General features: G+C 50.5%; 1 protein-coding gene across 1 annotated transcript; it reads left to right on the top strand.

Annotated features, from left to right (window-relative positions):
- The first annotated feature begins 14084 nt into the window (after positions 1–14084).
- ints3 (integrator complex subunit 3) lies at positions 14085–119528 on the top strand. The gene is given in 38 exon segments (XM_052045709.1): positions 14085–14261; positions 21015–21098; positions 26664–26747; positions 30628–30741; positions 32750–32834; positions 34874–34940; positions 40928–40976; positions 40978–41074; positions 41188–41234; positions 42142–42262; positions 43508–43516; positions 43820–43872; positions 43874–43918; positions 48476–48523; positions 48525–48581; positions 48583–48669; positions 54082–54169; positions 55749–55828; positions 57583–57678; positions 60507–60612; positions 66842–66967; positions 68457–68586; positions 70207–70233; positions 72753–72807; positions 76412–76515; positions 78582–78626; positions 80107–80226; positions 81142–81295; positions 84011–84079; positions 91839–91914; positions 102642–102755; positions 102956–103004; positions 103568–103576; positions 105742–105900; positions 111645–111745; positions 113762–113834; positions 116803–116956; positions 118977–119528. Coding segments are annotated over 38 exon segments (3132 nt in total). The 5' UTR covers positions 14085–14186; the 3' UTR covers positions 119052–119528.
- The last annotated feature ends 5337 nt before the right edge of the window (positions 119529–124865 follow it).

The raw sequence follows: 124865 nt of genomic DNA, 5'->3' as shown, positions 1-124865 counted from the left end.
TCTAACTCTTTCCCTCCCTCTCGCTTTGTGCCTTTCCCTCTCTCTGTCCCCTCCCTGTCCCCCTCTCAGTTCCCCTCCCCTCTCTCTCACCTTCCCCACTCTCTCTCCCACCCCCCTCTCTGTTCCTCCCCCCTCTCCCTCTGTCCCTCTCCCTCTGTCCCTCTCCCTCTCTCTCCCTCCCCCCACAAGTTTCTTGCGTTCCTCCACCACTCACACAATCTCTCTTTCTGTGTCCACCTCTCCGCCCTCCATCTGAAGTCTTCCCACAACACACTATCTGATGAGCCGGTCACCTTTTCGATTAACAGCCGGAGAGAAACGTACAGTGTTTGGCCAGAGAAGTGATCACAATTTGGACGAGGCATTATATGAATCCTGCTTGTGGGAGCTTGCTGTGCACAGCATGGCTTTGGCTTTCCTGCAGACACGTCATTGGCTGTGAGCAGCATCAGGACATCTTCAGGTCCCGGAAGTCGCTACAAAAACGCAAGTTTGTCTTTCTCTGCCTTGACCTCAACCTCGCCAGCTTGTTGCCTGCACAGTCCACCGACTTTCAATCCCTCGCTTTCACCCCCACTCCCTCTCTGCAACGGGGAGGGAGCGCTGGAGGCCGAGGCTTGGCTTTGGGGTCAGACAACTGAAGTCGGGGTGTGGGCACAGGGAGGGAGGCCCAGGGACAGGCAGATGACTGAGGCGGAGGAGCAGGAAGGCTTGGAACACGGGGAGGAGAGGGGTGGGGGAGAGGTAGAGAGGCGAGGCAAGAGGTTTGGAGCCACCCACTTGGGATTGGGAGGGGGTCAGGGGTCTGTGAATGGAGGGGAGACAGCAGGAGCCTGGGAGAGGCTTGGAGGTCAGTGGGGGGGTGGGGGTGCCTTTGTGAATGGTGGGGGGTGGAGGGCTCAGAGGTTTGGGACCAGGTGCAGAGAGATCGACCGCAGAGCAGTACAGCACAGGAACAGGCCATTCGGCCCACAATGTTGTGCCCAACTAATTAAATGTAATTAAACGCTTCACTAAACTAATCCCTTCTGCCGACACAAGGTCCATCCATTTCCCTCCATTCCCTGCACAGTTATGTGCCCATCTAGGAGCCTCTTAAATGCCCGTATTGTATCTGCCTCCACCACCCCTGGCAGTGCATTCCAGGCAAGAAAACTTGCCCCGCACACCTCCTTTCAGCTTACCCCCTCTCACCTTAGGTGCTGGGGGTGCAGGGTCTGGGGGGAGGGAAACACAGGTTTGGGGTCGAGCTGCAGAGAAAGAGCGAAGACCCTGGGGCCCCCTCGCTGAGTTGTTGGTTTGGGGAAGTGGCAGTCAGCGGAGGAAGTCCACAAACAAGATGCAGTTCCTCCCCAGGGTTACGACAGGGTTCCCTCCCGTTCCCGAGCACTGTTCGTCACCCGAACAGTTCACGAGTCGGATATGCGGCTGCCCGGCAACACAGGGCAGCGCGTGGTTAAACCAGGGCGTTCAATTCGACCAAGTTCCCACCCGACAGCCCCCGCAGCAGCCGGCAGATCCATCCCGCTAGTCTCCCAGCGTGTGTATGGGCTGTACGTAGCTCAGGAAGCCTGTATATGCAGAAGGGGAAAGTACTTGGTGTAACGTTTTCTGTATGTCATCCCTGACCTTTCACCTTCCAACAGCCCATCGTGAATAATCCATATTCTCCAGTGGAGGAGAGCAGCTGGACCTGAAGATAAGACCCAAGTACAGCGAGGAAGAGAATAGACAGTCTGCATTTTAATTACCCCTCTCCGCGCTTCACTGGGGATCAGACATATGGAGGGGAAGGTACAGTGGTTAATGTTTGCCAGTGTCTTTTCCCTGTGCCAATCTAAAGTGAGCCTTTGCAGCCTTTCAGCTTTCAATCTGTGCAGCGTTACAGCAGTAGCTCACTTCAAACAACTCACTGCGGGATCCTGAGGCAGACGTTTAGAACATTTAGGATCTCTTGCCCTCTCTCTCTTTCCCCATCTCTCTCTCTTTCTCTCAATCTCTGTCTCGCCCTTTGTCTGTATCTCTTTATTCCTTCTCTCGCCTTGTCGCTCTTTCTGCCTCTTTCCCAATCTCTTTTTCTCCTCTCGTAAATTCTACCCCTCCCTCTCTTTCACACCCTCTCCCTCTCCTCCTTTCCATCTGTCTCTTGCCCTCTTTGTTATTCTTTCCCAGTCTCTTTCTCTTCCTCTTTCTCCTTGTCACCTTCTGCCTCTCTTTCCTTGTCTCCCACTTCTCTCTCTCTCTCCCTCCTCTGTCTCATTCTCTCTCCCCGGGTGCAGCCTCTACGTCGGTGAGACCTGACGCAGGCTGGGGGACCGCTTCACCGAGCGCCTTTGCTCCGTCTGCTGTACCAGCCGGGATCTCCCGGAGACCAGCCACTTTAATTCGACTTCCCACTCCCACACCGACACGTCTGTCCTCAGCCTCGCCCACTGCCGAGTCGAGGCGAGACGCAGATTAGAGGAACGGCGCCTCATATTCCTTCTGGGCAGTCTCCAACCCGACGGCATGAACATCGAACGGAAGTTAAACTACTCCCCTTTTTTTTAGCCAATCACCCCTTCTCTTTCTCCATCCCACCATCTCCATCTGCCCCTCCCCACACACTCCTCCCACTGGTTCCCCCTCCACCTCCCTCCTATTCCGTGCTCCACTCTCCCCCCCCTAGCAGATTACATCTTCTTCCACCTATAACCTCTCATCCCTCCCCCATCTGCCTATCAGCACCCCCTCACCTGGATCCACCTATCAGCTGCCCATCCCCTTCCCCGCCCCACCTTCCTTTCCAGCCCCGATGAAGGGTCTCGACCCGAAACGTCGACTGTCCACCTCCCTCCACGGATGCTGCCTGACCCGCTGAGTTCCTCCAGCAGCACTTTGTGTGTTGGTTCAGATTTCCAGCATCTGCGGTCTCTTCAGAATCAGAATCAGGTTTATTATCACTGACATATGATGTGAAATTTGTCGTTTTGTGGCAGCAGTACAATGCAAAGACAGAAAATCTATAAATTACAAAAATAAATAAATAGTGCAAACAAAAATGAATAAGGAGGTAGTGTTCGTGGACCGTTCAGAAATCTGCTGGCGGAGGGGAAGAAGCTGTTCCTGAATCGTTGAGTGTGGGTCTTCAGGCTCCTGTACCTGCTCCCGGTGGCAAGTAACGAAAAGAGGGCTCGCCTCTTGTGTCTTCATCCCCTCTCTCTTCCCTCGCTGTCCCTTTTCCTTCTCAGCCTGTCGTTACTCTTTTTGCGATCACAGCATTAGTAAGGTGAAAGACTGGCAAAGAATGACATCTTTGGACAAAGGCGCCCGTGACAGATCAGAAAGGAGCAGATGCGTCAGAAAGAAGGATGGGTTAGGAAAAGTAAACTCAGAGAGAATCCTGCAACAGGGACAGAGAGAGAGAGAGAGAGAGGCTGCGCGCAGAAGTCCACAACAAGCTAGAAAGAAGCCAGGTAATTGTACTTGCTTCTCCCATCTAAAGCCAAACCGAACGGAAAACTGTATTGGACATTGAAAGGAAACTGAATGAGAACAAATGGAGAAAATGGAAAGAAGTTGAGGGAAAAGCACTTCAGGAATGTAAGGAGAAATTGTTAAGGAATTTAACGAGAAATGGCTAAGAGTTTGACACGTAAATAACATGGAAATAGGGACAGGGTAATTTACAGGGACAGGCAAGATGACAAAGAAAGGGCAGAAATGTTAAACCGCCTCAACCCAGTCTTGCTACCAAGGTTACAAACCAGACACTCCGCTAACGGTGAGATTGAAATGAATGTTAAAATAATTGGGATAAGGAGAAAGAGGTTAACTGACAAAACAACAAGACGAGGAAGGATAAGAACACAGATCCAGATGACATGCAGCTAGCTCCCTGCTCAGGGAATTTAGAGAGGAGGGAGTTATAGATAGGAGGCAATATCGGAGGACTATCTTATACCGTTCCTTGGTACAAGTTGTGGGAGGTATGGACCAGCTGGCTTGATGCAAGTGATGGGAAGATAACTAGAGAATATCCCAAAAGAAACAGGATAATATCAATGATGTCTTTGCACCCTCTCCAGTGTAATGATGTATTTCTTAAGAGCACATTAAGTTGGAAAGTGTGCAGAGAAGGTTCAAGGATGCTGCCACAACTTGAGGGAGAAGTTGGGCAAGCAAACTTGTCATTCCTTGGAATGTAGGAGACTGAGGGGTGACCTTACAGAGGCGTGTAAAATCATGAGGGGCATAGATATGGTGAATGCGTACAGTCTGTTTCCCCAGGGAAGGGGAACTAAAAACTGGAGGGCATAAACAAGGTGAGGGGTGAAAGATTTAAAAGGGACCTGAGGAGCAACTTCTTCACGCAGAGGATCGTCCGTATACGGAACGAGCTGCCAGAGGAGGTGGATGAGGCAGGTACAAACACGGGCGAATGGGACTAGCTGGGTGGGCACCATGGTCGGCATGGACCAGTTGGGCCGAAGGGCCTGTTTCCATGCTGTGTGACATTATGACGATGACTCTAACATGAGAGACAGAAAATATAAAAGTACAGTCAGCATGGATCTGAAAAGGCCAGGCTGACTGAGAGTCCTCTCAGGGGATATTGGAGAGAGTGGACAAGGACAATGCAATTGATTCTTTTGTGAAGCACCTGCAGCCTCTGCACCCTTCCCTATTGATGTAACCCCTCCAGCCCCCATACCCCTCCTTGTCTCTGACCCCCTCCAGCCTCTACATCCCTCCCTATCTCCGTAACCCCCTTTCGATCCCACAGCCCTTCTTCCCTCTGTGACCCTCTTTGGCCCCCACACCCCTCCCTATCTCTAACCCTCTCAGGCCCTACACCCCTCCCTGTCTCTGTGAACCCCTCCAGCATCCACACCCTTCCTTCCCTCTGTAACCCCCTCTGGGCCCCACACCCCTCTGTGACCTCCTCTGTTCACACCACCAGTGTCCGTGCCTTCATTTGCCCGGGCCCCGAGCTCTGAAATCCCTCACTACACCTCTCCACTTCAATCCTGCCTCTCCCACCCGAGGGTTTGGCCACTTGCCCTGCCGCCTCGATGTCACCTCGTGCCTGTCGATACTCCCGGGAAGGGCCCGATTCCGCTGAGTTACAAGCACCCTGTGAATGGAAGTTGTGGGTATAAACGGGAGCTGATTCTGCACTGTTTCGAGGAGCGATGTGTCTCCGCTGAACTCACCCTCCCCGTTCAGAAGCAGCGCTCTGCGCCTGTCCTTTTAAGTGGTTGCTGGCTGCCTGTGTTTTCGAGTGTGTGGGTGCCTAATTGGCACCTCTGTTGCTTGTTAGACGTCATTGGCTATGCAGCGGCAAGATGAATGGCATTAATTGCAGAAATTCCGCCGCACAGCTCTCTCTGTCTCTCGCTGGTAATGAGCCCGGGATCTGCAGAGGTTGGCTGGACGGTTATCTGTGAAGAAGGGCTGGTGTATATATGAAAAAAAGTACATGGGGTGGGGGGGAGTGATTCATCCTGAGAAGGTGGGGAGGGGTGCTCACTCAGCCAGAGCAAAAGGAAGAGCCGTGTGATGGAATTCTAGCATCAGCCCATTTCATAGTTCGTCAACGCTATTCCCTTCCCTGCTCTCTCTGCTGCATGCCCTTCTCCCCCTCCCTCAGTACTGCCCCCTGAGCACAACACTCCCTCTGACAGAGCAGCATTCTCTCAGTACTGCCTGCCCATCCCTACCCCCGCCTTCCATTCCCTCTCTACTTCTGTTTCCCTTTCCCCAGCGCCAGACCCTCCCGCGGCGTGGCGCTCCCTCCCCACCGCCCCTCCCGCGACGCGGCGCTCCCTCCCCACCGCCCCTCCCGCGGCGCGGCGCTCCCTCCCCACCGCCCCTCCCGCGGCGCGGCGCTCCCTCCCCACCGCCCCTCCCGCGGCGCGGCGCTCCCTCCCCACCGCCCCCTCCCGCGGCGCGGCGCTCCCTCCCCACCGCCCCCCCCCCATAGTGTGACCGTCCCTCAGTACCGCCCCACCTTCAGTACCACCCCTCTGACTACTGTGCAACAGACTGAGTTGATCTCAGAACCTGCTGACTCCAAGGGGCCTGAGGGGGAGGGAGACAGAGCCGTCCCCTCTGTCCCCAGCAGGGCTCCGGAGGGGGAATCAGCTGCTGACATGACATTGCTGAAGAGCACATTCCCTCTCCTTGGTGCCGTTTCCTGATTGATTCTAATCTGTCTCTACAGTCGTGACAATCTCATTCCCTTTGTGCCTTTGACAGCTGTCTTTATTCAGGAATAACATGCTTCTCAAAGCACTGCATGGAGAGAGGCTCTTTATCAGTGACACTTTGAAATGGTGCTCACAAAAGGGACTAGAGATACAATAGTTGGTCTGACTACTGCCAAATCATCACCGAGAGCCCTTGTGATTATAACCTGGCCCAGTCTCTGAAAGCTCCTGCCGGGACCCTGGCCCGTTCTGATTGGCACCTGCACCCTCCACATCCGCAACCAGGTGCCTGTTTGTTCTGTGTGGATCCTGACAGTAGAGAGAGAAGCACCAACCTGCCCTCCACCCTCTCGCTCTAACACGTCTTTGCACGCACTCTCATGTGCACGCAGACACACTCAAAGGCTCACAGGCCTCCTGGCACGCACTCATGAGCAAGCACGTATGTGTACGCAGGCAGGAAAATACACGACAGACACCTACGCTCAGGTACACGCACGCACGCGCGCGCGCACACACACACAGTGTCATTCACAGACACACAGACACACTGTCACTCACAGACACACAGACATAGACATGCACACACGCAGACACACACGCACACACAGTCACTGACATAGTCTCACAAATACAGAGTGACTCACACACAGTCACTCAGGCACACACACACGAACAGTCACACAATCACGGTCATTCACACATATACACGCACAGTCACTCACCCATACACAGCCACTCACGCACACATACGCAGGAATAGTCACATACATCACAGTCACACACACATATACACACACAGAGTGCCACTCACACACACAATCTCTCTCTCTCTCTGGCCCACCTCCTGTGTGGTTTAACTTGGTTGTGGTACCATCCTCCCCCCAACCGGCACCCCCCCCCACCATGACCCCACACCAAGACATACAGAAGATTTGCCAATGGCACCCTCAGATAACTGTAGTCTATTCAGCATTATCAGGATTCAAACGTCTGTCAGAATCCAAGCCCAGGCCTGTGCTTTCAAGTGAAGGGTGCTGAGTGCTGATCAGGTACGAGGAGACCTGGCAGGTCTTTCCCCTCTGGCCTGGCGACCAACGGATTAGCTCTCCAGCCTGAGATCTTGCTCACTGAGTGGGAGGCGGGGGTGGAGTTGCACAGAGCCCCTTAGATAATCCATTACCCACTTCAGCGTTGAAGAGTTTTAATGGTCTCAACAGCAGCATTAATTGTGGTACCACAGAGCGACCTCTTGGCTAAACATCGTGCATTGTGATGTGACAATCCCAGAGTGAGAGGAGCAGGCACGGTAGTGTAGCGGTTAACGTAACGCTATTACAGCCCCAGTGATCGGGTTAAATTCTGGCCGCTGTCTGTAAGGAGTTTGTATGTTCGCCCCGTGTCCGCGTGGGTTTCCTCCGGGTGCTCCGGTTTCCTCCCACATTCCAAAGACGTACGGGTTAGGAAGTTGTGGGCCGTGCTGTGTTGGCGCAGGAAGTGTGGCGGCACTTGTGGGCTGTCCCCAGAACACTCTACACAAAAGATGCATTTCACTGTGTGTTTCGATGTATACGTGGCTGATAAAGATATCTTATCTTATCTGATCACTGAAACTGCACGGTGATCAGGGATGCATCTGAACCATGTCTCTACAAGCAGCACCAATGCATTTTGGCAACATCTAACCATCTTGGTACATTGGTTTTTTATTGTCACATGTACTGAAGTACAGTGAAAAAAACCTTGTTTTGCCTGCCATCCATACAGATCATTTTATTACAACAATGCAATGCCTACTCTTGCTGCCTGGTGAAGCAGCCAGCATAATCAAGGACCCCACCCACCTGGGTCATTCTCTCTCCTCTCCCATCAGGCAGAAGATACAGGAGCCTGAGGGCACATACCACTGGGCTCAAGGGCAGCTTCTATCCCACGGTGATAAGACTATTGAATGGTTCTCTTAGATGATGAGATGGACTCTTGACCTCAAACTCGAACTTTATGTTGGTGCCGGAAGCGTGGCGACACTTGCGGGCTGGCCCCAGAACACTACGCAAAAAGATGCGTTTCACTGTGTGTTTCGATGTACACGTGACTAATAAAGAAATCTTATCTTGTTATGACCTTGCACCTTATTGTTTACCTGCACTGCACTTTTCTGTAGCTGTGACACTTTACTCTGTATTCTCCTATTGTTTTTACCCTGTACTGCGTCAATGCACTGTGTAACGAATTGACCTGTACGATCGTATGCAAAGACAAGCTTTTCACTGTACCTCGGTACAAGTGACAATAATAAACCAATACCAATACCAGTGAGGTAGAAAAAGGGAAAACAATGATGGAATGAAGGTGTTACAGTTACAGAGAAAGTGCAGTGCAGGCAGACAATAAGGTGCAAGTCCATAACGAGGAAGATTGTGAGGTCAAGAGTCCATCTTATCGTACTAGGGAACCGTTCAATAGTCTTACAACAGCGGGATAGAAGCTGTCCTTGGGGACTGGTGGTACGTGCTTTCAAGCTTTTGTATCTTCTTGATTGCTCTGCAAATGTTATCACATTGGTATTTCCTACACCAGGCCAATTGTCACAACAACCAACTGGATTTACATAGTGTCTTAGATATAACCTTGTAGGAGCCAAAGTGGTCAATTTGACACTGAAGGTGCTTGAGGTATTAAAAGGAGCAACTTCTGGAGGAACTCAGAGGTCAGGCAGCATCTGTGGAGGGAGGTGGACAGTCGACATTTCGGGTCGAGACCCGTCCACACCACACTGTAGGAAGGATGTGGTGGTGCTGGAGAGGGCACAGAGGAGATTCCCCAGGACATTGCCTGGGGTGGAGGCGATTCAGTTACGAGGGAGAGGCTGGGTCTGTCCTCCCAGGAGCAGTGGGGGTTAACAGGTGATGACTGAGGTAAGTAAAATCAGGAGGGGTATAGATAGGGTAGGCTGCAGGAAACTTTTCCCCATGGAGATAAAACTGCATGACATAGATTTAGGGTAAGAGGGATGGGATGTTGAGGGGGACCGTTGTTCACCCAGAGGGTAGTGAGCACCTGGAACACACTGCCCGAGACAGTGGTGGATGCAGACTCACTGATGGTGTTTAATGTGATGGGATTAACGTGGATGGGTGCCCATTGGTCAGCACGGACAAGAAGGGCCGAATGGCATGCTTCTGTGCTGTATAACCCTGACGTAGGTGGGACTAAGAAAAGACTGGGAGAGTTTGAGCAGTTTGGGATTAAATTTAAATGCAGAACCAGCGAGGTTAATAATAATAATCGGGACTGGAAGATAGAGGGGAGACAGGCAGTGTAAAGTGGTGAGGGGGCGGGGGGGGCAAGATCTGGCAGGTGATGGGTGGATCGAGGTGAGGAGGGAAGAGTGATCCAGCTATCGTGTCCCTATTTCCACTCTTCCCTCCTCCATCTGCCTATCAGCTGTCCTCACCCGGATCCACCTATCGCATGCCCCACCCCTTCTGGCTCTCTCCCCTCTACCTTCCAGTCCAGGTGAAGGGTCTCAACCGGAAACGTCGACCGTCCCATTTCCCTCCACAGACGCCGGCTGACCCGCTGAGTTCCTCCAGCAGTTCGTGGATTGCTCCAGATTCCAGCATCCGCAGTCTCCTGCGTCTCTGCTTGAGGTATTAAGGCAGGGACCCAACGCTCGGTCAAAGGAGGAGAGGGAGAGATGTTCAAGGGCGGAATTCCAGAGTCTTTGGGATCCGGGCAGCTCTTCCCGGATTTTGATCCAGCAATCAAGTCCAGGGAAGAGCAAGAGGCTGGAGGGGTGTCAGAGGGATGTACGAGACTGCAGTAACAGGATATGACCGGTGCATGGAGGAATTTGAAAACCTATTTGCATTTTGAAAGAACAGGTTTCAGTATCATCGCTGATGGTCATTGAGCTGATAATTCAGAGACCTAGGATCAGATCTCTCCACGACAGCTGTAGAATATAAACTCAGTTAATGATCTGCAATTTAAAATAAAACTTAGTCATCAGTAATGATAACCACAAAACCCTTAGGTTCTTGTAAAAACTCAACTTGTTCACTGGTGTCTTTAGGGAAGGGAATCCGCTATTCTTACCTGGTCTGGACGCTGCCTCAAGAAGGCAACATCCATCATCAAAGACCCCCACCATCCGGGCTGTGCCGTCTTCCTCGCAGCTCCCATTGGGCAGGAGGTACAGAAGCCTGAAGTCCCACACCACCAGGTTCAGGAACAGCGACTTCCCTTGGCCTGTTTCCATGCCATTGACAATGGCTCTATGGTTCTTTTGGAGACCAAAATGTGGTTCCCCGTGGCTAGTATTGCAAGGCATCAACATTTTCCCAAACTACTTCCCGTCAACCGTTCGGTTCTTGAAACAACCAGCACAACCCACCAGTGTGGTGCACTCTTAAATCTCTCTGTTCAAGGGCAATTAGGGATGGTCAATAAATGCTGGTACTTTCTGGTGATACCCAGGGCCTGAAAAAACAAAATAAATTTTAAAAAAAAGTGGCAAGTTGGTAACGGAGTGGGATTCTGATACCTTGCATTTCAGGAACATTTTTAATATTGCCATTAACATTGGCAAAATGAAGCAGCTTGGTGACTTGATGACCGTGGAGTTTAACAAATGTGTTGTTAACACAAAACCAGTGTGGGAGTATGTTTTGGCAATTTGGAAATTAAGTCAATTTTGGCAATCTTGTCAACTCAGACAAGATGTTGTAACTTTTTGGCAACACTGGGTTGGTGGGAAAATGTTGATGCCTTGCTAATACTAGCCATGGGGAACCACATTTTGCTCTTCAAAAGACCCATAGAGCCATCGTCAACAGCATGGCAACAGGCCCTTCAGCCCACCATGTCTATGCTGACCATGAAGTAACTAGCTACACTAATCCCATTTACCAGCAGTTGGTCCATAGCCAAGTCATTGAGTTTATTGTCATAAGTACATGTGTGTACAGGTGCAATGAAAAACTTACTTACAGCGGCATCATAAGCATAAAGCACTAGAGACACAACAGTCAGAAGAAAAACAGAATAAACATAAATTATACAAGAATTGTGCAAGAAAAGAACACAATTAGAACCAAAAACAAAGTCCATTGTGGTGCAAAGTGGTCCCAGTGTTGCTGTACTGAGGTAGTGATCAGGGTTGTGCCGGTTGGTTCAAGAACCGAATGGTTGAAGGGAAGTAGCTGTTCCCGAACCTGGTGGTGTGGGACTTCAGGCTTCTGTTCCTCCTGCCCAATGGTAGAAGCCATCTAGGTCTTGGCGATTGAAGAACTCGTCCAGATATTTCTTAAATGTTGAGAGAGTTCCTGCCTCCACCAGCCACTGAGGCACCCTATGGTGTGTTGTATGTTGATGTAATGCGCGTAACGATGTTCGCAGGAGAACTTATAATGGATGTTGGGTTGCCTTACTGACCTCGTACCTCACCTCCAGCCCCCAAATGAGGGAAGGGTGGAGTAGACACAAGGACTCATACAGCATTGGAATAGGAAGTTCAGACCACCACATACATTCTGACCATTGGGCACCCATCATATTAATCTCATCTTCCAGCACTTGGCCCACAGCCTTCTATACCCAGGGCATTCAAGTGCTCACCTAGACATTTCTTAAACGCCATCAGTGACAATGCTTCCACCACTCCCTCGGGCAGTGTGTTCCAGGTACTCCCCACTATCTGGGTGAAGAAGGTCCCCCTCACATCCCCTCTAAATGTCTTCTGAAATGTTGACACCCAGGAACTTGAAGCTGCTCACCCTTTCCACCGCTGACCCCCTCGATGAGGACTGGTGTGTGTTCTCCTGACTTCCCTTCCTGAAGTCCACAATCAGTTCCTCAGTCTTGCTGACTCAGCCAGCTCCATCACGGGCATAAACCCTCCTCACCATCGAGGACATCTTCAAAAGGCGGTGCCTCAAGAAGGTGACATCCATCACTGAGGACTCTCACCATCCGGGACATGCCCTCTTCTTACTACCATTGGGAGAAGACCCACACTTAACGTTTCAGGAACAGCTTCTGAACAGTCCATGAAACCATGAACACTACCTTGTTATTCCTCTTTTGCACTATTTATTTATTTTTGTAACTTATAGTAATTTTTATGCCTTGCACTGTACTGCTGCCACAAAACAACAAAATTTCACGACATATGTCAGTGGCAATAAACCTGATTCTGAAATCTCTTACCCCTTAGCCTAAATCTGTGTCCTCTAGTTTTATCTACCTCTGATCTGGAGAAAACTTTCCTGCAGTCAATCCTATCTATACCTCTCATAATTTTATATACCTCAACTATAGCCCCTCGTGTGCCCATTCTTGGTTCTTCTGTATCACTTACACCCTTCCCCAACCCTCGTCCACTTCCCTCTTCCAATCTCATTCCCATTCCAGGCCAAACCTGTCTACATTTCCAATCACCAACAGCTTGTCCTGGTCCAACCACATTGATGCTATGGCCAAGAAAGCTCACCAGCACCTCTACTTCCTCAGAAGGCTAAGGAAATTCGGCATGACCCCATTGACCCCCACCAATTTTTATAGATGCACCATTGAAAGCATCCTATCCACATGCATCGCAACTTGGTGTGGCAACTGCTCTGCAAGAAACTGCAGAGAGTTGTGGACAGAAACCAGCCTCCCCTCCATGGACTCTTGTCTACACTTCTTACTGCCTCGGCAAAGCAGCCAACATAATCGAAGCCCCCACCCTGGTCATTGTCTCTTCTCCCCCCTCCCATCGGGCAGAAGATACAAAGCCTGAAAGCACGTACCGCCAGGCTCAAGGACAGCTTCTATCTTTTTTTTACAAAATAAACTTTATTCGTAATAAAAGACAAACTATATACATTTACAAAACAGTGCAAACCTTTACATTCTTGTACAGATCATTCATTAGTGTTACCTTTTTATATAGAAAACAGCACCGATGCCACACGTGTGGCTCCCTGGAAATTACCCGGTCCCGTATTTACAATATTTAGGGGCTTTCTCGCCTGTCCCTGCGCCTCCCTCTCCAGTGGCAGTAGAACCCTAAATTTCCCCACCGAGCCTTTGCGTTGGCTGCGCCCAGCCTCAGTGCGTCTCTCAGCACGTACTCCTGCAGCCTGGAATGTGCCAGCTGGCAGCATTCGCCTACGGACAGCTTCTGTCCCGCTGTTATAAGACTATTGAACGGACCCCTAGTACGACAAGATGGACACTTGACCTCACAATCTACCTCGTTATGGCCTTGCACCTTATTGTCTGCCTGCACTGCACTTTCTCTGTAACTGTAACACTTTGTTCTGCATTCTGTTATTGCTTTTCCCTCGTACTACCTCAATATTCTTGTGTTTTGAAATGATCTGTCCGAATGGCATGCAAAACAAAGTTTTCACTGTGTCTCAGTACATGTGACAATAACAACCAATACCAATACCCACTCTTCTCATGCTCCCTAACTGGCTGTCACCCTCCACGCCTCTCCCTCACTGCACCCTGAGGAGATCCATCCCCAAACTTAAATAGATCAATGTGAAAAAAGAGTCTAAACACACAAAAAGTTTTAATTTTAAAAGACTTCCGCATTAATAGGCCCTGCCCCCTGGCGCAGCCAAGTGGTCCACCCCCATGTCAATCAACCGGCTCCTCCCCTGCCCATTGGCCGACGTGCGCGCCCCTGGCTCGCTGTCCCGCTCCTGTCAATCATCCAGCCGTCCGGGAGAGCGATTGGGTAAGCTCGCCGTCCATCAAGGCGGCGGGGGGACGGGACCTTCCTGGGAGAGGGGCGCGGACTGGCGGGCGCGGTGTCAATCAGGCGGAGGGGGCGGCGGCGATTGGCGGAGGAGCCTGTCCGTCGAGGGCGGGCGTTTCCGGGCGGGTGAATGGAGTGCTGTCGCCGCTCGGCGTCCATGCCCGCCCTCCGCCCGGCCGCTGAGGTGATCCCTTCCGGGCTTCGAGGACCAGGCCAGAGCCCGGCGCCCGCCAGTCATGGAGGCCGCGCACAAATCCAAGGGGAGGCTGCTGGTCTCCAACGCCTTGGACGCCAAGGACGAGTTGGAGGAGGTGAGGGCGGTGGTGGCCCGGGGGGCGGTGCAGCGGCAGCGCCCGCCGTGAGGTGGGCGGGCTGCGGGCAGGGAAACTACTACCAGGCCGAGGCTTCGGTGGTTGCTGGGCCGCACTTAAAGAGGCCGCGTCCTCACCACCCCCCCCCCCCCCCCCCCCCCCCCGGTCAATCAGCAGGAGCGATGCCTGTGCTGCCTCCCACAGTCGACAGCGGGCTCCCCACCAAACTTTACAGGCGAATTCCCCCGGGAATTGGGGCTCCCCTGCCAGGTTTGCAGATTTACAGATGAATTCTCGTCAGGAAAGGATTGATTTTGGTTTTTTTTTTGGTTCCAAGAATAATGTGCCCTTTGTTCACTCAGTGCAAAATTAACATACAAAAAAAACAATTTCCCACACAGGAGAAGTATGATAGGTCCCAGGTCGCCTCGGTGTTGGGAGCGGTGCCGAGGGAGTGCAGCGGTGCCAGCGCAGGGGTGGGCGCGCGGGCAGTGATGGGGGGCAACGTGGGGTCGGTCACCACCTCGTCGGGGGGGGTGAGGGCGCTGACTGAGGGAGGGCTGCCCCTGGCGGAGGGGGCGAGGGTGCTGAGGGAGGGGTGGAGAGGGTGCTGAGGGAGGGGTGGCGAGGGTGCTGAGGGAGGGCTGCCCCCCAGTTGGAGGGGGCGAGGGTGCTGAGGGAGGGCTAGTCTCCAGCAGAGGGGGCGAGGGCGCTGAGGGAGGGCTGCCCCTGGCGGAGGTGGTGAGGGCGCTGACGGAGGGCTGCCCCTGGCGGAGGGAGCGAGGGTGCTGAGGGAGTGGTGGCGAGGGCGCTGAGGGAGGGCTTCCCCCCAGTTGGAGGGGGCGAGGGCGCTGAGGGAGGGGTGGCAAGGGCGCTGAGGGAGGGCCAGTCTCCGGTGAACGGGGCGATGGCGCTGAGGGAGGGGTGGCGAGGGTGCTGAGGGAGGGCTTCCCCCCCCAGTTGGAGGGGGCGAGGGTGCTGAGGGAGGGGTGGCGAGGGCGCTGAGGGAGGGCTTCCCCCAGTTGGAGGGGATGAGGGTACTGAGGGAGGGCTCCCCCCCCAGTCGGAGGGGGCGAGGGTGGCTGAGGGAGGGGTGGCGAGGGCGCTGAGGGAGGGCTTTCTCCCAGTTGGAGGGGGTGAGGGTGCTGAGGGAGGGGTGGCGAGGGTGCTGAGGGAGGGCCAGTCTCCGGTGAACGGGGCGAGGGTGCTGAGGGAGGGGTGGCGAGGGTGCTGAGGGAGGGGTGGCGAGGGTGCTGAGGGAGGGCCAGTCTCTGGCGAAGGGGACGAGGGTGCTGAGGGAGGGCTTCCCCCCCCCAGTTGGAGGGGGGGAGGGTGCTGAGGGAGGGCTGACCCCCAGTTGGAGGGGGCGAGGGCGCTGAGGGAGGGCTGACCCCCAGTCGGAGGGGGCGGGGGCGCTGAGGGAGGGCTGCCCCCCAGTCGGAGGGGGCGGGGGCGCTTAGGGAGGGCTTCTGTGTTGGAGGGGAGCAGGTGCCAACTAACGGAGCACCCCTCCTCCCTATCAGGCACGGGGGGAATGAGGGGGCAGTGTTGTGGGGGGGTTAGGGAGGTTACTGCTGAGGGAGGATCACTGTTTTGGAAGGGCAGTGCTGAAGGAAGGCTACGATCCCTCGGGTGCCAGTTGGTTGGAGGTGTGCTCGGTTGGTGCTGAGAGGGTGCTGCCCAGTTAGGGGGATGCGTTGAAAGATCTCTGCCCCTTAGTTATGGTATAAACCTGACCAGACCAGCTATTGAGTCCACAAGCGGCTGCTTGGCTGGTTATTCCTTGGCAACTGACTCGCCCAAAGCCTTTCCAACACCGACTTGCCACGTCTGAATCGTGGTGCGTGAGCAGCATCCCAACGACGCACAAGATCCTTGGCACCATCTGCCCATTTGATTGGCTTCCTGTCTGCCATCCTGAACACTCCTTCCACCACTGGAACACTGTGGCTGTGGTGTTTACCATCTACAAAACATGCTAACGTGTCTGGGCTTCTTCAACAGCGCCTTGCAAACCTGTGCCCTGCACCACTAGAAGGGCAAGGACAGCGGGCCATGGGAATGCTCCCAACCATGTCACGCGATGTGGGATCACTTCACTGTTTCCTTCACCATCATTGGTTCCAAGTCCTGAAACCTGTGTTATAATGCAGGGGAGCACCTCCACCCTGCAGAACTTGATTGCAGTTGAAGGAGGCGGCTGCCCATATTCCATGCAATAAATACATTCTGGATCAGTGCTGTTTTGGACATGCTGTCACTCAGATGAGATGTGGATCTGAGAAGCTTGCACTGTTTCCAATGAAGAGCACAGGAGCTCTCTCTGGTATCCTGGGATAATGTTAAACTCTCAGCCAGCAGGAGAGCAGGCAGGTCGTTGGGCACTTAACTCATTGTACTTTGTGGATGCTTGCTGCCTGCAAAATGGATGCTGGTTTCTGCACTGTGTGTAGTGTGCTTTACCACATTGCCATGGAGTAAAAATATAGAAGTACAAGTCGGCCTTTCTCTGTAAATGATCATAGAAAATGCTGCTAGCACTTCAGGGAAGCAGCAGTCCATGATTTGGATTTGGAAGAGGCTGATCAGCATATGGAAGCCGTTCCTGGGTTACGAGCGCCTGATGTATGGACACCCCTATGTAGGAGCGAGGTCCCATAATATTAAGTTCAAAAGTCTGAATTGGGTACATGTGCAGAGCTAGATTCCTCTCTCTCTCCACTTTTAGTCATTGTTCTTTCTTACCAGTCCTATGTGCTTTTGATGCCGTTCATTACAATGCTGCGGAGGTATGGTTCCCATATCGAGTAATCTTTGTGTATTTTCCGATTTTTGGGCAAAATCGACATGGACGTCTGTGAAAACAGAACCTGTTTGTGATCCCGGTACGGCCTGTATCTCGCTTGTGTGGGTTTCATCCTTTTTAAGAGGTGTTGCTGGCTTTCTCCTCTGGTGGAGGAGTCCTGTGGTGAAGCCTAAATTGGACCATCTTCATCCTCCTCGAAGGAACTTCCTCGAGCTGGGACACAGCTCTTGTGCTTCCCGGCAATCCTTGGTTCTCTCCCTGAAGCTGTAATCATTGCCTTCTGCTTATGTGTTACTTAATTCTACAAAAATCAAGGAGACCTGCTGTTTAATTGATGTGGTTGTGCTTAGTCTGTTGAGTATCCCCCAGTTTCCCGTAGCTTATTCTGTGTCAAAGCTGAATATTTACCCCTTTTGCTGCATCTAGATTTAAAGCAAAAAGTACTACCACAGTCAAATGTTTTAGGATTTCAAAGCATAAAAACTGAAAGCACAGCAAGTTCATCCTGAATGCACTGAGGTGCCAGTGGAGGTAGATTCAACAAAGGCTTTCAACAGAGAGTTAGATGAAGGGAGAGAAGGTCCACAGACTAACTGGACATCCCGTTGGTTCAGCGTCAGTGGTGACCTCCTCTGCCATTTTATTCCATCCTGTTGGGATTGAGAAAACAATCAGTTAAACCATGGAAGGAAATCCCAGCCCTGCTCAGACTGCCGTTCTCCGGATGTCAATCGTGTTAACTTTAGTAGAACCGTACAACACAGGGACAGGCCCTTCAGCCCACCATGTTGTGCTGAACTAATTAAACTAGTAATTTAACGCCTAACTAAACTAATCCCTTCTGCCTACGCAATGTTCATATCCCTCCATTCTCTGCACATCCATGTGCCTAACTAAAAGCCTCAAACACCTCTGTTGTATTTGCCTCCTCTACCACCCCAGGCACCCATCACTCTCTGTGTGTAAATAAAAAAACATTCCCCACACATATCCTTTGAACTTGCCCCCTCTCACCTTAAATGCATGCCCTCTAGTGTAAGACATTTTGACCCTGGGAAAAAGATACCAGCTGTCTACCCTATTCTCTGCCTCTCATAATCTCATAAATCTCTATCAGGTCTCCCCTCAGCTTCTGCCGCGCCAGAGAAAATCCAAATCTGTCCAACCTCTCCTTATAGCACGTGCCCTTTAATCCAGGCAGTGTCCTGGTAAACGCCTTCTGCACCCTCTGCCAAAGCCTCCACATCCATCCTGTAATGGGGTGACCGGACTTGACAGTAACTTTTACCTCTGGAGACCACAAAACTTCTCATCAATCAAGAAATTTTATTTGTTGTGTGCAATGCAGGAAGTGCACCCACTGCAATACGTTCCCTCAAATGGCAATGTTATTGTGCCCAGATCATTGGGATTGAGGGGTGAATGAGGTACAGTAGCTGCTGCTGCTTAGGCAGTCCCTTGGGATCGAGGATGACTTGCTTCCAGAGGCTGCAGATGCTGGAATCTGGAGCAACAAACAATCTGCTGGAAGAACTCAGCGGCTCGAGCAGCATCTGCGGGAGGAAAGGAATTGTCGCCGTTTCGGGTCGAAACCTTGCGTCCGGACTTATTGCTTGCATTTTGGTTTAGTGGGCTCTTGAGGCCAATGTGGGAAGGGCAGACTCTGCTGCAGGAGTTGGTGGGAGAGGTGGGTGGTTTGTGAGGTGGCCCTTCTGCTTACACAGGGCCTCTGTGTGCTCCCTATGCGTGGCTGGAGGTAATCAGTGCCATCCTGAATGCTTCAGTCTCCAAACTGAGAGATGGCCGGGAGTTGGTGAGAAGGTTGCATTTTGTCAAGGAAATCTTTGAACATGTCCTTGAGTCTTTACCTCTGTCCACTGATAATCTCTTCCCATGGCAGAGCCTGGAATAGTGTGTCTGTTTCAGGAGTCTGGTGTTGGGCATGCAAATGATGCAGCCTGCCCAGTGTAACTGTTTAAGGTCTGGCCCTACGTTAGCTAGGACTGGCATCGAGAAAGCTGAACAACTGGGACGGAAACACAAGTTGAATCCCACCGTTGCAGCGGGGGATTTAAATTCAACTAACCATCTCATCTGGAATTAAAAATTGTTCTCGGTGGAAAGCATGAACCTCCTAGCTCGTCCTTAAAGTTAGCCTGGTTCACTCTATCTTTCAGGGAAGGATATCTGCTGTCCTTGGACAATCTGCTGGAGGGACTCAGTGGGTCGAGCAGCATCTGTGGGAGGAAAGAAAGTGTTGATGTTTCAGGTCATCGACAGCTCCCCCCCACCCCCCCACAGATGCTGCCCAACCCGCTGAGTTCTTCCAACAGATTGTTGTTGCTGCAGATTCCAGTGTCTGCAGTCTCTGCTGCCCTTCCCTGTGTGCAGTTCCAGGCACTTAACTGCCCGCTTAAATGTCCTTAAAGCAACTCTATTTGTAGATGGACGTGAGATGCAGGCTTTGCCAGTGGTGTCTGCGTCCAGCGAATGAAAGATCAGCCTTCCACTTGCCACTTATATGGTGTGTCAAATGTAGTGATGGACTTGACAGGAGCCTAAATCGTATGGTATCTAACACTGAGCCATGAAGGGAGATTATTCAGGACAGATATGACCAAAAGATTGGCAAAAGAGGGAGTCTTCAGGTGCAGAGAGATTTTGGGAGGGAGCTGGGGGGCACAAGTAGATGAAGGCAAGACTGCTGATGGGGGAAGTGGGAAAGGCTAGAATGGGCAAAGCCATTTCCCCCTACTGGAAAGCACTGGGGCACGTCCTGCATTCGGAAATGCAAGCCCTCCGTTCGTATTCCTGCCCCTTATACAATTCAGGCTCTGTTTCCAAGGTAGCATATGACTCTGACAGGCACTTAGTGTACCTAGATCTGAGTTGAAAACCAGTGGAACTCATCCAGTGATCTACATGGACACGTCACTGTATTACAGAGCACCAATGAACTCGGGTCTATTCTTCAATAATGTGGGGACGTTACTGACGTTGTCGTCAGGATCCAGTGCACAAGCAGGACCCTGAAGACAACACGTTTGTATTTGCAGCCTGTAACTGTGGCCCATAGCACATTGTGTGGTCAGGAGGATCTCGGTCAATTTTGACTGTGGAACGTTGGTTCCAAAACTGTTTTTGTGCAATGCAACGTGGGAGTACTGCTCTAGATTCTGTACTTCAGTCCTTGTAAATACACATACAGCGCCGGTGGGGATGGGTCTGTTGCTGTATGACACTGGGCTGCAGTACTGGTGGGGACGGGTCTGTTGCTTTATAACACTGGGGTATGGTGCCGGTGGGGATGGGTCTGTCACTGTATAACACCGGGGTACAGTGCTGCTGGGGATGGGTCTGTCGCTGTATAACACAGCAGGACACTGTAATAATCCAGAAAAAGTACTTCCATAAAATGACAAAACGGGATGCTCCAAGGTTGGAGGCAGTGGGACCCATCCCCACCAGTACTGTACCCCAGTGTTATACAGTCTCTGGGATATCTGCTTTGCCTGTCACAGTTCACTGATTTTACCATTGGTTCAGTGCCACTCCTCTGTCCTTTCCACATAGCTCCACCATTTGTCCTCGTTCAAGTCTACGTCCTCTGGAATGTGACAAAACGAACCTGCTTCCACTGCTGTTGTTGGTTGTGTGTTTAAGATCGTCCCCCCCAGTCCCCCATGTCGCCTGGGGTTCATTTTCAACCTGCATCCTTGAGCTACTGACCCACCTGCCCACTGGACAAGCAAGTGGTGGAGTGTCTTTGGTGGGGGTTTGGGGAGGGAGGGGTTTGGTGGAGTTGTATGATGGAGTTGTATGATGGTTGAAAGCAAGCTTTACTTTTATTTTGTGGCCCCTCCCCTGAGCCGAGAGTGGTCATTGTGCACAATATTTCTCCGTGCCTACTCGATGTACAATCTCATTGTTTTCTGTGTCCTTTCCAGAAGCTGGAGAGATGTTTGAATGTTGTATCCCCGATGATCAATGGCGTATCGGAGAGAGAGGCAAATGATGCACTGAATGCTCACGTAAGTGGACAGCAGAATTTCTGCAAAGACCTGTTGAAATGTCATGCCTCTGAACGTGCAATGTTTTATTCATTTGTTAAGCTTTTGTGTTGATTTATATGTTTTGTCTCATTCTCTGCAGTCAAAGATCCCAGTATCTGGAATTGTACATTATAATGGAGATTGCCTATGTAAGCATGTCACACTGTTGTCAGTGGTGATGCTATTGCAACCCAGTTTTTTTTTTGCTACTTATTCCAGCACTTGAACCAATTCTACTCTGCTTCCCAACAGTGTCCTGCTCTGTTTATTCCCCTGTGCTCCATTACTGACTGGAATGGACTGCTTTACCCCTGACCACAACAGGTCAAGACCATACCACACCGACCGGTCTCTGTCCATGACTATACTTGCCGCATGGTTTTAGCACACCCACTACCCTCAACAAATGGTAAATTGGTTTATTATCCTCACATGTGGAGAGGTAGAGTGAAAAACTTTGTTTTGCGTGCCATAATTTCATCACAGCAGTGCATTGAGGTAGTTCAAGGGAAAACAATAACAGAATGCAGAATCAAGTGTTACAGTTACAGAGAAAGTGCAGTGCAGGCAGACAATAAGGTGCAAGGCTGTGGCGAGGTAGATTGTGAGGTTGAGAGCCCATCTTATCGTACTAGGGGTCCGTTCAATAGTCGTATAACAGTGGGACCTTCAGAATCTGAATCAGAATCAGGTTTATTATCACCGATGTGTTGTGAAATTTGTTGTTTTGCAGCAGTACAGTGCAAGACATAAAAATTACTATAAGTTACAAAAATAAATAGTGCAAAAGAGGAATAACGAGGTAGTGTTCATGGACTGTTCAGAAATCTAATGGCGGAGGGGAAGAATCGTTGAGTGTAGGTCTTCAGGCTCCTGTATCTCCTCCCCGATGGTAGTAACGTGAAGAGGGCATGTCCTGGATGGTGAGGGTCCACAGTGATGGATGCTGCCTTGAGCCTGGCGGTACGTGCTTTCAGGCTTTTGTGTCTTCTTCCTGATGGGAGGGGGGAGAAGAGAGAATGGCTGGGTGGGATCTTTGATTATGTTGGCTGCTTCACCGAGGCAGTGGGGAGTGTAGACAGAGTCCATTGAGGGGAGACTAGTTTCTGGGATGTGCTCTGTGTCCACAAATCTCTGCAGTTTCTTGCGGCCTCAGGCAGAGCAGTTGCCGTACCAAGCCGTGATGCATCCATTTTTTGGATAATTGGGACCTTTTTTGGGGGAGGCATGACCTATTTGCTAAGGATGGGTTGCACCTAAACTCCAGAGGTTCCAATATCTTGGCGGGAATGTTTGATTTAGTTGTAGGGAGGGTTTAAACTGATCTGGCAGGGGGATGGAAACCAGGATGTTAGGTTACAAGATGCTAAGGTAAAGGAGGGAGTTTATAGAAACAAGTCCAATGAGGATGGCAAGAAGGACGGGCAGGTGAGAAGTCAGGATAATTTGCTGAATAATAGAAGTACAACAAGTCAGGATGTTAGGATACAGAATGTTAGGATAGGGGATGAGGTATATAGGAACATGTCTAAGGTAGAATGTAGTGAAGATGGTAAGAAGGATAGACAGGTGGAAAGCCAGGATAATCTGCTGAACAATAGAAGTACAACAAAATTAATAGCAGATACCGGACTAAACGTACTGTATTTAAATGCACGTAGCATTAGGAATAAGGTAGATGACCGAGTGGCACAACTACAGGTTAATAAATACGACAGTGTGGCAATCACCGAGTCATGGCTTTATGACGGATGTGATTGGGAACTGAATGTCCAGGGGTACACAGTGTATAGGAAGGATAGGCGGGTAGCAGAGGGGGAGGTGTGGCCATGATGGTTAGTAGTGATATAAAATCGATAGAAAGGAAGGATATTGGGTCAGAGGAGGTGGAATCCTTGTGAGTGGAGCTAAGGAATAGCAAGGGTAAAAGGACAATGGTAGCAGTCATATATAGGCCCCCTAATAGCAGTCAGCAAGTGGACGATAAGTTGCAGTTTGAGATAGAAAAAAGCATGCTAGAGTGACAATGTGAAGATAATTATGGGGGATTTTAACATGAAGGTGGACTGGGAAATCCAGAATGGCGGTAGTACTCAGGAGAGGGAGTTTGTGGAATGTCTAAGGGACGTTTTTCTAGAGCAACTTGTTGAAGAGCCCACCAGGGGATTGGCTGTTTTGGATTGGGTGCTGTGTAATGAACCGGAGGTGATTAGGGAACTAAAGGTAAAGGAACCACTGGGAACCAGTGATCACAATATGATTGAGTTCAGTTTCAAGTTTGAGAAGGAGAAACTGGTAACTGATGTATTGATATTTCAGTGGAACAAAGGAAATTACAATGGTATGAGAGAGGAGTTGGCCCTAATTGATTGGAAGAGTAAGCTGGCTGGAGGGACGGCAGAAGAGAAATGGAAGGAATTTCTACAGGAAATAAGGAAATTGCAGGATAGATATATTCCAAGAAAAAAGGTTTTTAATGGAAAAAAGGCACAAATGTGGATAACGAGAGAGGTGAAAGCTAAAATAAAAGCAAAAGGGGTGGCGTACAAAGAAGCAAAAATTAGTGGCAAAACAGAGGACTGGGAAGCTTTTAAAAACCTGCAGAGAGAAACTCAGAAGGTCATTAGGAAAGAAAAGAGGAATTATGAAAGGAAGTTGGCGGATAACATTCGAAAGGATACTAAGGGTTTTTTTAAATACATAAGGTGTAAAAGAGAGACACGGGTTGATATAGGACCAATTGATAACGGTGCAGGAGCTATTTTAATGGACGATAGAGAGATGGCAGAGGAATTGAATGAATATTTTGCATCAGTCTTCACCGTGGAGGACATCAGCAATGTGCCGGTTAGTCAGGAGTCTCACGAAATGGAATTGAGTTCAGTTAAGATTACTAGGGAGAAGGTGCTAGGAAAACTAAATGGACTAAAGACTGATGTCTCCCAGACCGGATGAGGTGCATCCCTGGGATCTGAAGGAGGTGGCTTTAGAGATAGCGGAGGCATTGACTATTATTTTCCAGAAATCGATAGATTCAGGCATGGTTCCGGAGGACTGGAGAGTCGCAAATGTAGTTCCGTTGTATAAGAAAGGAGGGAGGCAGCATAAAGGAAATTACAGACCTATTAGTCTGACGTCAGTGGTGGGAAAGTTATTGGAATCTATCCTCAAAGACGGGGTTACGGAATACCTAGAGGCGCAGGGCAGGATAGGTCCTAGCCAACATGGTTTTGTGAAGGGAAGATCCTGCCTGACCAACCTATTGGAGTTTTTTGAAGAAATCACAGGCAAGGTGGATAAGGGAGAGGCGGTAGATGTTGTGTATTTAGACTTTCAAAAGGCCTTTGATAAGGTGCCTCACAAGAGACTGATTAATAAGATGAGAGGTCATGGAATTATGGGTAGGATAACAGAATGGGTGGAGCATTAGCTGCTTGACAGGAAGCAAAGAGTGGAAATAAAGGATCTCGTTCTGGTTGGTTACTGATTACTAGTGGTGTGCCGCAGGGGTCGGTGTTGGGACCGCTCCTTTTTACCTTGTACATTAACGATTTGGATGATGGAATGAAAGGTTTCGTGGCTAAGTTTTCAGATGACACCAAGATAGGGGGAGGAGTAGGGAGTATTGAAGAGAGAGGAAGGTTGCAGAGGGACCTAGACAGTTTAGGAGAATGGGCAAGGAAATGGCAGATGAGATTCAAAGTAGGGAAATGTGCAGTTGTACACTTTGGAAGCAGAAATAAGCGGGCAGATTATTGTCTAGGAGGAGAGAAAATCCAAAGCACGGAAAGTACAAAGGGACTTGGGGGTACTCGTGCAGGATACCTTAAAGGTTAACCACCAGGTCGGATTGGTGGTAAAGAAAGCGAATGCTATGTTGGCATTCATTTCGAGAGGTATAGTGTATAAAAGTAAGGAAGTGTTAATGAGGCTCTACGGGGCACTAGTGAGGCCTCATTTGGAATATTGTGCGCCGTTTTGGGCCCCACATCTTAGGAAGGATGTGTTGACGTTGGAGAGGGTTCAGAGGAGATTTACGAGGATGATTCCAGGAATGAAAGGGCTTAAGTATGAGGAGCGTTTGTCGGCTCTTGGACTGTACTCGCTGGAGTACAGAAGAATGAGAGGGGACCTCATAGCGACATTTAAAATATTGATAGGAAAGGACAGAGTAAATGTGGCTAGGCTGTTTCCCTTGGTGGGTGAGTCCAGGACCAGAGGGCACAATCTTAGAATTAGAGGGTACAGTTTCAAAACAGAGATGAGGAAAAATTTCTTTAGCCAGAGGGTGGTGAATTTTGTGGAACTCCTTGCCACGTACAGCAGTGGAGGCCAGATCAGTGGGGGCGTTCAAGGAAGAGATAGATAGATATCTAAATAGTCAGGATATCAAGGGATATGGGGATAAGGCCGGTAATTGGGATTAGAATAGGTTTTTTTTCTCTTCTTCTTCCCCCATTCCCCATTTCTCATTTCTATTTCCTTTTCCTTGGAGCAGACTCGATGGGCCGAATGGCCTGCTTCTGCTCCCTTGTCTTGTGATCCAGATAGGATGCTTTCTATGGCGAACCTAAAAAAAATCAGTCAGGGTCAACAGGGAGATGCCGAATTTCCTTAGCCTCCTGGGGAAGTAGAGGTGTTGGTGAGTTTTCTTGGCTGTGGCGTCAATGTGGTTGGACGAGGACAGGCTATTGGTGATGTTCACTCCAAGGAACTGGAATGAAGCCCAGATGTAAAATGCTGAAGCAAAGAACTTCAATGACCCAAGGGCAGGGATGTGGTGAGTTGAGCCACCTCTGCCAGTGGATGTGGTAATGGAACACATCATCACGTTTCACCTTCACGTTTAAAATAACGCCCTCTTGGAAAAGGGCTTGCAAGTCTTGAGCCCAGTTTATAGCTGTTTGAATAATTGTGCATTTAAGGCAGAGGTGGATAGGTTTTTGATTGGTGAGGGGGTTAAGCATTACAGGGAGGATGGGGTTTGAGGGGGGAAAGAAATCAACCATGATTGAATTGTGGTGCAGGCTCGATGGGCTGAATGGTCTAATTCTTCTCCTGTATCGTATGGTCTTGTGTTGCTCTGCCAAGTGCAACAAAAAGCAATGTAAAATGATCCTTTTATTGCACGACACTTACCGACAACGTCTGCTTCTGTGACCTCTCCCGCACTCCTGTCCTTCGCCGCTTGTGTTTAAGATGCCAAAGTTAGTCATGACTTTGTGCCGCCAGTCCCTTCACCTTGGCCCGCGGAGGGTCTCGCGTCTTTCAAACTGGAGTTGTTCATCTGGTCTGGATTATGATCGGGGAGGGAGCGCCTGCCCGCCCTGTTCTGCTGCCGCTCAGGGCGCTGGCCACCCTCTTCCCCTGCCACCCTGGGATGCCCGACCACCCCGCGGGCCCCCTCCTTTGGGGGACGCCCGACTGCCCTGTATCCTTGCCGCCAACCGATTTTATTTATTTGTTTTATTTGGAGCAAAAGCACTAATTTGAGTTTTGACCATTGTTGCTGAGCTCATCCTGTCTGCTCTTCCCTCCCCACAGGTGTGCAAAGGGGCCCAGCAGCATGAGGAAGTGTGTTTGGGACTTCTAACGATGATTCTAGTGGAGCCTCTGCAGGCGCAAAGGGTGAGTTATTTCTTCTTTAAGTTTGCTTTCTCTTCACCTGACAAAAGCCCTGGCCTGCCACGAAAACTTGCAAGTGCAATCTGCAGAGCGTACTGAGCCAAATGTTGACTGGAATCAGCATTTACGTCACAGCACTTCGACTGTCAGCTTCAGGATATTGACCGAATAAGGTGGCAGAGACATTAACAGGTCCTCAAAAGAGCAAGGACGGGCACAATGGGTCAAATGGCCTGCTGGGTGGATAGATTCTGTAAAGCTCTGGTTTGATTCCATCTGCCATACCACGTTTTAAATTTGGGCACCACGAGTCAGGAAATGTATATTAACCTTTGGGAGGTGTAGGGGGCCTGGAGAACTGATTTGCACAGTGATCCCAGGGCTTAAGAGGTTAAATTACGTGGATAGATTGCACAATGATTTGAATACAGAAGACAAAGCAGTGAACTGATTGGGAGATGGAGTAGACATTGTCCCAAGGCCTAAACAAAGTCCTGATTAGACCACATCTAGATTGCCATATCTCAGCTTTGGTGGGCGTGCAGTCTAGATTTATCAGATTGTTACCTGATCTACAGTGTTAATTTAAGAAGTTAGGGCTGTATTCCCTGAAGCAACACCCAAGAAGCTGGAGGAACTCAGTGGGTCAGGCAGCATCTATGGAAGGAAATGGACAGTCCGATTTCGTGTAGAGACCCTCCATCTGGACTGACAGTTGATAGGTCCTGACCCTAGATGCTGCCTGACCCGCTGAGTTCCTCCAGCTTCTTGTGTGTTGCTCCAGATTCCAGCATCTGTAGTCTCTTGTGCCTCTAGTATTCCCCGAGGTTTAGAAGGCTAAGAGGTGATTTGATTCACACTTTTGAGATACCATGTGTGAAGAAACAGAAATGCTAGGAGTACTCAGCAGTCAGGCAGTATCTGTGGAGGGAGAAGCAATGTTTCAGGTTGATTGTGGCTGATATACAAGAGCAAGTTCTGATGCAAAATTATCAGCCGGAACCATTAAATCTTCTTCTGACTCCGTGGGTGTTGCTTGACTTAACAACATAGAACACTACAGCACAGTACAGGCCCTTCAGCCCACAATGTTGTGCCAACATTTTATCCTGCTCTAATATCTATCTAACCCTTCCCTCCCACGTAGCCCTCCATTTCTCTGTCATTCATGTGTCTACCTAAGAGTCTCTTACATGTCCCTAATGTATCTGCCCCCACAACCTCTGACGCAGTGCGTTCCACACACCCACCATTCTCTGTGTAAAAAAAACACTTACCTCTGACATCCCCCTTGTATCTTCCTCCAGTCACCTTAAAATTATGCCTTCTTGTTTTAGCCATTTTCGTCCTGGGGGGAGAAAACGTCTTTGACCGTCCACTCGATCTATGCTTCTTATTGAATATTTCTAAATTCTCAGTATTTTGCCTTTGTACATCTTCAGAACTGGGAGTATGGGACTTGAGCACAAAGTATGCAAATTTGTTTATCGGGAGTGAATTTGGGCAACACTTCAACGTGATGGAAAGTTGGAACTCTGCAAATGGCTGTTGATATCGGGTTAATTGTTAACTTTTAATCTTTTATATATTTTTGTTAACAAACATCTTAAGGGATGTGGGGGACAAAAAGAGGTTTGTGGAGTTAGTCCATAGATCAGCAAAAGTTTAAAAGTTGGAATCTACTTGAAGGGCTAAATGTCCTCTTTCTGTTCCTGCATTGTTAAGATCTTGGTGACAGTTTTTACTGAGCAGAGTTTACTGGCATTACCGTTTTCCATCCAGTTTTTGTCTTGACTGTGGGAGCAGGTGTGTGTATAATTTTTTTTAATCTCAAAGCAGTTTAAGTTTAATTTAAAAACACATGGGACCTTGGAGAGGTTGTTGCCATGGGAAATGTAAAGAGCATGCCTGTCTAATCATGTTGCCACCTTCATTTTGGCTGCAGCATTGGGCTCCAATGTGTTAATGTTTAATTCAATTTAACACAGGCACAAAATGGGTGCTTAGCACAGCTCCCGAGGGCTGCAGGTGTTTAATGTTTGGACCAACTCGGGTGCAGAATACTGTGTCGAGGATGTTGAGTAACTGTAATAGGAATAAGCTGTGACCCAACAAAAGCCAAAACCATAGCTCATGGATTTTAAAATGGTTGGGAAAGGAGATGGAGATTTTTTTCCAGTTGCGTTGTAAGGGCTTGGAGATCTCTGCCAGAAAAGGTTGAGTGGTCCCAGAAGGAGGTTGTAGTTGATGCTGAGGTGCAGTAGTATAATGGTTAAGTTATTAAACTGGCAATCTGGACTAAAGATCTGGCAACACAGCTTCAACTTCTGCAGATTCAGCTGGGGGACATAAATTAATAAAAGAAATTCGGAAGGAAGAAGCTGGTGTCAGTGATGGGATCACAAACAAGGTATCTATTAGTCACATGTACAGCGAAACACACAGTGAAATGCATCTTTTGCATAGAGTGTTCTGGGGGCAGCTCGCAAGTGTCGCCACGCTTCTGGCGCCAACATAGCACGCCCACAACTTCCTAACCCGTACGTCTTTTGGAATGTGGGAGGAAACTGGAGCACCCGGAGGACACCCACGCAGACACAGGGAGAACGTACAAATTCCTTACAGACAGTGGCCAGAATTGAACCCGGGTCGCTGGTGCTGTAAAGTGTTACGCTAACCGTTACACTACCGTGCCTGCTAATGACTTCTCTAACTTCTAAGAGGCCTGTAGGGTGGTTGAGTAAGCACTGGGCCCGAGAGACGGGCGTGAAATGCTGCCTCACCACGGCACCCATTCCCATAAATAAACAAGTAGAGGGATTTGGAGAGATGGGACTGCAGATGCTGGAAACTGGAGCAATAGCCAAATGGCTGGAGGAACTCGGCGGGTCGGGCAGCATCTATGAAGGGAAAGGGACAGTCGACGTTTCGGGTCGAGACCCTTCATCTCTCAGTCCAGATGAAGGGTCTCCACCCGAAACGTCAACTGTACAGGTAAAGGAATTTGTAGGGTAAATGTACATACAATGAGGGAGTAGGGCTAATCAACTGCCCTTGCAAATGGCCAGCACAGACACGATGGGCCAACTGGCCTCCTGTTCTGCTCTGGTTTGATTCCGTCTGCCATACTACGTGTAGTTCTGAGCATTAGAAGCTGGTAATTCATTTGGCGCAGTTTAAGGGGTTAAGTTATGCGGGCAGGTTGTCTCAGATCTAGAAGAGAATAAAGTGAACTAACTGTGTGTTTAAGGATTCCATATAGTAAATAGGAACTGAAATCAGAATCAGGGTTATTATCACTGATGTGTTGTGAAATTTGTTGTTTTGCAGCAATAGTACAGTGCAGAGACATAAAATTACTATAAATTACAAAGTGGTGCAAATAAAAAGGAATAACGAGGTGGTGTTTCATGGACCATTCAGAAATCTGATGGTGGAGGGGAAGAAGCTGTTCCTGAAACATTGAGTGTGGGTCTTCAGGCTCCTGTACCTCCTTCCCGATGGTGGTAATGAGAAAAGGGCATGTCCCGGATAGTGAGGGTCCTTAGTGATGGATGTTTCCTTCTTGAGGTGCCGCCGCCTTGAAGATGTCCTCGATGGTGGTGAGGGTTATGTCCGTAATGGATCTGGCTAAGTCTACAACCCTCTGCACCCTCTTGAGATCCTGTGCATTGGAGCCTCCATACCAGGCAGTGATACTACCAGTCAGAATGCTCTCCACCGTACATCTGTAGAAATTTGTAAGAGTCTTTGCTGACGTACTAAATCTCTTCTGGAAGTCCAAAAGCAAGTGTGATGTAATGTAAGATGCTACATAATTGCAAGTCGTTGTGTCTTCTAAGCTTGTGGTGGTCACTCTTCCTGTTTTGATGCTGCATTACAGTGTTACCGGGATCTGACGCTGGTGAGCAGAGACGGCATGAACCTAATTTTAATCAAAATTAACCAGCTCCTCATGGAAAAGTATCTGAAGCTTCAGGACACCGTCAGAATACAGGTGAGACCTGCTGTCGTAGCCAGGGCTTGGTCAGCACACTCCACCCAAAGGCTGGGGATTACGGGTTCGCGTGTCCGGTCCGAGACCCAAGTAAAAGGAATTCCTAGCTGAGGGGGCGCTGCTCTGTTGTGGGAGGAGAGGAGCTGAGGGAGCGCCTCCCGTCTACAGATGGGGTGTGGAGCTGAGGGAGCGCCTTCTGTCATTGGGTTGGTGGTGCTGTCTGTGTGTGTGTGTGTGTGTCTGTGTCTGTGTCTGTGTGTGTGTGTGTGTGGGGAGTTGGGGGCTAGTAGCCGTGTGGTGCTGAGGCTGTGTTGTTCTGTCAGTGGGTTGGGGGCAATGCTGAGGGAGTGCTGCTCGGTCACTGGGGGTGGCGCTGCATTCTGTCAGGGAGAGTGCCTTGAGGGAGCGACGCTCTGCTGGGCTGGTGCTGGGGGAATTCCACATCCTCGTCAGGTGGGCAAGCAGGTCCTGAGTAACTCCTTAGTATCCTGTGGCCCAGTACTTACCCCAGAATCATCGTGGTCCAGCTCTGCAACAGGCCCTTGCGGCCTGCCCCGTCCATGTCTGTCCACACTAATCCCATTTGCCTGTGTTAAGCCCGTAAACCTTTCCTGTCCGTGTACCTGTCCAACTGCTTTTAAGCGTTGTAATTGTATCTGCCTCCACTACCTCCTCTGGCAGCTCGTTCCAAATAGTCAGCAACCACTTAGATCTCCTTTAAATAGTTCCCCTCTCACCTAGCTGTCCCCTGCCCTGGGAAAGATTCTAACTGACTATACTATGTGCCTCGTAACTCTGCAAAGCTCTGTAAGGTCACCCCTCAGCCTCCAGCGTTCCAGTGAGAATAAACCCAGCCTATCCAATCTCTCCGTATAATTTCTGTGTATGTGTCAACTGTCACCTTTCCTGCATCGTAAGAGTAACTATACTTAAGGAAACACTCACCAAAAGTGCTTTGGGATGTCCTGGGATGTCAAAGGAGCAAGCGAAATGAAATAGTCTCTTGGGTTGTACTGGTAGTGTGTAATCCTTTAGATTAGGGGAGCTGCATTCTGAAATGTAATGGGGTATTTCTATTTGCTGAGGGATTCCCCGATAATACTGGGAGGTTTGTAGGGCTAGGAGTGACTCGATTTCAGACACCGGGAAGAGCAGGGGATATTCCCCCACTGCCCTGCAGCCCAATATATGTCCCTGAATCACTATCACTTTTGGGTTTGTGGTCTGGCACACTTGCTGCATTGTAAGAGGAAGTGGGACTGGAGCTGAGCAGACAAGGAAACCTCATTCCCCATGGCACTTGTATCCCCGTGTGGGACAGTACCAGCTAAGCTATCAGTAGGCGAGAAGAGTCTGCAGCAGCGGAATTGGCTTAACTCATTGCCTGTGACCACGTTTCCCGTGGTAGTTTCTGACTGAGTATTCTGTTGCCATGTTAACATCCCAGCATGGGAACTGTGAAATACATTGTGCTGTGCTCTCCCAAATTGTAAATACACTCCGTATCACGATAACAGAATTAATCCTTCCAAACGTTGAGGTATCTAGATAAGGAGAGCACAGGTCTGTCACTGTATGGCACTGATGTGCTGTGATGAAGGGGGTAGGTCTGCCTTTGTACTGCACCAGGGTATAGTGCAGGTGGGTATAGGTCTGTTCTGAAGCAAAAAAACATACTGCTGGAGCAACTCAGCATGTCAGGGAGCATCTGTGAAGGCAAAGGGATGGTTGAAGCTTTGGGTCTTGAGATCCTGCATCAGTGTAAAGGGGAGATCGCCAGTATAAAGGAGTGAGGCAGGACCTGCCAAGTGATAGGTTTTCAGTATTGGTTTGTCTGTGGTAATGGGTGAAATGGTCACAATATATCTCTAAGCATTAAATTTACATTGAATGCATTACGCAATGTATTTGTGCTTGGTCACAATAGAATTGGGTGAAAGTGCCGGATGCAGTTTTGCACAGATTCATTGAATGAGTTGTGACGATCCAGTCTGTTCTTTGTCCTCAGTTGGTATGGCTGGTGCGAGAGATAGTGAAGAATGCGGTCCTGGGTGCAGATGGTGTGTGTATGACACTCATGAAACAAATTGCTGGTGAGTATTTGTTCAGTTCTCGTGGGTTGGAGGGAATTGAATTGGTGCAGTCAGGATCTCATTGACTCTTAGTTCTCTTGATGTGTCCTGATGTTTATAGCGACAGGCAGGCAATGCCAGTGTGTGATTCATCCTGGTTTGTGAGGGGTTGGCGTTCTTTTCAAAACCCTTTCTCCACTCATTTTCCCTCTTGGTCTCTGGCTCGGCTCTCGTTGGCTCCGTGCTGGTCCCCTGCCTGATGCCCATTGGCTCCTTGCTGAGTCCACCGGCATTCCTCCTCAGCCAGTGTTTCGGCCCTGATTATAAACCACGGCGCTTATCTGTTGAACACACTGTCCTCTGCTGCCCACCTCTTGACTTGGCTCCTCTGGGACGGAAGCCCTCACACTTCGTATTGTCATTTTTGGGCAGTTATTCCGGAAGTCTCCCAGCTAGCTTCTGTCCCTATAAACATCCATGTTTTGGGAACTTCTCTGTCCATTTCCCACAGCAGTTCCCTTTCCCTGTACCCTCTAGGTGGCTTCTTAAACCCTCTCTGACTGGTTACCTTTGTACTTTTGTGGGCATCTAAAGTTCTCTGACTACAGTCTACCTTAACCCCACCAATTCTACATTCTCTCCCAAAACTAGCACCTTCTACCCTACCCCAAGACTTTGAACCAAGCGTTTGTGTACCTCTTTCATAGTAAGTCCTGGTGAAGACCCTTGGAATAATTTGTGTTTTGAAAAGGCTTATAATTAATAGGCTTCCACTGTAAATCCAGGCTTTCAGGATTGTCTTGGCAGCAGCCTCTTTCCATTCTGTGACTGAGAAACACTCTGTTGCCTTTGTGCTCAGTTTGAGATGTGCTTCATAATTCAGGGAAATTAAACTTGCCAACATAATGAATACGTACATACAAGAGGAGTGAGCGATCTGATCAATATAGTGATTGCTTTGCCTTTGGTTCATCAATGAGATGGGTGGTCGAAAGGTTTCGGTACAAACTGGATGTGGGGTGAAACAGTTAATAGAACCATAGAACAGTACAGCACAATACAGGCCCTTCAGCCTACAATGTTGTGCCAACCTTTAAACCTAAGTCTATCTAACCCCTTCCTCCCACATATCCCCCTATTTTAGATTCATCCATAGACTTATCTAACAATCTCTCGAATTTGACCAATGTCCCTGCCTCCACCACCACCACAGGCAGCACATTCCAAGCCCCAACTACTCTCTAGGTAAAAAAAAACCTGCCTCTGATATCTCCCTTGAACTTCCCACCCATTACTTTAAAGCCATGCCCTCTTCTATTGAGCATTGGTGCCCTGGGAAAGAGGCGCTGGCTGTCCACTCTATCTATTCCTCTTAATATTTTGTACACCTCTATCAAGTCTCCCCTCATCCTCCATCTCTCCAAAGAGAAAAGCCCTAGCTCCCTTAGTGTCTCCTCATACTCTCCAAACCAGGCAGCATCCTGGTAAATCTCCTCTGCACCCTTTCCAATGCTTCCACACCCTTCCTATAATGAGGCAACCAGAACTGAACACAGTACTCTAAGTGTGGTCTAACCAGAGTTTTGTCATTACATCGCATTACCATAATGGAAGATCATCGAGGGCAGAGGTTAAAGGTAACTGGGCAGGAGAACCAGAGGATTTTATTACAGTAATGACACTTAAGAGACATTTGGACAGGTACATGGAGGGGAAAGGTTTAGAGGGATATGGGCAAATGGGACTAGCTTAGGTGGGCACCTTGGTCAGCATGGACGTTGGGTCGGAAGGCCTGTTTCAATGCTGTGTTACTCTCTGACTACTCAAGTGAGTTGTCATCAGTAATGCTTTGCCTGAAAGATTCAACGAAAAGGAACTGAGTGTGTACTTATTGTAGGAATGTGATGGATCAGGGCAGGGGAGATATTTGGAACTTGCTGAATAGCTTTTTCAAAGAGCCAGTGCATGGGCAGTGGCTTCAGAACGGGCTTAAAATGAGCTCGGGTTCTCTCATGTTCACAAGTAGAGTTGCTGAAATTGTTCTTTTTTTTTCCCTGCAGGAGGGGATGTGACTCCAAAAAACATCTGGCTGGCAGAAAGTGTCCTTGATATCCTAGTAGAGCAAAGGTACCAGTGAGTGGGAGCTTCTCACTCTGATGCATTCTTCTGAACCATTCCTATATTTATTGGTACCTTTGGTGGCAGGAAAGACCGAGGGGTGGGGGGGGGGAGGGGCGCGCAGGATCTGAAAGTTACTGAGGAGGGGAATTGGAAGGTGGTTTGCACGGCTGTACAGCTGAGTTCCGTGTCGTGTTCTTGCTCAGGGTGGCAGAAGTTATCAGTTCTCTCCCACCCACTATGCGAAACCCAAAACTGAACAATGCCTGGATTTATATATTCCGCTCAGTATGTCGTTTGCTCTTATTTTTCCTCGGTGTCAAACCTGTGCTGTCCCTGTCCTGTGAGAATGTGATGGAACAGTATTAGAGGGAGCTTTGCTCTGCATCTAACCTGGCTTTTCGTTGACCTGTGATATGTTATGGAAGAGTGTAGAGAGAGCCTTGGAGACACAAGAGACTGCAGATACTGGAATCTGGAACAACAAACGGTCTACTGGAGGAACTCGGCAGGTCGAGCAGCATCTGTGGGGTTGGGGGGGGAGCGGGGGAGAAATTGTCAATGCTTCAGGTCAGAACTCTGCATCAGGACTTAAGGGGTTCGACTCAACATCAACAGTTTCCTTTCACCTCACAGATGCTGCTCAAAATGTTGTTGTTTAAATAACATTTAAAAGACATTTGGACAGATGCATGGATAGGAAAGGTTTAGAGGGAAAATCAATGTTGTTTGTTGTCATCTGCACAAGTCCGTGTGTGCACAGGTGCAATGAAAATCTTACTTGCAGCAGCATCACAGGCACGAGCATCAGATAAGCAGCATTCACAAGAAAAACATAAAACGCAATTTTTACAAGAAAGAACGCAATTAGAACAAAAAAAAAAGTCCATTTAGTGCAAAGTGGTCATATTGTTGCTAAACTGTAGTGATTAGGGTTGTGCCGGTTGGTTCAAGAACCAAATAGTTGAAGTGAAGTAGCTGTTCCTGAACCTGGTGGTGTGGGACTTCGGCTTCTGTACCTCCTGCCTGATGGTGGCTGTGAGAAGATGGCACGTCCCCGGATGGTGGGGAACTTTGGTGATGGATGCTGCCACCTTGAGGCAACGCCTGCTGTAGATACTACCGATAGTGGGGAGGGATGTGCCCGTGATGTATTGGGCATATTGGGATATGGGTCAAACGTGGGCAAATGGGAATAGCTGAGGTGGGGCATTCTGGTTGGCATGGGCGAGTTTGGGCTGTAGGGCCTGTTTCCGTGCTGTATGACCTGCTGACTTTTTCCAGTGGATTGTTTCTAGCTGTAGAGACAGTTTTACTTGGTATCTAACTTGTGCTGTCCTGGGAGTGTGTGATGGGACAATGTAAGGGGAGCTTTACTCAGTATCTGACCTGTGCTGATCCTGCCCTGGGAGTGTGTGATAGGACCAGTGTGTGAGAGAGTTTTACTCTGCATCTAAACTGTGCAATCACTGTCCCATGTACGTGTGACAAGACAGTATAGAGGGAACTTTACTCCGTACCTAACCTACAGATGTATCTTGCCTCAGTGATATTGGTCTTGATACATGCATAACTCTCAAAGCCTAAATAAATAAAGATGTTGGGGTGAGTATAGGTCATGCCAGCTGCCAGGGGAAGAGGCAGTGGGGAGCAGCTGATGGTGCAGGAGAGATGCGTAAAGGGCACTTGGACAGGTATGTGGATAGAGAGAGATGGCCAAAGCGAGCAAACGGGACTAGCATGGATGGGCATCTTGGTCAGCATGGACTGGTTGGGGTGAAGGGACTATTTCCGTGCTGAATGACTGAAAGAATATTGAAACCCAAAGCATGAAAGGAAATGGAGAGGAGCCACGTGGACAACAGCAGAGGGAAGGATTGAAAGACTTTGATTTCTACATTGCCTCTTGGGATGTCCAATTGCTCCACAGTGGGTGGTGTATTTTTGTTTTTTGAGGGGCAGTCACTGTTGTGATGGTTGGCCCCATTACAGGAAGGACGTGGAGGCTTCGGAGAGGGTTCAGAAGAGTTTTACCAGGATGCTGCCTGGATTTGAGGGTATTGGGTATAAGGAGAAGTTGGATAAACTTTTTTCCTGGAGTGTTAGAGGCTGAGGAGAGACCTGATAGAAGTTTATGAGGCATAGATAGGGTAGATGTCAGCATCCCCTTCCCCTAGGGTAGACATGTAGAGAGCGTAGCTTTAAGGTGAGAGGGAGAAAGTTTAAAGGGGATGTGCAGGGCAAGTTTTTTTGTACAGAGTGGTGGGTGCTTGGAACGAGCTGCCAGGGGTGGTGGTGGAGGCAGATACGACAGTGGCGTACAAGAGGCACGTGAATATACAGAGAATGGAGGGATATGGTTCATATGCAGGCAGAAGGTATTAGTTTAATTTGGCATCATGCTCGGCACAGACATGGTGGGCCGAAGGGCCTGTTCCTGTGCTGTACTGTTCTGTGTATATTGGAAACGGGCAGGGAAGCAACCAATTTGCACGCAGCAAGCTCCCACAGACAGAAATATGAGGCGTGATCAGATTGATGCGGGGAGACCTCTCTGGTCCTTCAAGGTGTTGTTATTTGGGCTCTGTCTGCTCTTAACGTCTCATCACAAAATACCACTGCTGAATGGTGCCAGAGGGTGGCGGGGTTGTTCCTAGGAGCCCCTAGTGTGTCGTTTTCTTGTTCTGCCCTTGGCTGTGCTTCATGGTAATTGCTTGTGAAGTCTTCTGTACTGAGAGGTTTGGGCTGAAACTTCACAGCGCAGTTAGTGTCAGGAAGAATGTCAGGAGCCATTCGGCAGGAGTGGATGAAGCAGTATAAAGGATTTATTTTGTTTATTCCTGCCACTAGTGTGGTTGCTGTCACCAGCCTGTCAGGGGGCATCATTGACAGAATGATGATCCATGAAACGTACTTGGCCTTATTGGATCTCTGCGGGAATATTTTAAACCCACGTGCAAGGTGCAGCAATGGTATGCCTGAGCTTGCTCGTATGGGGAGGGGTTAGAACTTCAACCACCCAAATGAGCCATCAGTTCAACCGGTTGACGTTGATCTTTGCCTTCCACCAAAGCATGTTTAATTGTGTTTAGCCTAACACGTTTGGGTGCTGTTGCCCTGACCTCCAGCAACCTGTTGCTGTCTGTGTTGAGTTTGCACGTTCTCCCTGTGACACTGTGGGCTCCTTCCTGCGTGCTCTCAATTCCTCCCACATCCCAAAGACGTGATGGTTATTAGGTTAATTAGCCGCTGTCAATTGCCCCCAATGTAAGTGGATGGCAAGAGAGGTGGTGGGGGGTGGGATGTTAATGAGCAGTTGAGAGAGTGGGTTAAAGAGGTGAGTAAGAGAATGGGATTTCTCTGAGAGCCAGCATACACTCTGTGGGCTGAATGGCCTCCCATCAATGCTGTTATGAAATATCAGGTCCATTCACACCAACATTGAAAGTGGAGTCACAGGTAGACACGGTGGTGAAGGTGGCTTTTGGCACGTTGGCCCTCATCAGTCATGGCATTGAATATAGAAGTTGGGAGGTCATGTTGCAATTGTACAGTATGTTGGTGAGGCCGCACTTGGAGTAGTGTGTTCGGTTTTAGTCGCCCTGCTGTAGGAAAGGAAAGATGTTATTAAACTGGAAAGAGTGCAGAAAAGATTTACTAGGATGTTGCTTGGGACTCAAGTGACTGAGTTATAAGGAGAGGTTCGACAGGCTAGGACTTTTCTTTGGAGCATAGGAGGCTGAAAGGTGATCTCGTAGAGGTGTATAAAATCATGAAGAGCACAGGTAGGGTGAATGCACTCAGTCTTTTCCCCAGGGTTGGGAATCAAGGGCATAGGTTTGAGGCTATTCCCTCTGTATACCGTATTTGTGAGAGGTATAGATAGGGTAGACAGTCGATGTTTTTCCCAGGGTAGAAATATCAAGTACTAGAGGACGTGCATTTAAGGTGAGAGGGGGAAAGTTTAAGGAGATGTGTGGGGCAAGTTATTTTTACACAGAGGGTGGTGGTGCTTGGAACGGCTGCCAGGGGTGGTGGTGGAAGCAGACACGATAGTGGGTTTTAAGAGGCTGTTAGATAGAGACATGAATATTTATGGAAATGAGGGATATGGATCATGTGCAGGCAGAAGAGATTTAGTTTAACTGGGCACAGATATTGTGGGTTGAAGGGCCTGTTCCAGTGCTTTATGTACTAAACCCCCTGTTGGACAGCATTTCTGACCAGGTTTCTGGTTCTGGGTGCGTCACAGTTTCCCACTGCCAACTCGTGAATCCAGAGACTTGAGCACAGCCCCGATGTTGTTTGAGGAAGAGCTTCACTCTCCTGTTCAAATATCCATCTAAGGCTCTCTGCTGCCTCTGTCAGGTGGCTGTGGCAGTTTCTGTAAGAGGAGTAGGGGAGCTCACACTGGGCTAATATTTATCTCTTGGTCCACCTTTCTCCATCCTCTAATCGTTATTGCATCAATGCTGGTTGGAGCTGTGGGGTGTGTGCAAAATAGCTGGTGAATGTCCCACATTGCTATAGCAACAGCACTTAAATATGCAAATGAAAGCAGAAAGATGCTGCATAAACCAGCAGCTCAGACCACATCTGTGGAAAGAGAAACAGTTTTGACTAAAGGTTCTTGGACCGGAAAGTTAACTACTTCTATAGATGCTGCATGATCTACTGAGTCTTTCCAGTATTGTCTGATTTTATTTCAGATTTCCAGCATCTGTCGTTTTTGATTTCGGTTACAAAGGGAGGCTTAGATAGAGGGGAGAGTAAGGAGCTTTTCCCCATGGTAGCGGTTTCTAAACTAGGAGGTACAGGTTTAAGGTAAGCAGTAAGAGTTTTGTAGAGGGGATCTGAGGAAGAATATTTTCACCCATTGTGTGTTCGAATTCTGGAGTGCTCTGTCTGCACCGGTGGTGGAGGTAGACACTCTCGTATTTAAGAGGCATCTGGACAAGCATTTGAATTGCCAAGACACAGTAGACCACAGACCAAGTGCTGGTAAATGGGATAGTTCGATAGGCACATCGACAGTCGGCACAGACGTGATGGGTGGGAATGACTCAAAAAAATATTTTATTGGCTGTGAAGCAAATTAGGACATCCTGAAAACGCCCTGACACATAAGCAATCCAGGTTATTAGTTCTCCTTGAAAAGACATACCAGTGTTTTTAAAATCATGAAAGGTTTCTTAATAGGTTTTCCCAGAATAGGTGGAGGAGGCTGAGGGGCGACCTTATCGAGGTTTATCACGTGATGGATGGTCCATAGTCTTTTTCCCAGGGCAGGGGAGTCCTAAAACTGGAGGTATAAGTTTAAGGTGAGAGGGGAAACACTTAATGGGGCAAGTTTTTCACCAAGAGGGTGGTGCGTATATGGAACGAGCTGCCAGAGGAAATAGTAGAGGTGGGAACAATTACAATGTTCAATAGACACTTGGAATGGGTACATGAATAGGAAAGGTTTAGAGGGATTTGGGCCAAACTCGGGCAAATGGGACTAGCCCAGGTAGGCACCTTGGTTGGCATGGACCAGTTGGGCCGAAGGGCCAGATTCCCTGCTGTACGACTCCAAGAGGGTGTTTGCATTTGTGGGGAAGATCAAACTACAGCCTCTCGATACTTGTAGATGGCCATCAAGGAATCAAAAGCTTTTTCTCCAGGGTGTGGTGGAAATGTGAAACTTGCTTCTGTAGGAAGGCATTCAGACAGGAAAGGTTTAGAGGGAGTTGGGCCAAACATGGGCAAATGGGACTAGCTGGGGTAGGAATAGACCAGTTGGGCCGAAGGGCCTGTTTCCTTGTTGCATGACTTCATGACTGATCAAGGTGAACAGTGGAGATGAATGTAAGGGGAAGCTAGAGAAGCGCAGTGGGAAGAGAGGAGAGACGGTTGAGACTGAGAGGAGATGGAGTGCTCGGGTGGGGCGTGGACCAGCGAAGGTAGAATGCCTTTCTGTGGCGTGTGGTCAATGTCCACCCTGCCTTTCCTCCAAGGGAGTGGGTGATGAAGAGCAACATGCTGATCGCCATGATCATTTACACGTAACCTACGCCTGATTGTGGATCACCACGGCACCCCCCAGCTCCAGTCCCTGCGGCAGAAAGAGGTGGACTTCTGCATGACGCTGCTCCGCGAAAAAGGTGAGTGCCTGAAAGTGACTGACGGGGAGTTGTTGGTCTCCTGGGCCATCACTCTTGCTTGTGGAGGAAGTCTAAATCCCTGGTACCACCTCTGGTTTGCCCAACTCTTGCAGCTTTGCCCCTGGTACCACCTCCTGCAGCTTTGGTGGACCACAGACCAGTGAGTTCACTTGATGATGAGCATTGGGCTGTGGGAGACGTTGCCTGACCTTGGCAGTGTCCCAGGTACAGGCATTTTCCAGCGAGGAATCGGAGTCCCAAGTCTGATTACTTCTCATCCTTGCTAATTTTCCCTGTTTCCTTCCCCATCAACTTCCCCCTGTTCTCTCCCCTTCTAATCCCCGCACATTCAAGCCAAGTTTGTTGTCATGTGCACAAGTACGTCTGCACAGATGCAATGGAAAAACTTACTTGCAGCAACATCACAGGCACATAGCATCATATAAGCAGCATTCACAAGAAAATCATAAATGAAACACAATTTTATAAGAAAGAACACGATTAGAACAAAAAAAGACAAAGTCCATTTTAGTGCAAAGTGATCAAAGTGGTTGTAGTGTTGCTAAACTGTAGTGATTAGGGTTGTGCCGGTCACTTCAAGAACTGAATGGTCGAAGGGAGGTAGTAGTTCCTGAACCTGGTGGTGTGGGACTTCAGGCTTCTGTACCTCCAGCCGATGGTAGCTGCGAGAAGGTGGCATGTCCCAGATGGATCAACACGTCCAAATGAGCAGCCTTAGAGCGAGTTGTAACAGGTAGGGTCAGTGATTATGTGATAGTGAGTTATGTAACAGGGGAGAGTGTGTGTGCGCGCGCGCAGCTGGCACAATACATAGGGGGCATTTTTGAAAGTTGGTGTGCAAGAGACTGGAGCTCTGTGAGAGGGTGATTTGAAGGAGTATGTAGGAGGGCAAGGGAAATGCTCTGTTTTCCCTGGGGGTGGGGGAGGTTGTCAGGCTTGAGGGTCTCTGGACGTGTTGCCTTGACAGTCAGCTCTGAGGCCCCACGTCAGGACTGCTGAGAGAGTCGGTCCTCAGCTTCTGACTGACTGTGGGATTCTTTTTCCAGTTTATGGACTGTACGATGATTGGCCGGGATCTAGTCCGCCTACTTCAGAACGTCGCCCGGATCCCAGAGTTTGAGAAGTTATGGAGGGACATTCTGCACAGTCCGCAGGCCCTCAACCCCAGTTCACAGGTAGGGAACAACCAGAGTGGTTAATGTGACAAGTTGGTAGGATGGGGATGCAAGGGTCTGTGTTTAAACCATTGTTTCTATCAGCTGAAAAATCCTGAGGAAGTTGTATATCATAAGTGGCAATCATGCATAGGAAGCTGGTCACAGAATGCGATTACAGTGAGGCTAACAGGTGTGACTGGGATTAATTTTGGAAGAACCTCAGTCAAACATGGAACAATGCTGCCTGTTCCATGCTTGAGCTGAGTTACTGGAGGGGACGGGTCTGTCACTGTATAACATGGGGTACAGTACCGGTGGGGATGGGTCTGTGACTGTATAACACCGGGGTACAGTACCGGTGGGGACGGGTCTGTCACTGTATAACATGGGGTACAGTACCGGTGGGGATGGGTCTGTGACTGTATAACACCGGGGTACAGTATCGGTGGGGACGGGTCTGTGACTGTATAACACCAGAGTACAGTACCGGTGGGGATGGGTCTGTCACTGTATAACACTGGGGATCTGTTGGGGATCAATGTCATTTTATAACACAGGTACAGTCCTGGCAAAAACCGGTCACTATAATTGGGGACACACTATTGGTGGGGATGGGTCTGTTGTGTATAAAATTAGGATACAGTGCTGGTCGGGATGGATCTGTCACTGTATAACACGGGTACGCTACTGGTGGGGACGGGTCTGTCACTGTATAACACTGGGGTACAGTACTGGTGGGGATGGGTCTGTCGCTGTATAACACCGGGGTAACAGTATTGGTGGGGACGGGTCTGTCACTGTTAACGCTTTATCACACTGTGTACAGTACTGGTTGGGACAGGTCACTATTAATGGTATAGTACTGATGGGGGACATATCGCTCTAACACCAAAATACAGTACTGATGGGATGGATCTGTCACTGTGTAACGGGTGCAGTACTGGTGGGGGCAGGTCACTCTATAACCACTAGGACAGTACTGGTGGGGACAGCTCTTGTATGTGAACGGCAGGAGCTCTTACAGTGCACTACTCCTTGAGTGCATCTTGAGTCTCTTCAGCTTGCAGGTTCAGGTCCTCTGCCTGGAGCCCTGATGTCAGGCTGAGTCTGCTCAGTTGCCTCTCAGAACTGGGAGTTCTGTTTCATTCGTAATTCCTTTTGGGATGTGGCTATGGTTGCACTTCATTGCAGGTTCTCCAGTGGTTGTTTAAGTGTCTTTCTGGACAATTTCAATTTGAATTGGACTTTTGTAAAGACTCAACTGGTGTAGTAGAAGGATATTGATGAGTGAGTTGCTCCTTTTTAAAGCAACAATCCCCAAGCTTCCAGTTATTTAAACTGAGACTAGTCTTTTTTTTACCAGGACTCTGAAACCCAGGTTCAGTTCGTTCTTCAGCTGGTTCGGTGAGACTTGAATTCACATTCTCTAGATTAGTTGCACAGCAACTAAAGGAGGTGCTGCCTCCTCGTGTCACACTGAACGTTCAGGAGCCGTGGTGGGTTCTAGCAAGCTGTGATTCACTGCTGTCGGGTAATAACTTCCATTCTTTCTATTTCCCCTCCTCAGGTATTCTGCAACTTTTACAGACCCGGACTTCTAGGAAGTTCCTGGCATGTCGCTATGACGCCTGACATGGAAACCAAATTGCTGTTCATGACCTCCAGGGTAAGTTGGAGTCTTCGGGTCACAGAAGCCTGTGCTGGTTGCTTGCAGTTGGTCCCCTCCTCTCTTTATCATGACCCTAAATACAATCCTAGTTAAATATCTACCCAGTTCCTTCATGAAATCTGCTTCCATTGCCCTTTGAGGAACTGCATTCCAGATCACACCAACTAGCTGTGGAAAGATTCTCCTCCTCTCCCCTCTGGTTTACTTTGTAGGCATTGTCTGGTTAGCCACCCTCCTGCCACTGGAAGTAGTTCCTCCTCATGACTTCGAACAACACCATCAAACTCTGCCCTAATCCAGCTCAGCCCTGTGGATGATAATCCCAATTTCAAGGTCTACACGTTAATGGAGTCCCTGATCCCTGGGAGAGTTCTGGTGAACAACTGCTGCACCCTCTCCAAGGCCGAGATGTCCATCCTGGAGAGTAGTGTTCAAAACAGCTGCAGATCCCTTTTTGGAGATTGGGCTGAAGGGCTTCCTTCTGTGTCATGAAGCCCAGGTTTGTCCCATCCAGTTAATCAGGATGCTGGGAAAGCCCTTTCTCCCCTTCATAGGGCCATGCTGGGCAGAGGCCAGTAAAAACAGGCAGCCTTATAACTAAGTAACAAGTACAGAGACATGGAAATGGGTGTGTGGAATGAGCTGCCAGAGGAAGTGGTAGAGGTGGGTACGATTGCAACATTTAAAAGGCACTTGGACAGGTACGTGGATAGGAAAGGTTTAGAGGGATATGGGCCAAACACAGGCAAATGGGACTAGCTGAGGTAGGCAACTTGGTTAGCATGGACAAGTTGGGCAGAAGAGGCTGTTTCCATGCTCTATAACTCCATGAATGTATGTTGAAAGGTTCTGTTGAGGCTGGGGAAGAGGGGAGCTTGAACCCAACCCTGGTGTGATCCAGAATGCACTTGGCAGTGAGAATCCCTGGACAGTGGTCGAGAGGGTGGGAGCAAGTGCTTGGGTGGCTTTCCTCTTGCCCCAAGACTGGCAGACCCTGTTACTGCTTCCACGATGCAAGCTGAGGATGTGCCTCCCTTGTTTTTGGCTCCCAGCTGTGCCAGAACAGGAGGAGACTGTTCATTCCTTGAGCTGTTCCACCTTTAAGTGTGAAGGTAGCTGTTACCTGCCTAGTTTCCTCGGTGCCCTTGTCCAACAAAACCCTATCAATAATCCTTTGGCATTTTCAGTTGACTGCCCTTGGCAGTTTATTGAAGGGGTGGGGGGGGCGGGGGAAGGATTTAAAAGATCTATACCATTTCTTGTGAAGAGTTGGTTGCTCACATCTTGAATCACCTGGCCTCAGCCTCCCACCATAAAATAAGGATTTTCTTGTTCTACACTTTGAACTTCTACGCTTTATAGAACTTCCACACTTTATAGAAGTTTTCTTGTTCTATACTTTATATAGTATGGGAGACTCAAACTGTTTATAGTTTATAAACAGTTTGTCTCCCATACACCAGCGATCCAAGCCCAGTCTTTGCAACCTGCTGTCAACGTTTCGCCCTGTAAGCAATGTACTGCTCATGTGGACACGATGAAAGCTCACTCAACAGTTGCCCTGTACACTCGGGCTTTGCAAGCTCGAAGCACAGCTGGGATATTATAAGGCATGTTAAAACTGTGCTGTGACAGGGGATCTGAAATCCATTCAAATTATGTAAAAGCAAAACTCGGTGCAACATTTCTGAAGTGCTTTTAACTCTTATCTTGGCTCAATCTTAAAAACTATAAAATTGCCTGGCGTATCTTCTTACCCCATCCTCTGGTCTTTCCCTTTGACCCTCTAATTGGGTTTATCACTATTTACTTTTTTTGGGATGTAACATGCTGGCAAGGCTCACTTTGATTGCCAAACCCTTGTTGTCCTTGAGAAGGTGGTGAACCAGTTTCTTGAAGCCATTGCCGTGGTGGAAGTGCTCCCATGGTGGTGGTAGGGAGGGAGTTTGAGGAGTGAGACCCAGTGACGATGGAGGGACGGTGATACATTTCCAAGTCAGGGTGGGGTGTAACTTGCATGGGAGCTTGCAGGTGATGGTGTTCCCCTGCACTAGCTGCCCTTGTCCTTTTCGATGGCGGAGGTCGTGGGTTTGGGAGATCCCACCTGGGCGAGCAACTGCAGTGCACTTTTACAGATGGCACACGTTGCAGCCACTGTGCACTGTGGCAGAGGCCCCTTGAACATCTCTTCCTTCTGTTGCTGTACAATTGGTGGCTGGGCTCTCAGCTCTGGACTTCACTCCATGTACAGTATATCTCTGCTTCCTCCTCTTCCTTAATGTCCCTTCAACCAAGCTTTAGGTTACCTGTCCTAGTACTTTCTTCTATGGTTCACTCTCAAGTAAGCTCCTGTGAAGCGGCTTTGAATAATTTTAGTCCTTTGAAGATTCTGTATAAATGTAAAATTCTCATTGAGGGACTGTCACTATTAAGCAGATAAGTTAGACAGTGGCACAGCAGAATCCCACAAACAGTGATGAGGTGTGTGAGCGGGTAATGTGTTCTCATTGTGAAAGTTGGAGGGAGAATTGGTCAGGATTATGGGGGATACCCTAATAGTTTTGCTTTTGGTTAATCAGAAGCTTTTGGTTCCTGTAGGAAATGTACAGTGCAGACAGGTCTTTCAGTCTACAGTACCTTTTTTTTCAGGGTTATTATCACTGACGTGTCGTGGAATGTGTTGTTTTGCAACAGCAGTGCAGTGCGAGACTTAAAATTTGCTATAAATTATGAAATAAATAGTGCAGAGAAAAAGGAATAATGAGATAGGGTTCATGGACTGTTCAGAAATCTGATGGTGGAGGGGAAGAAGCTGTTCTTAAGTGTAGGTCTTTAGGCTCCTGTGATCCTTCTTTACATTGTGGGAAAGTTTAAGGGAGAAGTGAGGGAAGGTTTTATTTAACACAGAGAGTGGTGGGTGCCTGGAACGGGCTGCCAGATGTGGTGGGGGAAGCAGATACAATAGTGGTGTTTAAAGAGGCTGTTAGATTAGACCCCCGAATATGCAGGGAGTGGAGGGACGTGGACCATGTGCAGGCAGAAGAGATTTAGCTTAACTTGGCATCGTGTTCGGCACAGGCATCGTGGGCCGAGCTGTCAGTTGTGGTTCCGTTGCAGTGCACGTGTGAGAAGCCAGCCGATGATGGTCTACCTGGGCAGGGTGTCCCATCGGGGAGGAGGTACAGGAGCCTGAGGACCCACACTCAACGATTCAGGAACAGCTTCTTCCCCTCCGCCAGCAGATTTCTGAACGGTCCATGAACACCACCTCATTATTCCTTTGCACTATTTATTTATTTTTGTCTTTGTACTGCTGCAAAACAACAAATTTCATGTTGTATGTCAGTGATGATCTGATTCTGAAGGGCCTGTTCCTGTAGTGTATGGTTCGATATTCTACGGAACAATCCCAGTCATTTCCCTCTGCTCTGCTGCCTTTGTGTGCATAGGAGTGCCTGTTTGTCTGTGTTTGCATGCGTCTCCTTCTCACTATTCCCCACCGCACCCCGCCCCCACTACCCAACATATCATTTAAAAACCGATCCCCTACCCTGTCTGTTGTTGGACACGAGCAAGTCCAACTATTCCTTACTGTGGGTTTGATATGGCTGGAGCAACTTCCCGATCCATTTAAGGGGCACAGATGAAGGAGAGAGAGAGTGTGTTGATGTGGGAAGGTGGACAGGGATGGAAGGGCAGTGTGACCAATCTCTTTGCCATGAACTCCGTGTACATAAAATGTTAATCCCCTTTCAAGTGCATCATCTGCTTCCTGTGGCAAGACTTTACACTCTCTGTGTAACAAAAGTTCTCCAAAACCCTTTGTTTTTGTATTATTGGTGACAAATCGGCAGGTATGGTTACAGCATTTAAAAAGCATTTGGGCGGGTACGTGGATAAGAAATGTTAGAGGGATATGGGCCAACGGTAGGCCAAATGAGATTAGATGAGATGGGCATCTTGGTCAGCATAGAAGATTTGGGCTGAAGGGCTGTTTATCTCTCTGAATCAAAAATTGTTGGTCCCCTCTTCACTGGCACTTGCTCCCCATTAAAGTCCTTTATAAACTTGGAACACGGTAGTTTAAGAGTTAGCGTAATGCTATTACTTCGCCAGCGACCTGGGTTCAGTTACCACCGCTGTCTGTAAGGAGTTTGTACGTTCTCCCCATGTGTCTTGCGTGGGTTTCCTCCGGGTGCTCCGGTTTCCTCCCATGTTCCAAAGATGTACAGGTTAGGAGCGGTGGGCATGCATATGTTGGCGCCAGAAGCGTGGCGACACTTGCAGGCTGCCCCCAGCACATTCTCAGTAATGCAAAAAGATGCATTTCACTGTGTGTTTCGATGTACATGTGACTAATAAATATCTAGAGGGATAGGAAATTAGTTGGGGCAAAGGAGATTAGTGTAGGTGGGCAGAAAGGTCAGTGTGGGCTGGGAGGCTTATTCCTATACAACTAGCTGTACAACTCTATAACAATGACTCTGAATTGTTTAGATCTCCCGTTGACTGACTCTGGTATCAAAATCTCGGGGCTTTCGTGCTTCTCTTCAGGTGCGGTTTGGGCAGCAGAAGCGGTACCAGGACTGGTTCCAGCGGCAGTAACCTCTCAACTCCCGACAGCCAGTCACTGCGCTGCGACCTGATCAGGTACATCTGTGGGGGTCGTCCATCCGTCCAACGAGGTGCTGAGCTCCGACATCCTGCCCCGGTGGGCCATCATCGGCTGGCTTCTCACCACGTGCACCGTGAGTACTCAACGGGGCCACGGTTGGCAGCCCGATCTCCCCAGCGGCCTGGTATCGGTGGCCAGTCATCTACTCTTGGTGGTGGTGTGGTACAGCTGGTAGAGTCGCTACCTCGCAGGGCCACAGATCTGGGTTCAATCCCGACCTGCGGCGCTGTGTGTGTGTGTGTGTGTGTGTGTGTGTGTGTGTGTGTGTGTGTGTGTGTGTGTGGAGTTTGCAACGTTCTCCCTGTGACCCGCGTGGGTTTCCCCTGGGTGCTGCGGTTCCCTCCCGCGTCCCAAAGGTGTGCGAGTCACTGGGTTACTTGACTGCTGTAAGTTGCTTCCAGCATGTAGGTGTGGGGTAGAATCGGGGGGGAGGGAGTTGATGGAAATGAGGGAGGAATTTAAAAAACAAAAATGGGATTAACCTATGGATTATAGAGTATGAGCTGTAAGGAGAGGTTGGACAAACCAGCACGGTAGCGTAGCAGTTAGCGCGACGCTATTACAGCGCCGGCGATCGGGGTTCGATTCCCGTCACTGTCTGTAAGGAGTTTGTACGTTCTCCCGTGTCTGCGTGGGTTTCCTCTGGGAGCTCCGGTTTCCTCCCACATTCCAAAGACGTACGGGTAGGTTAATTGGGTTTAAAAAATGGGTGGCGCGGACTCATTGGGCCAGAAGGGCCTGTTACCACGCTGTAGATAAAATTTAAAAAAAAACTTGGGTTGTTTCTCTGGAGCATTGGAGGCTGAGGGGAGACCTGATAGAGGTTTATAAAAAAAATCATGAGAGGCAGAGATAGGATACTAGGTGACCATTTCGCAGAACACCTGCGCTCTGTCCGTAACCGCGATCTGCACTTCCCCCTCCCCACACTATTACTGATATGTCAGTGCTCAGCCTCCTCCACTGCCAGGAGAATTCCAAAGCGCAAACTGGAGGAACAGCACCTCATCTTCCGTCTTGGAGCCTTGCAGCCTAACGGCATGAATATTAAATTCACCCACTTTAAGTAACCCCACCCCATCATGCTTCTCTTCTTCCCTTTCCTAGCCTTTTTTTTCTACCTTTCTGTCCTTACCTTTGACCCATCCTCTGGATCTGCTCTCCCCTCCCTCCCCCACACCTGCCTGTCACTATCTCTTACCTGCATCTACCTATCACCACCTTGTGTCCACCCCGCCTCCCTCTTTTGTCCACCTATCACTGCTCTGCTTTTCCTCCCATATATCGGGCTTCCCCTTTTCCTATCTTCAGTCCTGAAGAAGGGTCCTGACCTGAAATGTTGACCGCCTGCTTTTCTCCACGGACGCTGCCTGGCCTGCTGAGTTCCTCCAGCATCACCGTGTTTTTCATCTAGATTCCAGCATCTGCAGTCCCTTGTTTCTCTAGTTTCTTTCCCAGGGTAGAAATGTCAAATACCAGAGGACATCGCTTTAAAGTGAGAGGGGTAGAGTTTTAAGGGAGATGTGCAGGGCAAGTTTTTGTACACAGAGTGGTGGGTGCCTGGAACAGGCTGCCAGGGCTGGTGGTGGAATCATGGTGTTTAAAGGGACATTTAGGCACATGAACGTTAAGGAAATGGAGGGTTATGGATCACGTGCAGGCAGATTGGATTAGTTTTAATTTGGCATCATGGTCAACACAGACGTCATGGGCCGAAGGGCCTGTTCCTGTGCTGTACTGTTCTGTGTACTTCCAAAGCGCTTTGGGGGCATTAAAGAGCTGTGTAAAGTAATGCTATGAGGAACACAGTATTTGAGAAAATGGCAGAGGCAAGTGCTCTCACAACATTTAAAAATATGTGGATGAATGCTTGAATTGCCAGGACGTAGAAGGCCAAGGACCAAGCAGTTATAAATGGGATTCATGTCAATGGGTATGAATGGATATGGTGGGCTGAAGGGCCTTTTTCTGTGCTGCAGGACTAACCCAGAGGAAAAGTTGTGTCTGCAGCCTCGCAAGAGTCTGCTTAGAGCCAGGCCTTAAATTGTAATTATAAACAGATCTGACCAGGAGAGTTCTGGACCAGGACAGGCTTCCAATCTGTGGTCACTGTTTATAATTCATGTTACTAATTAACTCTTTTTGGTGTTAGTGAGGAAACTACATAATTATTCGGGCTGAAGCTAATTAAGCATGCAGTGTCTGTGGGTTGCTGTTTGAGTGGGCAAGAGTATTGCGGTGCCTCTCAGAGTGATTGGCATTCTGACCGCTGCTCGCTCCGCTCCGTGCTTCATCTCCATACGTCAGCCGGAACAACACTGCATCCTCAACTGCCAGGAATCTGAGCTGAGTGAAGGTGGTCGCGAGTAACCCCATTCACGATTTGGGGGCCAGAGGCCAGCCCGGTCTGGAACTTGGCACCAAAGGGGAATCGAAGATAAACGTAACAAGAAGAAAAATTGGGGAGAGAGTAGCGGGTGGGCTGGGAAGAGTGGTGCTAATTGCCAAATATCCCCTTCTGTTTGCACAGAATAATGCAGGTGTGTGTACGTGCAGTGGTACAGCTGCTGCCTCATAGCTTCGGCACCCCAGGTTCCATCCAGTGCCATCGGTGTGGGGTTTTCTGCCTGTGTCTGCTCAGCCTTCCCCTGCCTGCACTGGTTTCTCCCCACTCGGTCAATTAGCCACTGTAAATTACCCCGAGTGGAGGTAGAATTGATGGGGGACTGGGACTTTTCTCTAAACTGGAATAGACTCGGTGGGCTGAATCGCTTCCTCTGGAGTAATGAAGTGCGGAAGTTAGTTCAACCCCTGCATCTGAGAGCGAGGCCTGGTTCTGCAGCCATTCACAAGTGCATGCTATACCAAGCGAGTGCCACAACCTCCACATTTGTGAATGAATAATTTAAAAAAAAGAGCTACTAATTTCAACGGGCAGAGAGAGAGGGAATTAATGCTGGAAGCAGTTAGCATTAGCACATATATTTCTTGTATTTCCTTGTGACATAAGGAAGCCTCGTCAGACTCAGGTTTATTATCACTGACTTATGTTGTGAACTTTGCTGTTTTGCGGGAGCAGTACAGCGCGAGACATTTGGCGACTCATAGAACGCCCTTCGGCCCACAATGTCTGTGCTGACTAGGACGCCAATGGAAACTCATCCCATCTGCCTGTACGTCATCCATATCCCTCTGTTCCCTTGAGGTTCATCCCATCAGTCCTGTTCCTCTCTCGCTCTCTCTCGCTCTCTCTCGCTCTCATTCCCAGATTCTCCTCCTCATCCTCACACAAGGGGCAATTTACACTGGCCCATTCGACTAATAATGCACATGTCTTTGGGCCATGGGAGGAAACTAGGGCAGCCGGGGGTAAACCCACAGGGAATATTTCCCAACATACTTACAATCTCTCCACAGTTTGTTTCCAGATGCCATGGTGTTGGCAGCGGCATTGGCCAGCTCTCCATTGTTCCCTGAAACAGACGTGGGCATGAGATGGGTTTGTTCTAAAGAGGAGGGAAACTGCAGTTCTTTTCATGAAAGCAAACCATGTAATTGAAGGTTTTACCCAGGGGAACACTACTTCCAGTGGTCACTAAAAGCAGGCAGTTCAAAAGAATGAAATACCTTGGTGCTGAAACTGGAAGGGATATCTCATCGAAACTTGTGGGGGCTCGGTGGGGGTGGATGTTGTGAGAATGTTTGACCTGGTCAAGGAAATCTCATAGGAAAATGAGGGGCGACCTTGTAGAAATGTTCAAAATTATGAGAGGCAGAGATAAGGTGGATGGTAACACCCTTTTCCCCAGGGTAGGGGAGTCCAAAACCTGGGGGCATAGGTTTGGGGTGGGAGGGGAAAGATTTAAAAGGGACCTGACGGGCAACTTTTCCACGCAGGGGGTGGTGAGTATATGGAACGAGCTGCCAGAGGAAGTGGGTGAGGCAGGTACAACAGTATCATTTAAGAAGCACTTGGATAGGTACATGGAGGGGGCGGGGCTTGGAGGGGTATGGGCTGAACGCAGGAAATTGGGACTAGCTGGGTGGGCACTGTGGTCAGCACGGACTGGTTGGGCTGAAGGGCCTTTACCCGATCTGTATTGCTTCATGAGTCTAATGGGCTGGAGACTTGGGGTAATAGGTTGCCCATTTAAGATGAGGAGAAAATCCTTCTCCAGGGGTTGTAAATGTTTGGAATTCTCAACCTGCAGGGAGCTGTGGAGGATGAGTCATTAACTATATTCAAATCCAAGGCTGGGTGTTTTTGGATGCAAGGGGATGGTGGTTTATGGGTGTTGGGAAGGAAAATCTTGAGACCAGGACCAGATCAACCTTCTCATTAAATGGCTGAGCAGGCTTGGGAACCTGGATGGCGTATTCCCAACTCTTGCTGCCTTACCACCAGAAATCATGGTGGAGATGGTCGAATCAGCTGTGTGAGGAGGAATTCCTCTTTTTTTTAAAAAGAGAAACATTTTTTGGAAGATTTGGGGCAAAAGGGTTTGGACTAAATGGCTCATTCTGTAGGGAAAATGTAAAATCAGTTTATTATTGTCACATGTACTGAATCTTTCTCCTCTCACCTTAAATCTGTTCCCCCTAGTTTTAGACTCCCCTCACCTGGAAGAGACTGTGACCATCCACCTTATCTATGTCCCTCATGATTTTATAAACTTCTATAAATGAGGTCACCCCTCGGCCTCCTATGCTGCAGGGAAAACAGTCACAGCCTTTCCAGTCTCCCTTTGAACTTAAGCCCTCCAGTCCTGGCAACATCCTTGTGAATTTCTCCTCATCCTTTTCAGCTTGACAACCTCCTTCCTATAGCTAGGGCGACCAGAACTGCGCACAGTACTCCATGTGTGATCTAACCAGCATCTTGTATAGCTGTAACGTGACATGCTAACCCTCGTACTCAGTGCCCTGACCGATGAAGGCAAGCGTGCCAAGCACCTTCACCACCCTGTCTACCTATGTCACCACTTTTGGGGAACCATGTACCTGTACCCCTCGGTCTCTCTTTTCCCCAACACTCTCCAGGGCCCTGTCATTTACTGTGAATGTCCTGCCCTGGTTTAACTTCCCAAAATGCAACACTTTGCACTATAAATTCCATCTGTCTTCCCTGGCTCACTTAACAAAAGGCTCCAGAATTGTCACTCAGATGAAAGACTGGATAAATAACGCACTTCTTCTGATTGAGGGATCAATGTTGGCCGGTGAATGTCCTAGATCAAGTAATATCAAGCAGTCTTCTAAGCCCACCTCTACCAGTTGGAACTAAACAAAAAAGGCAGTACCAGTGGTGTTCCTTCCACCTTGCCCATTCTTTCAATTTACTGGTCAAGTCATGGAGTGGGTTTGAACCCTCAGTTCAGAAGGGAAATTCTGCTGAGCTTGGCCAAGCTGAAACTTAGGACCAGCTTACAAGGTGTGAGGGAAGGCTTCTCACCAAATCTCTCTCTCCCCTCATCTTTCGTTTCAGTCCAATGTTGCAGCTTCTAACGCCAAGCTTGCCTTGTTCTACAACTGGCTCTTCTTCAATCCAGAAAAGGACAGCATCATGAACATCGGTAAGGATCCTGACGTGATCTTTCTCCACCCATTCTCCCCACACACGAAGGCGCTGGCTCTTCCTGCAGTTATCCATGCGCTTTGTCCGCCCTCTGCTTTCCTGCCCTAATGCAATCACCATCTATACAGTTGGAGTAAAAGCTGGGAAGCTATTTGACAGTGAAATTTGTCATCCTGACATCCATAAGACTATTGGTGTTTACTGCCTGGAGATAATTGAACATTGCTGCTGTAGTAAACCTAGTCAGGTTGACCCAATGTTTCGGAGACACAAGAGACTGCAGATGCTGGAATCTGGAGCAACAAACAATCTGCTGGAGGAACTTGGCGGGGTGGGCAGCATCTGTGGGAGGAAAGGGATTGTTGACGTTTCGGGTTGAGACCCTTCATTGGGACTGAGAGCGGAGAGGGGCGGTTCCTCGAGCATGATGCAGAGTTTTGACCTGGAACATCGACAGTTCCTTTCCTCCCACAGATGCTGCTCAACCTTCTGAGTTCCTCCAGCAGGTTGTTTGTTGACCCTGCATTTCACTGGATATAGTAAAAAATCGGATAAACTAATATCTGATTATTTGGAAATGCTGATGGCTCAGTACCTGGCTCAATGATCTCTGTTTCCTGCACACTCTTTAATTATGTCTGAGTCCCATTTCCCATGCTCTATCTAATTACCTCAGGGTCCTGTTTCCCAGGCTCCCAGGTTCAACAGGGAAGAAAAAATTCTGCCGTGTAACATCTTTAAAAAAAGGTCAATTAAAGATGCATTGGGTTATTAATGGGAATATTATCCAGCAGTCTGGAAAATCTGCTAGTCCAGAACTGCCAAGGTGCAGAGTTTGACCATAAGACATAGGAGCAGAATTAGGCCATTCGGCCCATTGAGTCTACTCTGCCATTCAGTCATGGCTGATTTGGTTTTTTTTCAACCCCATTCTCCTGCCTTCTCCCCTTAACCCCTCACCCCCCCTCAACAATCAAGAACCTATCAATCTCTGCCTTAAATATGCCCAATGACTTGACCTCCACAGCCGTCTGTGGCAACGAATCCCACAGATTCACCACCGTCTGGCTGAAGAAATTACTCCTCATCTCAGTTCTAAAGGGACGTCCCTTTATTCTGAGGCTGTGCCCTCGGATCCCGGACTCTCCCACTGATGGAAACATTGGTATTGGTATCCTCTCCACGTCCGCTCTATCCAGGCCTTTCAGTATCCAGTCTGTCAGATAATTGAAACTTTAGAGTAAAGCTCCACACTGTCTGTGACACACTCTGAGAGCAAGAACTGCATGAATTTGATGTATAGTAAAGCTCTCTTTACACTGTCCTACTCCTCATGCAAGAACTGCATGAATTAGTATAGTAAAGCTCACTCTAATCTGTCCCAAAACAAGCAGAAGTTGCATTGAAGTGGAGCAAAAAACAAAGTGCTGGGGGATCTGTGGATGTAGAGAGAGAGCTGACATTTCGAGTCGAGACCCTGCATCAGGACTGAGAATGTGGAGGGGCGATAGTCAGTATCGAGAGGTTGGATTGAGGTGGAGTTTGCTGATGGGTCTCTTGCTTTTCTTCTGTTTCAGAGCCTGCTATTCTTGTGATGCATCATTCCATGAAGCCTCATCCAGCAATCACTGCCACACTGCTGGACTTCATCTGTGGAGTGGGGTCCGCAGTTTCTGTTTACCGCTTCAGGTCCTGGCTGTGGGCTTTATCAGCTGGATGGTCCTTCCCAGGGCATGGTCTGACGCAGCTGGAAGCAGTGCACACCGCATTGGCCACTGGGGAAGACCAGGTGGCGTGAAACTTTGTACTCACGATTGGTCCGCTTTAGTCCCTTCCTCTGCCCTCGCCCCCTCCCCACCTGGGGTGGTTCAATGATGCAAGAACACCATTCGAACAAAAAAAAGTCCATTGTAGTGCAAAGTAGTCATAGTGTTGCTATACTGAGGTGACAGGGAGAAGGTGCAAACTCCACATAGACAGACAGCACCAGAGGTCAGGGTCACAAGCTGTGAGGCAGCTGCTCTACCTGCTGCCCTACAGTCAGAGTTGTGCTGGTGGGTTGTTTAAACTTCAGTCGTGGAGTCACACAGCACGGAAACAGGCCCTTCGGCCCAACCTGTCCATGCTGACTGTGTTGCCCAGCGAGCTGGTCCCATCTGCCCGTGTTTGGCCCATAGCCCTCTAAACCTCTCCTATAGCAGGCTAAACCTTTTCCAAGACTAGGGGGATTTCTAAAACTTGGGGCATAGATTTAGGGCGAGAGGGGAAAGATTTAAAAGGGACCTGAGGGGTAACTTTTTCACACAGGGTGGTTAGTATGTGGAACAAGCTGCCAGAGGAAGTGGTTGAGGCAGGTAGAACAGTATCATTTAAGAAGCACGTGGATAGGTACACGGAGTGATGGGGCATAGAAGGATCTGGGCAGGATGCAGGAAATTGGGACGAGATGGTCAGCATGGACTGGTTGGGCCAAAGGGTCTGTATTGCTCTATGACTCTATCCGTGTAAATCTCTAGCCTTTAGAGATGCCTGCTACAAGTAGTCCATATCTCAAAAGTTTACAGAAGTTGGTCCATACCTCAAATGTGGATCAATATGTTGATGAACCTGCTGGAGAGTGGGCCATCCTAGTCTGGGTACAGTTCAGGAAGGTAGGAATAAAAACCTTGTTGTTGTGCAGGTCCCTTGGGGAGGAGTGCCATAACGTGATGGGGTTCTTCATTGTAATGAAGAGTGAGGGAGACTAGAGTCCTGAAACTAAATAAAGGAAACTGTGGCTAGGATAAGATTTCTTTATTAGTCACGTGCATCAAAACACACAGTGGAATGCATCTTTTGCATAGAGTGTTCTGGGGGCAGCCCGCAAGTGTCGCCATGCTTCTGGCGCCAGCATAACATGCCCACAACTTCCTAACCTGTACGTCTTTGGAGTGTGGGAGGAAACCAGAGGAAACCCACGCAGACACGGGGAGAATGCACAAACAACTTACAGACAGCGGCGGGAATTGAACCCGGGTCGCTGGCGCTGTAATAGCGCTACTGTGCCTGCCCAAAAGATGAAAGAGGGTATCAGATCTCCAGTTCTAAACAACTGGGTTTGATTCTGACCTCCAGTGCTGCCTGTGTGGAGTTTGTATGTACCGGAGGTCAGGATTGAACCCGGGTCTCCGGCGCAGTGAGGCAGTGGCTCTACCAGCTGTGCCACTGTAGTATGAAGCACACGTCAGCTGTCACTTGATTGAGAGCCATAGAGTAACACAGCACCGAAACAGGCCTTTTGGCCCAACTCGTGGAGTTGGTGATAACCCCAGCTGGGGGAGGTCACTCCTCTCAGCAGTTAGACTTGGCCATCATTGCTGCCCGTCCGTTCACAAGCAAGGGCGCTAATGCTCTCCTTGTCCTCTTGGGCAGATTATTCCGCACTTCTACCCCCCGCTGGAGTCCCACGTGAGGCAGGGTGTCTTCAACTCGCTCAATCACATCGTGGAAAAGAGAGTGCTGGCGTAAGTACCCATCCTAACTGCGTCTTCAGACCAAAGTTCACTTCGGCGGGAAAAATAGAAGGGTGAATTATTTTCGAAACAGTGAGAGATTGAAAGGCATCGGTGCTTTATAATATATTTTTGGAGCCTAGGCTTCACCAGTGAGGCTGGCATTTATTGCCCATCTGTGGTTGATCTCGAAGGCAGGTGCTCCTGTGGTGCCGTTGGGAAGGGAGTTCCAGGATTTAGATGCAAGAGACCACAGATGCTGGAATCTGGAGCAACGAACAATCTGCTGGAGGAACTCAGCGGGTTGAGCAGCATCTGTGGGAAGGGAAAGGAATCGTCGATATTTTGGGTTGAGACCCCCACATTGGGACTGAGGGTGGAGAGGGGAAGCAGCCAGTATAGAGAGGAGTGGTGAGACGGAGGTCAGAGGAGATTGGTGAACTTGGCGGGCGGGGGGGGGGGGGGGGGGGACAGTGGTGGTGGGAAACAGGTGTTGAAGGATGACAGGCATATCAAGCTGGGCAGGGGTCCAGGATCTAGATTCAGTGACAATGAAGGAAAGGTGACATATTTCCAAGCTGGGCTGATGTGTGACTTCGCGGGTGAACGTGCAGATGGTGGTGCACCCATGCACTCAATGCCTTGTCCACCTTAGTTGTAGAGGTGGCAGTTTTGGGAGGTGCTGTTGGAGTAGCCTGGGTGGATAACTGCAGTGCATTTTAGGATGGATAGATAGATCTCTTTATTAGTCACATGTACATCGAAACACACAGTGAAATGCATCTTTTGCGTAGTAGAGTGTTCTGGGGGCAGCCCGCAAGTGTCACCACACTTCCAGCACCAACATAGCATGCCCACAACTTCCTAACCCTTATGTCTTTGGAATGTGGGAGGAAATCGGAGCACCCGGGGAAACCCACGCAGACATGCTTGTCTTCCATAAGTTGTAGATGGTGTGTGGATAGACCAGAGTATCCTCATACACAAGTCACTAAGAGTTAGTGTGCGGGTACAGCAAGGAGCTGGAGATCTTTTGGGAAGGGTGATCATAGTAAAATTCAGTTTTGCATAAGGAATGAAAATGATTTTAGTTCAAACTGAAACCGATGAACTAAGTCAAAGCAAAGCAAACCACAAAGGTTATGAGGTGTGTGTTGATGATGGGAAACTATATTAAAAGATATAAATTGCTGAAAATACTCAACAGATCAGGCAGCATCTGTGGAAGGAGAAACTCAGTTAACATTCCAGGTTGAAGAACTGGGGAAAAAGAGAGAACAAATTTATGATGGGAAACTATATTAAAAGATATAAATTGCTGAAAATACTCAACAGATCAGGCAGCATCTGTGGAAGGAGAAACTCAGTTAACATTCCAGGTTGAAGAACTGGGGAAAAAGAGAGAACAAATTTGTTTTGAATTTCTGGCATGTGTGGCTTTAAAATGAAAAGGTATGGCAGTAAACAGGCAGTGGCTAGCATTTAAGGGATTAAGGTTTACCACAAATACACTCGGTCACAAAAACCACAGCAGGAGAGGTGATTCGGTGGGGGGGTGGGTGGGCAGTTAAAGGTGGTATGAGAATGAAAGGTCTGGAGTGATTGAGGAGATGGTGGGACTAAAAGCCAACAGGTCCCCAAGTTTTAATGACCTTCATTCCAAGATTTTGGAAAAGATGTCAGTGCAAATAATGATGGTCATCCTGTGCATTTCCGTAGGTTTTAGATGGGTAGTAGGTGGATGGAGGTGGGAGGGAGATGGAGGCTGGGGGAGGGGAGAGTTTGAGAAGACCAGAGTTGTATTGGAAGGAGAGGGGAAAACACTGGAGGAAAGGGCTACCTCAGATTGGAAAGTTCAGTGTGCTTTCCATTGGATTGTGGACGACCCAGGTGGAATTAAAAAACAATCATTAACTTGTAATACAAACAGCAAGGGAATGCGTTCAAAGCATCATAGAGGTGTTGTTTGGGTGTGTATGTGTGTTTGCGGGTGTGGGAGTCAACTGTATGTGTGTATGTGTGTGTGTGTCTATATGTATATGTGTGTGTGTGTGTGTATATATATATATATATATATATATAGATATATATATATATATAGATATATATTGTCTGTGCATGTGAGTGTACAGGGGTGTTGACTGTGTGGATGTACACGGACTCTGGTGCTGACTGCTTGTAGGGGGACATGAATGTCAAATGTACATGGCATGGGTGTCGACTGTGTATGTGGTTGTACGCAGGAATATAGGTGGACTGTGTGTGTATATATGCGGGAATGGGTGTTGACTGTGTGTGGTTGTACACAGGAATATATGTCGACTGTATGGATGTGAGAATGGGTGTCGACTGTGTGTATGTACGCAGGAATGGGTGTCGACTGTGTGGTTGTATGCAGGAATATATGTCGACTGTGTGTATATCTGTGGGAATGGGTGTCGACTGTGTGGTTGTACATGGGAATATATGTCAACTGTGTGTATACGCGGGAATGAGGTCGACTGTGTGTGTGATTCAACGTGGGAATGCATGTTGACTGTACACAGGAATAGGGTCAACTGTGTGTGTGTACACGGGTATGGGTGTTGTCTGTACATGTAGGTGTGCATGGAGAAGGGCACTGTCTGTGTGTGTGTTTCATCTACAGGGAGAATTCTGTGTTTTTACTGATGTCTGTGTGCAGACACTTCTGAAAGGTCTCATTTTAGATGGTGCTCTCTAACTCTGCCCAATTCCAAACAGGCGAGTATTGAACACAAGTATGTCGGTATGAGAGGCGTGCTCACTCTTGTGTGTCTGGGACCCTGGGAAATGTCATCTCTCTATTTCTCTCTTTGTTCTCAGGCCCTTGGCTCCCTGTTCGACAACCCAAAGCTGGATAAAGAGTTGCGGGCCATGATCCGTGAGAAATTTCCAGAGTTCTGCAGCTCGCCCTCACCACCTGTGGAAGGTAACCGATCCACCTGGATTTTGATAGCCAAGCCTTACGTGTAGGTAGCTGTGTCCCACAATGTTCTAGTGGGCGAGAGGGAGAGATGTCCATTAAGCCGACGCCACTTCATATGCCTGTATTCAGAATTGCTCATGTCGGCAGGGCACTCCGTGTAACTAGCAATAGACGATCTGCTGGAAGAACTCAGTGGGTCGAGCAGTATCTGTGGGAGGGGGAGGGAATCGTTGATGCAGGATCTCGATAAAACTCCGTCCTGATGCAGGATTTCAACCCTAAACATTGATGATTCCTTCCCCGCTCTCCCCCCCCTCCCCACAGACGCTGCCTGACCCACTGAGTTCCTCCAGCAGATTGTTTGTTGCTCCGGATTCCAGTATCTGCAGCCTCTTGTGTCTCCAAATAAGTAGTTCTTTGTCTGTGAGAATGCACAGTAGAGGTGCCAAAGTATAAATCAATCCTTAAGGGTATGGGGTTGGTCATTTAACAGTGAACTGAGGACAACTGGAGTCATACAATGTGGAAGTGGGTTATAATGCACTCTGCCCATAATGCACTCATCTATGTCAATCCCAGTTTATTCTTCCCACATTCCCATCAATTGAGTGTCCTTCTGGGCTTCACAAATGTATGTTGTCATCAGTAACAGTAACTAAAATGGTTAATTTTTAACTGCTGCAGGGGTAATTAGGGAGGACAGTAAATGCTGGGCCTCGCAGCTGCTTACACATCCCGTCGATGAATTTAAAAAGAACTTATTCCATGTACAAAAACAAACGGTCAGTTGTCCGTGCACGATGCCAGTATTCTTGAAAGCTGTGGCCTTATAGGTAAAATGGCTGGGGCTTATTCCCCGGAGCGTAGGAGGCTGAGAGGTGACCATAAAAAGGGTTTATAAAATCACGAGGGGCATAGATAAAACGAATGGCCGCAGGATGGGGAGTCTAAAACTAAAGGGGATGGGTTTAAGGTGAGAGGGGAAGGATTTGGAGGGGGCCCGAGGGGCAAGTTTATCCACACACAGGACTATGGGTGTATGGAACAAGCTGCCAGAGGAAGTGGTAAGAGGCAGGTACAATTACAGTGTTTAAAAGACATTTGGAGAGGCACGCGGATGGGAAAGGTTGAGGGATATGGGCCAAACAGGCAAATGGGATGAGCTTGGTAGGCATCTTGGCGGGCATGGATGAGCTGGGCTGAAGAGCCTGTTTCCGTGCTGGATGACTCTGAGTGGCCGTCACATTTTCCCTATAGAATGAGCCATCAGTCTAAATCTAATCCTTTTTGCCCCAAATCTTCCAAACAAGGGAATTCCTTTTGACAAAGCCGATTAGACCATCTCCTCCATGATTTCTTATCGTAAGGAAGCTAGAGCTGGGAGTGCGCCACCCAGACCCTTGAGCCTGCCCGGCTATTCTGAGAGCTTGATCTGACCCTGGTCTTAACTCCATTTTCCTTCCCAAGCCCGCAATTCCTCCTTGTCCAAAAACGTGCTGACTGTGGATTTGAATATAGTTACTGACTCGTCCTCCACAGCTGTTCAGGTTGGGAACTCCAAAGAATCACAACCCTTGGAGAAGGAATTGCTCCAAAAACTGGAGGGCATAAGTGTTGGGTGAGAAGGGAATGATTTAAAGGGGACCTGAGGGGCAACTTTTCCCACACAGAGGGTGGTGAGTATATGGAATGAGCTGCCAGAAGAATTGGTAAGGCAGGTATTGGTTTATTATTGTCACTTGTACCGAGGTACAGTGAAAAACTTGTTTTTCGTACCGATCGTACAGGTCAATTCATTACACAGTGCAGTTACATTGGGTTAGTACAGAGTGCATTGATGTAGTACAGGTAAAAACAATAACAGTACAGAGTAAAGTGTCACAGCTACAGAGAAGGTGCAAGGTCACAACAAGGTAGATCATGAGGTCAGAGTCCATCTCATCGTATAAGGGAACCGTTCAATAGTTTTATCACAGTGGGGTAGAAGCTGTCCTTGAGCCTGGTGGTACGTGCCCTCAGGCTCCTGTATCTTCTACCTGATGGGGGAGGAGAGAAGAGAGAATGACCTGGATGGGTGGGGTCTTTGATTATGCTGGCTGCTTCACCAAGGCAGCAAGAGGTAAAGACAGAGTCCAATTAATGTTTAAAAGACATTTGGACAGGTACACTTATAGGAAAGGTTTAGAGGGATATGGGCCACGTCGGGTAAATTGAGACTACCTGAGGTAAGCAACTTGGTCAGCATGGACAGGTTGGGCTGAAGGGCCTCCTTCTGTGCTGTATGAAGTACATTTCCAATGGGAGTTTTATTATGTAAAAAAGTTTAATTCTCCTGGGGTTTTTTTTGTTCTAACCGATGAAGAATTCTGACATTTAGGGACAAAATTTATTCGAGCCTTCGGTTGAATTTTGGGCACTGAGGGATGATGAGGGGGAGGGGGGCGCGGGTGGGAGAGGAGAGTTTAGTTCGGCACAACGTGGTGGGTCGGAGGGCCTGTTCCTGTGCTGTACTGTTCTATATTCATGTGGCTCCTGCTTACCTTCTGACATTTTGCAGCACATTCCTGTGCCTGCAGAACAGGGAGATGAGGAGACGGCACTGCAGTTTCACCCCCAAGAATCAAGCCCTGTGTGCAAGAAGAACCCCGTAAAAAGGTTCTTCATTTGATTTGTTTTCTGCTGCGTAGCAGCACTTGCTATTGTGAAAATGACACAAGAAACAGCAGCTTGCGTTCCCACCAGGATTTCTCAGGAGAGCTTAGCACCGAGCTCCAGAGGGAAGGAATCAAAGGGGGAGGAGGAGAAATAAACGTTTAATTTCTAAATGTCAAGTGACGCAGAGAAACGAGGCAGCTGAACGCAACAGCAAGGGCTTAATCAGAGCGGTGATAAATCTAGCAGGGTCTCCATTGCCAAAATAAACCATGTAATGACTGTGTTGTCAATGACAGTACCCGTTATTACATAAAATATACAGCTGAATCAGTGCTCTAGCCACAGAGAGAGCTGAAGCACTTCCACTGCTTGCAAAAGGTCTCGCTCCTCTCCAGTGTTGTACCTTTACACGAGGCAACGAGAAACAAGAGTGGAAGAATTTGGCCCCTCGAGCCTGCTCTGGCATTGAGGAGGATCTGGAGTCGCGCAAATTTATTTACGACGGCGAAGGAGGCTGTTCGACCCATCGAGTCCATGCAAAGCTCATTCCTGCAGCAGTGCTGTGCACTGTCCCTGACTCCATCTAGAGCGGGGGTATAGTAAATGAAGATGTAAAAACTGCAGATGCTGGAAATCTAAAACAAAAACTAAATACTAGAAGCACTCAGCAGGTCAGCAGCATCTGTGGATATCTGTACTGCATGCTGATCAACAGTGTGTTTTATTCTAATTTACCAACTTTGGGAGAATTGTCCCTTCAGGTTGCTGATCTCCAGAAGGGTTCATTGTCAATGTGTTGGACTGCCCACTCCCCTTGCACTATGATTGTTTGCCCATCTTTATAGAGTTACAGAGCACTACAGCACAGAAACAGGCCCTTTCGATGCATCTAGTCCATGCCGGCCTGGTTTTCTGCCTAGTTCCATTTACGTGCACCCGGACCATAGTCCTCCCAAACCCCTCCCATCCATGTACCTATCCAAACCTCTCTCAAATGTTACAATTGAACCTGCATCCACCATTTCCGCTGGCAGCTGTCGCACCACCCTCTGAGTGAAGTAGTTCCCCCTCAGATTCCCTTAAATATTTCACCTTTCACCCTAAACCTATGACCTCTAGTTCTAATCTCACCCAACCTGAGGGGAAAAAGCCTGCATGCATTCACCCTATCTATTCCCCTCATAATTGTGTATACCTCTATAAGATCTCCCCTCGTTCTGCTGCGCTCCAGGGAATAAAGTCCTAACCTATTCAACTTTAGTTCCGGCAACATCCATGTAAATTTTCTCTGCACTCTTTCAAGCTTATTGATATCTTTCCTGTAGGTAGGTGACCAGAACTGTACACAATACTCTAAATTTGGCCTCACCAACGTCTTGTACAACTTCAACATAACATCCCAACTCCTGTACTCAATGCCCCGATTTATGAAGGCCAATGTGTCAAAAGCTCTCTTTACGACCCTATCTACCTGTGACGCTACTATCAAGGAACTATGGATCTGTATTCCCAGGTCCCTCTGTTCTGCCGCACACCTCAGTGTCCTACCATTCACTGTGCAAGTCTTATCCTGGTTTGTCCTCCGAAAGTGCATCACCTCACACGTCTGCATTAAATTCCATCTGCCATTTTTTCAGCTGATATTTCCCAGCTGGTCCAGATCATTTCTATAAACTTTGATAGCCTTCCTCACTGTCCACTATGCCCCCAATCTTGGTGTCATCTGCAAATTTGCTGATCCAGTTTACCACGTTACCATCTAAATCATTAATATAGATGATAAACAACAACGAGCCCAGCACCGATCCCTGCGGTACACTACTAGTCACAGGCCTCAACCATCTCCTACCACTCTCAGGCTTCTCCCACCAAGCCAACGTTGAATCCAATTGACTACTTCATCCTGAATGCCAAGCGACTTAACCTTCTGGACCTGCTGCAGGTTATTACTCTAACCACTGGAGTCACATATTGGTCACTCCTCTTCCATCTTGTTCCAATCGCACTCCCTCCTCAAACACCTCACTGTTTTCCTGCTTAGGCAGTGATGCCTAATATCTTTTTGTGTGGGGTCATAGAGAGACACGGCAAGGAAACAGGCCCTTTGGCCCATTGAGTTTGTGCCAACCTCCCATCTAATTTTTAGTCTCACCACATTCTCATCAACTTGCCACCAGATTCTACAACCCGACCATACACTAGGGGCAGTTTACAGCAGCCAGTCCACGCATGTTTGGGATGTGGAGGGAAACTCCACACCGACAGCACCGGAGGTCGGGATTGAACCCAGGTCTCCGGCGCTGTGAGGCAGTATCTCTACTAGCTGCACCACTGTGCCGCCCTGGAATTACATGAGCATCGTGGTTTGATTCATCCCGCAAGGATGAGGGGCACGGATAGGGTGAATGCACACATCTGTTTCTCAGGGTTGGGAAATCAAGAACTTAGAGGGCATGGGCTTAAGATTTTAAGATATCTTTATTAGTCACATGTATGTCGAAACACAGAGTGAAATGCATCTTTTTGCGTAGAATGTTCTGGCCCACAAGTGTCGCCACTCTTCCGGTGCCACCATAGCACACCCACGACTTCCTAACCCGTACGTCTTTGGAATGTGGGAGGAAACCGGAGCACCCGGAGGAAACCCACGCAGGCACGGGGAGAATGTACAAACTCCTTACAGGCAGTGGCCGGAATTGAACCCGGGTCGCTGGCGCTGTAATAGTGTTACGCTAACCGCTACACTACCGTACCGTGAGAGGGGAGAGATTTGTTAGGAACCTGAGGGGCAACTCTTTCACCTGGAGAGTGGTAGGTGTATGGAATGGACTGCTGGGGAAAGTGGTTGAGGGGGTACATTAACAACATTTAAAAGGTACTTGGACAGGTACATGGATAGGAAAGGTTTTGAGGAATATGGGCAAATGGGACTGGCTTAGAAGGGAATCTTGGTCGGCATGGAACAGTTGAGCTGAAGGGCCTGTTTCCATGCTGTGTGACTCCATGACTGTTAATCCAGACACTCGAGTTCAAATCCCTGCTCGGTAGCTGGAATTCAAATTTTTGTTAAGTTAGCTACCATTGGTGACTGTGAAACCAATGACCTTCACTGAAGGAAATTTGCTGTCCATCCCATTTCTAGTTTGTCTGTGAATCCATTGCCACAGCAATAACTGCCCTCTTAAAACAAACCAGCAAACCCACTCAGTTCAAGGGTGATTAACAATGCTGATAAACTGGCCTCACCAATGACACCCACATACTGTGAAAGAAGAATATGGGTGGTGGTGTGAGTCAGTTAATCAGTTTAATACCAATATTGTGTGCAGCCTGAATAAAATTGGGACACTCAGTCTTGTACCTAGATGTGGGTCCCTGCATTAAAACCGTCACTCAAAAGGTGTGGACTGACTGATGAGGTCGGGGCCGACCTGCAATGCTGGGGGCAAGGCAGGAGGAAATTTACCGCACACCTAATCTCGGCAGTCCTCGATTCTTGCAAGGGAGTAGCAGCATCCCGAACGCAAGTTGTTTTTTTTTAAAACAAAAATCAAGTCATAATTTTCTTCATTGACAGTTAAAATCGAAGAATCTGTTGCCATGGATATGGATAACCACGTCACTGACAAGGACCGAGAGGAGAATTGCTATGACAACACGGATGCTGCCTTCAGCGATGACGAGGAGGAGCTGAACAGTAAAGGTAAGCAGGGTGCGTGGTCCAGAGCCTGTTGCTGGGCCTGAAGACCAGCTGAGCCTCTCCACGTGACGTCTGACGGTTGTCCTTTTGTCAAGCCATCATTCCCTTTTCCGTTATCTATATGGGCCAAATTGAGCTGGAGTTAGCCCGTAGCCTGAACACACCACCTCTTTGCACTTGCCTGGGCTGGATGCAGCGTGGGTAGGGATGGGGCCAATCAGGCTGACCCTCCATGCCTGGGAGATGACCACTAAGGCTTCGGGCAGCTTACTGCTGGGATCCAACCCCCTCAGAAATCTGTATCGGGAGGCGAAAGTGGGTCAGACTTTGATCACCTGTTAATGTTGTCCAAGCTTAGTTTTTAAATGCTTCTGATGTCCAGGCACGCCTGCAGCTGACAAAAATTGCTGCAGGTAGGATGCATAGTGGTACAGCCAGTAGAGCCACTGCTTCACAGCGCTAGAGACCCGGGTTCGATTCCGACCACAGACACCGTGTCTGTGTGTGCGTGGAGCTTGCACGTTCTCCCTGCGACTGAGTGGGTTTCCCCCCAGGGTGCTCCAGGTCCCTCCCACATCCCAACGATGTGCAGGATTGGTGAGTTTATTGGCCACTGTAAATTGCCCCCCTAGTGTGTGGGTGAATTGTAGCATCTGGGGGGAGGTGATGAGAATAAGATATCGTTATTAGTCACCCGTACATCGAAACACAGTGAAATGCATCTTTTGCTTGGAGTGTTCTGGGAGCAGCTTGCAAGTGTCATCACGCTTCTGGTGCTAACATAGCATGCCCACAACTTCCTAACGTCTTTGGAATGTGGGAGGAAACCGGAGCACCCAGAGGAAACCCACGCAGACATGGGGAGAACGTACAAACTCCTTACAGACAGCGGCCGGAATTGAACCTGGGTCGCTGGCGCTGTAATAGTGTTACGCTAACCGCTACACTACCGTGGTGTACGGTTGATGACTTTTTGTCAGGGGGTGAAGGCTTGCCGATGGCAGCTCCTCTCTCTGGAACGAGCATCAGTAGAAAAAGGAGAGAGTTAAAAAGAACATTTGTCAGTTCCAGCTGGAGCTTTCTTTGTTTAGGTTTCTCTCCAAAGATTTGAGAAGCAATCTGATGTCTGCCCATTAGTTTGTGTTGAGGTGACAAATGTACAGGACACGGGGCTTGTTCTGTGGTCTTGGTTCTCAAATTTGTACCTGTTCCAGTTGAGATCCTTACCCTGTCAGACTCCAGACTCACCACTGTGTGTACAGTCTGAACTGCCAAGACGTCGACGATTCCTTCCACCCGCACAGTTGCTGCTCGACCTGCTGAATTCCTCCAGCAGATCGTTTGTTGAGTCCGGATTAGAAGTCTGCTAATTTAACCCTGCGCTGCCACTGCGGCCTTTGAGTGGTTTTGAGGATAAACTGTGATTCATCCTGTTAAGCTCACACCAGCTCTGCTTTGAGCAGTTTCTTTTAAAGACCTCTTTGTTTTTAAGGGAAGAAGCGTGAATTCCGGTTTCATCCAATCAAAGAAGCCATCGTGGAGGAGCCGGTCAATATCACACCCTACCTGGACCAACTAGACGAAGCGCTGCGGGAAAAAGTGCTACTCATTCAGAAGGGACGGTACGGAGCCAAAAAATCACGGTGCTGCTTGTGCCATTTACTTTTCAGAAACGGAGCAGCTCCTGAGTGGGGAATCTACCGGATTCAGCTTAGTTCAGCGCTGCTCCCTTACCCTACCTGATGTCAGGTTCTGTCATGTTTGTGCTTTTTACATAGAAACATAGGAAACCTACAGCACAATACAGGCCCTTCGGCCCACCAAGCTGTGCCGAACATGTACCTACCTTAGAAATTACTAGGCTTACCCATAGCCCTCTATTTTTCTCAGCTCCATGTACCTATCCAAAAGTCTCTTAGACCCTATCGTATCGGCCTCCACCACCGTTGCCGGCAGCCTATTCCATGCACTCACCTCTCTCTGAGTAAAAAACTTACCCCTGACATCTATATATCTACTCCCCAGCACCTTAAACCTGTGTCCTCTTGTGGCAACCATTTCAGCCCTGGGGAAAAGCCTCTGACTATCTGCACGATCAATGCTTCTCATCATCTTATACATCTCTATCAGGTCACCTCTCATCCTCTGTCGCTCCACGGAGAAAAGGCCGAGCTCACTCAACCTGTTTTCATAAGGCATGCTCCCCAGTCCAGGCAACATCCTTGTAAATCTCTTTTTTTTATATCACATTAAGCAATTCTCCTTCTATCTGACTCAGTATGGCTATTGGCGGTTAGTGTTCCACAGAGTAGCCTTCCCTGGGACGCTCAATTGGACAAAAACAGGCGCTTTATTAAATAGTGTTTGAATGATAAGACTTGAACTTGTCCTGGTGGGATAAATATGCTGAAGTTGCTGGTATTTAGTAGAGGAAAAGGTTAAACTACAACTGATACGGGGTGACGGGGCACCCGCTGGGTGCTGGTCTTGGGGCGGCGGGGCCCTGGGAGTGTCAACCTAGCTTTTGAGCTCAGTTCCCCGGGGTGGGACTTGAACCTGTGACTGTCTGCCTTGAGTAAGTGCTTGAGTTGAGTCTGGGACTGATTCAGTAGTTGTTGGATGGAGAGTGGGTGAGCAGCTGGGAGGGCCCTCAGTTGTTGGATATTGGGTTGGCCACTCTCCAGGAGGGTTCCAAGTTGACAGCCAGTGCTGGGGTGTGCATCCACTTTCTTTGTGGGCTCCATGTTGGCCAGGACACTTGTGAAACATGGGATCCCAGTCGAATCAGGATCAGGTATATTATCACTGACGTATGTCATGAAATTTTTTGTTCTGCGGCAGCAGGACAGAGCAAGACATAAGTTACTACAAGTTACAAAAATAAATAAATAGTGCAAAAGAGGAATAACGAGGTAGTGTTCATGGACCGTTCAGAAATCTGATGGCGGAGGGGAAGAAGCTGTTCCTGAAACGTTGAGTGTGGGTCTTCAGGCTTCTGTACCTGCTCCCCGATGGTAGTAACATATAAAGGGTGGTGAGGGTCCTTAATGATGGGATGCTTCTTGAGGCACCCCTCTTGAAGATGTCAGTAGTGCAGGTTTGAGAAGCCAGGGAGCGGGTAGTTGAGACTGAAAGTGTTACGGTTGATTTGATTACATGCTGATTATTGTCTTTTTTGCTTTCTCTCACCCACTCCCCCTCTTCCCCCCCCCCCCCCAAACTTGCCCACCTCATCCCGACAGAGAGGAAGATAATGACAACTATCGCACGTAAGCACTTTACCATTGGTCACCTTTCTCCTGTGCTGCACTGTTAAAGTTTCTCACCCACATTCTTAATATCTTGTTACCAGGTGGAGAGGGTTGAAGTGAGGGCTACTGTCCTCTGTAGCAGTTCAGACATTTGACTTGGGATCCACAATAGGCAAAAATCTGCTTCTGGCCCCCACATTCCTCAGTCTGGGAGGGAGAGCTTTGGCCAGCGGCTGAGGTTTGAAATGTCTACTTCCCAATCCTGGAGATATTCCATACCTCATTTTGTAATCACCTCAGCAATGGAGATGTGACTGAGATTGCTGCCATTTGAAAGGCTGACTGAGCCCCTAGATTAGTTTCCAGCCTGAAGCTCACGACTGGGGATCTGTTACTCCAGACATAAACCCTGTGAATCTCTTGATTAGATTCTAACCTGTAACTCTCTGCAGGATATTTGTTGTTCTGGATATTAAACCCCATGAGCCCCTCAGTTACATTCCAGCCTGTAACTCACTACTGAGCATATTCTATTCCAGATATAAACCTCCCAATCCCCTTGATTAGATTCCAGCCTGTAACTCGCTCCTGGATATTTGTTGTTCTATATGTAACTGCTTCAGACCTAATGGTTAGTTGCCAGCTTATAAGTTACTTCATGTGATTTCCCACCCCATCCTCTGTGAAACCCCTTGGTTTGTTGGATTCCAGGCTTTAACTCACTTCAGGGTTTCTAGTCCATCTTTTCCTGAATGGTCTGCAAAGACCAAAGTAGTTGTGAGATCGTGCTTGAGGGGGTGGTGTTGAGCCATTATCCTGACCTACTGCAGCCCAGATGATGGGTTCCCATTTTGGCTTGGTGGCTACAAAGGAACAGCTCTGTATTCCCGAGTCAGGACTCAGAGGGGAGCCCCGAGGAGTCAATGTTCCCCTACGCCTGTTGCTCCTGTCCTCCTCTGTGGAAGAGGTTGTGAACATGGGAGCTGCTGTTGACCAAGTCCTGGCAGGTCGGCTGCAGTACTTTTTTGTAGATGGTGCACACCTCAGCCGTGGTGTGCTGGTGGGGCAGGTTAGTTAGTCGGGTCGTGAACAGGTTGCCAGCCAAGCAGGCTACTTTTATTTCCACATTTTCTCCAAGGAGGAGGCCATTCAGTCCATGTCTATGCCAGCTCACAGAGCAATCCCATTTCCCCCCCCCCGCTAACCCTAACCTATTTACCCCACGTTCCCATCAATTCATCCACACACTCGGGGCAATTTACAGCAGCCAATTTAGCGTCTTCAGAGGAAATGGGGGGGGCGGGGTGGTGGGGTGGGGTAAGAGGTCTGTCACGGAGATCATGCAAACTCCACACAGTATGTGAAGTCAGGATTGAACCACTGGGACTGTGAGGCAGCAGCTGTGCCACAGTGCCACCCTTAGTTGGTAAATTGGTTTATTATTGTCACATTTACTGAGGTACAGGGAACAGCTTTGTTTTGCATACCATCCATACAGTTCATTTCACCACATCAGCACATGGAGGTAGTACAAGGGAAAAGCAATAACAACGCAGAATATAGTGTTCCAGTTACAGAGAAACTGCAGTGCAGGCAGACAATAAGGTGCAGGGTCACAACGAGGCAGATTGTGAGGTGTCCTGGACTTATCCTGGAGGTGTTGAGCTGTATTCACATAGCTGGCTGATGCTGACATCTGAAAGGAAAAATCCCTCCTGTGAGTTCTGTTCCAACAACGTTTGTGAAATGGTACCCACGATGATGACAACAGGCATGTCAGATCGCCCGAGCTGTACACACTGAATGCAAAATCCGGAATTCAGCCTAACAGACGAGAGTTGGGAGCCCGGCTCTGAGGTTGTGAGCCCCACACCCTTGCATCTCCCAAGAGCAAAATCTCCGACTGGCACGGGAGAGGGTAGTGAATCTCTGGAATTCTCAACTCGTGGAGGCTAAATTGTTTGGGTTATAAAGAGGAGGTAGGTCTCCGAGAGATTGGAGAACTGGCACTGTTATTCAAGTTCACTTTATTGTCATAGACATACCCAGGGTATAAGTGCCACAAAAATTAGCTTGTTGCAGCAGCAGCTCAGTACATTATAACCGTGACAAACGTCAGATTTATTATCAGTGACTTGTATGACGTGAAATTTGTTTTGCGGTAGCATTACAGTGCAAAGACAAAATTACTGTAAATTACAAAATAGTGCAAAAAAATGAACATAAACTTTAATATGATAATAAACGGTGATGCTTATCTGGAGTAAGCTGTCAGAGGTGATAGAAGCAGATACAAATGTTTAAAAGGTACTCGGGAAAAGCGTAGAGGGATACAGGCTGTACACAGGCAAATGGGATTAACATGGGTGTCACTGTCGACATGGATGAAATGGGCTGACTTGTGCTGTAAGCTTCTCTGATTCATTGAAAAGGAAATGAGACCTGGGGCAGATCAGCCATGATCATATTTGAATAGTGGACGTAAGTGACCTGCTTGCGTTCTCACTGATTTGTTCTGTTTTCTCACTCTCTTTCAGTGACACGGAGATTCAGTGTGAAATAATGCAGGAAATTGTGGATATGATACTGGAGGTAAGCATTCCATGTACCCTCTTGTAATCCTGATATCATTGCAGCTCGTTAGACTCCAATCATCCCTCTCCCTGTCAAGGGTCAGAAAGTAAGGGGCGGCACAGTAGTGTAGCGGTTAGCGCAACGCTATTACAGCGCCAGCGATCGGGGTTCGATTCCCGTCGCTGTCTGTAAGGAGTTTGTGCGTTCTCTCCTGTCTGCGTGGGTTTCCTCCGGGTGCTCCGGTTTCCTCCCACATTCTAAAGATGCACGGGTAGGTTAATTTGGGGGTTTAAAACGGGCGGCGCGGACTTGTTGGGCTGGAAGGGCCTGTTACCACGCTGTAAATAAAAATTTAAATTTAAAATTTAAAGCTGGCTGTGTCGTCCAGGGTCAAGAGGGATTTCATTGAATCATTGTATGGTACAGCACACAAGGAGACTGTTCAGCCCATCTTGTCCGTGCTGGGCTCTCCACCAGAACTTCTCCAAATTCTCAATAGGATTTAGAGGGGTGTTTGAAGTCAGGAATGGTTAAATAGATTACACTGAGAGGGTGAGTGTGTGTGAGACCAGCTCCAACACTGAAGTGGCAACAACCAGAGGACCGTGGAGAAGCAGAGAGAACCAAGCACAGCACAAGGGAAAGCTTTCCTACATAATGTGGCATGAAGGCAGGAATGCTGGAACCACTCGGCAGGTATGTGGAGACACAAACAGAGTTAGCATTTCTGCTCAGTGGCCCTACATCAGATTTTATTTCAGACTTCCAGCATCTATTTTTAATTTCCAGTTGTGAGTACGTGGACTGTAGAACCAGGTTATGGTGCTGGGAAGAGATGCAATGAGCTTTAGCTGTTCATTTTGAAGACTTTGAAATTGTAGAGGGAGTGGTTAGTGTAACGCTATTCCAGCGCCAGCGACCCAGGTTCAAATCCGGCTGCTGTCTGTAAGGAGTTTGTACGTTGTCCCTGTGTCTGCGTGGGTTTCTTCCAGGTGCTCCGGTTTCCTCCGACGTTCCAAAGACGTACAGGTTAGGAAGTTGTGGGCATGCTGTGTTGGTGCCGGGAGCGTGGCAACACTTGCGGGCTGCCCCCAGCACATTCTCAGTAATGCAAAAAGACGCATTTCCCTGTGTGTTTTGAAGTACATGTGAATAATAAATTAATATTTAAAAATATCTAAATTGGATTAACTCGCTTGTAAGAGCTATTACAAACTCAAAGGGCCGAACAGCCTTGTGCATTGCACAATTCCACATAAGGTAGGCAAGGCAGAGGAAGGTGCAGTGCAAATGGGATTAGTGTAGATGGGCATAGAGGTCAGCATAGACAAGGTGGGCGGAAGGGCCCGTTTCTGTGCTGTACAACTCTTTGATGAAGGGAATTTATTACGTTACATAGAGATGAACCATTACTAGGCCAAGTGAGGGCACGGTCTTAGAAATAAGAGTCAGGCTTGTCTGGAGAAGTTGGGAATCCTTCTCATGGGGTGGTCAAAATTTTCGATTTATTAGCGACTGACATTTGCAGCCTCAGGTTCCAGTCTCACTTGTGTCTGGGGAATCTCTTTATCTTTCAGGTGACTGGAATTTGGAGGGGGGAGGGTGGGCGGTGGTGGGAGGGGGGGAAGGGAAGGGGGGTCTTGAGTTACAAGGAGAGGTTGTGTAGACTAGGACTTTATTCCCTGGAATGTAGGAGATTGAGGGGTGACCTGATAGAGATGTATAAGATCATGAGGGCACAGGGTGAAAGCACATAGTCTTTTTCCCAGGAAGGGGGGTGCTAAAAATGAGGGTATAGGTTTAAGATCAGAGGTGAGAGATTTAAAAGGGACATCAGGGGCAGCTTCTTCATGCAAAGGGTGGTGCGTATTTGGAATGAGCTGCCAGAAATAGTGGTTGAGGAGGGCACATTAGCAACATTTACAAGCTGTCTAGATAAGTCCATGGATAGGAGGGGTTTAGAGGGCTATGGGCCAAACACAGGCAGATGGGACCAGCTCACTGAGCAACACAATTGGCATGGATGAGTTGGGCCGAAGGGCCTGTTTCCATGCTCTATGAGTCAATGCCCCAGACCCAAGCTGTCTGTCCCAGCACCCGGCTCGGCTGGAGTGGGACTTGAACTCAAGCCAGAGCTGTCGAGCTTTTGCAGAGTTGGCCTGCAGCTTGCAGAGGGACGTGAAGTTGCCGATGCTTTGGTCTTCAGGCAGCTTGTTGCAGCCAATCCCAGCCCACTGGCCAGTTGCCACAACTAGAACTTGAACCACACATTGTTGGTGGGTCTGGTACACATTGAGGGTTTTGTCTTGGGAGTGGAGTGGGCCAGAGGAATTTTGTACAATTAACTTTTAAAACAGCTTAAGAGAAGTCAGTGTGAGGGGAAGAACAGAAGTGTCCCTCAAACCATGGCCTCAGCTCCCTCAAGTTCAGGGTTCCAACCTGAAACGTCGACAGTTCCTCTCCCCCCACAGATGCTGCTCGACCTGCTGTGTTCCTCCAGCAGACTGTTTGTTGCTCCAGGTTCCAGCATCTGCAGCCTCTTGTGTCTCCATACTCTCACCTCTCCTAAATCTGATTGATCAACTGCAAAGCTTTTAATCTGTCACCTTCCTTTCTGTTGGAGACTCTTTGTGTTGAAGGAAGGCTTTGAAACAAACTCAAGTCTGGATTGACTTGAGAAATGGAGGAGTATTCAACGGGAATAGGAGTAGGGTGACCCATGTGACAGATGCCACATTCTGTCACCTCCTGAAGCACAAGGTTGAGGGTTTGAGCCTTGTGGCAGATGACATTGAGGGCTCAGAACTGAGGAGCAGCTCTGAGGAAACAGCATGCTGGGGGCAGTGTCAAGGGAGCATCCAGCTATCCGAGGCGCAGTTGTTGGAGTGCAGTTGTATCGGCCAGTCTAGGAGCTGTTAGGACAGGTGAGGCAGGTTTTGAGTAGCGTTTTGTGTTGAGGAAGCGATTCGGACAGCAGAAAGTTTAGGGAGGTAGAAGTGTTCAGGGGTTCACAGGTGGCCAGGGTTGGAGCAGGGGTAGGGTTGCCAGACTGGAGAAGGTTACAAGCAAACCCACTGAGGGACAGCATGACCAGAGCAGGAGAATCGAGCAGTTGTGATGCTGGGAGCCACGGTATGTCAGGGAACGCAGTGGGGCAAGTGAGTTAGGGCAGTGGAACCAAACCTCAATCTAAGCACCAGAGACTCCAGATGTTGGAATCTGGAGCAACAAACAATCTGCTGGAGGAACTCAGCGGCTTGAGATCTGGTAGGGGGAAAAGGTGTAGAGGGGTGGGAGAGGAATTTGAGGCAGGGTTTCGACCTGAAATGTCAATGATTCCTTCCTTACCCTCCTCACCTCCCCCCAACCCCCCCGCCCCCCCTCTCCCCCACCCAGATGTTGCTCAACCCACTGAGTTCCTCCAGCAGATTGTTTGTAGCCTCGATTTAGGTTGGCTAGATGGTGAATGCTTTGAAACTTGGGGCAATTAAGTCTGTGCTGTTCCAGAATGCACAGCAGCTCCCAGTCATGTGCAAGCATTCCTGTCAGTGGTCTTCATTAATGGAGCAGTCTTCTAACTTGTCACACTCTCTCTCTCTCCCTCTCTCTCTCTCTCTGGAAGGACGACTTTGATTCAGAACTCATGGTGACATTGGCTTCTTGCCTAGTTGAATTGTTCAAGGGACACTTCAGGGGAGAAGTGCTACCTGAGGAGATCACAGAGGAGTAAGTTTTCACTTGCGGATGTTTTTTTGTGTGTGTGTTTGCACATTGATATCATCCCAAGTTCGGGCAGATTGGATGGAGATGAGGGCAGGGTTTGGTTATAAGAGGTGGGGAAGGGCAGGAGCTGAGGAGCGAATCAGTAGACCATTCCTCCATATCATCGGTGGGACAAGCTCTGGACAAGCAGTGTGCTATTTGACATCACAACCTGCCCCGGACTCCCAAACTCACCACAGCGCCAAACTTTTTAAAAAGTAGCAGGAGATTGGAGAAGTAGGAAGGGATACAAACTGTTCCCGATTTCTTCCCAGATGGAGCTGAATAGAGAGTTGAAGGGAGCATCTTTTTAAATTTTATCACCTCTCTCCCACCTCCTGTTTCCCTCGGCCTCCGGCTAGTCCTGTTTTACTGCCCTCTTCCTGACTGGTGCCCCACCAGCGCTCCCTCTGCGCTGCGTTTTACCCCCACCCCACCCCGACAGTACAGCTGCCCCCCTCCCCCTCGTACCGTGGTGCTCCCTGGCTCAGCTCAGCGCTCCCTGGCTCAGCTCAGCACTCCCTCGCTGCAGCCCGTCAGTGTGGCGCTGGATCCACTGAACGCCACGGTATTGGCCTAAATGTTCATTTGAGTGCCCGGGGGTGGGACTTGAACCTAAATTTAACGTGAGTTAGCCCTGTAGGCGGCAGTTTCTAATGCAGCATTTGTGGGGAAGCTGCAACTGATTCACCTTTGGCTCACTGGGACTTGGTGTACCTCACACCCACAACCCTCAGTCTGATCAAACGTAAAATGGCTCGCCACATGAGCTGCATTATTTCAACTGCTTAATTGTTTCTTAATTAGTCTGTAAATGTCGCTGCTGAGTCTGGGGCTCAGGTGCTATTATTCAATGCAGTTTCACAGCCAGGGTTAAGTACAGGATTGTCGGTTGATTATTAAGTTAATAAGTGTAAGTGCGTCATTAATTATCAAAGGCTGTTGCTCAGTAGCAATGGAGACTGAAGTAGTTATTCAGGGCCCATGTTATACTCTGGGCAGAGCCGAAACAATTCTGAAATGGATTTGGCTTCCTAAAAATGGGGTATACAACATTTATAAAAGTAAATGAACTATATTTAAAAGGTATTTGGACAGGTACATGGATAGGAAAGGTTAAATATGGGCCAAACATGGGCTTTGATAGGAATCTTGGTCGGCACGGACCAGTTGGGCCGAAGGGCCTATTTCCCTGCTCTGTGACTCTATATACAATGTAGAACGAGGTCATTTGGTCCCTGCAGGTGTTAATGCTTCATTCCAACCTCCTCGCATCTTTCCTCGTCTAAATCCATCTACGTAACCCTCTTTCCATTTTGTTTGCTCGGCCTCCCCTTAACTGTGTCGAAACTCTTCCTGTGGCGGTAAAGCTCACTCTTGCAGACGAAAACCATGGTTGTTTTGGTCTGAGTTTTTAAGGAAGGAGATAATTGTCTCGGAAACAGTGCGGTATATCGGGAGTCGTTAATGTACACCAATGCAAAACGAAAACTCATCGCCACCACAGCCAGACCTAACCTGACGTGAGCCCAAGGGATTAATTTTCTTTATCAAATTGACCATCAACCAGAATTTCACACAGCGCCTGACCAGGTACTCAGGTGACCTGCAAGAACCCTGTATGGCCCCCATTAACATACGACTGTGTGTCTAGTAGGGACCCAGTCCAGTCTATTCCAAGGGCTTGCACACCTGAACCTAACGTGTGTTCGGGTCTCATCGAGCTCTGCTCTCCCAATCTTCCTTCTCGTCCCTAATTTCCACCCACTGCCACATTAACGGTCGTGCCATCAGTTCCCTAGACTGTCCGTAACCCCTCTGCCCGTCCGTTCTAGCCAAGCTGCTCTTCAAACCGTGCCTTTTTGACATCGGTTTTGGAGACCTCACTTTAGTATCTGCTCCTGTTGTTGGTTGTTGAATTCTGTTTGATTACACTCCCGTAAAGCTCCCGGGGCCGTTTTGCTGCATTAATGGTTCTGTATTTATAAGCTGTTGTTCGGTGTGTGACATTTTAATTATTTATGTTGCAGGTCTCTGGAGGAGTCTGTGGGAAAGCCACTCTACGTAACCTTCAGGTAGGCGCAGGCCGCTGACTCAATTCCTGAAGATGTGAAACTGCGCCACAAAATGAAAGCCAGCTACGACTTAGTCCCTCTCTCCGCTCCCCCCCCACCCTCGCCGTCTCTCCGCCCACCCCCCAGAATCCTGAACCAAGGACTCAACATTGCAATTTCCTGTGGGTCACCCAAGGATCTTTACAACACAGTGGGGGGCAATATGTACAACTTGGGAAGAGCTTTGCAGCCCAGTCCCAGTTCTTGCCTGTTGTTGTGTGGGTTATCAAGTGCACATCCGTGTACTTTCCGAGTGTGCTGAGTGCCTCTGCCTCCCAGACTCCCAGGACTCTCCCGCTGAGGCAGTTTCTCTGGATCGTTACATGAAATCTATTTCTCCCAGTTACTGCCACTTCTGCTGAGATGTAGTCACACAGCAGAGAAACGGGCCCACCAGGTCCCCGCTGACTATCAGGTGCCAACCCACGATGATCCCATTCACCAGCTCTTGGTCCATAGCCTTCTGTGGCGATTCAGGTAATCGTCCAGATACCAATGCCGTGAGCATATCTGCCTTTCAGGCAGTGTGTTCCAGATTGAGCCTGAGCCCGGGGTGTGTGTGTGTGTGTCACTTTTCTAGAGCCATAATTCATAGGAGCAGAATTAGGAACAGATGCTGCCTAACAGAATAAAGTCTGTCCATCGAGTCTGCTCCGCCTTTCGATCATGCCTGATTTACTTTTCCCTCTCATCCCCATTCTCCTGCCTTCGCCCCGTAACCTTTGACATCCTCGCTAATCAAGAACCTATCAACCTCCGCTTTAAATACACCCAGTGACTTGGCCTCCACAGCCGTCTGTGGCAGCGAATTCCACAAATTCACCGCCCTCTGGCTAATGAAATTCCTCCTCATCTAAGGGGATGGCCTTTTATCCTGAGGCTGTGCCAGTAGTGTTTCCCACTACTGGAAACATCCTGTCCACGTCCACTCTGTCTAGGCCTTTCAATATTCGGTAGGTTTCAATGTGATTTCTCTCCCCATCTTCTAAACTCAAACTCAGGCCCAAAGCCATCAAACACTCCTCATACACTAACCCTTCCATCATTCTTGTAAACCTTCTCTGGACCCTCTCCAACGCCAGCACATCCTTCCCTAGATATGGGGCCCAAAACTGCTCACAATACTCCAAATGTGGTCTGACCAATGCCTTATAAAGCCTCAGCATTACATCCTTGCTTTTGTACTGTAGTCCTCTCTGGAGCCACTGACATCTATTGCCTGTCCCTTGGATGGATGGTGGCAAGCTGTTGCCAAGCAGCTGCAGCCCATTTGGTGAGGGTGCTTCCGCTGTGCAGGGAGTTCCAAGATTTGGACCCAGCGACGATGAAAATGTCTTGATGCCTTTGCCACCTTTGTCCCTTCCGGGTGGCGGAGGCCACTGTTTTGCAGGATTCTGCTCATGAGGGGGAGCTGCGATTAATTCTCCTCGTTTCTGCCCAGGAATCTGTGCCAAATGCAGGAAGACAACAGCAGCTTCTCTTTGCTCCTGGAACTCTTATCCGAACTATACCAGAAGCAGCCGAAGATCGGTTACCACCTCCTCTACTATCTGCGAGCCAGGTAGGAGTTGGTAAATGTACCTTGCGCCTGTTCTCAAATACAAGCCGAACCTCGTGCAGTTAAAATGTTTCACAAGGGTTTTTGCGTAGTACTTTTCCCAGCCCTGGTGTTACGGCCATTCGGAACAGTTTGTTCTAAGCTTGCAGCGGAGCCCTTGTGTGTGTGGTGACACAGACTGAAACACGAGGCTGCAGATTCTGAAAAAAGCAAGCTGCTGGAGGAGCCAGTGGATCAGGCAGCTTCTGTGGAGGGAGATGGGCAGTCTGGTCTCAACCACAAACGTCAACTGTCCACTTCCCTCCACAGATGCTGCCCGACAGAGTGAAGCTCTTTCTGCACTGTCCCGTCACACTGTCCCAGGGCAAGGAGAGTATGGGTTGGTCACAGAATGAAGCTCTATCTGCACTGTCCCGTCACACCGTCCCAGGGCAGGAGAACATGGGTTGGTCACAGACTGAGGCTCCATCTGCATTGTCCCGTCACACCGTCCCAGGGCAGGAGAACATGGGTTAGTCACAGAGTGAAGCTCCTCCTGCACTGTCCCGTCACACCATCCCAAGGCAGGGAGAACACACACTCCCAGGATCAGTCACAGAGTAAAGCTCCATTTACATTGTCCTGTCAGGGACAGCATGGAGAAGGCACAGAGTAAAGCTCCGTCTACACTGTCTCAGCAAATCAAAGGAGAGCCCACACATCCCCTGTGTAATTCCCATGCCAGTCAAGTAGCAGTGGCTTTTCAGTGAGGCTGCCAGGTTATGGACAACTTTAAGCTGCAGGTTCAGATCCACAAAGAACTTCATTTTGAATAACCAGCTGTCTGTGGGAAGTTGGCTGCATCCAACACTGGAGCGTGGCAGCGAGGTGACTCGTCCCACCATCTGCGCCTCTTACTGCCGTGCTTGTTTCTTTCAGTAAAGCAGCAGCGGGGAAGATGAGGTTGTACGAGTCGTTTGCGCAGGCCACACAGCTTGGGGACCTTCATACCTGCCTAATGATGGACATGAAGGCGTGTCAGGAGGACGACATTCGGCTGCTCTGCTACCTAACCCCAACGATCTACACATCGGTACGGTCTGAGTCTGCAGTTCTATCCCACGGCTCGTTTTGTTCTACCCGTCTAGGTCAGAAGGCTTTGAGCTTGGTCTCACACTCCAGAGACAAGATAACAGGCTGATGCTGCAGTGTGTAGGAGCGTCCCACTGAGGGAGGGTCACACTGTGGGAGGGGCGGTACTGAGGGAGGAGCGGCGCTACGTACACTTCACAGGTACTTTTAATGGGCTGTTAAATTTGGTTGGATATCCCCAGTGCACCGGAGCACATGCACACGTTTGCCATCTGATGACGGTGCAGTTTGATGCTCAAATTGGCTGCAATGTTCCCAGCATTAAAACAGGGTAAAAACAACTCAAAGAAAAATGCCTCAGGACTTCTGGGACTGGAAGGCCAGCAAAGGAGAGGTCAAAGAGTGATGCAGCAGGGAAACAGGCCCTTCAGCCCATCAACCAACCACTTGTCCCAATCCTACGTTAACCTCGTTGTATCCTCCCCACATTCCTGTCAGCTCTTCCCAGGTTCTACCCCTCACCCACACACTAGGGGGACAATTTACAGTGGCCGATTAACCCACCGACCCCACACGTCATTGGGATGTGGGAGGAAACCAGAGCAGAGTCGAGATACGAGTCTGAGAGAGAAGTGGTTGTGCTCCTGTGGGTGACAGAGGAGAGACTGCTGCCACGCGTGGCTGGGTACACGGGAGCCAGTCCTGCCATCTGTGAGGTTGCACACTGCTCCCCATTCGCTCACCGCATCGCGTTGTGTCTATGGGCAATGTGCTAGAAGCTTCACTTCCATGCAGTTTATCTCTCTGCTCCCCCTCTGGGAGTGGAGTTGTCTCCACTTCCCCTCTCTACTCGGCTTGCACAGCTCACACTGCTGCTCCGGCGTCAGTGCTCCTTCCTTCCCAGTGCTCACTGCAGAGTTCAAACCACATTCAGAGCAAATGCTGAGTTAATGCTCCAAAGGAGTCTAACAAGGCTGTGCCTTACGGAGCCCAACAAACCAAGGCTGTTGGCTCGCATGCCCCACTTCCCACATTTAACACAAACAGAACTCCTTCCCTTCCCTGTCTGTATATCCAGTTTTCCCCTCAACCCATCTCTGCTGTCCATGTCGACCAGTCCTTGTCGAAGTGTGAGCCTACATTCTCACCACTGCAGGCGTTTATTAGTGACTGTCAAATACATCCGGCCTAGCCTCGCCCATCACGGGTAACAGCTTTATCAACCTTTGCCATCCCTTCAAACAACCTCGGCTGCCTCTCCTTGACGGGAAAGAGCCCCAGACAGCCAAATTTTTCTGATGGGTGTGCTTTTATCCTTGTGAATCTTGCATTTTTCCATGGCCTCAAGTTCCTTTCTGCGAGAGTGGAACTGTGTACTGTGCCTCTCAAAGCATATGCTCCTGCTGTGGTCTTTCCAAGATGTACATAGACAGAGCTGTGCACAGTGCTCCCAATGTGCTCTAACTCATGTAATGGAGACCAGGGCTGTGCACAGTGCTCCTAGTGTGGTCCAACTCATGTAATGGAGACCAGGGCTGTGCACAGTGCTCCCAGTGTGGTCCAACTCGTGTAATGGAGACCAGGGCTGTGCACAAGTGCTCCCAGTGTGGTCTAACTCGTGTAATGGAGACCAGAGGTGTGCACTGTGCTCCCAATGTGGTCTAACTCGTGTGATGGGGACCAGATCTGTGCACAGTGCTCCCAGTGTGGTCTAACTCGTGTGATGGGGACTAGATCTGTGCACAGTGCTCCCAGTGTGGTCTAACTTGTGTGATGGGGATCAGATCTGTGCACAGTGCTCCCAGTGTGGTCTAACTCATGTAATGGGGACCAGAGCTGTGCACTGTGCTCCCAATGGGATCAAGCTAAGGCCGCCAATGTGTCCCTTCCTGCCAAATAATTGCACACCACTACTCTGGTACAACTGTGCAGCAGATCTGGGCTGTAGTTGGTGATAGATCATCTGAGAGAGAGCTGGTCAACTCTATCCCTCAGAGTAGACACAGATCCAGTGGCATAAAAAAAGTCCCATTCCTTGTAGCTTGGTGTCCTGCCATCCCATGTGGAAAGGACATAGTCATAGAGCAATACCGCAGGTAAATCGCCCCTTCGGCCCAACTCATCCTTGCCAACCAAGATGCCCATCTAAGCTGGTCCTATTTGCCAGTGTTTGGCCCAGATCCCTCTAAACCTTTTCTCTCCATGCACCTGTCCAAGTGACTTAAATGTTGTTGTACCTGCCTCAACCACTTACTCTGGCTGCTTGTTCCATATGCCCACCAGCTTCTGCGTGGGCCTCCTTTAAATCTTTTCCCCTCTCACGTTAACCCTATGCCCTCTAGTTTTTGATTCCCTTTCTCTTCGGGGGGGGGGGGGGGGGGGGGGGAACTGTTCATTCATCCTATCTATGCCCCTGATGATTTTATACACCTCTATACGGTCACCCCTCAGTCTCCTACGCTCCAAGGAATAAAGTCCTAGCCTGCCCAACCTCTCCCTATAACTCAGACACCCCCATGCCCAGCTGATTAATTCCATTTATAATCTATATATCCTGGACCACTTCAGCTGTCAGACCTACCGGAATGGAGCCTGGGGTAGACTTGCATTCCACCTTCTGCGACAGGTTGGGGTGAGCTGTAGGTTCTGCACATGGGGGGGGGGGGGTGCGCAGAGGGTTTAACGATCATAACGTTTGTTCTCTCCCTCTTTTTAGTTTCCTGATGAGACTCTGCGGAGCAGCGAGCTCCTCAACATGATCGTTGCTGTCATCGACTCTGCGCAGGTCAGTGTCCGGTGGTGTACGACCGTCATTTTCAGTGTGGCTCAGTGGGTCGAGGCAGCAGCAACTGAACGGTGGGATCACAGTCTCCAGTCTCCAGTAGCATCTACACGGTGACAGACCCGTCCCGCGTTGCACAGGGGCGGACCTGCCCCCCCCCCCCCCCCCCCACCCCCAGTGACAATACCATGACAGACCCTTACGACCCTTACCCTGATGTCCCCTCCCCCCTATCCCCAGGTTCATACAATAGCTGCTACTCCCCAAGAGCTAATTCATTCAGCATAATACTAGAGAACGCAGTTATGTCCTTTCTCCCTTGTGTCAGGCCTGTTTGGTTCAAAGTGACCCTGGGCACAGGCTGCTGAGGGAGAAGCATCGCGGAAGCAGGAAACGTGCATGAACATCGGTCACAGTGTTGCACGGATCTTTATTTTTTTAATCAGTTGCCTAATTGCCTATGAGGCCAAAGGGGGGAGATTTTCTCACTCTGCCAACCCATTCTTCCCTGTTGCTTTCCAGCTTGTTGATCATTCCCTCCTTTCTATAGCCCCACAAACGCCAAATTCCAAGTGGCACTGCGGGGACATTCTCTTGTTTACAAAACAGACGAGTAATTCGGCACTCGGGTCAACTGCTGTGTGCATTCGTCACCCGCTCCAGTCCCGTGACATCAAGTGCACCAGCCACTTGCGAGATTGCATTCCAGTGTGACTAACTGCTTATCAGTGGCATAGAACATGAGAAATAGGAGCACGAGGAGGCCATCTGTCCCGTCAAGCCTGCTCCGCCATTCAATAAGGTCACGGTTGATCTGGCCGTGGACTCACCTCCACCTACCTGCCTTTTCCCCACAACCCTTAATTCCCTTGCGATGCAAAAATCTATCTAACTGTGTCTTAAATATGTTAAGATAGCCTCTATTGCTTCCCTGGGCAGAGAATTCCACTACTCTCTGGGAAAAGCAATTCCCCCTCCTCTCCATCCTAAATCTATTCCTCTGAATCTTGAGGCCATGTCCCCCAGTTCTAGTCTCACCTACCACTGGAAACAACTTTCATGCCTCTATCTTATCAATCCCTTTCATAATTTTATATGTTTCTAAAAGATCCCCTCTTCTCATAGATAGGGTGAATGCACAGTCTTTTCCACTGGGAAAGGGAACCAGAAACTAGAGGGCAGAGGTTTAAGGTGACCGGAGAAAGGTATAAAAGGGAACTCAGGGGCAACAACTTCATGCAAAGGGTGGTGTGTACATGGAACGAGCTGCCAGGGAAAGTAGTTGAGGCAGGTACAATAACGACATTTAAAAGACATTTGGACAGGTACGTGGTTGAGAGGGATATGGGCCAAAAGCAGGCAAATGGCACCAGCTTCGGTGGGCACCTTGGTTGGCATGGACCAGATGGGCCGAAGGGTCTTTTTCTATGCTGTATTACTCTGACTCTATCACTGCTTTTCTTATAAGGCACTGATGATGATACATGTGAACCTTAAACTTTGAGTGTCTCTGTTGTTTAGTACAGGAGAGAGTGCGAATCGGAATTGGTTTATTATTGTCTCATGTACCGAGGTACAGTGAAAAGCTTGTCTTGTGTACCATTCATATAGTTCAATTCATTACACAATGCACTGAGGTAGTACAAGGGAAAACAACAGAATGCAGAATAAATTGTTACAGGTACAGAGAAAGTGCAGTGCAGGCAGACAGTAAGGTGCAAGGTCATAACAAGGTAGATTGTGAGGTCAAGAGTCCATCTTATCGTACTAGGGAACCGTTCAATATAAGACAGCGGGGTAGAAGCTGTCCTTGAGCCTGGTGGTATGTGCTTTCAGGCTTTTGTATCTTCTGCCCGATGGGAGAAGAGGGAATGTCCAGGGGGAGGGGGGTGGGGTCTTTGATTATGTTGGCTGCTTTACTGAGGCATCGGAAAGGGTAGACAGTGACCAGAACTGCACACAATACTCCAAATTTGGCCTCACCAATGTCTTATACAACCTCACCATAACATCCCAAATAGAACCATAGAACAGTACATGGAGTCTTATGGAGGGGAGGCTGGTTTCTGTGATGTGCTGACCTGTGTCCACAACTCTCTGCAGTTTCTTGCGGTCCTAGGCAGACAGCGCTTTCTGGCCTTAGTTACATCAGTTGTACAAGGAGTAGGCCATTCGGCCCCATGCCTCCTCTGCTGTTCAGTGAGATGGTGGCCGATGTTTCACCTCGGTGTTGCTTTCCTGCACTAGCCCCATGCCCCTTGATAAGTAAGATCTTTGTCTGGAATCTGACGTGCAGCTGAGCCACCACAGCCCCCTCGGAACCCCAAATTTCATCCCCCTTTTGGTAAAGAAATTTCACCTCATCTCAGGCTTCACCTGCCTTGCCTCCTTTTGAGACGGTGACACCTGGTTCTGGACAACCCATCCAGGGAAGCACCTCCCTACTGTGTCCCTTGTGAAGCCCTGTAAGAACTTTGTGTGTGTCTCGGTGATATCTTGATCGCTGGTGATGGATCTTTAGGCAAAGGTTATTAGTGGGGACCCAAGTGAGTGTTTGAGAGGCCACCTGTTGTGACTCGGGTGTGTGGTGGAAGCAGCGACTCTTTGGTCAGGTCGAGTTTTGATGTAGGTGTTCGCGCCGCTCCACGTAACCCAGAACACCACAGCCTTGACTTGTGCTCATTGTTGTCTGCGGGAGTCACTGAGGTCAGCCTGGGAACCACTTGGGGTTCCTGCCCCAATCAACACCTCGCGTGTTAGACCTCAGCAGTGAAGCCCTTTTTTCCGCCAAGCCCCCTCTTGAAGTTCTGTACGCTCGCACATGAAGGGTAGCGACTTAGACGGGGGCTGTCAGTGGGAAAGTAACCCGGGCACGAGGAAGGGGCCAGGATGTTGTGGGAAAGCCACTGTCCTCCCCCGTCAGTGGGTTACCCCGCTGCCATGTGTGGCTCGGCTGACCAATCAGGAGAAGTTGAGCACTTTGGCATCATTAGTTGACGGCTGCATTTCTTGGACAGTGTCCCATATCGTTCGGGGAGGGTGGAATTGGAATTTTGTGGTTAGTCCACACAGTTCTGGTCTCCATATCCCTCAGTTAAACCACACCAGGAGCACTGTCCAGAGTTCTAGTCTCCATAGCCTTTGGTTAGGTCACACAAGGAGCACTGCACACAGCTCTAGTCTCCACAGCTCTTTGTTAGACCTAACTAGGAACACTGTACACATTTAGTCTATACGTTAGCTAGACCACATCTGCAACATTTTGCACAGTCTCTATAGTATAAGGGAAAGGAATTGTGAAGAATATTTTTCACAAAGTTGAATGCAGAACTGGAGATGTTTCCTTTTGAGGAAATGAATGAATGCTCTTCAAAATAATGAAAAGACAGATGTAAAGTGCTTTTTTCCACTCGTGGATAAGTTCAGACCCAGGGATGATCAATACAAGATGGTCATTAATAAACCCCACTAGGGAACTGCGAGCAATGATAATGTGGAACTTGCTGGTCAAGGGTAATAGCAGGGGATTGAGAAGGGGCTGGAAGGATGTGCTGTGGGCGAGGGTCGGTGTGAGGCCCAAACCCCTGTCCTGCAACAAAATGGAGGCATGAGACTGCAGATGCTGCAAGTCTGGAGCAACACCAAAAGAACTCAGCGGGTCAGGCAGCATGTGTGGAGGGAAATGGACAGTCGATGTTTCAGGTCGAGACCCTTCGTCTGGACTGGAAAGGAAGAGGGGAGATGGCTGGTGTGAAAAGGTGGGGAGGGGAAGGGGTGGAGCAAGAGTTGGTGGGTGATGGGTGGAGGTGGGGGAGAGTGGGGATGATGTCAGAAGCTGATTTCCCCTTCCCACCTCCTTCCCTTTATTCCATGCCCCACTGTCCCATCAGATTCCATCATCTTCAGCCTTTGTTACTTCCACACATCGCCTCCCAGCTTCTGACATTATTCCCACTCTCCCCCCTTCCCTCACCTGCCTATCACCCCCCCCCTCACCTGGATCCACCCATCACCTGCCAGCTCTTGCTCTTGCTCCTCCCCTCCCCCCGCCTTTTTATACCAGCTCTCTCTCCTCTTTCTTTCCAGTCCAGATGAAGGGTCTTGAGCCAAAACGTTGACTGTCGGTGTCCCTCCGTAGACACTGCCCGACCTGCTGAGTTCCTCTGTGTGTCCTGCAGCAAATGCCGCTGGTCTGTTCTGCGTAATCTGGCGAGGTACAGAGCTGCTGCAGGCACCAGAATAACACTGCAGGACGGCTGAAGAAAGGCAGGGCCGTGATTCATCAGTCCGTGGAGCTGGCATATCTCTGTGCAGCTGCTCAGTATTCCTTGAAAGGAAGCGTTCTGTCAGTTGAGCACAAAAGAGGAACAGAAATCACTGCTGTGCCTGATTCACATGAAGCCTTGTTTGCATTAAATGCTGAAAAGCTGGAGCTTCATTTATTTCACAGTAATTTTGAAAGCCAGTGACAGATAATTTGAACGCATTTAGTGACGGCACGCAGTGGTGCAGCTCATCAAGCTGTTGCTTTACGGTGCCAGCCACTCGGGTTCGATCCTGACTTCTGCCGCTGTCTGTGTGGAGTTTGCATGTTCTCCCTGGTTTCCCCCGGGTGCTCCGGTTTCCCCCCACGTCCCAGAGACATGCAGGTGGGTGCATGGAAATAAAGAGCCTCGAGTTTGGTGAAAAGCATGACTGTCAGAATCAGGTTCATTATCAGTGACTTAGATGACGTGAAATTTGTTGTTTGCGGCAGCAGTACAGTGCAAAGTCATAAAATTACTGCAAATTACAAAATAAATAAATAGTGCAAAACAGAAGGAATAACAAGGTAGTGTTCATGGACTGTTCAGAAATCTGATGGCGGAGGGGAAGAAGCTGTTTCTGAATCATTGAGTCTGGGTCTTCAGGCTCCTGTACCTCCTCCCTGATGGTAGTAACGGGAAGAGGGAGTGTCCCAGGTGGTGAGGGTCCTTAGTGCTGGATGCTGCCCTCTTGAGGCACCACCTCTTGAAGATGTCCTAGGTGGTGGGGAGGGTTGTGCCTGTGATGGAGCTGGCTGAGTCTACAACCCTCTGCAGCCTCTTGCGATGCTGCGCATTGGAGGCTCCATTACCAGGTGGTGATGCAACCAGTCAGAATGCTCTCCACCGTACATCTATGGAAATTTGTAAGAGTCTTTTGTGACGTACCAAATCTCCTCAAACCCCTCGCGAAGTAGAGCCGCTGGCGTGCCTTCGTCATGATTGCATCAATGTGTTGCCAAGTAAACTTTACCTGTCTGTCTCCTGCTTGATGCCTAGTGTTGTGATCTCTGTGAAGCATACCATTTTTCATTCCTGATTTGTTTAATTAATGGAATTTTAATTCCTCAGTTGTGTCTCTGGATCAGTTCTGACCTCCAGATTATTACTCCAATAGCAACAAACAACGCGCTGGAGGAACTCAGCGGGTCAGGCAGCATCTGTGGGGAGAAATGGACGGTCAGCGTTGCTGGTCGGGACTCTTCAGATGACCTGCCGAGTTCCTCCAGCATTTTGTTTGTTGCTCCAGATTCCGGCATCTGCAGTCTGTTGTGTACTTCAATAGCAAGTTCGGTGACGCATGTAAATGTGCCGTACCCCAAAAACACCCCCACTTCCCCGCACATTTTTCTTTTTTTTTCTCTCCTCCTGATCCACCTGGGCCCCATCTTTCCCCCCATCGCCTCCCTCTCCACTTGCCTGTCACCCACTGGTTCCCCTCCCCACTTCCCTCCTTTTATTCCATGGTCCACTGTTCCCTCCCATCAGATTCCAGCACCTTCAGCCCTTGTCACTTCCACCCTTCACCTCCCAGCTGCTTGCATCATTCCCACTCTTCCCCACCCCCTCACCTGGATCCACCCATCACCTGCCAGCTCCCCCCCCCCCCCCCCCCCCCCCCCGCCACCTTTTGGAGGAATGAGAGGGTTAACATATGAGGAACGTTTGACGGCTCTTGGGCTGTACTCCTCGGAGTTCAGAAGAATGAGGGGGGACCTCATAGAAACGTTTCGAATGTTAAAAGGCCTGAACAAAGTAGATGTGGCAAAGTTGTTTCCCATGGTAGGGGAGTCTAGTATAAGAGGGCACAACTTGAAGGGCGCCCATTCAGAACAGAGATGCGGAGAAATTTCTTTAGCCAGGGAGTGGTGAATCTGTGGAATTTGTGGCAGCTGTGGAGGCAAAGTCATTGGGCGTATTTGGCAGAGATTGATAGGTATCTGTGTAGCCAGGGCATCAAAGGTTACGGTGAGAAGGCGGGGGAGTGGGGCTAAATGGGAGAATGGATCAGCTCATGATAGAATGGTAGAGCAGACTCGATGGGCCAAATGGCTGACTTCTGCTCCTTTGTCTTATGGTCTTTTTATACTGGCTACCTCCCCTCTCTCTTTCAGTCCCAGATGAAGGGTCTTGACCTGAAGTGTTGACTGTCCCATTTCCCTCCACAGGTGCTGGCTGACCGACTGAGTTCCTCCAGTGTGTCGGCCCCAAAAGCACCTGCCCCAGTGTAATCAGTGAGCAGGGAAGGGCATTGGAGGGGAATAAGAGGCAAGAATGTGGTCCTTTGTGGGTGAAAGGGTTTGTTTCTGTTCAGTCATGGGATGTAGCAAGGTCGGCATTTATTGACTTCACCGAATTGCCCTTGAGGAGGTGGTGGTGAGCCTCGGTCTCCCAACCTGCCATCGGACATGATCTTCCAGGACTTGGCAGTGAAGGAATGGCAAAAAGATTTCCACACCTAGAGAGGGGCGTGTGAGCAGCGTTCCCTTCCACCTGCTGTCCTTGGTTTTCACAGCTTGGGGAGTAGCCTGGGCAAATCTGGTGCACTCCTCAGCCACAGCGAGCCAGTGGTGGAAGGGAAGAATAGTGTGGTGCACGGTGTGCCGATCAAGCAGCTGCTCTGTCCTGGGCACTGACCAGCGTTGACACGAGACTGCCGCTGCTGGAATCTGGAGCCTTTGTTCCTGTTTATCACCCTCCTAGCTGTCGCCACCCTTGCCCTCCCCTCCTTTCTCCGTCTGCCTCTCTCTGTCTGCCTCTATCTCTGTCTCCCGACTCCACCCCTCCCTCTTCCCTACTTGGTTTGATCTGCCTATCATCCTCCACCCCTTCTCAGGCCCCTGTCTCGCCACTCCCCCGCTCCCACTTTTAGTCCTGATGCAGGATTTTGACCCAAAACATCGACAATTCCTTTCCGCACCACAGATGTTGCTCAACCCGCTGAGTTCCTCTAGCACATTATTTGCTGCCGAGTGTTGTTGAATTGGGCTGCCTAGTGGGGAAGTGGGCAGCAATCACAAACACACGATGCTGGAGGAACTCAGCGGGTCAGGCAGCATCCATGGAGGGAAATAACCAGTCGACGTCTCGGGTCGAGACCCTTCATCAAGACTGGAAAGGAAGAGGGCAGAAGCCACAATAAAAGGGGAAGGGGAGGAGCACGAGCTGGCAGGTGATAGGTGAGTCCAGGTGAGGGGGGGAGGGGGGAAGTCAGTTGGTGGGGGGAAGTGGGAATGATGTGAGAAGCTGGGAGTTGATTGGTGGAAGAAGACAGTAGACCATGGAAGGGAAGGAGGTGGGGAACCAGAGGGGGGAAGGTGTAGGTGAGGGGCAGGTCATGAGGGTGGGGAAAGGGTAAAACCATCATAGAGGAAAAGGTGGCAGAATTTCAGGGGTTTCTCCTGATTCCATGGATGGACCAGTAATTGAAGTTAAAATGTTGCATGTTTGTGTTTCAGCTGCAGGAGTTGGTATGTCACATCATGATGGGGAACCTGGTGATGTTTCGGAAGGATTCTGTTCTCAACATCCTGAGTAAGTCACTCCCCCCTCCCCCATCTCCCTCACTGTCTAGTTTTGCTGGAGTGTGCCATCGGTTCGTGGGAACGGCAGCTGGGTTTGGGCCGGTGTGCAGGCTCCACGTCGGGACCAGAGCCTAGAATGTGGGCAAGCTCCTCCATCCCTGTCAGAAGTGCCAGCCCTTGCACAGCTTGTGTATCTGAGTCCCATCTGCCTGCCTGCTCCCCGGTCCAATCAAGTGATGTTGCTGCAGAGAGGACGGGAAGGGGAGTTAGAATACGGGGCAGTACAGCACAGGAACAGGCCCTTCGGCCCACAATGTTGTGCTGAACTAATGATACCTGGACCCTTCTGCCTGCACACGGTCCGTATTCCTCCATTCTCTGCATATTCACGTGCCTGTCTTTTAAACGCTTCTCATATATCTGCTGCCTCCACCAGCCCTGGCAGTGCATTCCAAGCACCTACCGCCCTCTTTGAGGTAAACTTGCCCTGTGCATCTCGTTTGTACTCTCATCTTAAATGCATGCCCTCTAATATTAGACCTTGGAGCAAAAGATGCTGGCTGCCTCATCCCTCTGTGCCTCTCAATCTTATAAACTTCTATCAGGTCTCCTCTCAGCCTCTGCCGCTCCAGAGGAAAACAGTTCTCCCCAGCATATTGTGTTTATCTTTCATTTAAATAAGAAAATCCTTGTATTTGGAGTCTTGCTGAGTGCTCTTTGCTTATTCCATTCTCTTGTCCTGCCCTGATTTGCACTGTCCCACTAATGATACGCTCTCTTTATTGCCAGGAGACACTCCTTTAATCCAAGCACTTGAACCCAGCCTTCAATCAAATGAAGGGTTTCGCCCTGAAACGTTGGCTGTCCGTTTCCCTCTATAGATGCTGCATGAGGTCCAAGTTCCTCCAGCACTTTGTACATTACATCAATCAAGTACCTTAAATTTACAGTCAAACTTAGTTGACAATCACTCCTTCCTAGCACCCTTTACATTATCAGGAGCATTCTATAAATGCAAAGGAATCAAAAACTACAGGGCATAGGTTTAAGGTGAGAGGGGAAAGGTTTAAAAGGGACCTCGGGGGCAACCTCTTCATGCAGAGGCTTCTGCGTGTGTGGAACGAGCTGCCAGAGGAAGTGGTTGAGGCAGATACAATCATAACATTCAAAAGGCACTTGGACAGGAAAGGGTTAGAGGGATCTGGGCCAAACGCAGGCAAATAGGACTGGCTTAGGGGGGCATCTTAGTCAGCATGTTCCAGTTGGGCTGATGGGCCTGTTTAGAACATAGAACAGTACAGGCCCTTCAGCCCACAATGTTGTGCCGACCTTTAAACCTTGCCTATCTAACCCCTTCCTCCCACATATCCCTCTATTTTAAATTCCTCCATATGCTTATCTAACAATCTCTTGAGTTTGACCAATGTACCAGCCTCCACCACTGCCTCAGGCAGCGCATTCCATGCCCCAACCACTCTCTGGGTAAAAAACCTTCCTCTGACATCTCCCTTGAACTTCCCACCCATTACTTTAAAGCCATGCCCTCTTGTCTTGAGCATTGGTGCCCTGGGAAAGAGGTGCTGGCTGTCCACTCTATCTATTCCTCTTAATATTTTGTATACCTCTATCCTGTCACCTCTCATCCTCCTTCTCTCCAGAGTAAAGCCCTAGCTCACCTAGTCTCTCCTCATAATGCATACTCTCTAAACCAGGCAGCATCCTGGTAAATCTCCTCTGCACCCTTTCCAACGCTTCCAAATCCTTTCTATAATGAGGCAACCAGAACTGGACACAGTACTCCAAGTGTGGTCTAACCAGAGTTTTATAGGGCTGCATCATTACCGCGTGGCTCTTAAACTTAATCCCTTGATTTATGAAAGCTAACACCCCATAAGCTTTCTTAACTACCCTATCCACCTGTGAGGCAACTTTCAGGGATCTGTGGATATGGACCCCTAGATCCCTCTGCTCCTAGTTTCCAAGCTGTATAACTCTATGACAAGTGATACAGAGGGTATTTAAGTTGGGAAGGCCAGATGGTTCTGTGTATTCCATCCAAGAGTCTGGTGGAGAGTGAAACTCCCCCCTTCAAATACAGGTCCCCAATTCCAGTCACGTCCCCACACAGCCGCTCAGAAATTAAAGGCTCTGTGGTATTTATTGCAATGCCTCATCCACACAGGAAATTATCTCCTCCTGCTGAGGTGGGTGTGAAGTCTGCTTGTTTCTGGGATTAATGTGTTCCATGTCGGAATCAGGTTTATTATCACAGACTTAAGTGACCTGAAATGTGTTGTTTTGCGGCAGCAGTACAGTGCAAAGACATAAAATTACTATAAGTTACAAAAATAAATAGTGCAAAAAAAGGAATAACAAGGTAGGGTTCATGGACCGTTCAGAAATCCGATAGTGGAGGGGAAGAAGCTGTTTCTGAATCATTGAGTGTGGGTCTCAGGACCCTCCTGAGGTGGTGAGGGTCCTCAGTGATGGATGCCACCTTCTTGAGGCCCCACCTCTTGAATCTGTCCTCAATGGTGGGGAGGGTTGTGCCCGTGATGGAGCTGGCTGAGTCTACAACCCTCTTGTGATCCTGCATGTTGGAGCCTTCGTACCAGGCGGTGATGCAACCAGTCAGAATGCTCTCCACTGTACACCTGTAGAAATTTGTAAGAGTCTTTGGTGGCATAGTGAATCTCCTCTAACTCCTAACAAAAGAGAGCCGCTGACATGTCATCCTCATGATGGCATCAATGTGTTGTAATATTGGGGAAGTGATAACTAAAGGCAGGGCAGTTAAGATCCCATCAGCACAGCTTTTTTTCATTGTGGCCCCAATCAACAATATTCCGGGAGCTATCGAGACAAGGCGGGTAAAGAGTGCATGTTATCTGTGCCAGGCTCGCTCTTTCCCTCGAGGCTTCCTGCCTTGCTCTGAGCTCCAATGGCAGTGTATAGTAACCCACTCCCCATCTCTCTCATACATATACTTGTCTCTTTTCCCCTCCTGCAATCCTCCCTCCCACCAACCTTGATTTCAGTCATGGTGGGTACCTGCCTGTTTGACCTTGGTGCTTGGTTCCTGTTTGCTCGTCTCTTGGTTTGGTTTCCAATCACTGCGTGATGCCCTCCCCTGCCAGGTGCTGCTACAATACAGTGTCTGAGGTCCCCTCGTCCCAAGTTCAGTTCCGAGCTACTTGAGTGTGTTTGTCAAGTGTGGCCTCGTGCGCTTCAGGCTGTTACTAGAGTCCAGGTGTAAAGCGGGCAGGCAAGACCCAAATCCAGTCACGGCAGGGCTGGGGTAGAATGGTGAGAGAGTGCAGAACTCGAGGACAGTCAGTGCTCATTCAGAAACCGAGTGAGCCCTAGGCAGGCGGCCCATGAGATGAATGAACCAAGGCTGTGGGAGAAGGTTCTGATGAGATTGAGGTCGCCCCCTTGCAGATGTGTCTCTTCGTTCTCAGTGCTATTCTCGACATGCCAACATGGGGGAAGTGTGGCCCCGCAGTGATGTTGAGAGTCTGGGGCCCAGGAAGCTCCTGAGTCTCTGCTAAAAGGTGTACCCATGGTCACAGTGAGCAGGGTACCGAAAGATCAGGGTGCTCTTGTGAACCAATCATTAGCAGGTAGGAGCGCATATGGCACATTGGCCTCTGTTACAAAGGGGTTGGAGATTAGAAATAGGGAGGTATTGCTACACTTGTGCAGGGTACTGGTGAGGCCACACAGGTAGTACTGCACTCTGCTGGTCTCTCTATTTAAGAAACGATCTACCAGCATCGGAGGCAGTCCACGAGAGATCCACTGGGGTGACAGATTGTCCAATCACTGCAGCTAAAGAAGTTAGGGACAGGAGCATAGAAGAATGAGGAGGAATCTGATTGAAGCATCCAGGCTCCTTGGGGCAGGACAGGTTAGACCGAGATGTTTCCACGAGAGTCTTGAATGAGGGGAAGTCATTACAAGGTGAGGGGAAGTCATTTAAAATTGTGTCGGAACAGGGTGGTGAATCTTTGGAATTCTCTGCCCCAGCGGGTAGGGTGTGGAGGCTGGATCATTGGGCACTTAAAGAGGAAGTGGATAAGCTATCGAAAGAATGGGGCATTGAAGGTGACGGGGAAGTGACACAGAAGAGGGGATGAGACCTGGGGTAGATCATCCATGATTGTGTTGAGGGGCTGAGTGGCCTACTCTTTCTTGTGCATCCAGTCGGAGGAGGGAAATAGCAGCTCTGGTACTGGAAGTGTTCAGTTAAGATAAGGTAAGATTTCTTTATTGGTCACATGTACATCGAAACACACAGTGAAATGCATCTTTTGCGTCGAGTGTTCTGGGGGCAGCCTGCCAGTGTCGCCATGCTTTCGGCGCCAATGTAGCATGCCCACACCTTCCTAACCCATATGTCTTTGGAACGTGGGAGGAAACCAGAGCACCCGGAGGAAACCCACGCAGACACGGAGAACGTACGAACTCCTTACAGACAGTGGTCGGAATTGAACCCGGTGGCTGGTGCTGTAATGGCGTTACGCTAACCGTTACACTACCGTGCCTGTCCATGTGACTGCAAAAACTAGCCAAGTAATGAAGGAGACACTGTCAAATCTGCCATGGCTATAATGCTATCAAACCCTTGTGCATCGCCTTGAACAGCCCAACCTCACTGGAACCTTGTGAAATAATTTGACTGCAAGCTGCTTAAGACTGGCAGCCAAATGCTCATTCAAAGCAAAACAAAAAGCTGCTGGAGGAACTCAGCAGGTCAGGCAGCATCTGTAGAGGGAAATGTCAGTCGACTTTTCCTTCCACAGACGCTGCTTGACCTGTTGAGTTCCTCCACAGCTCGTTTCTTGCTCCAGATTCCAGCATCTGCAGTCTCTTATGTCTCCAAAGCTCACTAGAAGTGGTAAGTTTAAAGGAATGTCTTTTAGAGGAGAGGGAGGTGGAGAGGTTTAGGGAAGGAATCCCAGAGCTTGGGAGCCCAGGGAGATGAAAGCCACCAAGGACGGAGCAATGGGAATCGGGGATGAAGGAGAGACGGGGATTGGTGGGGATGAAATTTAAAATTTTGATTAACTGCAGGTTGGCTTCTGGGGTTCCCATGCCCTATCAACTGCACCCTGGTTCTCCATCACCCACCTCACTCTGGCCTTGTCCAGAGTAATTTCAAGTAGCCAATTAACCTCATCCCTTAATTCTGATCGCCCTTCTGGAAGGGCAATGCAGTGGGTAGTGCTGCTGCCTCACAGCTCCAGAGATCCGGGTTCGATCCCAACCTCCGCCTCTGTCTATGTGTGGAGTTTGCACGTTCTCCCTGTGACCGCGTGGATTTCCCCCCGCTCCATGGATGCTCTGGTTTCCTCCCTCATCCGAAGGTGTGCAGGTTGATGAATTAATTGGCTACTTGAAATTACCCTGGACAAGGCTCCAGTGAGGTGGGTCACAGAAGAATCCATAAGACAATAAGATATAGGAGTGGAATTAGGCCAATCGGCCCATTGAGTCTGCTCTGCCATTGGCTGATTTCTTTTCATTGCCATTCTCCCTGTAACCCTTAACCCCCCTTAACAATCAAGAACCTATCAGTCTCTGTCTTAAACACACCCAATGACTTGGCCTCCACAGCTGTCTGTGGCAACAAATTCCACAGATTCACCACCCTCTGGCTGAAGAAATTCCTCCTCATCTCAGTTCGAAAGGGACATCCCTTTATTCTGAGACTGTTCCCTCGGATCCTGGACTCTCCCACTGATGGAAACATCCTCTCCACGTCCGCTCTATCCAGGCCTTTCAGTATCCTGTAAGTTTCAATGAGATCCTCCCTCATCCCTCTGAACTCCATCAAGGACAGGCTCGGAACATCAAACACTCCTCGTACGTCAAGCCTTTTTTCCCTCCTGGGATCAGGGTGGTGTTGGTAGGTACATGAAAGAGAGCAGGTTAAAGGGAAATAATTGGGGAAACGGCAGCTGGCATTGTCTCAGTGGGCCAAATGGCCGCTGCCCCTGTCATAACAGAATGAATATGAGAAATCCAAAGCACTGAGGTTGATGATGAAATCCTCTGGAGAGGACGCTGGAGATTATATTAATATCTCCCACCCTCGCCTTGAAGCAGATTCTGTGGGAGAGCTTTTTATTACCCTCCTCGATAGATATGTGAGTGTGTCTGGCTGTCACTTGTCTGCATAGGTGGAACTGTAAACAGATTTAATTGAAACAAACCTAGCTGCTGTGTGACGGGCTGTCTGATGTTTCATTAAAATTGCCAGAGCTGTGTGATTGTTCCTCTACGTGTGGAGAAGCAATGAATACGATCAGCCAGCTGAACTTCCCTTTGACCAGTTTATTCATGGTAGGATTAATGTTGGAGAGTGAAGTGTCCGAGGCAAGGGCGAGAAAGCCAAGGTTCAGGTGAAATGAAATGCCTCTGTCAGGAATTGACGGGAGGAATCGGCACATTCATTAAGCAAAATGTTAATTCTAACATTAATCAGGCAGATGTACGTGAGAGGGAGTGTGTGTGTGTGTGTAGGGAGAGTAGTCAACAGAAACAAGGTTATTAAAGCTCAGCATTCCAAAATAGGTGCTGAAGTAGATGAAAAATCCAGTAATTAATACCTGACATTACTGCTGTAAATATCAGTGCTCTCGAGAACACAGCCCATTTAATTTCATGGAGCTCTTCCTGGGATTGAAAGGCCTCAGGAGGTTAACAGGCACCAGCTGCGCTTCAGCCGGACTGGCCTCTGTGTTGTGGTTTGGAGGTGTTGGTGAGACGACTCAGCTGGGTAGTGAGGTGGTCTGAATGGTGAGACGCCTGTTACTCCACCCTTGCTTCTTCTCCCACCTCCATATCAGGCACTTGTCTCCCCAGGACACTCCCTGCTGTGTCGGAAACTCTCCCAGCTCCTTCTATCGATCTGTTCCCTCGCTGACCACCAACCCCCCCCCAACTCCAACCCAACAGACTCACAACCCTGCTAAACTCTGACCCCTCCCTCCAACGCACCCCACTCACAACCCTGCTAAACTCTGACCCCTCCCTCCAACGCACCCCACTCACAACCCTGCTAAACTGACCCCTCCCTCCAACGCACCCCACTCACAACCCCGCTAAACTCTGACCCCCCTCCCTCCAACGCACCCCACTCACAACCCTGCTAAACTCTGACCCCTCCCTCCGCACCCCACTCACAACCCCGCTAAACTCTGACCCCTCCCTCCAACGCACCCCACTCACAACCCGCTAAACTCTGACCCCTCCCTCCAACGCACCCCACTCACAACCCCGCTAAACTCTGACCCCTCCCTCCAACGCACCCCACTCACAACCCTGCTAAACTCTGACCCCTCCCTCCAACGCACCCCACTCACAACCCTGCTAAACTCTGACCCCTCCCTCCAACGCACTCCCACTCACAACCCCGCTAAACTCTGACCCCTCCCTCCAACGCACCCACTCACAACCTGCTAAACTCTGACCCCTCCCTCCAACGCACCCACTCACAACCCTGCTAAACTCTGACCCCTCCCTCCAACGCACCCCACTCACAACCCCGCTAAACTCTGACCCCTCCCTCCACGCACCCCACTCACAACCCTGCTAAACTCTGACCCCTCCCTCCAACGCACCCCACTCACAACCCCGCTAAACTCTGACCCCTCCCTCCAACGCACCCCACTCACAACCCTGCTAAACTCCAACTCTTGTTTCTCTCTCAATCCAGCCCACCCCTTCAGCTCCCCACCCCCAGCTGCGATCCTCCCATCGCTCTGACTGCCCACTTAATACCGTCCTTTCCCTTCCAGATGTCCCCTCCTATGCACAGGCACCCCAACCCCCCCCCCCCCCCAATTGCACCATCCTTTACCCCCCACTGTCCCACTTCCCAGTCTCAGGGACTTTCCCCCTCCCCAACCCCACCTCTTCTACCACCCTTCCCACCTAAATGGCATTCGATCAGAGCAGCGAGCTGATGAAGGGAGTGTCCACCTGAAACAGGAGGTGAAGCTCCCTGCCGTCCTGATCTCCGGCAGTGGGTTCTGAGCACTGTTACCATGTGAGTAGCATGCACAATCCTTGCCAGGAGACTGGGGGTCTTGTGGCCATCAAGGCACAGCGCAGCCCTGAATAATAAAGGTCTGAAGTGAGTGGCAGGTCGCAATCTAATCAGGGACATCACACACCAGCTGTGAGTGGGTGATGGATACACTCAAATTAAATTGCATCCTCTTGTCCGCTATTGACATTGTGTTCACTTATTAAATCCGCAACATAAAAAATACGTTTAAGATCCTCAGGCATTGCATTGAAAACCATGGTGGATGTAAAGCACTGGTTTAGCCATAACTGGAATATCGTGTTCACTACATTTCAGGCAAGTTGCAAGATTTGTGGAGTTTTAATCTGGATAATGGATAATTGGTTTATTCTTGTCACATGCACAGTTGTTTTGCATGCGATCCATGCATATCATTTTTTTCCACTGTTCATTAAGCTAGTACAAGGGAAAACAATAAACAGAATAAAGTGTTACAGTTACAGAGAAAGTGCAAGTGCAGGCAGACAATAAGGTGCAAGGGGCCACGATGAGGTCAAGAGTCCATCTTATTGTACTAGGGAAACGTTCAATAGTCTTATAACAGCAGGATAGAAGCTGTCCCTTGAGCCTGGTGGTACGTGCTTTCAGGCTTTTGTATCTTCTTCCCAATAGGGGGAGGGGGGAGAAGAGAGAGAATGTCCGGGGTGGGAGGGGTCTTTGATTTAATTCTAGCAAAGGTGGTCTTTAGGGGAGAGGCTGGTCTTGGAGAGAGCAGGTTGTGAGAGGTATTTAACGTGATGAAGGGTCGAGACAATGGAGAGATGTTCCTCCCATTAGCAGAAGGGGCCAAGAACCAGAGACACAGAAGGTAAACACTGAGGAAACAGGAGCAAGAGTACATCATTTTGGGGCGTGAGGGGGACCCTCTTCACCCATAGTGGTGAGTGCCTGGACACACTGCCCAAGAGAGACATGGAAGTAGAAGTCACTGACAGCATTTAAGAAGTGTCCAGACCAGCACTTGAGACGCTATGGACCAAGTGTTGGAAGATAGGATTATACGGATGAATACCCACTGGTCAGTCTGCACATGGTAGGCTGACTGGCCTCTTCCCATGCTGTATGTCCACCACAAACTCGTGAGCCTTTGAGCATACTCTGCCATTCAGTTTGATCTGATCTTGGCCATCTTGCTCCAATTGCCTGCCTGTCCCCCTTATCCATCAGTTCCCCGAAAAGACTAAAATAACTGTTTATCTCAAGCCTTGAATATATATTCAATGACTTGGCCTTAACAGCTCAACAAAGGTGTAAAAAAAAAATCCGAAGTGTTCCAACACCCAGAGGAGAAATTTCACCACGCCTTCATATTGGATGGGTGAACCCTTCCTCTGAAACCTTGTCCCCAAAATTCTAGATACTCCCAGCTGGGGAAAACATCTGTCCCCATTTATACTGAGGTCTCCTCAGAATCTTGCATGTTTCAATCAGGTCACCTCTCGTTCTTCTAAACTACAGTGGGTGTCCTTCCCAATCGCCACAACCTTTCCTCGCGAGACTACCTCCGCAACCTCATAAACTGCCTCCGATGAAGGTATAGCATGGAAACGCCCTTCAACCCAACCGGTCCATGACGACCAAGATGCCCATCTAGGCTAGTACTGTTCACCCATGTTTTGCCCATGTCCCTCTAAACCTTTCCTGTCCACGTACATGTCCAAGTGTCTTAAATGTTGTTAGTGTACCTGCCTCACCCACTCCCTCTGGCAGCTCATTCCATATACGGACCACCCTCTGGGTGGAAAAATTTTCCCCTCAGGTTCCTATTAAATCTCTCCCCTCTCACCTTAAACCTGTGCCCTCTAGTTCTTGATTCCCCAATCCTAGGAAAAAGACTGTGTACGTTCACCCTGTCTATGCCCCTCCTGATTTTATACACCCCTATAAGATCACCCCTCATTTTCCTATGCTCCAATGAATAAAATCCTAGCTTGCTCAATCTCTATATAACTCAATCCCTCGAATCCTGGAACATCCTTGTAAATCTTTAATGCACTCTTTCCAGCTTAATGGCATCTTTACTGTAGCAGGGTGACTAAAACAACACAATACTCCAAATGCGACCTCACCAATGTTTTGGTACAAATCCCTCCCCAAGTAGGGCGACCAATACGACACACAGATGTAGTGTCACCTACACCCTGTATAGGGCCAAAGTGGTTTGAAGGTAACTTTTTTGAGTGCAGTGAATGGTTAGCAACTGGTGGAGAGGAGGAGGCAGATTCAATCTTGGTGTTCAAAAGGGAACTGGATGAGTCCTTGAAAGGAAACAAAAGGGGAGAGAGCAGGGGCGTGGAACCAACTGGATTGCTCTTCCATTGTTAGCTAGCATAGGCTTGATGGGCCAAATGGCATTTTAAGATTGCTGGAACGGTGTTAGTTGAAGAACCAGGGTGGAAGGAAACCTTTGAAGCAGAAAATGCTGGAAATCCTCTGCAGGGCGGACAGCTAACATTTCAGGTCAATGGTGCACTGAACAGTTCTGGCATTCCCTGATTTTTATCTCGGGTTTCCGGCATCTGCAGTTTTCTATTTCTTGGGAAGGAACTGTGTTGTGGGGAGGGGCCTGGCTGGGTGAGAGGGTAGAGACACTTCTCGTCTATCAGACATTCACCTGTGTTTCTCCCCCTGCCCTGCAGTCCAGAGCCTTGACTGGGAGACGTTCGAGCAGTACTGCACGTGGCAGCTCTTCCTCGCCCACAACATTCCCCTGGAGCTCATTGTGCCCATCCTCCAACACGTCAAGTACAAAGGTGAGCGGGGCCAGGCACAGCCTTCCGTGCACAGCCGTGTCGCCAGTGCCCCTCTTTTCCCCGGCGTCCCCTCCTCACTCACAACACACGCACCTCTCCTCCGCTTCCCCCATATCTCACCTCTCCGCCTCTATCCCCTCCGCCCCTACCCCCGCCCCTCTTCCATTCCCCTGGGTAATAATCTGTCCTTTCACTTACAGAACACCCCGAGGCCCTCTCATGTTTGCTGCTGCAGCTCAGGAAGGAGAGGTGAGTCTGGCCTCCGGTTAACCCGCTCCTGGTGTCTTTGGCAAGACGGCCCTGGGGTACAGCCTCCCTCCTCTGGTCCCCTGGAGGAGGGGCCCTTCCCCCACCCCACCCCCCTTGGACAACAGTCCCCAGGCAGAGCAGCCCTCCCCTGGGCACTGGCCTGGATGGTGTTGGAGCCTCTGCTTTGGTCCTTGCACTGGGTGGCTGCCCGATTTGAGGTGAGAGTGACCCTGGCCAGCAACCCACAACAACCCGTCCTGTGGGAGTGGGGACGGTGCCGAGAGCCACTTCTGTGGGACGTGAGCAGGTTGTGGGAGAAGTGCCAGTGTGGTTCTCAAGTGATGGTTTAGTTGGTATTCTGTGTAACTAAGGGAGGTATAAGCACTCGCTTACATTCATTGCAAATGCCATAATCGCAGAGGGTTTGCAGAGAGCACTTCAGTTAGAGTCACAGAGCAATACAGCACAGATACAGGCCCTTCGGCCCAAGCAGTCCATGCCAACCACGGTGCCCACCCAGCCAGTCCCAATTTCCTGCGTTCGGCCCATCTCCCTCCAGCCAGCCCCTCTAGGTACCTATCCAAGTGCTTCTTAAATGACACTGTTGTACCTGCCTCACCCACTCCCTCTGGCAGCTCGTTCCATACACTCACCACCCTCTGTGTGTGAAGAAGTTGCCCCTCAAATCCCTTTTAAATCTTCCCCTCTCACCCTAAACCTATGCCCCCTAGTTTTGGACTCCCCTACCCTGGGGAAAAGACTGTTACTGTCCACCTTATCTCTGCCTCTCATAATTTTACACATTTCTATAAGGTCGCCCCTCATTCTCCTACATTCCAGACCCAGCCTGGCCAACCTCTCCGTATAACTCAGGCCCTCGAGTCCTGGCAACATCCTTGATAAATCTTCTCCGCGCTCTTTCAGTTGAACCACGTCTTTCCTATAACAGGGTGACCAAAACTGTACCCAGTACTCCAAGTGCGGCCTCACCAGTGACTTATACAACTGCAACATAATGTCCCAACTCCTATACTCAGTGCCCTGACTGATGGTGGCCAGCGTGCTAAACACCTTTCTCACCACCGTGTCTACCTGTGACACTGCTTTCAATGAACTATGCACTTGTTCTCCTAGGTCCCTCTGTTCCATTACACTCCCTAGTGCCCAACCATTCATAGTATAAAACCCTGTTTTTTGCCACTTGGGTAACTAATGCATTGAAAAAGGCTGGCTATTCAACCCCTCATCTGTTCACACTCTGAGGGGGACCTCCCTTCCTCTCTCATCTCCTTCCCTTGTGTGTCTGCCCGGCTCCTCACTAAACACCTCTCTGCTCTTTATCCTCCGAGCTCCCCGTGAGACTGGGTTCCCTGTGGGGGTCAGACAGGGGTCTCACTTCCCGAGCTTCAGTCCCCGTGGTGGCGTGACCCCCTTCCAGTGGTGTGGCGCGGTGCTCCCTCAGTACTGTCACTGGGGGTATCACCCTAGAACAAGTCACTGGAAGTTGATGTCTGGTGTGAGGAGGAAGGGGAGGTGGGGAGATGGAGGGAGAGATTACAGCAAAGATATTTAAACTAAGAGCGATTTGCAGACAATATCGAGACACGAGGAAGGCTGCGAATGCTGGAAATCTGGAGCAATACACACAACAGCTTTTGCTCCACTGCCTGACTTTTTAGAGCATCTACGCAGGGGAATGGACAGTCGACCCAAAACGTCAGCTGTCCATTTCCTTCCAAGGCTGCTGCCTGACCCACTGAGTTCCCCAGCGTTTTGTGTGTTGCTGCAGACGATATCAGTGTTTCTGTCAGTCTTGAAACTCCCATTCCTTCCAAGCTGACCCCACCCGCCCGTCCTCCCCTGTGCTACGTGCTGCCCCTTGCTCACACCCCATCGCTCCCATCATCAGCTGCCTGGACCCTGCCCCCCCTGCTGAGCTCTGAAACTCCTCCCTCACCCTCCTCTGCCTCTCGCCTCCTTTCGAGACCGTTCCACTGTGATCAGTCCCCAGCCAGTGCCATGCCAACGTGAGGGGTTACCAGCTATCGGAATCAGATTCGTTATCACTGACTTGAATGATGTGAGTTTGTTGTTTTGTGGCAGCAGTATGGGCAAAGACATAAGATTACTATAAATTACAAAATACTGCAAACAAAAAAGGAATAACAAGGTAGTGTTCATGGGTTCGTGGACCGTTCAGAAATCTGATGGTGGAGGGGAAGAAGCTGTTCCTGATCGTTGAGTGCGGGTCTTCAGGCTCCTGTACCTCCTCCCCAATGGGAGTAACGAGAAGACGGCATGTCCCGGGTGGTGAGGGTCCTCAGTGATGGATGCTGCCTTCTCTGAGATGTCCTCGATGGTGGGGAGGGTTGTGCCCGTGATGGAGCTGGCTGAGTCTACAACCCTCTGCAGCCTCTTGTGATCCTGTGCATTGGAGCCTCCGTACCAGGTGGTGATACAACCAGTCAGGATGCTCTCCACTGTACATCTGTAGAAATTTGCAAGACTCTTTGGTGACAGACCAAACCTCCTCAAGCTCCTCACGAAGTAGAGCCACTGGCGTGGTGCATCAATGTATTGCAACATTGGAGAAGAAAATGTGATAACGAGAGGCAGGGCCTTTTCAGAAACCTGTTGGTGGGGGGTGGGGGGGGGGGGCAGTGGTGGGGGGAGTGCAGAAAGATGTTCCTGAATAGTTGACGTTCTCCCTTCCCTGGACCCCCCCAGGCCCACGGAGGAAAATGGTAAAGATGGTGATGAGTCGACCGTGCCACGCCGACGACCACTTCACCACCAGCATCCTGCGCCAGTGGTCTATGAAGTACGACGACTCGCTGGCGGAACAGATCAAAGCCCTCCTCATCAAGAACAACAGCCTGCCCCGGAAAAGGCAGAGGTGAGGGCTGACGGGTCCGGGTGGTGGGGGTGTCTGAGGAGGGGTCCGTCTCTCCGTGGGGATGGGGGCCGAGGAGGGTGGCAGGTGAAGCAGGCAACGGAACAGACGCTCCGTTTCCATGACACCACCACCCCCCCCCCCCCCCCCACCCACAACCAGAGACGTTGTACAACCACTTTACGGACTGCAAAGCCCTGTAGCCACACCGGGGTTGTTGGTGAACGCCTCAGAGGTTTAAGCTCCTTCTGTTTTGCTTGTTGCAATGCAGATTGTGGCTGTTTGGCCCATCCAGTCAATGCTGGCTCCCAACAGAACAATCCCACTATTTCAAAGCTGTGTTTATTATCATCTGCACAGGTGCAGTGAAAAACTTACTGCAGCAGCATCACAGGCACAGAGCATCAGATCAGCAGCACTCACAAGAAAAACATTATGCACAATTTTTACAAGAAAGTGTACAATTACTGATGTCAAACACTGGAGGACATGCTTTTAAAGGTTGGGGGGTGGGGTGGGGGGGAGTTTAAAACACAACGTGAGGGACAAGCTTTTTGCACAGAGAGGGGTGGGTGCCTGGATGGGTTACCAGGGGTAGCAGGTGGAAGCAGGCAGTTTGGTGGAGACACATGATTATGAAGGGAATGGAGGGATGTGGTTGATGCACAGGAGGAGGACATTTAGTATAAAATCAGCATCAAGATCGGCACAACATTGTGGGGCTGAATGGCCTGTCCCATGCTGTACTGTTCTGTGTTTTAATTACAAGAACACAATTGGAACAAAAAAAAAGTCCATTGTAGTGCGACGTGATCCCACTGTTGCTGTACTGAAGTAGTGATTAGGGTTGTGCTGGTTGGTCCAAGAACCAACTGGTTGAAGGGAAGTAACTGTTCCTGAACCTGGTGGTGTGGGACTTCAGGGCTTCTGTACCTCCTGCCCGATGGAGCTGCGAGAAGATGGCGCGGCCTGGATGGTGGGAGATCTTTGATGATGGATGCTGCCTTCTTGAGGCAGCGCCTCCTGTAGATACTCCCGATGGTGGGGAGGGATGTGCCCGTGATGTAGTGGGTGATGATGTGTCACAGAGTCACACAGCGTAGAAACAGGCCCTTTGGCCCAACGAGTCCATGCTGACCTGGTGCCGACCTCAGCTGGTCCCTGTGTTTGGCCCATATCCCTTGAACCGTTCCTATCCAATGTCTTTTAAACATTATGATTGTACCCCTCTGCCACTTCCTCTGGCAGCTCGTTCCACATACCCACCACTCGCTGGTGAATAACTTGCCCCTCAGGTCCCCATTTAATCTTTCCCCTCTTAATTTAAACCTGTGTCCTCTACTTTTAGCTCCCCGACCCTGGGGAAAAGACTTGTGACCACCCACCCCTCATGATCTTACAAACCTCCGTAAGGTAAACCCTCAGCCTCCTGCACTCCAGGGAAAAATATCCCAGCCTATCCAGCCTCCCGTTGTATCTTAAGCCCTCCAGTCCCCGTAACATCCTGGTGAATCTTTTCTGCGCCCTCTCCAGCTGAATGACATCCTTCTGTAGCTGGGCGACCAGAACTGCACAACAATCATTAGCCTGCACCCGTAGCTTATTCCATCAGCTCTCTGTTGATTCCTTGGTTGCTTACCTACACTCGGGTCATTTGCAGAGGTACAGTTAACTCACCTGGACGTCTTTGGGATGTGGGAGGAACTGGAGCACCCAAGGAAAACTGAGATCGTGCAAACTCAGCACAGACTGCGTCACTCTGGGCTGACGGGAGGTACCACAGTGGGTGAAGCCGCTGCCTCACATCCCCAGGGAGCTGGGTTCGATCCCCACCTCTCCCGCTGTCTGTGTGTGGAGTCTACACGTTCTCCCTGTGACCGGGTGGGTTTCCCCAGGTGCTCCGGCTCCCTCCCACATCCCAACCACGTGCGGGCTGGTAGGTTAATTATCCGCTGTAAGGTGTCCCTGGTGTGTGGGTGAGTGGGAGAATCTGGGAGGGGGAAATGTGGGGAGAATAAAATGGGATTAGTGTGGATGGGTGCCTGGAGCCTGTTTCCATGTTGTATGACTCTGGAGCAGTGGGAATGGGGAGGATGTTTCCATCAGTGGGAGAGTCCAGGATCAAGGGCACAGCCTCGGAATAAAGGGACATTCCTTTAGAACAGAGATGAGCAGGAATTTCTTCAGCCAGAGGGTGGTGAATCTGTGGGATTCATTGGGTGTATCTAAGGAAGAGATTGCTAGGTTCTTGATTGGAGGGGGTGAAGGGTAATGGGGAGGTGGGAGAATGGGGTTGAAAAAAATTAGCCATAAGTGAATGGCGGAGCAGAGTCGATGGGCTGAATGGCCTAATTCTGCTCCTGTATCTTATGGGGAATCCAGAAGAGGATCAGGATTGGGCAATGCTGTAAGCCACTGCCGGCGTCGAGGGGGACGGCCTGTGCCCGAGGGGAACGGCCTGTGCCCAGAAGGGGAGCACTGAGCAGGATACTGGGAGAATTCACCGTTCCTTGCCTGGGTTTCGGCCCCCTGGTGCGAGGAGGGATTTTCCCGCGATAAAGGCGAGAGATGGCAATGACCCCTGAGGTGACAGAGTTGTCTTCAGAGAAAGATTGGGCACGTGGAGCCTTCAGGGCTGGGAGATGATGCCTTAGAACCAGAGGATTTTCAGGGATTCTCGGCTGCTAGAAGGTGACCCTGTGCTGGGGAGAACTTGGCACCAGGGGTATGGCTTGAGAATAACAGGTTAAGATGGAGGTGAGGGGGTAATTCTTCTCTGAGAGGGTGGTGAAGTCAGGGGTGGCACACCTGGTAGAGCCACTGTCTCTCAACACCAACGAGACCGGTTTGATCCCCACCTCCAGCGCTGTCTGTCTGTGTGTGGAGTTTGATGCTCTCCCTGTGACCGCGTGGGTTTCCTCCCAATGATAGAAAAATAGGGGGCTATGTGGGAGGGAAGTGTTAGATAGATCTTAGAGCAGGATAAAATGTCTGCACAACATTGTGGGCCGAAGGGCCTGGACTGTGCTGTTGTGTTCTATGTTCTATCCCAAGGATATGTGGGGTCTGTGGGCATGTGAAAGGGGATGGGGAAATCAGTGGGGGAATGGGATTGCGTAGAGAGCTAGTATAGACTTGATGGGCCCAGTGGCTGCCTCCGATGTTGCAGGGAAGTGCACCAGAGAGGAGCGGAACAGAATCAAACATGGCCAGAGTTCTGGTCGTTCGTGCAGTCGAGGGTTGTGAAGGTGGGATGAGGCAGTGGAGCTGAGGTCAGGGTCACATCATTGAGTGGTGGAGCAGGCTCCTGGGTGTGATATCCTTGTGACACCCTGGCCCACTGACCAGCGCTGTGGCCAAGACAGCAGCTTCAGCCCCTCCGGTTCAGACGCAGCAGCTCCCCTGTGAAGGGAGATGGTGCAACGCTGCCATCTGGTGGGGACAGGGTCCCTCTGCTGTGACTGCAGAAAACACTGTCCTGGTGTATCCTGCACAACGGCTGCAGGTAATTCACACAGAGACCGAGCCTCACTGAAAGGTTCTTCACCCTCTGCTCTTTAACCCACTCTACCGCAACCTTTCCTTTCCTTTTGTTTCTTCTCTCTCTCCTTCCCCCCCTCCCCTCTCTCCTTCCCCCCCTCCCCTCTCTCCTTCCCCCCCCTCCCCTCTCTCCTTCCCCCCTCCCCTCTCTCCTTCCCCCCTCCCCTCTCTCCTTCCCCCCTCCCTCTCTCCTTCCCCCCTCCCCTCTCTCCTTCCCCCCTCTCTCCTTCCCCCTCTCTCCTTCCCCCTCTCTCCTTCCCCCCTCTCTCCTTCCCCCCTCTCTCCTTCCCCCCTCTCTCCTTCCCCCCTCTCTCCCTCCCCCCTCTCTCCTTCCCCCCTCTCTCCTTCCCCCCTCTCTCCTTCCCCCCTCTCTCCTTCCCCCCTCTCTCCTTCCCCCCTCTCTCCTTCCCCCTCTCTCCTTCCCCCTCTCTCCTTCCCCCCTCATCTCTTCCCCCCCTCTCTCCGTCCCCCCTCTCTCCGTCCCCCCTCTCTCCTTCCCCCCTCTCTCCTTCCCCCCTCTCTCCTTGCCCCCCCTCTCTCCGCCCCCCCTCTCTCCGCCCCCCCTCTCTCCGCCCCCCCTCTCTCCGCCCCCCCTCTCTCCGCCCCCCCTCTCTCCGCCCCCCCTCTCTCCGCCCCCCTCTCTCCGCCCCCCCTCTCTCCGCCCCCCCTCTCTATCCGCCCCCCCTCTCTCCGCCCCCCCACTCTCCCGCCCCCCCTCTCTCCGCCCCCCCTCTCTCCGCCCCCCTCTCTCCGCCCCCCCTCTCTCCCGCCCCCCCTCTCTCTCCGCCCCCCCTCTCTCCGCCCCCCCTCTCTCCGACCCCCCCTCTCTCCGCCCCCCCTCTCTCCGCCCCCCCTCTCTCCGCCCCCCTCTCTCCGCCCCCCCTCTCTCCGCCCCCCCTCTCTCCGCCCCCCCTCTCTCCGCCCCCCCTCTCTCCGCCCCCCCTCTCTCCGCCCCCACCTCTCTCCGCCCCCCTCTCTCCGCCCCCCCTCTCTCCGCCCCCCCTCTCTCCGCCCCCCCTCTCTCCGCCCCCCCTCTCTCCGCCCCCCATCTCTCCGCCCCCCCTCTCTCCGCCCCCCCTCTCTCCGCCCCCCCTCTCTCCGCCCCCCCTCTCTCCGCCCCCCCTCTCTCCGCCCCCCCTCTCTCCGCCCCCCTCTCTCCGCCCCCCCTCTCTCCGCCCCCCCTCTCTCTGCCCCCCCTCTCTCCTTGCCCCCCCTCTCTCCTTGCCCCCCCTCTCTCCTTGCCCCCCTCTCTCCTTGCCCCCCCTCTCTCCTTGCCCCCCCTCTCTCCTTGCCCCCCCTCTCTCCTTGCCCCCCCTCTCTCCTTGCCCCCCTCTCTCCTTGCCCCCCCTCTCTCCTTGCCCCCCCTCTCTCCTTGCCCCCCCTCTCTCCTTGCCCCCCTCTCTCCTTGCCCCCCCTCTCTCCTTGCCCCCCCTCTCTCCTTGCCCCCCCTCTCTCCTTGCCCCCCCTCTCTCCTTGCCCCCCTCTCTCCTTGCCCCCCTCTCTCCTTGCCCCCCCTCTCTCCTTGCCCCCCTCTCTCCTTGCCCCCCCTCTCTCCTTGCCCCCCCTCTCTCCTTGCCCCCCCTCTCTCCTTGCCCCCCCTCTCTCCTTGCCCCCCCTCTCTCCTTGCCCCCCCTCTCTCCTTGCCCCCCCTCTCTCCTTGCCCCCCCTCTCTCCTTGCCCCCCCTCTCTCCTTGCCCCCCCTCTCTCCTTGCCCCCCCCTCTCTCCTTGCCCCCCCCTCTCCTTGCCCCTCTCTCCTTGCCCCCCCTCTCCTTGCCCCCCCCTCTCCTTGCCCCCCCCTCTCCTTGCCCCCCCCTCTCCTTGCCCCCCCCTCTCCTTGCCCCCCCCTCTCCTTGCCCCCCCCTCTCCTTGCCCCCCCTCTCCTTGCCCCCCCCTCTCCTTGCCCCCCCTCTCTCCTTGCCCCCCCTCTCTCCTTGCCCCCCCTCTCTCCTTGCCCCCCCCTCTCCTTGCCCCCCCTCTCTCCTTGCCCCCCCTCTCTCCTTGCCCCCCCTCTCTCCTTGCCCCCCCTCTCTCCTTGCCCCCCCTCTCTCCTTGCCCCCCTCTCTCCTTGCCCCCCTCTCTCCTTGCCCCCCCTCTCTCCTTGCCCCCACGTAAGATGCTCTTGTCTCCACTTCACACATGCGTGAATCCTCCCGCAATGTACTTTGTTTAAAAGGCTCCACCATCTCATTCCTTTGTGTCTCCCCAGCCTGCGGAGTTCCAGCAGCAAACTGGCCCAGCTCACCCTGGAGCAGATCCTGGAACATCTGGCCAACCTGCGACTCTGCCTCCTCCCCACCAAGCAGAACTGTGAGTGGTAACGCCGGCAGATTGCGCAGAGCATACCGCTGCTCAACAGCACCGAGACGAGAAAAGCAAACCCAGCACCAGTCCGTTTCCACAGGCATGGAATTCAAAGGCAGGGAGGTTACTAAAGGCTGCTTCAGGCTAAAGTGATCACAGTTCTGGTCTCTGTCTCCCTGGGTTGGACCACCCTGGGAGCACTGCACAGTTCTGGTGTCTGTATCCCTTGATTAGACCACACTGGGAGCTCTGTGCACAGTTCAGCTCTCTGTCTCCCTGGGTTGGACCACACTTGGAGCACTGTGCACAGTTCTGCTCTCTGTCTCCCTGGGTTGGACCACACTGGGAGCACTATGCACAGTTCTGGCCTCCACCGCCCTCTGTGGCAACGGATCCCACAGGTTCTCCGCCCTCTGGCTGAAGAAATTCCTCATCTCAGTTCTAAAGGGATGTCTCTTTATTCTGAGGCTGTGCCCTCGGATCCTGGACTCTCCTACTGATGCCCTCTGAACTCCACCCGATTACAGGCTCAGAGACGTCAAACCAAGAAGAACCAGGGTTACCAGCGATCCCACACCTCATGAACGAAGAAAATAATTCCTTTGTGTACCGCTTCTCTCGGGTCAGCCCTGTAATGCAAGGGCTCGAACTGTACATAGTGGACTGACATGTTTTGTACCCTTTGAGCCTCACTTCCCTGCTCTTAAATTCCGTGCCTTGGACACTGGAGGAAGTCAAATGTAAGACGGTCGCCAACCATTCCTGTTGGGGACTCGGGGTGGGATATAAACCTCTTCGCTCAGAGAGCGGCGGGAATCTGGAGCTCGCTCCCACAGGGAGTGTGGTTGGTGGGAGAGCGGAGGATGGAAGGGGTAGATTTAAACACGGGAGGGAGAGAGGGGTTGTAGAGGGGTGCACGAGTAGAGGGGCCAAACAGCCTGATTCGGGGGCTTTAATTCTGGTTGATTGGGGTTTCGCTTCTGCTTTGTCTCCTGGATTTAGATTTGAACTGGAGGGGGCTGAGGCTGAGAGGGGGGCACACAAACTGAGCGTTGGGTGGGCTGCCGAGCTGGTGTCCCGGGGGTGGTGGGGTGCGGGGGTTCCTCCTTCAGCAGCCCCAGTTGAGGGTGGGTGGTCCCACAGTGGAGGGGATGGAAATGAGTCGTCCCATGGTGGTGGGAGCGATCTCACAACAGAAGGGGCAACGGTGGGGGACAGTCAGTCCCATGGCGGAGGGGGGGAGAGGGCGGGTGGTCCCACTGCAGAGATGTTGCGGTCCCATGGCGAAGGGGGTTAGGGTGAGCAGTCCCACGGCTGAGATGTATGTTGTGTCATGGCAGAGGGGGTGAGGGTGGGCAGTCCCACAGCAGGGGTCAGGGCAGGTGGTCCCACTGCAGAGGTGTATGTGGTCCCACAGCAGAGGGGGTGAGGGTGGGCAGTCCCACGGCAGAAGGGGGGTCAGGGCAGGTTGTCTCACGGAAGAGGTGTATGTGGTCCTGTGGCGGAGGGGTGAGGGGTGGGTGGTCCCACAGCAAAGGGGCGTCAGGGCAGGTTGTCTCACGGCAGAGGTGTATGTGGTCCCGTGGCAGAGGGGGTGAGGGTGGGCAGTCCCACGGCAGAAGGGGGGGTCAGGGCAGGTTGTCTCACAGAAGAGGTGTATGTGGTCCTGTGGCGGAGGGGGTGAGGGTGGGTGGTCCCACAGCAAAGGGGCGTCAGGGCAGGTTGTCTCACGGCAGAGGTGTATGTGGTCCCGTGGCAGAGGGGGTGAGGGTGGGCAGTCCCACGGCAGAAGGGGGGGTCAGGGCAGGTTGTCTCACGGCAGAGGTGTATGTGGTCCCGTGGCAGAGGGGGTGAGGGTGGGCAGTCCCACGGCAGAGTGGGCGAGGGCAGGTGGTCCCACAGTGGAGCTGTGTGCGGTCCCATGGCGGAGGTGTATGCAAGCAGACAGCGGTCTGGGACTGCGGCCTCTCTTTACACCCACCACTGTACTGATGCCAACCTGTCCTGTTCCTGCCCCCACAGTCTTCGCCCAGACGCCGATTCTCCAGGCTCTGCAGCACGTGCAGGCAAGCTGTGACGAGGCGCACAAGATGAAGTGAGTGTGGGTGGGTGGGGATGGGGGGAGAAGCTGCAGTCTCTGGCCCTCCCACCAGAGGGGGGTGTTGCCCAGGGTGACAAATGTCATGGTCAGCCCAAGCCGGGAGATCAGCAGACCCCAGGGTGTGGGCTGGTGATCGATGTCCCACCCGCTCCCCTGACGTGGCCCCAGAGATCTCAGTGCACCTCTGGAACAGAAGGGAGGCCATTCAGTCCCTCGAGTCTGTGCTGCCACCCGGTGAAACTGTAGCCGGTGTGCACCTTTGGCTCACCTTGTCCGCCCTGGTGACTGGGGAGAGCTGTGAACGTACATTCCAAATCCCCTCCCCACCAAACCATTTTTGGTTGGGGTTGGAGGGGTGGTGGCCACAGTTCAAAGGGTCCAAGATTTCCCCAAACATCTGAAAATGCAATTGATGATCCCCCCCACTTCCCTCTCTCCCCCCCCACTTCCCTCTCTCCCCCCCCACTTCCCTCTCTCCCCCCCACTTCCCTCTCTCCCCCCCCACTTCCCTCTCTCTCCCCCCCACTTCCCTCTCTCTCCCCCCCACTTCCCTCTCTCTCCCCCCCACTTCCCTCTCTCTCCCCCCCACTTCCCTCTCTCTCCCCCCCACTTCCCTCTCTCTCCCCCCCCACTTCCCTCTCTCTCCCCCCCCACTTCCCTCTCTCTCCCCCCCCACTTCCCTCTCTCTCCCCCCCCACTTCCCTCTCTCTCCCCCCCCACTTCCCTCTCTCTCCCCCCCCCACTTCCTCTCTCTCCCCCCCCACTTCCCTCTCTCTCCCCCCCCCCTTCCCTCTCTCTCCCCCCCACTTCCCTCTCTCTCCCCCCCCACTTCCCTCTCTCTCCCCCCCCACTTCCCTCTCTCTCCCCCCACTTCCCTCTCTCTCCCCCCCACTTCCCTCTCTCTCCCCCCCACTTCCCTCTCTCTCTCCCCCCACTTCCCTCTCTCTCACCCCCCACTTCCCTCTCTCTCCCCCCCCACGTCCCTCTCTCTCCCCCCCCACTTCCCTCTCTCTCCTCCCCCCCCACTTCCCTCTCTCTCCCCCCCCACTTCCCTCTCTCTCCCCCCCCACTTCCCTCTCTCTCCCCCCCCACTTCCCTCTCTCTCCCCCCCCACTTCCCTCTCTCTCCCCCCCCACTTCCTCTCTCTCCCCCACCCATTCCCTCTCTCTCCCCCCCCACTTCCCTCTCTCTCCCCCCCCACTTCCCTCTCTCTCCCCCCCCACTTCCTCTCTCTCCCCCCCACTTCCCTCTCTCTCCCCCCCCACTTCCCTCTCTCTCCCCCCCCACTTCCCTCTCTCTCCCCCCCCCACTTCCCTCTCTCTCCCCCCCCACTTCCCTCTCTCTCCCCCCCCACTTCCCTCTCTCTCCCCCCCCACTTCCCTCTCTCTCCCCCCCCACTTCCCTCTCTCTCCCCCCCACTTCCCTCTCTCTCCCCCCCCACTTCCCTCTCTCTCCCCCCCCCTTCCCTCTCTCTCCCCCCCCCTTCTCTCTCTCTCCCCCCCCACTTCTTCTCTCTCTCCCCCCACTTCCTCCTCTCTCCTCCCCCCCCACTTCCCTCTCTCTCCCCCCTTCCTCTCTCTCCTCCCCACTCCTCTCTCCCCCCTTCCCTCTTCCTCCTCCCCTCCTCCTCTCTCCCTTCCTCTCTCCCCCCCACTTCCCTCTCTCTCCCCCCCACTTCCCTCTCTCTCCCCCCCCACTTCCCTCTCTCTCCCCCCCCACTTCCCTCTCTCTCCCCCCCCACTTCCCTCTCTCTCCCCCCCACTTCCCTCTCTCTCCCCCCCCCTTCCCTCTCTCTCCCCCCCCACTTCCCTCTCTCTCCCCCCCCACTTCCCTCTCTCTCCCCCCCACTTCCCTCTCTCTCCCCCCCCACTTCCCTCTCGCTCTCCCCCCCACTTCCTCTCTCTCTCCCCCCCCACTTCCCTCTCTCTCCCCACCCCACTTCCCTCTCTCTCCCCCCCACTTCCCTCTCTCTCCCCCCCCACTTCCCTCTCTCTCCCCCCCCACTTCCCTCTCTCTCCCCCCCCACTTCCCTCTCTCTCCCCCCCCACTTCCCTCTCTCTCCCCCCACTTCCCTCTCTCTCCCCCCCCACTTCCCTCTCTCTCCCCCCCCACTTCCCTCTCTCTCCCCCCCCACTTCCCTCTCTCTCCCCCCCCCCACTTCCCTCTCTCTCCCCCCCCACTTCCCTCTCTCTCCCCCCCCACTTCCCTCTCTCTCCCCCCCCACTTCCCTCTCTCTCCCCCCCCCACTTCCCTCTCTCTCCCCCCCCCCACTTCCCTCTCTCTCCCCCCCCACTTCCCTCTCTCTCCCCCCCCACTTCCCTCTCTCTCCCCCCCCACTTCCCTCTCTCTCCCCCCCCACTTCCCTCTCTCTCCCCCCCCACTTCCCTCTCTCTCCCCCCCCACTTCCCTCTCTCTCCCCCCCCACTTCACTCTCTCTCCCCCCCCCACTTCACTCTCTTCCCCCCCCCACTTCACTCTCTTCCCCCCCCCCACTTCACTCTCTTCCCCCCCCCACTTCACTCTCTTCCCCCCCCCCCACTTCCCTCTCTTCCCCCCCCCCACTTCACTCTCTTCCCCCCCCACCCCCCACTTCACTCTCTCCCTTTTCTCTCACCCCTCCAACAAACAGAATGTGCGGCTGGAGCCTGGGCTGGGGGTCCGAGGTTCAGGGACGTGGGTGGGTGTGTGGTCCTCGTCTGTTTTTAACCCCCCCCCCCCAAACTCATGGGTTTCAGTGGAACACTTATTCTTCTGCCATGTAATGTAAAACGGAAACATGTTGGAAGTGCGTTGGCGAAACATCCAGTAGTCTGGAACATCAGGCAGCCCAGCAGCGAGGGTGCCGGACTATTGGAGTTCCGCTGTTTGTAAGATCCGGACGGGTCCCTCCAAGCTGCGGAGACGACAGTGGGCCACCGCTGCGTGCGTGTGCCGTAACCTCTCTGCCCACCTCGCCCTGCAGGTTCAGTGACCTGTTCGCCTTGGCTGATGACTACGAGGACTCCAGCAAACCGTCCCGGAGTCGGCGGAAGACGGCCGCCTCCAGCCCCCGGAGCAGGAAGAACGCCTCGCAGCCCATCGGCAACGACGAGGACTCCTCCTCCAGTAGCGGATCGGTATGTGTGCCCGTCCACCCGCGCTGGGAATGTTCAGAGGAGGTGTATAGGACTCTGGTCAGACCCCACTTGGAGTACTGTGCTTAGTTCTGATCGCCTCACTACAGGAAGAATGTGGAAGCCATAGAGAAGGTGCAGAGGAGATTTACAAGGATGCTGCCTGGATTGGGGAGCATGCCTTATGAAAACAGGTTGAGGGAACTCGGTCTTTTCTCCTTGGAGCGACTGAGGATGAGGGGGGACCTGATAGAGGTGTATGAGATAATGAGAGGCGTTGATCGTGTGGATAGTCAGAGGCTTTTTCCCAGGGCTGAAATGGTGGCCACAAGAGGACACAGGTTTAAGGTGCTGGGGAGTAGGTACAGAGGAGATGTCAGGGGTAAGTTTTATACTCAGAGAGTGGTGAGTGTGTGGAATGGGCTGCCGGCAACGGTGGTGGAGGCGGATACGATAGGGTCTTTTAAGAGACTGTTGTATAGGTACATGGAGCTGAGAAAAATAGAGGGCTATGGGTAAGCCTAGTCATTTCTAAGGTAGGGACATGTTCGGCACAGCTTTGTGGGCCAAAGGGCCTGAACTGTGCTGTAGGTTTCCTATGTTTCTATGTGCGGGGCAAGTTTTTTTTTACACACAGAGAGCGGTGGGTGCCTGGGACGGGCTGCTGGGGTGGTGGTGGGAATAGATACAAGAGCAATATTTAAGAGTCTGTTCGACACATGAACAAAGTCAAAGTCGAGTTTATTGTCAGATGCACGTCCATGTGTGCACAGGGGCTGTGAAAATCTTACTTGCAGCAGCAACACCGGCACAGAGCATCAGATAAGCAGCATTCACAAGAAAAACATAAATTAAACACAATTTTTGCAAGAAAGAACACAATTAGAACAGGGAAAAATGTCTATTTTAGTGGACAGTGATCAAAGTGGTCATAGTGTTGCTGTACAGTAGTGATTAGGGTTGTGCCGGTTGGTTCAAGAACCGAATGGTTGAAGGGAAGTCTCTGTTCCTGAACCTGGTGGTGTGGGACTTCAGGCTTCTGTACCTCCTGCCCGATGGGAGCTGCAAGAAGATGGCATGGCCCGGATGACGGGGATCTTTGGATGTTGCCTCCTTGATGGTGGGGAGGGATGTGCCTGTGATGAACTGGGCAGAGAACATCCAGTGTATGGAGGGATGTGGGTCACGCACAGGTTGGTTTAATTCAGCATCGTGTTTGGCACGGACATCGTGGGCCGAAGGGCCTGTCCCTTTGCTGTTTGCTGTTCACTGTTCCACATCATCAACTACCTTCTCTTCTGAAGCACAAACTGAAAATGCTGGGAGATCTCAGCCAGTCATCTGTGGGAACCAGTCAATGATTCACCTCAATGACCCTCCGAACTGGGGGAAGAGTGGAGGCATAGAATTGGCTTATTATTGTCACACGTACCGAGGTACAGTGAGAAGCTTTTTGTTTGCCGTCCAGATAGATCATTCCTTGCATAAGTACGTCGACCCACGTCCCTCCATATCCTGGTAGTATAAACAGAATGCAGAATATAGAGTCACAAAGAGAGAGCAGTGCAAGTAGGCAAATAAAGAGGTCACAGGAAAGGGAAGTCTAAAACTAGAGGGCATAGGTTTAAGGTGGGAGGGGAGAGATTTAGTAGGAAACTGAGGGGCGACTTTTTCACACAGGGTGGTGGGTATGTGGAACGAGGTGCCAGTGGGGGTGGTAGAGGCAGGTACAATGTTTAAAAGACACTTGGAAAGGTCCGTGGATAGGAAAGGTTTGGAGGGATATGTACCAAACGCAGGGAAATGGGATTAGCACCTTGGTCGGCATGGACGAGTTGGGTCAAAGGGCCTGTTTCCATGCTGTATGACGACTCCTCTCGAAGCCTCCATCAGAGACCTTGGACCGATCTGACTTGGTTTAAATGAGGGGCAGCCAGGAGGGAGGGAGGGAAGGAGGGGTGGGTTTGTTTCCGGGCGAGGATCAGGGCATTTGTGACTCCGTGTTGTTCCCTCTCACCCACAGGAGGAGGAGGATGCAAAACCCAAGCCAAAAAGGAAAAGGAAATGTTCATCAGCCGTTGGTTCTGACAGCGACTGAGTGTGAGATTACCTGCGTGAGAGACAGACAGAGAGAGAGAGGGGCGGGGAACGGTTCCATCCACAGTGCCGATTCCACAATTCAATCCTCGCCACTGGAATTTTTTTTTTAAAAAAGAAAAAAAAATCAACCACACACAGACTCACACGTGAGAGCGACTGTCTCGCTGCACCGTGTCCACAGACAACCGGACAGAGGAGAGAGGGGCAGAGAAAAACGGGCACAGAGGCACGGAGACTGACGCCAGCAGTGTCGGCGGGAGTTGGCTGGAACTTCGATTCAGAGCGTGTGAGAGAGAGAGAGAGAGAGAAATGAGACAGTTAATCAGGAAACAAGAACTTGCAAAAAAAAAACGTCTCAACGGTGCAAGAGACAGTCTTGGATTCTTAAAAGTCACCAGAGTTTTTAAAAAGGGTTTATATTCGAAGCATCCTATTTTCTTAAAAAAAATGTAAATAAATAAACTACGTCTTATAATTTCCATTTTATTCATTTACAGGATGATGACTTCAGTGGCAAGGCCAGCATTTATTGTAGGGCTCGAGGGTAGGGAGTCACCTTGACCTACGGCAGTCTGTGTGTGGGTGGGTGGGGGGGGGGGGGGGGGGGGGATGGAACTCCGATGGTACAGTTGGGAGGGAGTTCCAGGATTTAGATCCCAGTGACGACGAAGGAACGGCTGATGTATTTCCAAGTCGGGATGGTGTGCAGGGGAACCAGCAGGTGGTGGTGTTCCCCCTGCGCCTCGGTGGTAGAGCCGTCAGGTTTGGGAGGTGCTGTCGGAGGAGTCCATGTTGCATTTTGTTGATGGTACGCGGTGGGGGAATGAATAGTTGGAATGGTGGATTGGGTCCCGCCGAGCAAGCGGCTTTGTCCTGGATGTTGCTGGCCACCTTGAGTGCAGTTTATTCCGTCGCACTCGTGGCTCATTGATGCTGGAAGTGTTTTGTAGCGTTTAGGAGGGAATCGTTTGCTGTGGGATTCCCAGTCTCTGACCTGTTGTTGCCGTGATACTTGCGTGGCTGTGAGTTTCTGGGTAGTGGTCACCATCCCAGTAGGGTGCAGGTAGAAGATACGGCGATGGGAATGCAATTGAATGTCAGGGGTAGGAGGCTCGACTCTTGTTGGAGGTGGTCATTATCTCTCAGCCGTGCCTGGACGTTACCTGGGCCTTGCTGTGTGCAGGCGTGGGCTGCTTTGTTTCCTGAGGGGTTGCAAATGAATTTGAAAGTCTTGCAATCATCAGTGAGCATCCTCAGGAGGGCCATTAATGAAGCATTGGACCTAGGAACTCCCATGGTGATGTCCTGCAGCTGGGATGATTGACCACCGATTACCACAACCATCTTCCCTCGAGTTATGGTTCCCTCTCTGATGCCCAGTGACTCGGTTCATCGTGACCTCTTGGTGTAGCATTGGACCAAGTGTGGCCTTAATGCCAAGGGCAGATGCTCTCGCCTCACCCCTGCAGTTTGTGTTTAGACCAAGGCTGTGGTGTGGTCTGCGGCCAAGTAGTGCCTGATGGAAGCCGGACACCAGAGACGGCAGGATCTGGAATCTGGTGCAACACACAATGCTGGTGGAGCTCAGCGGGTCAGGCAGCATCCATGGAGGGAAATGGGCAGTTGACGTTTTGTGTCAAGACCCTTCATCTGGACTGCACGAAGAAAGGGGGGCACAAATGAAGGGTCTCGACCCGAAACATCGACTGTCCATTTCCCTCCGCAGACGCTGCCTGACTCGCTGAGTTCCTCCAGTGTTCTGTGCGCTGCTCCTGACAGAACCCAATCGTATCAGTGAACAAGTCATTGATGAATAAGTCAGGCTGGATAGCAACACTGGCACCTTTGCTAATGGAATATCAGCTGAGGGGGTGGTTATTAGCTACAATGGATGTCTCTTCTGTCAACAGGACATTCCTGGGCACATTGACAGCTGTGTTGTAACTGCTCTGGAACACAGCACTGTGTCACTGCAGCCGGAATATCTGGCCTGGTAGTGTCTGCTGTTTTTGTGCTCTTGGCTGAAGGCTGGATCTCGCGAGGAAGCCAAGCTGGATCATCATTCTCACTGCATTGCTGCCGCCGGGCATGCACGTGTTCCACCCTTGCAGCTTCTCTTTCTGTAGGCGGGCCTGGTGCTGCTCCTAGCGCACTGATGCACTCCTCCGGGGGCCAGGGCTGGTCCCCCAGCTTAATCGTAATGTTAGTGAGGGATGTACCACGTCCACGGGTCACAGATTGAGCAGGAGTACTGTGACCCACGGTGTCTCATCCAAGGCTGGGCTTGGAGTATCTGGTGACCCACAGTGTCACATCCAAGGCCAGGCTTGGAGTATCTGGTGGCCCACGGTGTCACATCCAAGGGCAGGCTTGGAGTTTTTGGTGACCCACGGTGTCACATCCAAGGCTGGGCTTGGAGTATCTGGTGACCCACGGTGTCACATCCAAGGGCAGGCTTGGAGTATCTGGTGACCCACGGTGTCACATCCAAGGGCAGGCTTGGAGTATCTGGTGACCCGCGGTGTCACATCCAAGGGCAGGCTTGGAGTATCTGGTGACCCGCGGTGTCACATCCAAGGGCAGGCTTGGAGTATCTGGTGACCCGCGGTGTCACATCCAAGGGCAGGCTTGGAGTATCTGGTGACCCGCGGTGTCACATCCAAGGGCAGGCTTGGAGTATCTGGTGACCCGCGGTGTCACATCCAAGGGCAGGCTTGGAGTATCTGGTGACCCGCGGTGTCACATCCAAGGGCGGGCTTGGAGTATCTGGTGACCCGCGGTGTCTCATCCAAGGCCGGGCTTGGAGTATCTGGTGACCCACGGTGTCTCATCCAAGGCCGGGCTTGGAGTATCTGGTGACCCACGGTGTCTCATCCAAGGCCAGGCTTGGAGTATCTGGTGACCCACGGTGTCTCATCCAAGGCCGGGCTTGGAGTATCTGGTGACCCACGGTGTCTCATCCAAGGCCAGTCTTGGAGTATCTGGTGACCCACGGTGTCTCATCCAAGGCTGGGCTTGGAGTATCTGGTGACCCATGGTGTCTCATCCAAGGCTGGGCTTGGAGTATCTGGTGGCCCACGGTGTCACATCCAAGGCCGGGCTTGGAGTATCTGGTGGCCCACGGTGTCTCATCCAAGGCTGGGCTTGGAGTATCTGGTGGCCCACGGTGTCTCATCCAAGGCTGGGTTGCAGCTGAATCTTTCTCATTTAGCACAATGTCTGTGCCACACAAACTCTGTTCCCAAGAAAGTGGGCCTGCATCTCCACAAGGGCTGTGCAGTGGTCACTCCTGCCAGTAGATGCATGTGGATGAGGTCAACCCAATGTTTCCCTTGTGTTGGTTCCCTTGCTACAGACCTAGTTTGTGGACTGTTTTCTCACAACGTAGGTGGCCATTGGGCCCATCATCTCTGAGCAAGCCCTTTCCCTGTAATGTATTCTCTCACCCACATGCCCATTAACTCCACCCCAGTTCTCCCACCACTCACCCACGCGCCAGCAGCAATGTACAGCGGCCAATTTAACCCACCGACCCTGCACGTCATTGGGATGTGGGAGGGGACTAGAGAGCGTGCGAACTCCACACACAGACAGCGCCGGAGGTCAGGATCGAACCCGGCTCTCTGGAGCTGTGAGGCAGCAGCTCTACCCCTGTACCGCCCCAGCATGTCCTGCAGAGCTCAGGCAGCTGTTAGTGCTGGTGTTACCAAGTCTTGGTAATGGACATAGAGATTCCTACCAGGATACATCACGTCCTTGCTACACAAAGATTAAAAAGGGTAACGACACTCGAGGAAAGATGTGGCGGCTTTGCAGGGGGTGCAGGAGAGAGTTACCAATTGATTCCAGGGAGTGTAATGGAACAGAGAGACCTCGGAGTACAAGTGCATAGTTCGTTGAAAGCAGCGTCACAGGTAGACAGGGTGGTGAGAAAGGTGTTTAGCACGCTGGCCTTCATCAGTCAGGGCATCGAGTACAGGAGCTTGGGGCATTACGTTGCAGTTGTACAAGTCGTTGGTGAGGCCGCACTCGGAGTACTGGGTACAGTTTTGGTCACCCTGTTGTAGGAAAGACGTGGTTAAACTGGAAAGAGTGCAGAGAAGATTTACGAGGATGTTGCCAGGACTCGAGGGCCTGAGTTATAGGGAGAGGTTGACCAGGCTGGGTCTTTATTCCTCGGAACGTAGAAGAATGAGGGGCGACCTGATAGAAATGTTTAAAATTCTGAGAGCAGAGATAAGGTGGATGGTAACAGTCTTTTCTCCAGGGTAGGGGAGTCCAAAACTAGGGGGCATAGGTTTGGGGTGAGAGGGGAAAGATTTAAAAGGGACCTGAGAGAGAACTTTTTCCACACAGAAGGTGTGTACTCACATGGAACAAGCTGCCAGAAGAAGTGGGTGAGGCAGGTACAACAGTATCATTTAAGAAGCACCTGGATGGGTACACGGGTGGGGGGCGGGCTTGGAGGGATATGGGCTGATTGCATGAAATTGGGACTAACTGGGTGGGCACCATGGTCAGCATGGACTGGTTGGGCCAAAGGTCCTGTATCCGCGCTGTATGACTCGGAGTTGCGTGGATAGATTGTAGAAGGTGGGCTTCTCCTTGGAACAGAGGAGAATTGACAGAGTTGTTGATAAGGATGGAAACAGTAACTTTTCCTGCTGGAAAATCTGAGGATTAAGAAAAATGGTTGGCGGCAAAAAAACCTAAGAGGATGAGGAAAGTTGTTTTTGCTCACTGATTGTTGTATGGTCTGCCACTGGTGACTCGTAGCTCGGTCAGGTTCAACGGTAACGTTCAAGTGACCTAGAAAGTATCTCCTAGAATTTCCAGGGCTAAGGTGGGAAAGTGGAGGAGCTGGATTACTCTTCTGTAAATTCGGTGTGGAATTGATGGACCATTGGTGGCCTCCTGTGCTGTAACTGTTCTAGGTGTGGTTAGTGCACTGTTTGATAGCTGGTCTCCAAGGGTTAATTACAGGGATGATTCCACGGGCAAGGGTGTCTTGTGTGGAAGTGAAACTCAAAACAGCAGGTGCTCGAAATAGAAAATGCTCCAGAAACACTGAGTGGGTCAGACAGCATCTGTGGAGAGAGAAACCACTCGCATTTCAGTTGGGACCCATTGTAAGACAAAGGGTCTTGGACCTGAAACGTTAACTGTGCCTCTCCCCACAGACGCTGCCTGACCTGATGAGTTGTTTCCAGCATTTTCTGCCTTAATTCTCTGAAAACCTTAGAAGGTTGATATGATTGAAGTTTTTAAATGTATGAAGAGGAATTGATGGGTTACTGACTTCCATTGGTGGACCAGTCACTGGGAGGAGGGTGTTTTAAAGATTAGATCCAGAGTTTTGGTGGTAAAATCCAGAGACACTCCCACATGGTGGGAAAGAGCTAGAACTCTTATAAGTGGCAACCTTTGCTGGATCCATTTTACATGTTCAATAGATTTTTTTACCAAACCAATTTATTGAGGCAGGTACATGGAGTCAGGCCACAAATCCCATTTGAGTAGGCTTGAGGGCCGAGTGGTCTCTTGGGGAGCTGGAGACGCGCCTCTGGTGAGAGGGGTTGCAGAGTAACTGCGTGAGGGAGTTGGATAAACATCACTGAAGATTCTGGGGTGAGAAGCTGTTGTGTGCGTGAGCTGGACTGGACTTCAGTCCCCTCCCATCACTGCCCAGTGACCCCGGGGTTAGAAAAGGGGAATCAACCGGGGTTCCTGCTCCCCCCCATCACTGCCCAGTGACCCCGGGGTTAGAGAGAGGGGGAATCAGGCAGGGTTCCTGCTCCCCATCACTGCCCGG

Source organism: Pristis pectinata, chromosome 40 (genome assembly GCF_009764475.1).
Source record: "Pristis pectinata isolate sPriPec2 chromosome 40, sPriPec2.1.pri, whole genome shotgun sequence".
In the NCBI taxonomy this organism is placed as follows: Eukaryota; Metazoa; Chordata; class Chondrichthyes; order Rhinopristiformes; family Pristidae; genus Pristis; species Pristis pectinata.
The sequence above is the reverse complement of the archived record's forward strand: the minus strand, read 5'-3'. Positions and strand labels throughout refer to the sequence as shown.